Source organism: Molossus molossus, unplaced genomic scaffold (assembly GCF_014108415.1).
Source record: "Molossus molossus isolate mMolMol1 unplaced genomic scaffold, mMolMol1.p scaffold_m16_p_1, whole genome shotgun sequence".
Lineage (NCBI taxonomy): Eukaryota > Metazoa > Chordata > Mammalia > Chiroptera > Molossidae > Molossus > Molossus molossus.
Genome location: NW_023425344.1, coordinates 210,443,652 through 210,575,536, shown reverse-complemented (window position 1 = coordinate 210,575,536; position 131,885 = coordinate 210,443,652). Strand labels below are relative to the sequence as shown.

General features: G+C 43.2%; 2 protein-coding genes, 1 long non-coding RNA gene, 1 other non-coding gene and 4 pseudogenes across 4 annotated transcripts; 6 read left to right on the top strand and 2 right to left on the bottom strand.

Moving 5' to 3' along the window:
* Nucleotides 1–10,591: 10,591 nt before the first annotated feature.
* Nucleotides 10,592–11,840, top strand: LOC118623405 (annotated as a pseudogene).
* A 6,392-nt stretch (nucleotides 11,841–18,232) lies between these two features.
* On the top strand, nucleotides 18,233–19,615 carry LOC118623401 (annotated as a pseudogene).
* Nucleotides 19,616–27,915: 8,300 nt separating this feature from the next.
* On the top strand, nucleotides 27,916–28,101 carry LOC118638714 (small EDRK-rich factor 1-like). The gene has a single exon (XM_036274845.1). It carries the CDS (start codon nucleotides 27,916–27,918, stop codon nucleotides 28,099–28,101), a length of 186 nt encoding a protein of 61 aa, XP_036130738.1.
* A 2,534-nt stretch (nucleotides 28,102–30,635) lies between these two features.
* Nucleotides 30,636–32,579, bottom strand: LOC118623393 (annotated as a pseudogene).
* Nucleotides 32,580–36,574: 3,995 nt separating this feature from the next.
* GCH1 (GTP cyclohydrolase 1) lies at nucleotides 36,575–85,758 on the top strand. Its single transcript, XM_036261322.1, has 6 exons — nucleotides 36,575–37,052; nucleotides 63,580–63,689; nucleotides 70,409–70,464; nucleotides 81,716–81,747; nucleotides 82,794–82,878; nucleotides 83,677–85,758. Exons 1-6 carry the CDS (start codon nucleotides 36,713–36,715, stop codon nucleotides 83,801–83,803), a joined length of 750 nt encoding a protein of 249 aa, XP_036117215.1. The 5' UTR covers nucleotides 36,575–36,712; the 3' UTR covers nucleotides 83,804–85,758.
* On the bottom strand, nucleotides 39,746–39,849 carry LOC118621257. Its single transcript, XR_004957660.1, has one exon. It is a non-coding gene; the product is annotated as a U6 spliceosomal RNA (small nuclear RNA).
* Nucleotides 40,330–45,354, top strand: LOC118629734. The gene is made up of 3 exons (XR_004959501.1): nucleotides 40,330–40,357; nucleotides 43,936–44,108; nucleotides 45,048–45,354. It is a non-coding gene; the product is annotated as an uncharacterized LOC118629734 (long non-coding RNA).
* A 1,887-nt stretch (nucleotides 85,759–87,645) lies between the features above and the next one.
* On the top strand, nucleotides 87,646–87,788 carry LOC118622743 (annotated as a pseudogene).
* The last annotated feature ends 44,097 nt before the right edge of the window (nucleotides 87,789–131,885 follow it).

Here is a 131,885-nt window from a genome sequence, read left to right as displayed (position 1 = left end):
AATAGCCAAAACAATCTTGAAAAAGCACATGATGGAGGATTTACACTTCCCAATTACAAAGCTTACTATGAAATTACAATTAGACAAAGGTACTGGCATGAGAATAGACCTATAGATTGATGGAATGGAATTGAGAGTCCAGGAATAAACTCTGACATTTATAGTCAACTGATTTTTGACAAAGTGGCCAGGATATTTCAATGGAGAAAGGATGGTCTTTTTCATAAATGGTGCTGGGACAGCTGGATACATGCAAAAGAATGAAGTTGGAACCCCATCACACCATATTAATAAACTAATCCCAATGGATCAAGACCTAAATATAAGAGCTAGAACTATAAAAGTCTTAGAAGAAAACATAGGCATAAATCTTTGACCTTAGATTAAGCAATGGTTTCTTAGACATAACACTAAAAGCACAGGCAAAAAAAAAAAACTTGAAGCTAACATCAAAATTTTTTAAATTTGTGCTTCAGAGAAGAACAAAGAAAAAAGACAAGCCACAGAATGGGAAAAAATGTTTGCAATCATATCTGATAAAGGACTTGAATCTAGAATATATAAATAACTCTTACAACTCAAGAGTAAAAGGACAAATAACCCAATGTAAACATGGGCGAAGGGTTTGAATAGGCATTTCTCCAAAGAGGATATACAAAAGGCCAAAACTCACATAAAAAGATGCTTAATATCTCTAGCCATCGAGAAAATGCAAATCAAAACCACAAAGAGGTAATCACTTTGCACCCACTAGGATGGCTATAATGAAAAAATAATGGACAGTAACAAGTGTTGACAAGGATGTTATGTAGAAACTAGAACCCTCAGACATTGCTGGTAAGTTGGTGGTTTGCAGTTCCTTAAAATGTTAAAACAGTCATCATATGACCCAACATTTCCGCAATTAGGTGTAAACCCAAGAGTAATGAAAACAGGTCCACACAAAAACCTGTACATGACTATTTAGAGCACCATTATTTATAATAGTCAAAAAATAAAAACCCAAATGTCCAAGTGATGAATAGATAAATAAAAGGTAATGTATCGCCCTGGCTGGTTTGGCTCAGCGGTTAGAGCGTTGGCCTGCGGTCCCGAGAGACCCGGGTTCGGTTCCCGCTAAGGGCGCGTGCCTCGGTTGCAGTTTGTCCCCGGCCCTGGTCGGTCGTGCGGGTGGCAGCCACTCGATGTGTTCCTTTCACGTCGATGTTTCTCTCTCTCTGTTCCTCTCTCTCCCTCCCACTCTACCTGAACAAAAAAATGGGAAGATGTCCTCGGGTGAGGATAAAATAAAATAAAATAAAATAAAAGGTAATGTATCCATACAACGGCAATAGAAAGAAATGAAGTACTGATACATGTTACAACATGAATAAACCATGAAAACATGCTAATTGAAAGAAACCAATCATAAAAGTTATATATTATATGATCCCATCTATATGAACTGTCCAGAATAGGCAAATCTGTAGACAAAGTAGGTTGGTGTTTGCCTAGGGCTATGGGTTATGAGGAAAAGGTGAATGACACAGACAGGTACAGGGTTTCTTTTTGGAGTAATACAATGTTCTGGAATTAAATGATGGTGATCGTGCAACTCTGAAATTACTAAAAACCACTGAATTGTACACTTCAAGTGGGTGAATGTATGGCATGTGAATTATGTCTCTATAAAGTCGTCCCAACTCAAAGAAATAGAAAATCTAATTGAAAAATTAGTCTATATTTAAAATTCTCATAAAGAAAACACCACTCTAGATGAATTTGGAGTCGAGTAAAAGTCCCAATTGTATATACATTATTGAGGACAGCAGCTGTCATAATCTTGATATCAAAACCTGATAGGGTTGGTTCAGGAAGAAAACAAACTAGTCTCACTCATGAACATAGATGAAAACTAAGTAAAAATTTTAGTAGGCCAGATCCAAATTTGTATAAAAAAAAAGATACTATTTAGTTACTCCATTGACTCAATCCAAAGAATACAATGTTTTAACATTAGGAAGTCTGTTAATGCTGATGGAAGGACAAAATTAGAGAGGTCTTGCATAAAAGCTGGTATCTTGTTCAAAGGGATTTGTGCCATTCTGTTTTTTTCTGTTGCTATGGAATTAACTTTGTATGTCAAGTGAACCATGTCACCCAATGGCTTATAAACCCACTAAGGTATTTTTTTTTTTTTACAGTAAAGTTTTTATTTTTTTCCTGTATTGATTTTAGAGAGAGAGAGAAAATGAGAGGGAGAGAGAGTTAGAAACATTGAAGAGAGAGAACATCAATTGGCCGCCTCCTGCATGCTCCCTATTGGGGATTTGGCCCACGTCCTGGGCATGTGTCCTGACCGGGAATCAAACTGGCGGCATGGGTCGACGCTCAACCACTGAGCCACACCGGTGGGACTTCAGTAAAGTATTTTTATTAGGAGGATAATATAAGCTTAGATTCAAACTACTGCAAAACTTGTTGAAAGCGAGTAACACTATTGTTCTTTTCATTGTAAATTGTATTTCAGCAGATTTTTCTTCTGTTTTCTCCTGGTGTGGTTCTCTGTTGGAATTTACATGTCTGTACTGTAATCGTGGATACTTGATTTCCCACCACTTTTCGGGGTCCAAGCTTTCTCCCAGAAAATTGGAATTGGACAATAGAGCAGAATCAGTGGATGTGAGGCACCGAGCTGCGTAGGCCTGTGGAGGGGGTGCCGGCCAGGCCATCGCCGGGAAGCTCAGGCTGTGGGGAAGCAGAGAGATGACCGAGCAAGTGAAAGTGGGGAAAGTTCAAAACAGAAAAACTGTCACGTCAACATCAGCTGCTTTCATGGCTCTGATAACAAAACTCTTCTCGAAGGACGAAGAGCAGGCCCTCTAATTCTGGAGCAGATTAACGCAGAGAAAATGTTTTGCCCATGGTTGGAACTGGCCCCCACAGCATTCCTCTTCCGAGACAGCTGGATTGGAGTTGATACAGATGGTTTTGCGAAAGAGGGAGGAGTATCAATGTGGTTCAGTGAGATAGAGACTTTTCATGATATCATTTGACCCTCAAATTAAATGTTATAGCAGCTGATTAAAGATATCTGGAGGTGTCAACCCTAATTTTTAAAACATAGCTGGGTATATTTAGAATATATAAAGAACTCTTAAACTCAGCATTAAAAAAATACGTATAATTTAATTAGAAAATGAGCAAAAATCAGACATTTTACTAAGGATGTACAGATGACAAATTAACACATGAAAAGAGGTTCAGTATTTTTTTTTTTTTTTTTTTGCCGTTAAAGAAATAAAACTTAAACTGCAATGAGACAACACTATACACCTATCATAACAGCTAAAATGAAAAATGGTTATAACACCAAATGCAAGTGTGGATGCAGAAAACCCAGATCTCTCTTATTGCTGGGAACATAAAATGGTACGGTCACTCTAGAAAATAGTTTGGTAGCTTTTTTTCAAAGCTAAAATGGACTTGCAATGTGATCAGCAGTTGCCCTCTTAGGCACTTATCCCAGATAAATGGAACCTTATTTTCACACAGGAACTTGCACATGACTTTTCATGGCAGCCTTATTCTTTTTTTTTTTTTTTTTATCCTCACCGGAGGACATTTTTCCATTCTTTGTTCAGATAGAGTGGGAGGGAGAGAGAGGAAGAGAGAGAGAGAAACATCGACGTGAAAGGGACACATCGAGTGGCTGCCACCCGCACGACCCAACCAGGGCCGGGGACAAACTGCAGCCGAGGTACATGCCCTTAGTGGGAACTGAACCCGGGTCCCTTCGGACCACAGGCCGATGCTCTAACCGCTGAGCCAAACCGGCCAGGGCGGTAGCCTTATTCTTAATAGCTCCAAACTGGAAACTACCCAAAGGTCCCTCAATAGCTAAATAGTTAAACACACTGTGGCACATTTGCATCATGGTGTATTCCTTAGCAAAAAAAGGAATAAACTTGATATATGCAACAATTGGGATTAACCTCAAGGAAATTATCCTGAGTGAAAAAAGCCAATCTCAAAGGATGTTTTGATTCCATTCCACTGTGTTATTCCATTTATATAACATTCATAAAATAATATAGAGATGGAGAACAGATTCATGGTTACCAGAGTTAAAGATGGGGAGGGGACCAATATGACTATAAAGGTGAGAAGAACGGGTCTTATGATGGTACAGTTGAGTATCTTGATTATGGTGGTGGTTTCATAAGGCTTTGCAAGTGATAACATTGTATAGAGCTACACATACACACACACACACACAATTTGGTCTGTACTGGTAAAATCTGAATAAGTTGTATAGATTGTTCCAATGTCTATTTGTTGGTTTTGATATTCTAATAGGGTTGTGTAAGATGTTCACTCTAGGGAAAGCTAGGGGGTAAAGAGGGTAGCCCACAACTGGCCATGAAAAACTCTAATGTGGCATTTGTAGCTAATGGGAGAGAAGTTATATTCCTGACTCCCAACTGGGTTATAAGCTACTCAGAGCAGATAGTTTTTTGTTTGTTTGTTTGCTTGTTTTTTTTTTTTTTTGTATCTTTAGAGCATGGCACAGTTCCTCTCCTAGATGGATAAGCAATGTTTCTCTTGTTGACACTGATAAAGGATTCTGAGCCCACAACTGGGTAATCTGAGTGAGCTTTGCTAATATAACAAGGAAAATACTCATCACCATTTTGAAGTAATTTTATGATGAATTTCCAAAAGAATAGAAGGATAGTAAGAAAAAATGTATTAGTAGTGCTAACAAGAATTTAAACATAGTAAACCCTCAAATAAATATTGGTGCACAAACAATAAAAAAGATTAAAGAATATCATCATACATCCTTTTAGCAAAACAAGATGGTCTGGTTTCTTGTCATGACCTGGCCAGTTTGGTTCAGCGGTAGAGCATTGGCTCGAAGATCAAAGAGTTACGGGTTCAATTCTGGTCAAAGGCACGTACCTTGGTTGCGGTTTGGTCCCTGGCCCTGGTCAGGGTTGTGTGGGAGTGTGTGTATATATATATATATATATACATACATATATAATACATATATAATACATATATATATATATATTAATATTGGGCCCTGGCCAGTGTGGCTCAGCATTTAGAGCATCAGCCCACAGATCGAAGGTCTCAGGTTCCATTCCTCGTTAAGGGTACGTACCTGGGTTTCAGGTTCGACCCCCGGCCCTAGTTGGGGTCATGCGAGAGGCAACCACTTGATGTGTCTCTCTCACATCAATGTTTCTCTCTCTTCCTCCTTTTCTCCCTCCCTTCCATTCTATCTAAAATATATATGTGTGATAGATAGATATATATATCTTATTAAAAAATATGGGATGATGATGTGCTTCCTGTTGAATGACTAACAGGATAAAAAATACCACATTCGCTTTTTGTCCTTAGAAGTACATAAACCATTTACTGATTCTTGAGTTTGAGAAAATTCATCTACAATATCATCTGAAAACTCATAATCAGGTTTCATTTATGTGAGTAATTCCACTATCATTTAATTAGAGTCTAGAGTGTTGGTATCTGTCTCTGCATTTATCTTATGATTCATCTAATAATTTTGAAACATCATCCTGACAATTCCCTTTCCTTTGCCACTATAGATGGAAAATGAAAAATTCTGAATTCCTAACTTGCTTTATGAAACCTTAAAACAAACTATAAAAATAGTTCCTCAAGTCTTTTATTCCTTCTTGAAAAATGATGCCATACTTTTTATCAGTGCAGGCAGAACACTGAAGGATAACACATTTTATTGTTTTTACCATTGCACCATCCTTTTAGGGGATTCCATTCGTTTCTAAACTTTCTCATTATTTAATTATTTCTTTAAAAAATATAGCTGGGGAAAATGGAAGAATATGATCAATTCTTTCAATGATGAAATGGCAAAGCATGAAGTAGGTAAAATAAGATCAATAAGCTCCCATAATGTATCTTAGATTTATAAAAATCTCAAAGGACCCATATATTAATCACCAAGACAGGATGAATTTTATCCTATTTTTAAATTAAATTTTCTCTTTGTTCTTTGGAACATCTCTAAGAAAAAAAACTAAAGTCACAAAGTCATACTCTTTACAAATAGTTAGAACTGCTTCAAAAAGAAAATAAACTAGCCCTGGCCAGTTTTGCTCAGTGGTTAGAGCATCAGCTGGCAGACCAATGAGTCCCGGGTTCGATTCTGGCCAAGGGCATGTACCTAGGTTGCGGTTTGTCCTGAGCCCTAGTGTGGGAGGCAACCAGTCAATGTGTCTCTCTCACGTCGATGTTTCTCTCTCTCTCCCTTCCTCTCCCTTCCACTCTGTCTGAAGATAAACAGAAAAATATCTTTGGGCAAGGATTAAAGAAAGAAAGAAAATAAACTAATATCGGAGTCCAGTGGAGCCTGATGTTATCCCACAAGTTAATGATGAGTTTCTTGCTGATTTGTTTTGGATAACAGGGTCACAGGGACAGGTGCTGTTGGTTTCCCACCTAACAGCCATTCCCCCTTTTTATTTAGTTTAATGGAACCGTCATTTTGTTTTGTAACAGCAACGTGGGAATTGATATAAGCCATTCTTTTTTTCCAGCAGCTGTTCTATGGGTAGCTGTGTTCTAGCCAGTGAAATAAAGGAGACATTTCCCGGGTGGGGTGGGGGCAGGGGTTCCTAGAAAGTTTTTCTCACTGACAGAGAGGTGAGAGGAGGAGGTGGTGTTGACCTCCTGTTCCCTGCTGTGTTGAACACTGTGTGCCTGGAGCTACAGCTGCTCGGTGTCTGAGTGGAGACTGACACGTGCTAAGAATGACTAAGGAGAAAGTTGCAGAGCCTGAGTCCTTGCTGGCATTCCTGAGTCCCGAACCATCCCTACGCTACCACCAGACTTCCGGCTACATGCAACAGTTCATCTGCGCTGTGGCAGCCAGTGGTCCTCGGCCTTGGCTGCTCCTGAGTGAGAATCACTCTCAATGCCTAGGCCACACCCAGACCGATGGAATCAGATCGCACCAGGTGGAAGCCCAGTTTCCCAAGCGATTCCAGTGTGTAGGAAATGTTGAGAACCACCGGTTCAAGCCACTTTAAATGAGCGGAAAAAAAAAATTTTTTTTTCTGTGTAGTAGCTTCTGATTGAAAATACTTATTTTCAGCCAGATTAGACTCATCTCCAAAATGGTGAAAAGATCAGAACCAGTTTGTTTTCCCATCAGCTTTGATTCATCCATCTGTGAAACATTCATAACATTGCAGTTAATTTCCACAAATACTTGGATAACTGGCTGGGACAAATGTACAGTAGTAGTTGTGATGCTAAAAATAAAAATACACCCAGAATGACAAAGACTTGTGGTTTTGTGCGGCTCTGCTAAACTGTTCCATTCCCTTTGTCTTTGTTGTGCAGGGGGGTTCAGGAAGAGCCAGCCCAAGATGTACCTCAATGACATGCAGATTATTTTGAGCTACAGGCAGCTGAGACCCTGTGGGCTCAAGAAGAACTTATCGAGAGGAATGTGAATCAGAGGCCTTGCTCAAAGTAGTATATTAACAGATTATCTACCTATATGGCAGGGCAAACTAGTAATTACTGACCATGTAATCTGCAATGACCTTCTGAAGACTTAAGGCACCTGACCTCATCCCTAGCTCAGAAGGTCGTATCTACCTCATTTCCCCTTTCTGTCTCTGAACCCCTCGTGCATGTGGGTCTCTGGCTCTCTCAGGTATACAGGGTTCCCATACATATGTATGTATTAAATTTGGTTATTTTTCTCTTGCTAATCTGTTTCATGTTTATTTGATTATTAGACCAGCCCAAAGAACCTTTAGGGTAGAGGAAACTTTCTTCCTTCCCCACAATTGTAATTTCCAATTTGATTTTTAATGCTATTGTTTCTGGCAGAATGGTGACTGCCAATCTTACAGGCAGCAGCGTCTCTGAGTTTTCCAGGTGTAAAGTAATCAACCCAAGGGCATCAGGAGTCTCCTACATGAAGAATCGTCCCATCAAGATCACAAACATCTGTTACATCCTCTACATCTGTGCTCTTACTGAGAGGATCGCTGTAGCACACACACTAACAAGACAAACCCCGGGCATGGCAGGGGGTGTATTGCTCTAGTGTTCTAAGGCTTGTGTGTGAAACCCATCCAATTGCTTGCTGAATTACTGACCACACAAACATTTTTTTCTTTGCCTCTAGAGATCCTATTAAACAATAGGAAAAGATATGAAAATAAAAAGTAAATAAATTTAAAAAATTGATAATGAAGTGAAAGGGATGAGGGACATCCAGGTATGAGAGAATTTAATAAATTTAGGGGAAATAAAAAGATACCCAATGAAGCAAGGCAGGGAGACTGGAGTCGAGACCAGTCCTTTTCTTAATTGGCCTACGAATCACGAAGAAACCTCATTAAACTGCAGAATATGAATCAGTAGGTTCAGGGTAGGCACGGGGTTCATCTCTCTAACAAGCTCCCAGGTGAGACCACTGAGGCTGTTCTGGTCTGGACCACGCATTGAGTAAGTGGCAAAGGAGAGTACACGGTATGTGTGGTGTGTGCGTGTGTGTGTGTGTGGTGTGCGTGTGTGTGTGTGTGTGTGTGTGTGTGTGTGGCTACGGCCCAGAGGAGGCACAGTCTGCCCTGTGGACCCTGACAGAGGCTTCAGGGCTGGAGCCAAAGAGCTGAAGTACAAGTCCATTGTCCATTTCAAGTGTTGACAACTCATTACTACAGAGTCCAGACAGGTCAAAGGAAGAGCTAGGACTGTTGCACCACTGGAATTCACTGGTGCAGAATTCCAGTCCAGAGTCTCCCAATCTTGTCATTTTTTCAGTAGAAGACAGACATCTAGAATGTATGTGAAATTTCCTGAATTTGTTTTATTCTTGGCAACTAAGTAAAATGGAAGGCTTCTCTACAAAAAGTGAGCACAGCCCAGCCGTTGTTGCTCAGTGGTTGAGCACTGATCCATGCACCAAGAGGTCGCCGGTTTGATTCCTGGTCAGGACACATGCCAGGTTGTGGGCCTGATCCCCAGTGGGGGCCATGCAGTTCTTTCTCATGGATGTTTCTGTCTCTCCCTCTCCCTCTAAAATCAATAAAAGGAAAAAATAATTAAGAAAAAACAGGAAGTGAGCACATTTCCTAGGGAGAACCCGAGCAGCACATCCAGGCGCTCGGGGCTGCCTACGTGCTCTGAGCCCAGCAGGAAGAAGGCCAGAGACGGAGCCTGGGGCCAGCACGTGGCCGATCACGCAGTGGCGCGGAGTGGGGACAACGGCCAGATTTCTTGAGGGATGTGGTGGAGACAAGGTGGAATCCCCATTTCTGTTTGACATGGGACGCCTTCCAAGTGACCGGCAGTCATGATCCTGGCTCTGAAGACTTCTAGCACCTGCTTGCTCTGCTGCGACCCTCGGCCACATCGTCACGGAGATTCCGATCTTATTCGATTTCCATCTTGTCGGGTGAACTCACAGACAAATTGTGGACATTAGAATGGTGGTTATAAAACAGAATGAAAATGTTACAAATAGATAATGTGTAAGTAAAGGAGCAGGAAGGGGAAGAAGGGAAGGAATTAGAGTGCTAATATCCTCTGCTTACAAAGTGGGAGACACTTCCTGTGGTGGCTGGGACAACAGCTGAGACGTAAGCATGGTAATTGAAGAGACAGAAGGGACCAGTGGAAGAACTGATAGTGATGTCACTATGGCAGAGGGGGAGTAAATGGGCTAAATTCTTGTATTCACACTATAAAGTAAAAACCAAATGTCCAAAGTTGATTAGTAAGAAGCAGATTATTTAGAGATGTGTAGGTTTCAGAAGAACCCAAAGCAAAAAAGATTGTTTAAAAGACGTTGTCTCGCCCTCGCCGGTTTGGCTCAGCAGTTAGAGCGTCAGCCTGCGGGTCCAGAGAGACCCGGGTTCAGTTCCTGCTAAGGGCATGTACCTCGGTTGCAGTTTGTCCCCGGCCCTGGTTGGGTCGTGTGGGTAGCAGCCACTTGATGTGTCTCTTTCACGTCGATGTTTCTCTCTCTCTCTCCCCCTCCCACTCTTTCTGAACAAGATATTGAAGAATGTCCTCAGGTGAGGATTAAAAATAATAATAATAAAAACAAATAAATAAAAGACCTTGTCTCTGAGGAGCAGAGCTGAGGGCGGAACTGTACTTTCCATTGAAAGATCATCTTTTCTATTTGATTTTTTGGCCATTTGTGTGCATCACTTTGATTCATTATAAATGTGTATGCGTGTGTATGTTTAAAGCACATGCTGAACTGTAAATTATAGGAAATAAGTACCGTGGAGGACATCCAGGTTCACAAGAAGGAAATGTTGTAACATGTTAAATTTATATACAATACTGAGTGACTTAAAATAGTGAGAGACAGAACAAAGCAAGCATGGGGAAAATGTCAACATGTACAGGATCTCATAGAAGGGTATATGGGAATTCTCTGTGCTATTTTTGCAAATTTTCTTTAAACCTAAAATTATTTCAAAATGAAAAAAATAAACCACTAAAAAATCTAGTACTTTTTTTTTTACACTGCATCTTGAACCTGAGTCTTAGCCTCTCGCCTTCCTCCCTGAACAACATGAGCTTCAGCACCAGTCCTGGGTTCTGTGCAGTCACTCAGACACCAGACCCACTGGACGGCAGCCAGGCCAGCGTCTATGCAGGCACTCGGCTCTCCAGCACCCAGATTTCCACGTCCTCCTACACCAGCGTGCAGGGCTGCTGGGGTCCTCGGGCTTGGCTTCAGGGATGGCGAGGGGTCTGGTGGGCACAGCGGTATCCAGAGTGAGGAGGAGACAATGCAATGCCTGAATGACAGCCTGGCCTCCCGCATGGAGAGGGTGAGGAGCCTGGAGGCTGATAATCAGAGACTGGAGAGCAATATCTAGGAACACCTGGAGAAGGGACCCCAGGTCACAGACTGGGAGCATTATTTCAAGATCATTGAGGACTTGAGGGCTCAGATCTTTGCAAGTTCTGTGGACAATGGCCACATCGTTCTGCATATTGACAATGCCCATCTTCCTGCTGATGACTTCTGAGTCAAGTATGAGACGGAGCTGGCCATGTGTCAGTCTGTGGAGAGTGACATCAGTGGGCTCTGAAAGGTCACTGATAACACCAATATCGCTCGGTTGAAGCTAGTAAGAGGGATCAAAGCTCTCAAGGAGGAGCTGCTCTCCGTGAAGACCATGAGGAGGAAGGAAATGGTCTACAAAACCAGATTGCCAATTCTGGGTTGACTGTGGAGTAGAATGCCCCCAAATCTCAGGACCTCAGTAAGATCATGGTAACATCCAGGCCCAGTATGATGAGATGGCTCAGAAGAACTGAGAGGAGCTAGACAAGTACTGGTCCCAGCAGACCGAGGAGAGCACCACAGTGGTCACCTCGCAGACCGCCGAGATGGGAGCTGCTGAGATGACACGGAGCTGAGACCTCCAGTCCAGTCCTTGGAGGTCGACATGGACTTGATGAGAAATCTGAAGGCCAGCTTGGAGAACAGCCGGGGGGAGGTGGAGAGTGCTGTGACATGCAGATGGCACAGCGCTACGGGACCCTGCTGCACCTAGAGTCAAGCTGGCCCAGACCTGGGCAGAGGGGCAGGGCCAGGCCAAAGAGCAGGAGGCCCTGCTGAACATCAAGGTCAAGCTGGAGGCTGAGAACACCACCAACCTCCACCTGCTGGAAGAAAGGAAAGACTTCCATTTTGATGATGCCTGGACAATAGCAACTCCATGCAGTCCATCCAAAAGACCACCACCCACAGGATTGTGGACGACAAAGTTGTGTCTGAGGTCAACACCACCGAAATTCTGAGGTGTTAAGGCAGCAGAGGTGGGCCACCCCTTGGAGGCAGGAGGCCAATAAAAAGTTCAGGGATCATTACCCTGGCTGGTCTTGCTCAGTGGTTAGAGCATCAGCCTGCGGACCAAAAGTCACAGGTTTGATTCCGGTCAGGGGCATGTACCTCAGTTGTGGTTCAGTCCCTGGCCCTGGTCGGGATCATGTGGGAGGCAACCAATCAATGTGTCTCTTTCACGTGGATGTTCCTCTCTCTCTCCCTCCCACTCTATCTGAAGATAAATGGAAAAATATCCTTGAGTAAGGATTAAAAAAAAAAAAAAGTTCAGAGATCATGGAACATAAAAAAAAATAAAAAGAAAGTCTAGTAGCTTTTCTTCCTTTTCCCCATATAACGCATTTCATAATCTTTGAAAAATAGCTTACAGTTGTTAAACAACATTTAATGTAGTAAATTTAAAGATTTAATTGGCTTTAGTTTAAGCAATTCACAAATCGGGCAGCATCCCATCTAGCATCTAGAAGGGGGCTCTGATGAACTGTACAACATTGAAGATTTTTACAGGCAGGAAGAGGGTGGGTCTAAGAAATTAAAACAGTGGATTGTTTCTGGCAAGGACACCTTCCAGTAGAGGAAGGGAGGGGTCTCATCAAGCAGAATACCTCACTAGTGTTGATCAGAAAATTCCAGGCTGATTGATTACATTTCTGGGAGAGGTTGAACTGCAATTAGATTAGGTATTTAGGTTCGGTATCATGGGCTTTCAGCAGAGTGACACCATTTTGGGTTTTCTGTTTAATAAGTAAATTCTGAGGATGAGCCCTGGCTGGTTTGGCTCAGCAGTTAGAGTGTCAGCCTGCGGTCCAGAGAGACCCAGGTTTGGTTCCCACTAAGAGCATGTACCTCGGTTGCAGTTTGTCCCCGGCCCTGGTTGGTCGTGCGGGTGGCAGCCAGTCGATATGTCCCTTTCACATGAATGTTTCTCTCTCTCTCTTCCTCTCTCTCCCTCCCACTCTGTCTGAACAAAAAATGGAAAAAATGTCCTCGGGTGAAGATAAAAATAAAAAAAAGTAAATTCTGAGGATGAAAAAGGGGTGCTGTAATAAATCATAAATTCTTAACTGGGAAGGTCATGGTGGGTAGTCATGCCCTGAGCCTATAATTTCTTTCATAAAAGATTTTTAAGCCAGATCTGTCCATCGTTCTTGTACATCTAGGTGAATACACCTTTGAAAGCCCAGAAGTAATCCTCTTTTCCGGACCTATCAAGGGAGTACTTAATCTTAACAACCCTATACCTTACTTTCTTCCACCTTCATGGAATCCTCCTTACTTTCCCTCCTTAACTCTAAATGTAAAAAAGAAACTGCAAAAAAAGAACAACAGCAACAACAAAAACAAAACAAGCAAACAAAACCACAAAACTGCAAAACTCTCGCTCTGGAGTATTTGAGATCTTGTTTCCCAGCAACTGTCATCAGTTTGGCTCAGATAAACTCTTTACAAAAATTCTCTACGGGTTTGGATGTTTCTCACATCAACAGTACGTAGAAAAGACAGCAAATTGATAACATGGTGGCGAGATGATGGGAGATCTTAATCCTATCAAAATTGTAATTTTTCAAATAAAAAACTATATTATTATTAAAATATATACATTTGCTTAGTAATCACAAAAACCTATGGAATAAACATTAAAGTAAATGTCTTGCCTGCAGGGATTCAAATAAAATTTTTTTAAAAACTCAGACTTTGAAGAATAAAGGGAATTTAAAGTGAAAAATATTTGCCCTTAAAACATGGAAAATTCATATACTATTTGCTAAATGGTTTTGCAATAACCCTGACTGTTGATTTGCCTTAAAGGTACTTGCCGGCCTACTCCCAGTGGACAGAAAAGAAAATGTCAGGGTCGACCCTGTGCAGGAGAAACCAGGTTTTTCCTGGATTTCTCCTGATCATCAACAATAGTTGTTGAGGATTTGCTGAGGGGTCACTGTTTTCCTTCGGGTTAGAAAACCCTGGGAATGAAGGTTTTCTGCTCTGTTTGTGTAGCACCAAGACACCCACTCACTGCTCTTTGCTCTTTGCTCAGCAGTTAAAATCCCAAGAGAAAAACAGTGTATCAACATAACATTTGGTCATTTCCCTTAAGCAAGCATAATTCTAATATTTATGGGAGGTAGCAAGGAGCCACTTGATCCAGGAGCCAAGTGACCATAAATGACAGAGGAAATTCACCTGAATTGGTTCAAGATGTGTGTTGCCAGGAAACTATGTCCAGGGGCAAATAATCATATTGATTCCTGGGAAATGGTGACACTAAGTGAATGGACAGGTGCAGCCACACAAACACCACTTAGGCCTCTCCCCACCCCCACCACCAGGAAGATGAAAGTTTGCTTGTATTTTAGAAAGATTTTCAGGAAAAGGAAGAATAGGAATGATTATTTTCTTTAATCATCATAATATTTATTATGGTACATTTACAAGGTCCTTTGCATACATTATTATTATTATTTTTTAATCCTCACCCGAGGATATTTTTCTATTTATCTTCAGATAGAGTGAGAGGGAGGGAGGAAGGGAGAGAGAGAGAGAAACATCAACTGGTTGCCTTCCACACGACCCTGACCAGGGCCAGGGATGAACCAAAACCAAGGTACATGCCCTTGACGGAATCAAACCCGCAACTCTTTGGTCCGTGGGCCGGTGCTCTAACCACTGATCAGGGCGCATACATTATTCTTAATTCTCAGAACAATTTTTCCACCCTGGCTGGTTTGTCTCAGTGGTTGGAGCATCGGCCTGCGGACCAGAGAGACCTGGGTTTGGTTCCCGCTAGGGGCACGTACCAAAAAAACCCAAAAAACAAAAACCAATTTTTCCCTTTTTGCAAGTGAGAAAATCACAGCCCAGGGAGGTTAAGTATTTCCTCAAGGTCACACCATAAAGGGTAGAGTTCGGATTTGGAACCCAGATCGGTCAGAATTCAGCCTGGACTCTCTTTACCATAGCTGCCAAATGATCATTTCCTTGTGGTCAGAGGAAAACATTCAAATACAATAAACAACAAAAAGAAACTTCTTTATGGGTGGGCCCCGAGGGATGTCGGACATGCCCGTACCTTCTGTCTGTGGTCATAGAACTGGAGGTACGTTTGCCAGTGTAAAAAACTTTCTGACGTTTTCCTGATACGTTCAAAGGGAAAACATTTTGGGTCTCGATTAGTCTTAAGCGTGTAGAGGGCACCACCACATCTCCGCTGTGTCGGTGGTGCCTCTCACAAAGTGGGAGCCAATGGGGACAATTAGGGTTCCAGGCTTGGAGCCAGCCAGGTGTCACTTGCTAGCTGTACGACCTTGTGGGGAGTCCCTTAGTCTGTCTGAGCTTCATCTATAGATGGGGGTCACCCTACCCATGTTGCAGAGGTGTTAAACAGCCCTGAATGTTATTCCACTGTCCTGGAGGCAAGAGTCACATTATTTTTATTAATCAAATGTAACCTGACTTCAACCCCAATTTGTCAAAGTGGGGACCTCTCTCCTTGGAGGACTACACCAGAATGGAGAGTTGAGGGGCTGCTTGGGAGGGTATGGAAAACAAAGGTTCATTATTCAGTCCATCTGATTGCCACTGAGATGCTCATTGTCCGAGAAGGTGGAGTCTCCCTAAGCAGCCATCCCTCCTCCAAAGCTCAGATCCCACCTGCCTCGCCGCTGCTCGAACCATAGCTCAGGGCGCCAGCCTCTGGGCGGCGGGAACGCGGGGCACAAGTCTTCATGTAGTCGGGAACAGCACTGCTCAGGAATGGGCCAAGCGCTTCTACCACCCAGGAAAATCCCTCCAAACTCCTCTTCCTCAGTCCGGGACAGGGCTTCCCAATGCACGGGGATCTGTTACTCCTGCAGCTACCCATGGTTTCAGAGGCACCCTGAGAGACACGCACCTTTTATTTTAGGAGTTATATATTTCCTTAATGTGTGCTGACAATGTGAGCTACTCTATTAAGCCCATGTTCTATAGCGTCCTTAAAAAATAACTTTACGTAAAAATGTGAGTCAATATTAAGTGAATAATAATACCACCGGTAATAGCAGATGCTGCAAAATTCTTGAAAGGCTCGGGGGTTGCCTGGTTTGGGGAACATTCTTCCAGGCACAGAGCTGTCCGACAGAAATATCACGCAGGCCACAAATGCAAGCCACCTATTTAATTTAAAAAATGTCTAGTAGTCACATAAAAAAGAAATAGGTGATGGAGGGAAGGTGCTCGCCTGTCAGTGTAGCCTGGGGAACCATGGATTGGCTAGGGGGCGGACCCTATCAGAAGCATGCAAACTATTGGAAAATTAAAACCCCAGAAAAAGAAGTCCCTCCTTTCTTGTTCTCTTGCTCTGCTCTCTCTCTCTCGCTCCATGACCTGCACCTGCCCGTGGGCTCGCCTGTTTTCCTCCACAGCCATCTGACCTCAAACAGCGGCATGACCCACGGCTGTGCGAACCCCTCATGCAGGATGCTGGACTGGATTGGACTTTATTTATTTATTTATTTATATTTTTTTATTTTATCCTCACCCGAGGACATTTTTCCATTTTTTGTTCAGGTAGAGTGGGAGGGAGAGAGAGAGAGAGAGAGAGAAACATCGACGTGAAAGGGACACATCGAGTGGCTGCCACCCACACAACCAACCAGGGCTGGGGACACACTGCAACCAAGGTACGTGTCCTTAGCGGGAACCGAACCCGGGTCTCTCTAGACCGCAGGCCGACGCTCCAACCGCTGAGCCAAACCAGCCAGGGCTGGATTGGACTTTAATATGAAACAGAAATTCTAGGCAGTGGCCTTAATTCTAGCCCTGCCGAGGACAAGATTGGACCTCTTCCATGGCAGGACGGGCGGAGATGGGACCTTGGAAGGGAGCCCCCTTAATTTTGCATCATCAATAAAGCTTTCCATGAAACCCCATCCTTCCTTGGGGACTCAGGAACTTCTTTTCCTTGCAGCACCCCAAGGACTCCGCTTCCACCGATAATAATTCCATTTACAGGCACCAAATTGTGTATCGGTTAGGAATTGTGTTTGGCTGCTAATCACAGGGACTCAAACATTAGTGGCTCAATTAGTTGCATTTTTCTCAAGTAATGGGAATCCTAGCAGGTGGTCCACGGATGTAATGGAGGCTTTGCTGTGTCACCAGGGATTCAGGATCTTCCTGTCTCTCTGTTCATTCATCCTGAGCAGATGTTTGTGGTATCCTGGGCACAAGATGGCTAAGCCACGTCCAGCATGGCCTCCCACTCCTGGCACCTGTACGCTGAGCACCTATCTGCACCCTTTGAAAGTCTTTCCCGGAAGTGCCACCCGGCAACTGATAGCTCCTTGGACAGAACGCTGTCACATGACCATTGTAGCTGCAGAGAGCTCGGAAAATGTGTTTTTGGCCAAGTCCTGGCACACTGCCTCTGAAGTAAGTTGGAGATCTTTCAGTAAAAGCAAGAAAGGGAGAAAGAATACTGGGTAGGCATCCAGCAGTGACTGCCAGAAACACACGGTCCATCAGCACAGGGGTTCATCTTGCTAGGCGGCACCTCTCTGACGAGAGGTCGTGGCTGGCCTCTAGGAGGTGATCCTGCAAAGGACCAACCATGATCTTGAAACATGAGATCACTATAGATTCACATGTATCTTTTCAAGATATCTTTTCTGGAATAAAGATACTTTCCATTTATATAGGATTCTTTCTCTGGTTATGTAACAAGTTGGTGGAATTTTAAAATGTATTAAAATTGTTTCAGATCCGTCACTGTCATGAATGATGTTAGGAAATATTTGCCAGAAGCCAAACATTTGAACAGCTTTAACGGTGGCATCAGAAAAACTACAATTACATTCAGGAAAGAAATGCTTGACATGCGACATTAAAATGCAGTTCCCCAGGCAACTGAGAGGGAGATACATTCGATAACAACAGAGCTTCCGTGAATCGCTAAGATCTTACAGAATTTGCAACACCTTTTATTTATTTCTCATTGACAGTTAAATTATCACTTGAAAGCCTCTGCTGACTAGAAAACAAATCCTCCACAGTACTCTGGATAAACTAGGCTTCCTCCAGAAATAGCGACTAAATGGTGGAGGAGCTCAGGGCGCAGGCAGGAGCCGTAGGATGTGCGGATGGGATGCAGCTTTGTCAACAGACGTGGCTGTGTTGGAGATGACGCTCTTTGCGGATACCTGTTGCTCAGTGTCCATTGAGAGTGCTGCCCCAGTGTTCTCATCATACGTGATGAGAACATCATAATTGCTGTATGAGTTTGACAATGTTTCTTGAATTGGGCCATTTCACAATGCCTGGTTGAGAACTCAAAGAGCTAGCATTTAGGGTCTCGGCAGAGGTCACTACCATAGCCGCATGGAGGCCACAGAGGAAGCGAGGCTGGTAGGGGTCTGTGAAAGATTTCCTGCAGGCCTGGCACGTGTGGTTCTTCAGTGCCATTCTTCGCTGGAGACCAGCAGGATGACAATTGCTTTTTTTTTTGCACTCTCCTGGCTAGGTATGTTGGATTCCTTAGATGGGTTGAACAAAGATGACATAATACAGTGGATTTACACACTGCAGGTCCTTCCCACAGAAAAGAGAGAAAATCTAAATCGTTGTGGTTTCCAAGGCTCTTTATACCTGGGTTTTCCATTCAATCCACTAAAGAATCTTGGAACAGCTCATCCTTATGACAGTAGCCACATAGCAATGAACTACATTGCATTTCATGCTTAGTTGTTCTTGAAGATGACCTAAGCCAAGTAAATAAAGAAGCTTGCTTATCAGGCTTGAGAGCCCTTCAGTTGGAAGATGGGAGTTTTTTTTTTTATCCTCACCCGAGGACATTTTTCCATTTTTTGTTCAGATAGAGTGGGAGGGAGGGAGAGGAAGAGAGAGAGAGAGAGAGAAACATCGACGTGAAAGGGACACATTGAGAGGCTGCCTCTTGCACGACCAACTAGGGCCGGGACAAACTGCAACCAAGGTACGTGCCCTTAGCGGGAACCGAACCCAGGTCTCTCTGGACCACAGGCCGATGCTCAGCGCTGAGCAAAACCGCCAGGGTGTGACATGAAATTTGTATACTGTGCTTCCTTTAATTGCTGTATGCTCAACAGCTGGTCTGGCACGAATATGAAAAAAGCCATCAACTATCTTAGGAGAAGTATGTCTTTGACCATGGGTTGGCATAGGCACAGGGAGCTGAACTTGAATCTAATGGAGAATCACCTTTTTGTAACATTGCATCGCTGTGTCTCATGGGTAAACTAGCAGAAGGTTTTTGTTTCTTTCAGAAAAGGAATTGACCAGGATAAAGAGGTGGTGTATAATGAGGCAACAAAATGTTTATCATGAAAGACCAAGTAAGCCTGTAGATACCTGTTGTTCTAGTGTGGGAACAACTCCAAAGCTTCTGAAAATTTTCCAATACACCAACTTTGAGAAAAATAGAAATTACATCTTATCAACTCAAGATTGGTCTGTGGAGGGATTTGCCAAGTGGCCAGTCATCCAGATGCTTTGCATGCCTACTTCAGGATTTGTGGCCTGTCACTAATGGAGGAAAGTGGAATTTGTCAAGTTCTTCCTGCCCTGAATTTAAGTACATGAACTTCTGAACACCTTCGGGATCTCCATCTGACCTGGAAAACCAAGGACTCGAAACAATGCTCAGAGAATGTACAGATCTCCACACAACTGACTTTAGATTGGGACGGTGGGGGGATTTGTAGCATAACTGTAGCTCAAGGTTAAAAGCCATGTATAACCAAGTGTGTGCTCTTTTTTAAGAGGTAGTCTTACAATCAAATCTTGTGCTGGTTGTTATTTACAATAGCTAAGATCTGGAAACAGTTCAAGTGCCCATCAGTAATGAGTGGATAAAAATGCTGTGGTAGCCCTGGCCGGTTTGGCTCAGCGGTTAGAGCGTCGGCCTGCGGTACAGAGAGACCCGGGTTCGGTTCCCGCTAAGGGCACGTACCTCGGTTGCAGTTTGTCCCCGGCCCTGGTTGGTCGTGCGGGTGGCAGCCACTCGATGTGTCCCTTTCACATCGATGTTTCTCTCTCTCTCTCTTCCTCTCTCTCCCTCCCGCTCTGTCTGAACAAAAAAAAAAAAAAAATGCTGTGGTACATATACACAATGGAATACTATGCAGCTGTAAGAAAGAAGGAGATGGTACCCTTTGTGACAGCATGGATGGACCTGGAGATTATTATGCTAAGTGAAATAAGCCAGTTAGAGAAAGATAAATATTACATGATCTCACTCATATGTGGACTCTAAAGAACAAAATAAACTGGACGAACAAAATGGGTCCAGAGGCAGGGATACATGGAACAGAATGACCGATCTCAGTGGGAAGGGGTATGAGGGGACGGGAAAAGACTAGCCAAAGAACATATATGCATATATGCATAACCCATGGACACAGACAATAGTGTGGGGAAGGCCTGAGGTGACGCAGGGGCTGGGTGGAGGGGGGCAAAGGTTGGGGGGAAGTGGGCAACATCTGTAATACTGCCAACAACAATAAAATCTTATGCTGGTGTCACTTTGGGATATGGTCTTGATGCAGTATTTGTAGTGGATTTCAAGACAATCTTTTTTTTTTTTCAATCGTCACCTGTGGACATTTTTCCATTTATCTTCAGATAGAGTGGGAGGGAGGGAGAGAGAAAAACATCAATGCAAGAGGGACACATCGACCGGTTGCTTTCTGCACAACCCCAACTGGGGCCGGGATGAACTGCAACAGAGGTATGTGCCCTTGACTGGGATTGAACCCGGGACTCTTTGGGCCGATGCACTAACCTTGAGCCAAACCTGCCAGGGCTCAAGAAAATCTTTGAAGTTGGAATCACCGTGGACTCTGTTGTGGTTCTTAAAAGTTTATACTGTATTTCTAAGAAGTTCTTTGGGGAAAGTTAACAGTATGTATGTATGTAGGTTTTCTTTTTTGAAAACTCTTTAGTACAAATTGTATCATATTATAAAATGGACACAAATCTTCAAAATAAGTTTACAGTTCATATAGCATTGATAATCTTTGGGTGAACACTTATTGATCATTTAAAAAACTTGACAGCTGATGGTAGAAAACTGCTTTAATGAATTAAGTATCTGAGATTATTGTTTGAAAACAAATGATCCCATGATTTTTAAAAAGAAAAAAAAAGTGTGGGCATTTAATAGGAAATGTTCTTCAGAAAAACACATCATCTGAGGTATAATTCTGTACTTCCACAATCAGGGGTTGCGCAAAACACATTAAAGAAATACCAAAACCCACAGTATTTACAATGTGGTTTTACCTCACTTAGCACAATTGATTACAGATGCCTCTCCACTTAGGATGGGGTTATGTCTCAGAGAGCCACCGTGAGTTGAAAATATTGTAGGTTAAAAATGCATTTGATGGCCCTAGTCGGTTTGGCTCAGCGGTTAGAGTGTCGGTCCGTGGAGAGTCTCTGGTTCGGTTTCTGCTAAGGGCACGTACCTTGGTTGCAGTTTGTCCCTGGCCCTGGGTAAGGTCGTGTGGGTGGCAGCCACTCGATGTTTCTCTCTCTCTCTCTTCCTCCCTCTCTCCTTCCCACTCTATCTGAAGATAAGTGCAAAAATGTCCTCGGGTGAGGATACAAAATAAAATTTTAAAAAATGCATTTGATGGGGACTTGACTTGGGGTGGCAAACACACAATACAGTGTACAGATGATGTATTAAAGAATTGTGCACCTGAAACCTGTATAATTTTGTTAACCAGTGTCACCCCAATCAATTCAATAGAAAGGAAAAAAAATTGCATTTAATACACCTAACTTACCAAACATTATTGCTTAGCCTAGCCTACTTTAAATGTGCTCAATATCCAAGTGTTGCTTGGAGCACAGCGGAGCACTGGTTGTTTACCCTTGTGGTCATGTGACAGTCTGGGAGCCGTGGCTTTTGCTGCTGCTGCCCAGCATCGCCAGGGAGTATCGGACCACAGATCCCTACATCAAAACCCAGAACCTGTACACTTTCTGCGGAACATGTATCACTTTTGCACCATCATTAAGTTAAAAATTGTAAGTCAAACCGTCATAAGTCGGGATTGTTTGTACTGAAACACTTGAAACAAATCATATCATTATTGACTTTCATTATAACTTCAGAAATATTTTATTTCAACTTCAGATTCATTTTCAGTTAATGATAAGAAATAACAGCTTAAGTTTCTCTGGTATGTTTAAGGCCCCTGAAGTAAATCAGTGCTTAAATGCTAATTTTCCCAAGGGATCTTTCTATAATTAAAATAAATTTTTTTGTATTATAAACACTTTTGCTATTATTATTTTATTTTTTATTTTATTTTTTATCCTCACCCGAGGACAGTTTCCCATTTTTTTTTTTTTTTTGTTCAGGTAGAGTGGGAGGGAGAGAGAGGAACAGAGAGAGAGAAACATCGATGTGAAAGGGACACATCGAGTGGCTGCCACCCCCATGACCAACCAGGGCTGGGGACAAACTGCAACCGAGGTACGTGCCCTTAGCGGGAGCCGAACCCGGGTCTCTCAGGACCACAGGTCGATGCTCTAACCGCTGAGCCAAACCGGCCAGGGCCACTTTTGCTATTATTAACAGTTAACATTTATTGCTCAATTTGTATGTGTCTAGTTGTGAAACTCTCTACATAGATGATCTCCAGCCCTCAGTACAAGCTTAGGAGGAAGATCCTATTATTATAACGCTCATTTTACAGGTGAGGAAACAGCGTAAAGAAGTTAGGACACTTGCTCAGGGTCACCAAGCTGATGATGGAGCAGAACCTGTACCCGAGTGTGACACCACAGGTTGTTTCTAAACCACCACATGGCATGTCCCTTATTTTGTTCTAATTTGTAAACTTACATAGTTTTGCTTTTTCAGAGGCAATGAAGTCTCTAAGATTTTTTCAAAATCAATGGGGGAAAAAGAAAAGCACACACACCTTACAGGTAGCAACATCAGAGAACTTGTCGAATGAAAGAAAGTAAGCTCTTTGAGGGCAGGGAGCTTTTGTTCCCTCCGATCACTGTTGCATTCCCTGTGCCTGGCATGGAGCCTGCCTCGAGGCAGGTTTCACTAAATATGTGTTGAGTGAATGAAGAAATGACATCTGCTTTTGATGTCATTGTCATGCAGGAGGATGAAGCCCATCCTCCTGCATGACAATGGAACCCCTCTCTGAAGTTTGTTAACTCTGTCACAGCAGGTTATACACTTAATTTTTGTTAGTCTCTAAAACCCAAAATATTTTGCACACTGTGGGTTATGGACTGAAAGGGTCCCCTAAACACACAGCTGACTCAGGACTTGACTGAAATCCTTGAGAGAATCAGCTCAAAACGAAAGCATTTGAACAATTGCGTGAAGCTAAAGTCCTCCTCCTTGGCTTGGATTCTCAACCTCCAGGTTCACATCTGATTTATTTTATTTTATTTTTTAACAGTGCAGATTTCCTTTATTTGAAAGAATTTGCACTGATAATGCAAATCATTTCATTTGATTCTCACATCAATCACACGAAGTAGACACAATTATGGTCCTCATTTTACAGCAAAAAATGAATGTGAAAGTTCAGTGATAGGCCCCAAATCACAGACTTTGTATCAGATGGAACCAGGTTTGAACCAAGATAGTAGGTCTGCAGAGTCCATGTGTTAACCCACAAAGCTCTGCTGACCCTTGCCAGGCACTGTGCCCTCCATCCCATAATGGCAGGCCCATTACGCAATGCACTTGCAGGTTACAGGTTCACATCTGATTTTAGATTCAGTATCGAAAAGGGGAAATTGTCTCCAGGAGGTCTTTCATCTGTGCCCACTGACAGGGACAAGGTTAGCTGAAACATGGCTGGCAGAGGCTTGCCGCTCTCTCTCTCTCTCTCTCTCTCTATATATATATATATAATTTATTTATTTTTTATTAATTAATTTATTTTTGTTACAGATGTTTCTCCACCCCCCCTCCCCGATTCCCCCCTCTTCCTCCCTCCTCGCCCTGTTCCCAGCTTTGTTGTCCAAGTCCATTGTTTATGCACACATGCATATAAGTTCTGTGGTTTATCTTTCCCCCACCACCCCCTCCTCTGGGGATTGTCAGTCCCCCACTTCCACATCTTTGGAACTACCTTATCCCTCAGACTGTTATGTTCATTATATTCCACAAATAAGTGAGATCATATGATACCTGTCTTTCTCTGTTTGGCTTTTTTGCTTAGGATAATACTTTCCAGGTCTGTTCATGTCATCTCAAAAGATAAGAGATCTTTCTTTCTTACAGCTGCATAGTACTCCATTGTGTATATGTACCACAGCTTTTTTATCCATTTGTCTACTGATGGACATTTGGGCTGTTTCCAGATCTTAGCTATTGTAAATAGTGCTGCTACAAAGATGGGGGTACATATATTCTTTCTGATTGGTGTTTCAGGCTTCTTAGGGTATATTCCTAGAAGTGGAATCACTGGGTCAAATGAAAGTTTAATTTTTAATTTTTTGAGGTAACACCATAGTGTTTTCCATAGTGGCTGCACCAGTCTGCATTCCCACCAGCAGTGTACTAGAGTCTCCTTTTCTCCACACCCTCGCCAACACTTGTTTGATGATTTGTTGATGGCGGCCATTCCGACAGGTGTGAGGTGTTACCTCATTGTTGTTTTAGAGGCTTGCTGCTCTTTACAGTGGGTGTTCGGGTGGCCCTGAGCCAGGGCAGCAATGGAAGGAAGGGATCCCTGGACCACAGCCCCACTTCCAAACCCCATCACCTTAGGGGGGGTGATAGCATTTTCTGCCTGACTTTTAAAAAATATTTTATATCTAACCTGGAAACAGGAACCTGGATTTTGCCCTCTGTAATCATATTTCCTGTGCTATTATTAACATGTAGCACATCCAGAGAACAAACATGGCTAACACAGCCTTCCCAATGTGGCATGTACCTGACGGTAGACTCTGGCCACCAGCGTTCAATCTTCAGCTGGGGTTCCATGAGGCTTATTCTGCACTGGGAGCTTTAATGGGATTTATAACTGAGCCAACCTTGTAGACTGAGAACCATGTACAGTTTATTGGACTGGTAACTATGAATACTATGCAGTGGCTTTCTATATGAAATTCCTTTTCTTCACTAAAGGTCGGTTGAAATTCTTTGCCAAATGGCATCATAACCAGAATGCTATGTTTTTTTAACTTCACCCAAGGACTTTTCTTTTTGCATTTATCTTGAGAAAGAGTGGGAGGGAGAGAGGGAGGAAAAGAGAGAGCGAGAAACATCAATGTGAGAGAGACACATCGAGTGGCTGCCACCCACATGACCCCAACCGGGGCTGGGGACAAACTGCAACTGAGGTACGTGCCCTTAGTGAGAACCGAACCCGGGCCTCTCTGGTCTGCGGGCTGACGTTCTAACCACTGAGCCAAACTGGCCAGGGGCAGAAATGCTGTTGTTGTTATTATTATTATTATTATTATTATTTTCCTACAAATAAGATTTATTCAAGGGTCTTAGAGTTTGCAAACTGAAATACAACTAGGCTAAAACCTAAAAGTGTTCCAAAGAAGAAAGAAACGTTAGAAGTTCTTACTGCAAAATGCATATTTTTAGAATCATATCAGTCCTACATTCTTAGCCCTGGGGTTGGTCCAGGATGCGACCAATCAGATGTCAGGCAGTCAGGCTGATGGATGCCAGGTGCTCTGGAAGATGAGCACCAGGAGGTCTTGTCATGCCCTGTGGTCTGGATAATGGATGTCAGGTGGATGAAAATGTGAGTCCTTCAGGAAGTAATCAGGTGTCCTGCACACCGAGTCCTTCAGGGGATAATTGGAGGGTTATCTGGAGGTCCAGATGCATATCCAGGCATTGACGCAGGACAGGAAAGTTCAAAGAGGTTTATGTCTCCAGGCAAGTTTCAGCAAGAAAGGAGTCTTTCCTCGTGCCTCAACTTTCATGGTGTTAATAATTTTGGTAGCTTGGTTAAAGCGACTCCATTGGATATATTCTCTATGTTCACCTTTCCTCAAGACTGTCTGATGCCTTTCGGTCACTCTGTCGGCACCGGTGGTGGCACCGGTGGTGGCCGTTGGGAATTCGACTGTGGGTTCTTTTCTTGTGCATGCATTCGGGCTGTGCCTTTTCTGTGCGTTCTTCTGTAGAGGACAGTCCGCCTCATCTGCCAAGGGTTGATCTTGGAAAGGAATGCCTGCTTGCACTTTGCATTAAGAAACTGGGAAACCTTTTGGTCCATCCTGGTGTAGGGCCTCCCTGGTTCAGGGTAGATCTTGTCAATCTAAGAAGCCGTATTGGATAAATTCCATACTCTCACTGAGCCTCGAGAACTCCAATCTGGTTGTTACGAGGATGAGATACAAGCTGCCTAGTTTCCAATCCTGGCTCCACCACTTGCTGGTTATGAGATCTTACGTGAGTTACTTCACCTCTTTACACTCCAGTTTCTTCATCTGGGTTGCAGGTTCGATACCCAGCAGGTTCCATCCTCAGAAATGCTATTTTTAATAGAAACACATTCATTTTATTTAAATTTAATAGAATTAAAAAAAAGATCTGAAGCAAATCTAAAGGATCAATTTGGAAAAATCTGTATTAGTCAGGGTTCCCCAGAGAAACAGAACCAATAGATATACAGTTGTCCCTCGGTGTACTCAGGTGACAGGTTCCAGGATGCTCAAGTCCCCTGTATAAAAGGGCACAGTATTTGCATGTAACTTACACACATCCTCTTATATCATTTAAATCACCTCTAGATTACTTATAACACCTAAAATAATGTAAATGCTATATAATTAGTTGTTATACCGTATTGCTTAGGGAATAACGAATGACAAGATAAGAAGGTCAGTACATGTTCAGTACAGATGCAACCATGTTGGCCTAACTACACTGGGCACTTCGGCAACATGATCTTCTTTGTTTCTGAGTATTTTCAATCTGCAGTTGGTTGAGTCCTCAGATAAGGAACCTGTGGACACAGAGGGCTGACTTTATATCGATATATAAGGGGAGATTTATTATAGAAATCAGCTCACATGGTTATAGAGGCTGAGGAGTCCCACCATCTGGTACCTGCAAACTGGAGGACCGGAAAAGAAATGGTGTAGTTCACTCTGAGTCCAAAGGCCTGAGAAGGGAGTGGGGAGTGGGGTGGGGTTGAGGGTGTAAGTCCTGATTTGAGTCAGAAAGCCTGAGAATCAGGAGTTGGATAACCAACGTCAGAGGGCAGGAGAAGGTGGATGAACAGAAAGGGAAAGTGTCTTTCCTCCACCTCTTTGTTCTATTCAGGCCCTCAGTGGCTTGGATGATGCCCACCTACATGGGGGAGGGCAATGATCTTTACTCAGTTCACCAATTCAAATGCCAATCTCTTCCAGAAACATTTTCAGAGACACACCCCAAAATCATGTTTTACCAGCCATCTGGGCATTCCTCTGCCCAGTCAAGTTGACACATAAAATTAAGCATCACAATAAGAATTTGCATTTTTCACCCTGGCCAGTTTGGCTCAGAGGTTAGAGCGTCGGCCTGAAGGCCAAAGGGTCATGGGTTCCATTCCCAGTCAAGGACACATACCTGGGTTGCAGGCCAATCCTCAGCCCCTGTCAAGGTCGTGTGGGAGGCAACCAGTCGATGTGTCTCTCTCATATGGATGTTTCTCCTCCCTCCCCCACTCTATCTAAAAATCAATGGAAAAATATCCTCGAGTGAAGATTAAGAACAACAAGAAAGAATTTGCTTTTTTCCACCACCAGTAACACACACACACACACACACACACACACACACACAACAATCCCTCTAAAGTTAACAAAAAAGCAGCCCTGGCCGGCGGTTAGGTCAGTTGGTTAGAGCATCACCCTGATACACCAAAGTTGTGGGTTTGACCCCTGGTCAGGGCACATACAAGGAGCAACCAATGAGTGCATCAGTAAGAGAAACAACAAATCAACATCTGCTGAGCATTCAAGGAAGCCTTTGTTTTTCCGAGTCACTCTCTTCCAGGCTCAGTCTGGTAGTCGGCATGGCCTATGGAAATCAACCAGAACTTGCCGGCCCTAGAAACATGAAGAAATTCCAGGAAATTAGCAAGGGAAAAAGAAAAGAGGATAGCTTGACTGCCTCTCAGAGAAAACAGAGGGACTCTGAGATCATGCAACAAACACAGAAAGCAGCTAGTGAGAAGTCTATGCAGGCAAGAGAAAAATGACGACTGACAACTGGGAAAACCTGGGTGCTACTGCTGACTAGGTGTCTGTCATAAACTCTGTGATCAAGATTCTGTAGAGGGAACAGTCATTACATATGTTACAACAAATCCTTATAAAAGCTATTTTAAATGTTACCTTTAAAAAATAATTGACCTCTCTCTCTCTCTAAAAGTAATAAAATAAATAAAGTTTAAAAAGCAATTACAAAAACCATGAAAAGGTTTGAGTTGTTTGATTTTTTTACTACTATGTTTCAGTTTAAATATTATTGACGCCTTTTTAGGAAAGATAAAGACTATACCCATCTCCCTCTCCCCAGTTCTTTGTTTCACTTAATTGTATTATTATTCTTTTTTAAATTTATTTTTATTGTTGAAGGTATTACAGATATCCTACATAATTATATTATTATTCTTATATTGTCCAGGTTAATAATGTTCATGATCTGCTCTGTGACAATAATTCTGAAAGTTATTTAGTATTGGCTTTGTACTTAGTATTTTTATATTTAAATATTTGAAATTAGTTTTATATTTAAGTATTTACCATAACTTCTTCATTCTTAAATCTCTATTTTTATTATCTCTTAATTAGCAGGCTTTCATGTCAAGTGGTTTTTTCAATAAGGACTTATAGGAATTGGGTTTTCTAAGTTTATTCATGTTTGAGATGGTGTGTCCTTATACTTGAAAGCTTTCTTTAGTGGGTATTACTTAGTTTCCTTAAAGCAATAATGTTGTCCACCGCGCCCCGCCCCACTCCCTTTTGGCAATAGATGTTGCTGTGGAAAAACTGGAGGCTATGCCCTCACTGCCACCCCTTTAGGCAATTTGTTGCTTGCGTGCTTGCAAAACTATCCTTGAAGCCGCCTTTATCCTTGGAGTTCATCCAGCTTGGTGTTATGCATTCTGTCTCAAATTTTTCTACAACATATGGTTCTAGAAAATTATATATATATTTTGCAAACTGTATTTTTACTTTTTAAGATATTCGTTTTTATTAAGATATAATTCATATACCACAAAATTCATTCCTTTAAAGTATGCAGTTTAGTGGTTGATATGTTTTTTAATGACATTTATTGGGGTGGCATTGGTTAAAGTGGCTTTTAGTATACCCACAAAGTTGTTCAAGCATCACCACTAACTAATTCCAGACATTTTAATCACCCCAAAAAGAAACCCATTCCTGTTAGTGGTCACTCCATATTCCCCATTCTCCCCAGGCCCTGGCAACCACAAATCTACTTTCTGTCTCTATGCATTTGCTTCTTCTGGCATTTCATAGATAGAATCACGCAATACACACACGCGCATGCACGCACACTTTTGCATTTGACCTTTTTCACTTAGTATGATGTTTTCAAGGTTCATCCATGTTATAGGATATATTAGTGCTTCATTTTTATAGCTGAATAATATCCCAGTATATGTATGTATCACACCTTGTTTATCCACACATCAGTTTTTGGACATTTGGGTTGTTTCCACTTTTTGGTTATTATAAATAATGGAGCTATGAACATTCATGTACAAGTTTTTGGGTGGACATAAGGTTTCATTACTCTTGGGTGTATACCTGCTTTGGAGTTGCTGGGTCATATGGGAACTCTATAGATACCCTTTTAAGGAACTGCCAGACTGTTTCTAAAGCAGCTGTATCATTTTATACTCCTGCCAGTGTGTTAGTGTTCTGATTTCTTCACATTTTCAGAAACACTTATCATCTATCTTTTTAAATATAGCCATCCTAGTGCATATAAGGTAGCATTCACTCACACCCTGATTTACATTTCCCTGATGGCTAATGATGTTGAGCATCTTTGCATGTGATTATTGGCCATGTGTATATTTCCTTTTTTTTTTTTTTTTTTTATCTTCACCCAAGGACATTTTTGCATTCATCTTCAGATAGAGTGAGAGGGAGAGAGGAAGAGAGAGAGAAAAACATCAATGTGAGAGAGACACATTGACTGGCTGCCACCCACATGACCCCCAACAGGGCCTGGGGACAAACTGCAACCCAGGTATGTGCCCTTGGGAACCGAACCCGGGTCTCTCTGGACCGCGGGCTGATGCCCTAACCGCTGAGCCAAACCGGCCAGGGCTAGCTAACTATTTATTTATTTATTTATTTATTTATTTATTTATTTATTTTTATCCTCACCCAAGGACATTTTTCCATTTTTTGTTCAGATAGTGTGGGAGGGAGGGAGAAAAGGAGAGAGGGAGAGAGAGAGAGCGAGAAAGAGAGAAACATGGACATATCGAGTGCCTATCACCCACACAACCCAACCAGGGCCGGGGACACAAACTGCAACCAAGGTACATGGCCTTAGCGGGAACCAAACCCGGGTCTCTCTGGACCGCAGGCCAACACTCTAACCGCTGAGCCAAACCGGCCAGGGCTGGCCAAAGCTATTTAGAGAAATGTCTATTCAAATCCTTTGTCCATTTTATAATTAGATTATTAGTCAATTTCTTATTTATTTATTTTATATATTTCTCTATTTAAAGTAATAAACTGATGTGCTTTAAAAAAAAAACACAGCACTCATAGAATAATGAATGCTTGGTTGATTTAATGACAATGTCTTTATATATGAAATTAAACTGGTCTCTGAAAAAATCCTCTGAGAGTCAGTATATCCTCTGCAAGTAGCTAAATTCATTTTCAGATCAGGACTTTTCAATGCTTCAGTTTCATCCCATATTGCAACTTCAATTTTTCAAATATCATATTCCCTCATCGCATCAAACTCATGGCTGACTCCACTTCTGAGCTTCTTTCATTTGTTCTTCAGTTAAATAAAGATCAAATCTGATTCCTTTAATATTAAACTTCGGATGCTCCCAGTGTTTGGACCAGGGCTTAGGCTTCATTTTGACTTTAGGCTGATTAACAGAACTTCTTGGCTAGATTCTTGTACTATCGGCTTCATATTAATGTAAAAAATTCTGTATTCAGGAAGAGCATCTCATAAGAATAGCAAGCTGTCATCCAGTCATTTCTTTAATTTGACCATCTGGATCTCCTGGATTCTAGAATTATAACGTTCTAAGCAAATCTCAGCACTCTGTCCTTCAATAGTATTCCCAAGGATAAAAGTAGCTCCCAGTCCTGCTTCTGATCTCTGGATGCAAATCCCCAGGAACTGGCGGTTTTTCCCCATTGGCACCTGGGTCAGCCGTAGTAACGTGAAGAATACTTCCAACATAAACTCTAGAATGTGGAGTACTTTTCTTACTTCTTAACATTTCTTCCTATTTGAAATTTCAGAGGATTTGTTCTTCCTCCTGGAGGAATGAATTTAGGACTCAGGAATCTGGTTTCCGGGCATGGGGTGGGGGTCGCTTGTCCGCGATGACTGGTTGCGGAGGCGGCTGGAATGCGCAGGGCTGGGAAGGTCCAGTGCTCTGCTGCTGGCCTTGTCCGCGTGGGGCCGCCTGGCCCTGAGGCCCCTGTGTGCCCCCGCTCCCAAGCCTTGCTCCACTTACTGTCAGTCTATTTATTATTTAGATGTAAGGGTTCTTTTTATATTCTAGATACTAATCCATATCAGATACAGGATTTGCAAATATTTTCTCCCATTCTGTGGGTTGTCTTTTCTCTTTTTTTGATAGCATCCTTTGAAGCATAAAAGTTTTTAATTTTGGTGAAGTCTAATTTCTCTTTTTCTTTTTTTTTTTAATTATTTTTTTCACATCTCAATATTATTGATGAAATGCCTTTTTTTTTTATCCTTACCCGAGGACATTTTTTTCATTTTTTGTTTGGACAGAGCAGGAGGGAGAGAGAAGAAGAGAGAGAAACATCAAGTGAAAGGGACACATCGAGTGGCTGCCACCCACACAACCCAAGCAGGGCCGAGGACAAACTGCAACCGAGGTACGTGCCCTTAGCGGGAACCGAACCCGGGTCTCTCTGGACCGCAGGCCGACGCGCTAACTGCTGAGCCAAACTGGTCAGGGCTCTTTTTTTCTTTTGTTGCTTCCATTTTTGGTGTTATTCTAAGAAATCTATTTGCCTAATCCAAAGTCATGAAGACTTATGCCTATGTTTTCTTCTGAAGCTTTTAATTTTTGCTCTTACATTTAGGTCTTGGATCTATTTGAGTTCATTTTTGTATGTGGTGTGAGATAGAGATCCAGCTTCTTTCTTTTGCATGTAGGGATCCAGTCCTAGTCCCATTTGTTGAAAAGAGTTTTCTTTATCCCATTGAATTGTCTTGGCACCTTGTTGTAAAGCAATTGAACATAAATATAGAGGCTCATTTCTGGTAGAGAAATATGCTTACATTTTATCTTGAATACATCCTCTCACTTGTTGAGTTCTCTGCCTCAGGAACCCTAATTATTCTTATGCTAGATCATCTTCCTCTTCTCTAACAGCTCTCACCTTCCTTTTATTGTACATTCATTCTTGTGCTTTACTTCATGTCCGTAATTGGATTTTCAACAGTGTCTATTTTATACATGGTTCTAATTAATTTGATACTAATAAGGACCCTCAATTTATTTCCTTAGATCGCCAACTCCTCTTGAAGTTCTATTATTTTAGTATCTTGCTTTTTGCCTTATTGAATTCATGTTTTTATTAAGTTGCTCTGTAGCAGAAAGCATTTGTGAGGAATTTTCTTTGGTTCCATGAACTCTGGTTTCTTCTCAGTTGCATTCTTTGTCTTTACATTTTCTACATGATGTATTATTTCCCCCTTAGTTTAGCTTAGTTTGGACGTTGTATGTTTGCACAGTTGCTAGATTGTTTCTCTGCCTTCTGTCCACGCCTGATATTACTGAGGGTGACTTCTTTGTGTTTCCCATTGTAGCGGACACCCGTTTGTTTTCCTGACTCTGCTACAGTTTGCGGCTTGAGGAGTTTCTATTGCTTTTTCTGTGAGAAATTGTGATGGCTGGGATAGCATTCAGCTGTGGAAAAGTATACTCTCCATTAGCACCTGTCAGCATCCTCTCATTCTTCTGAGGTAATACATGACATCCTCCACCAGTGATGTGTGACTGTTTGGGGCACATCTATTCTTCCCTTGTGTCTTTGGGTAGTTTTCTCAACTCAGCATGGAGCCCTTGAGCCTTCCCTTCCATCTCCGAGAGTCAGCTCAGTGTTCACATTCTCTCATCTTCTCTCTAAAAATTCTTCCATTTCTCCTCAGCCAGAAGAGAAGAAAGTTAAGGGCCTTCATTCAGTTTGCTACATTTGGGGGACTTAGTAAGACATCCAAGGATTCTATAGACTCCACAGTCCTGCTTCTGGAAGTTAGGAGTGGGATAAGAATACTTTTCTTGTGTGTCTTTGCAGCTTGGTCCAGAATCTCCTCCGAAGTTTGAATTTCAAATATAGAACCTCCATCAAGTGCACTTAAAGAAATTTACCTTTTTTCCAATTACCATTGCAAATGCCTAATGTTAGTTTACCTGTTACCCTTGACAAGTGACTCCATATCTCTGTAGCCCTGCAGTGTTCAATCTTTGTGCTGTGTATTTCACTCACCTGTTTCTGTGTTCTGTTACTACCCTAGAAATGGAAGAATTTTTAAAAATTCTTGACTTTTTGGTAGAAAGCAACTCTCAGGTTGGGTCAAAGGTGAAAACAGGCCACACACTGTTAGAAACATAGATGCTGTCACAATTCTTGGCAGTGAATGCTCACAGCTTTAGTGTTGAACCATTTTATGCTAATAAAGTCTGTGGAACACATACCTTTTATTTTAGTGTATTCCTCTTTTTTCTCTTATTTCTACTCATAGCCACCAACTCCCTACATTTCACTGCCAAACTGTTTATTAATGTTGGCAATTTTAAAGCTTCCTTGTACTACCTTTGGGCATTTAGCTAGAAGGCATTGCCTCCATTTAGAAGTAAATGTCCTAGAACAAATCCAGAGACTTCATATAGATAATTGGCAACAAATGTGCTGATTCCTCAGTGGAAGTGTTTGTAAGAAATGTTAATTTTTAGGGCAAATTCCATTAGAAGTCATTTTTTGGAAATATGATATTAGCTAATGTTTACAAATGTTTTTAAAAGAAGGCAAAAGACACACACACCCACACCCACACACACCCCAACCCTTAACCTGTTAACCGAGCGGGACGTATAAATACGTCAAACGTTGCATACAGTGAAAAGGGAATTCCCCAGTTAACAGGTTAATGAAAGTGCCTCCATCAAATCCCTCCATTTTTATTTTTATTTTTATTTTTTTTAATCCTCACCCGAGGATATTTTTTCCATTTTTTTGTACAGATAGAGTGGGAGGGAGGGAGAGGAAGGGAGAGAGAGAGAGAAACATCGACGTGAAGGGACACATAGAGTGGCTGCCACCCGCACGACCAACCAAGGCCGGGGACAAACTGCAACCAAAGTACGTGCCCTTAGCGGGAACCGAACCCGGGTCTCTCCGGACCGCAGGCTGACGCTCTAACCGCTGAGCCAAACTGGCCAGGGCAAATCCCTCCATTTTTAAAGTACCTCACTTGGTATCTTTGTTTTCATTTGTTAAATATAAGGCCATCCTTTAATGTTGTCTCTAACTAAGCTTGAAACAGTGGACCGTGGGCAGTACAGTTAAAGGAAAAATATGTTCTAAGACCTTGTCAATGGGGGAAAAAACTTACAATAAATATTAGGGGAGGGCCCAACCTGTGTGGCTCAGCATTGACCCATGCACCAAGAGGTCGCCAATTTGATTCTTGGTCAGGGCACATGCTCAGGTTGTGGGCCAAATCACCAGTGGGGGGCATGCAGGAGATGGCCAATCAATGTTCTCTCTCATCGATGTTTCAATTTCTCACTCCCTCTCCCTTCCTCTCTCTCTAAAATCAATTAAAAATATATATATATATATATGTTAGGGGAGTGACGAAGAGACTCCATCTATGTAATTTGGTATTTAATGTATATAGAAATTCAATAGCTATCTTTAAAAAGCCCACTCACATGAATATTTTTTCTATTTTAGATTAAAGATGCCTAGGGGGCCAATTTTCTATTTCTTTTCTAAATGTTTAGAACAGAGCTATGCCTGGAACAGACATTCAATAAATACTAATTATAATGACTGAGCAACTTTATTAGTATAGAATAATTCCAGGGACTTCCCTCCTGGTTTGTCTGATTTTTTTTTTCAGGGCTTATTTTATTTATTGTTTAAAGTCTTACAGATGTCTCCCCCTTTTCCCCCATTCACTCCCTCCTCCCCCTTCCACCCCCTCCTGCTTTCCCCAAACTAATGTCTGTGTCCATTGGTTGTGCATATATGCAGATAAGTTCTTTGGTTTATCTCTCCGCCCCCATCCCTCTGAGGTTTGTCAGTCTGTTTCCTACTTTCATGTGATCCTAAGCCTTTTTTTTTTTTCCCTAACATGTTTTTATTGATTAAAAAAAAAAAAATCCTCACCTGAGGGTATTTTCCTATTTATCTCCAGATAGAGTGGGAGGGAGAGAGAAGGAGAGAAAGGGAGAGAGAAACATGGATGTGAGAGGGTCACATTCACTGGCTGCCTCCGTACGACCCTGACCAGGGCCAGGGACAACTGCAACTGAGGTACCTGCCCTTGACTGGAATCGAAACCGCGACTCATTGGTCCACGGGCTGAGCCAAACCGGTCAGGGAGATAATTTGATACGTATTTTAAACTCACCTTTGGCATCATGAAATAATCCCTCCAGTGAGGAAAAAAGTCACTGTTAAAAATCTTAAAACAGTCAAAGCAGATGTCACTGGTTAAGAGTCCAGTTGACCAATAATAACGTTTCACAATTTGTATCAGCATCAGGGGAAAGGAGCTTGGCTTCACCTGCCAGCAAATCAATTTCTCCAGGGTCAAAGATCTCCAGGGTCAAAGCCCATCTTCCTAGATACAGACTCACGTAAGGGCCACTTGGTGTAACACTCCCTCTGAAATTGGGCAGCGGGTGCGCTGCACATATTTTTAACTACCGAACGCAAGAGTTTCAAGTCATACTATTCTCTTGCCGTAAAAGCATTCGAGGTGATTTCCTTATCCACAGGTTAACCAAGTCTCTTCCCCCCAGGCCACCTGTTTGCTCATCTTTCACAGGGCGAGGGGACTGGAGCACTTCTGATGCAGCATCTTCCTTACCCTAAAAAGAGAGGGTTGACGGGGCCTTTAGAGCGTGCCTCCCCCGCCGAGCTTCCAGCTCCAGACACCTGTCTCCTTTCAGATTCCGTTCGTCCCGCAGCAACTCGCGCAGACCCAGCCCAACCCGCGCGGGCGCCGCAGGAGCTCGGGCCGGGTGCGCAGCGCGCAGACCCGCGGCCTCCCGCTGCCCCCCTCGGAGCCCTCCGCGCGCGGCTCTCACCGCCGCGACCCCTCCCGGGCGGCGGGCCGGGGGCGGGGCGAAGCTGTGACGCGACGTGGCACCCACCAATGGGAACGCCCCGGGGTGCCGGCCGAGCCGCTGGCCCATAAAAATGAGCCCGGGGCTGACTCTGTCACATTGCCACCGGCCGGTCGCCTACCCTCCTCCTCTTTCTCTGGCCACAGCCCGTTGCCCGCGGCCTCGGGCGAAGTTTAGTTGCAGCCCCGGAAGCGTCCCCAAGTCCCTCCCGAGCGGCAGCGGCGGGACCATGGAGAAGGGCCCGGTGCGAGCGCCGGCGAAGCCGCGGGACCCCAGGTGCAGCAACGGGTGCCTGGAGGGGGAGCCGCCGCGGCCCGGGCCGAGCCGGCCCGCCGAGAAGTCGCCGCGGCTGGAGACCAGGAGAGCCCAGCGGGGGGACGGCTGGAAGGTCGACGGGCCCCGCAGCGAGGAGGACAACGAGCTGAACCTCCCCGACCTGGCAGCCGCCTACTCGTCCATCCTGCGCTCGCTGGGTGAAGACCCCCAGCGGCAGGGGCTGCTCAAGACGCCCTGGAGGGCGGCCACGGCCATGCAGTTCTTCACCAAGGGCTACCAGGAGACCATCACAGGTCAGTGCGCCCTCCGGGCGCGTGGGCGCGTGGGCGCGGGCGCTCGGACCTGCGGGTGCCGGCGAGGAGGTTGTGGGAAGCGCGCGCGGGCCCGGGGAAGTCTCGAGTTGCCTCACTCTTGGCAGAGGGGAGCCCAGTGCTGTCATCTTCCGAACCCCGCCCACGGCCCTGGCCGGGCTCCCGCCAAGGCGAGGGCCCTGCGTAGGACACCTTTCGGGAGCTCTGGGGGGCAGCGGCCTCTCCACCTGCGGACCCGCTGGACCGCCCTCAAGGGGTCCCCTGCTCCCAGGACACAGCCCTCAGGTTGGCGAGACCGCGGTCATTGAGTTACTCAGGGCGGGATGCTTGAGGCACGTGCTGGATCCCCGATAAGGATCACCTGGGCGATGGTGACAGTGATGGTTTCCTAGGTCGGCCCTGCTCCTGAGGTCTCATTTTTGGTAGGTCTGGGGTGAAGCCTGCCTTCGTTTGCTTGGAGTGCCAGGGGTGATCATCCTTCACCGCAAACTCGGAGGACCTGCGCTCTCCCGGATTTGCCAGGCACCCGAGTCTTTGGAAAGTTGTAATTCTCTTTGGTCCACATCAAATTCATTCTAGCTCAGGACTCTTGCAGAATTTGGTACAGTTCTGGGCACAGACTTCCTGGAGTTTGAGATGTGAGGTTTCTGAAGCTAGTTTGCTGCTTAAAACCTTCTCCCTCTATTCTCCCCCAAAGCAATAAACTGATGGGATGTCCGCTGAACTCTGGGACATGGAGTTGAGTCCCTCTATCACCTGCCCCCCCCCCTTCCCCTCATACACTCCAAATAAGGCAGGTTGACCCCTGGGCTATCACTCAGGGCGGGCTTTCACCCAGGACAAGGGAAAGCAGGGTCGGGGTGGAGAGGGAATGGTAAATGACTGCGGACTTTGCTGCTTATTAGCTGGGTGAGTGGTGTTGGTCTTCGAGAGAGAGAGAGAGAGAGAGAGAGAGAGAGAGAGAGAGAACGAGAACATAAAAAGCTTCTAACTTATACAGCTGGGACCAAAGGATATTCTGTAGTTCACATCTTTGGTGCTTCATGGTGACATTTATTTCTTTGGCCTAAGAAGCCTTCTGCCTTAACAGTTGCTCAAAGAATAACAGTGCTCCTTTGCAAGGTAACCTCCCTGCCACTGTTATTTCCCTGATGGAGTATAGGGCAACTCCCTGAATAGATCCTGGGAAGAACAAAGTTATTTTTGCCTAGTGTTCCACACCCCAAAGGAAGGGTGGCAAGTCAGGGTGTGAGAGGGGTGGGGCCCAAAAAGGAAATGATACTACATCCTAAAGCCAAGAAATGTGTCCAAGTTCACTTTTTCACCCCTTGAAGGTAAAAGTTTAGAGCTTCAAAAGCAGAATTTCAAAATACAAAGACTGAAGAATAAACATTCTTTATTTGATGAATATGCTATCATTTGGTGAAATTTCACAACATAATGAAGAGCCGACTTCATAGAAGAGGCTGGCTCATTCTGCCTCTTGTGGACACTAAAAGCCATATCCTCACTGCACTGGTCAGGCTTTGGGACTCTTGGCCCTAACAGAATTCACAGGAGAGAAGGATTTCTGACCCCAAGACAGGTTACAGAATTTGCCTAAAGAGGCTTATAAGGTTCTCCTAAGAAATGGTTAGCAAAAGTTTGTCTCATGAGCCATGAGACTAATGACTCCAAAGAACACTTCATTCTACCTTAGAAAACTGCTCTAGTCAAGTGTTACTTTATTATTTAAAACATCTGTGGACCCAGAGACAGAAGCAGATTAGGGATTGCCAGGGCCTGGGGAGGAGGGTGGAACGGGTATGACTTTTCGTTTGGGGTGTTACATGTTCTGGGATTAGACAGTGATGATGGTTCACAACATACAGAGGTGGTGATGGGTGCAATACCGCTGATCTGTACCTTTAAATGGTTAAAATGAGTTGTTTTATTTATAGTCTACCATAATAAAAAAGTCCACGGACCATTTAAGAATTATTAATGGCCATTAACTGAATATTTTTTATGCTCTAAGTGCTTTATAATGGGTAGTCTTGGTTAATCCTCAATTTTGAGGTAACACTGTTCTTTTATACCCATGACAGGGAAACTGAGGCAGAGAGGTTGACAGCTTCATGATAACGCTGGTGATTGAATCCAGGCAGCCTAAAGGCAGAACTCTTAGCCACTTTTTTATGTTGCTACTTAGAGAGATGTATCAGTGTATTTTATCTACCAAGTATTTCAAACTGTGAGTTGTGACCTAATAGCTGAGTCACCAGCATTAAAAAAAGGGGTGGATTAAAATGGAGAAGATTAGTCCATCACATGCAGTAAGGATAGATGTTTTGAGGAACTTCTGTGTGGGTTTTATAGGTATGACTTTTCTGCTGAGTACTGGCCCCAAATGTAAAATGTATTTCTTACTGTGGGTTGTGATTAAAAGATTGAAAGCCTCTACCTACAGGATCACACTTGAGGATTTAAAAAAAAAAATTTTATTTATTTATTTTTTAAATTATTTGTTTATTTATTTATTTATTTATTTATTTATTTATTTATTTTTGTTACAGATGTTTCTCATTTTTCCCCCATTGACACCCTTCTCCCCTTCCCTGTACCCTACCCCCAGATTTGTTGTCTATGTTCATTGGTCATGCATACATACATGTAAATTCTGTGGTTTATCTCTTAAAAATATGGAACGCTTCACGAATTTGCATGTCATCCTTGCGCAGGGGCCATGCTAATCTCTGTATTGTTCCAATTTTAGTATATGTGCTGCCAAAGTGAGCACCACACTTGAGGATTTAATATAGATTTCTTAGAGGTATGTGGTTAAAGAGAAGACAGAGGAAAGGATGCTGAGGATGATGCTGAACTTCAAGAAATAAAGCTGAAATGGTGGAGTTTGAGGCCTCGCACCAACCTGGGTGGGAGAGAGAAGGAAGGATACCTTAAATCTGTAGAAAATATAGCAGAGCATAATGGAGAAAACAATCCTGCACAATCCTAATTTTTATTTCTTTAGAGGAGAGCATATACCAATGACTACATAGATTGTTTTGGATAGAAACTAACTTCTTTGAAACTATCCTTTTTCTATGATTGCAAACAAGATACTTTATATCTTTGTATATTAATTCTTGATTAATAGTGTTGACTTCAGTGTCGTAAAATATAAAATAAGTTGGTACTTCACATTTACCAGATTATTACTATTTTTTTCAGTTCCTACTGAGTGGATTAATACTAAGTTCCGGGGAATTTGTTGGTTCTCCCTGCGCTGCAGCTCTTCTTCCAAGGTGCCTGGTACACCTTTCCCTTACTTCCCATTGTGCACTTTATCATGGGTGTATTCAACTCTCTTGGTTACTGTTCACCACAGGGCTGTAGGCTGTAGGCTGGGGGGGAGGGGGGCTGGAAGAGACACAGTCAACTCTCCTAGAAACTGGCTATCCTTTGAATCTAGCACCACAGGGTGACCTTGGACCAGCTCAACTTTTTTTTTTTTTTTTTTTTTTTTTTTTTTTGAGACTTTATGAGTTTATTTGAGCCAAATTGATGACAGTTGCTGGGAAGCAAAATTTCACCGAACAGAAAATGCTCCAAAGAATGGCAGTTCTGCAGCTTATATTATACATTAGAACCAAAGGACGAGACCTAAAGAGGGTTACAGGACACCCATTGGTGGTAGATTAAGGGGGAAGGAAAAGCAAAGTGGGGAAATCTCTGCAACTGAACTAAAATTAAAATGGAGACATATACTTCTTTTACATTGGTGAGTACAGGACAGTAAATAACTAACATTTACAGCACATAGAGATGGTATTCTGGGAACAAGGTGCCAGTGAGGGGTTCTGTGGTCTTGTGCTCTGGTGCAGTGGGTCTGGAAGATTACTCTGATATTTCAAAGATGTGTTATCATAGATGCTAAAGGACAATAGACATGCTAGCTTTAGGTAAAGATTGACCTTTGTGCCCTGGACAGTTTTGCTCAACGGTTAGAGCATCAGCCCATGGACCAGAGAGTCCCGGGTTCAGTTCCACTAAGGGACGTACCTTGGTTGCAGTTTGTTCCTGGACCCAGCTGGGATGGTGTGGGTGGCAACCACTCGATGTGTCTCTCTCACATCGATGTTTCTCTCTCTCTCTTCTTCCCTCTCTCTCTCCTGCTCTATCTAAAGATAAATGCAATAATGTCCTCGGATGAGGACAAACAAACAAACAAAAAAAGATTGAACTTTGGCCCTGGCCAGTTTGGCTCAGCGGTTAGAGCGTTGGCCTGCGGTCCGCAGAGACCCGGGTTCGGTTCCCGCTAAGGGCACGTACTTCGGTTGCAGTTTGTCCCCGGCCCTGGTTGGTCGTGCGGGTGGCAGCCACTCGATGTGTCCCTTCACATCGATGTTTCTCTCTCTCTCTCTCCCTTCCTCTCTCTCCCTCCCACTCTACAAAAAATGGAAAAATGTCCTCGGGTGAGGATAAAAAAAAAAAAAAAAAAAAAAAGATTGAACTTTGTCAAGGAAGCTACAGGCCTAGGATGTGGTTACCCACTTTGACCCACTTTTAGTTAGCAATATTTATGTTCAGACCATCTTATGTGGTTGCTTTCCGTTTCTGAGTTTGTTTTGTTTTTGTTTTTATCCTCATCCAAGGATATTTTTGCATTTATCTTCAGATAGACTGGGAGGGAAAGAGGGAAGAAGAGAGAGAAACATCGACTAGCTGCCACCCACACGACCCCAACCAGGGCCGAAGACAAACTGCAACCGAGGTATGAGGTACATGCCCTTAGTGGGAACCAAACCCAGGTCTCTCTGGTCCATGGGCCGACGCTCTAACCACTGAGCCAAACCAGCCAGCACTTAGTTTCTGAGTTTGTAAGGCCCACCAAACAGGCCTCCTTTGAGCTTGTCAGGTTTAGTATGTGGCCCCCTTTTCATCCATATTTTCACCTTTTGGTCACAAATCAGTCTGAAGGATGCATTCATGACTAACCTCTTGGTTGGATAATGTCCTAAGGTGCTAGGAAGGCTCATTCTTAGGAAGTCTTACTATTGTCATTTGTCTTGCTGGAATGGTGGACCTTTGGGGATGGGGCAAGACTGTAACCTTGGATGAAAGTTAAGGCTAAATTTTTCTCAAAAGGAAAAGGCAGGTAAATGGGAGGTAGTCACGAGCCAGCTCATCTTACTCTATTGCTGTTCCATTTCAGTTTAACCAGCCTTTCACCTGCTGGTTTTAGTAGCCATTGGTGATTGCCTAGATTCAGTACTTATTAGAAGTTGTAAAATAATGACTTTTGGCTCTTTAATTCTTTCTGACTTTATTAACTGGAGTTCTATAAAAACAGGTATACAGGAACTCTTTAGGCTTTTTTTTTTTTTTTTTTGTAACTATTTGATAAGTTTAAAAGTATTTAAAATAAAGCTTAAACTATACAAGGTTTTTAATTTCCTTAATACTAACTCTGCAGTGAAGATCTACCTAATTTAGACTCAATCTAGAAGCCATAAAAGAACACGATTGTAACTTTTTCTCTATAAAAACTAAGAATTTTCACATGTCAAATAGCAACACAAATGCAGTCAAATGGCAAACTGGGAAGAAGTAGTTCCACTCATCATAGATAACAGGATGATAAAAAGAGATGCTAGAAATTAGTGTAAGAGAAAGGCCCGAAACACCATTGAAAAATTGGCAAGCCAGGTAAACAGACAGACAGATCATGGGAAGTAAGTATGAACCACTCTGAGACACATGGAAAGATGCTTGACCTCACCCTCAATAAGAAATGCACACAGACCCACCCAAGCTTCATGCTTTTCCTCTTATAGACTGGCAAAAGTCAATAAATTTGGTATTGCATCAAGTTATTGGAGTTATAGGGAAACAAATATTTCTGTTGAGTGTAGCTATCTTTATAGACGATAATTTGGCAACATCTATCCAATACCGATGTGTATTTCCTACTTGAAAATCCTGCGTATGGGAATTTATCTTATATGTATACTTGCATACATGAAATGATGTGTGCTCAAGGTTAGTTACTGCAGCCTTGAATGGAAGCAACCTGAATGTCTAGTCCCTTGGAATGACTAAGTGATGTAGAGGAGTTATACATATTTTGTAGGAAAAAGGTGAGGTGGGGGGACAAAAATATTTACGTTGACCTTAAGAACTGTTACATATTACTAGGAATGTGAACTGAGCAGATGGCAGACAAAAGTAGAAGCAAGTATTTTCAATTTTTGAAGTATGTGCATGTATTTTCAAATAGATAAATTAAAAGTATGGTGACAAAATTGTTTCAAATCCAGGAGTGAAAGAAATACAACTCTTCCTAATGATGAGCTGGCAAGAAAAATTTGGCTACTGAAAACCTTTACCCTGAAATTAGAGAAAAAGAGTTATATGTGTATATATGTTTGCAAGGTTCATCTTCATTGTAATACTTTTTAAAAATATGTTTTGATTGATCTTTTTAGAGAGAGAGGAATGGAGAGAGAGATGGGAACATCAATGTGAGAAACATCAATCGGCTGCCTCCTGCACACCCCCTACTGGGGACTGAGCCTGCAACCGGTGTATGTGCCCTGACCAGGAATCAAACTGGGACCTCTCAGTCCTTGGGGCGATGCTCAATCCGCTGAGCCACACAGGTTAGGTTTCATTGTAATCTTTATTGCATATAGAAGGAGCCTGAATTTGAATGTGACCTTGTCACTTAACTATCTGTATAATTACTGACATGTCTCTAAACTTGTCATCATTCCCTTTTTGTAAAGGGTGGTAATACCTGCTTTGCCTGGGCTCTTCTCTTAAAAGGAATAAAAAAGTATGCAAAAAGCACCTAATGCTTCATATATTCCTTCCTTTATAGTGAGGAAGAACTGTGTGATTGGATTAATTGCAAAGTGTTTTAAGAATGTGAGACACTTTGGAGCCCTGAGCCATGTAAAAAGTCCAATTGCTGTGGGGATGCCACATGTGGGTATTCTGGCTGATTGCTGTAGCTGAGGTTCCAACCAACAGCTAGAATCAAGCACTAGACATGTGAGTAAAAAGACTCCTCCAGGTGATTCCAGCCTGCAGCTGACTAGTCATCCCCACTGAGGCCCCAGATGTGGGGTAGAAGCCAGGCATATCCTCTGTGTCCTGTCTGAGTTTCTGACCCGCAGAATCCACGGACATAATAAAAAAGTTGTACAGCACTAAATGCTGGGGTGTTTTGTTATGCACTAAATGCAACTAGACAGATTTTGAAATAAAGGTGGTTGGAACTGGCATGTGTGAAGAGGAAAAGGGAGTGATTTAAAAAGACCAAGAGATGGCATGATGGTTTAAGGATAGAGATCCACACTTGTGAACTATGAGTGTAAAGCTGACAGTGACGGTAGGAGAGTGCCCGAGCTCCCCAGCCGCATCAGAGGAGGACACAGGTGGCCTCGACGTTAGGAGATGTCTGCATTCAGAAGTAAGAGTGAGAGAGGCAGCGAAGACAGCCCTACGGGGAGGCATTAGACGCACGAGATCCAACAGTGTAAGTGTTGGCAAAAATGGTTTTAAAAGGAACAAGGAGCAAGGAACAAAAGGAAGAGGTCTTGAGACATAGTAAACTTGAGCCAGAATGCCTGGCTTCAGATCCTGTTTCTTACCAACTGTGCCTCAATGGCCTCATCTGCAAAATGGGGCCATTAATAGTACTCATCCATTCTATAGGGTTATTGTGAGAATGAAATGAGTTCATACACATGAAATGCTAAGAGAAATGCCCAACATATGCGAAGTGCTATAGACATCTATGTGTGTTAGCAGTGAGTACTGAGATCCGATTTGAAGGTGATGTTTGTGGTTTCAATAGCTTAATGTGGTCACAAGTCAGATTGTAGGCCCCTAGGGAGTAATATGACAAATTATAAGAAACAAAAATAATTTTGAGGTATTTTTTCCTGACTGTCAGTATCAAGCGAGTTTCCCTTTGGTGTGTATTAGGGTGGCAACATGCTGGGCGCTGCTGAATGAAAGCCTTAGGTGTTGAAGAGAAGGACGTGGGAACCAAGCCTCTGGGAAGCTGGCCAGGTTGTGTACGTGTGACCTCATGTGGTCCTCCTGTCAACGTATTTTTAAGAGGTGGAAACTGAGGAGGCTCAGGTTAAGCCACTTGCCAGAGGTCACAGCTTGGGACTTGGGTGTGTGTGACTACAGCATTCATGTTCTAACTGACATCATGCCACCTAAGGTTTTAAGTGCCTGTGTTAGAATTTCATAGGAAGAACCTCTCTCTCAAAAAAACAAACAAACAAACAAACAAACAAAACCCAAAATCAATAAACATATCCTCAGGTGAGAAATTTTAAAAAATTAGCTCAGTTATATTCAACTGTAAGGTGGATTAATAACTAACAAAACTTTTTCACATTTACTCTTTGAGGGAGATGTTTGAAAACCAAAATTATATATATAATATATATTGTCTAAGCATATTTAGTTATGTTGTGGTCATTTATACTTTATAAAGACTAGTCTGTTTTAATGTTTGGAAACTTTTCAGTTCTATTTTAAATATGTGTTTTTAGGGCTTCTACTTTTTAAAAATTGCAGTTATAAATTCTTAATATTTTCTTTCATTTAAAGTAATTTTATCTATAACTACAGTGGTATATAAGTTTCAGAGATACACATTTATTTTAACTTCTTTTTTCGCAATTAGGCACATATAGTACAACATAATTATGTTCCATCTGTGCTAACATCTGAATTATGTTCCCCACTATACATTTGCAACTACGTTGAAATGCATATACTTGAATGTTGTACATTCTTTTTTTGTTTGCTTTTTATTGTGGTAAAATGCATAAAACAGAAAATTTACCATTTTTAAGTGTATGGTTTATTGGCATTAAATTCATTCACATTGTTGTGCAACCCACCCTATCCATCTCTAGCACGGTTCATCATCCCAAACCGAAACTCATCAACCAATTACTCCCTATTCCCTTTTCCTCCCAGCTCTTGGTAACCACTATTCTACTTTCTGTGTTCATTTGACTATTCTAGGTACCGCATGTGAGTGGAAACATACCACTTTGTCCATTATGCCTGGTTTATGTCACTTAGCATAATGTCTTCAAAGCTTATCATGAACATCCTTTTTGAAGTTAGAAGAGATTTGATTGGTCCTTGTTGAGTAACTCATTTTCTAGAATGTTGTATATTCTTACATTTACATCTCTTGTATTTTTAGTTCTTTATTTTAAGAAATTCTTAGAATTGAAGATGTACTGTGTGTGTATTGGTCAAACAACAGCTCTATGAATGACCCTGTGGGTCGGTGCTAGCAGGGACCAGAAGTCTCTGGCGGAGAGACTTGAAACCACAGTTAACTGTGGAGAAGGTAGTTTTTGAATGAATACAGAAAGAAAAAAATTTTTTCAAACAGAAATAGTCCATGTTGGTATAGAGAAGATGAAGGTCTAAGTGTTCTGGAATGAAAAGAACAAACTAATATTCATAATTTTATGTACCATAAAGTTAAAATTAAATGGAGCTTGCCCTGGCCTGTGTGGCTCAGTTGGTTGAGGGGAGTCCCATGCACCGAAAGGTCATCAGTTCCATTCCTGGTCAGGGGTGCATTCGGGGGGCAGCCAATCCATGTTTTGTTTTTGTTTTTTCTTCCTCTCCCCCTCGCCCCCTTTCTCTCTAGAGTCAATAAAAAACATGTTTTAAAAAATAAATGGAGCTTTCAGAGCAGTTAGGTTTATTTTAAACTTTTAAAATCAGCATGGATGGCGTTAGGGCTGGCTCCTCTGATGTTTTAAAGCGGATCCTGGCCATGTAGCCTTTCTGATGGCTTTACTTGAACACACATTGCTGGTTAGTCTAGCCTTTATAATCTGCTGATTGGTTTTATCTGTGGATCTTTTTTCTTATTAATCCCCTTGGTTATTCTTGCTCTAAGTCCTAACTCTTGTACTTCCCTAGGATCTTTAGACTGTCTTATCTTCTCTTGTTCTGACTTAATAATCTCTCACCTGAAGTACAGTAACTTCACAACTGGCTGCCTTGCCTGCTAGCATATCCTGCTCCAATCCTTACTGTCTATGGGATTTCCCCCCCTCATCTGAGGACATTTTTGCATTTATCTTCAGATAGAGTGGGAGAGAAAGTGGGGGGAAGAGAGAGAGAAACATCGAGGTGAGAGAGACACATCGACTAGTTGCCACCGCATGATCCCAACCAGGGCTGGGGACAAACTACAACCGAGGTATGTGCCCTTAGCGGGACCTGAACCCAGGACTCTCTGGTCCGCAGGCTGACACTCTAACTGCTGAGCCAAACTGGCCAGGGCTGTCAATGTGATTTTGCTAAAATAAAACAGGTCCTTCTGAAAACACTTGACTGATTCTCCCATCTTTCCTCGCCGTGGCTGTGAGGCTTTATTATGTCCCAGCCTCCTGCTTGCATTTGTTCCCTGATTTCCCATCACCACCTCCTCGCCGGGGCAGTTTAGGATTGTAGTTGAGGTGCATAGTGTGTCTTGGAAAACCGCTCTGTCTCATTTCCACGCTGGAGCTGGAGACTGAAGCAGGAGTCCTGCACGAGGCTTGTCCCTTCTGCAATATTTGGCCTTTGTTATTTGCTCTCTTCCTCTAATCTTTCTTTACTATCTTTTTGGGTTTGGGTTGCTAACCTAGAGGGACGCCCCCACCTTCCCTCGATTTATTGATAGCTATTGCCTATCTGGAATTTTGGGAATAAGCAACCAGGTTTAGGTGAGGAAATTGGCTCTTGCTGAGTTCTGGGTTGAATTTTTTTGAGGTCTGGTTGGTCCAAATGCTATTTCAGTGAAGTACTTTGCCAAGAACACATGGCTCTTACTTACTGTGAGGCATGATGCGTTTTATGTACATGTGTTAGTTCTTATTTGTTCTAAGTGGGAATCAGTGCCCAGTTCAACAGAGGACATTGTCAAACATCCCAAACAAGGCATTCCTTCCTAAAATAGCTTGAAATACAATGATACCTATTGTATAGTTTATGCAGTTGTATTAGATGTTCATGAGCAATGATGAAGGCACTGAGTGCTGGAGTTCAGCCGAGAGGCTGTACACTCAGTGAGGACCTAGCCAAACTCCAGATTACTTTAAGGTAGAGCTGCTACAGATCATACCTTTCTAACCGACCACCCCTTCAAAATATGAGTGCTTCTGCTAATGCACAGGTAACCATGGAGGTTTGCCACTCTGAATGCCCATCAGAAACAATTTGCCTTTCAGCCATAAGGAGTAGTTAGCTGACAGCCTCCAGCTGTTAGTACCTTCAGGCTTTGCCTCAGTGGAAGCCACGCTTATCTCTGCTGTTTTTGCTTTCATTTTAATATCCATCTCTTTCTTTCTATTCCTCCTTCATCACAATACATGGAGCTTTTTGTGGGTGGGGCCCAAAGGTTCATCCTGGTGTAATGGGAAGAACAGCTAGTGTGCAGTAGTCACAGGATCCCCACAAACTAGTTTATGCCTAGTTTATAACTGGTTTATGACAAGTCACTTCAAGACTCCTATGGATCCAGCCCACAGGGGGAGGGGTTGGACCAGGAGTGAGTTGTCTGCCGAGGTCTCTGTCGTGTGGGCACGCTGGTCAGTTCGTCTCACTGCCACACTGTAGACTCTCAGCAGCTCACAGGTGAGGTCCCCGCAAGGGACTCAGACTTTTTTCCTTGACAGAAGGGCTGTTTTCCTTTGAAACACTCAAGCCACTCAAATAGTTTCTATGGTAACATGTCTTTTGTTTCTCCTGTGTTACAGATTTTTGAAAATGTTCTTCATTTGTATGCCCTTTAGGGTCTGTGGTCTTCTCCGATTTGATTCCCCCTCAGGAATGCTGTGGACCCATCTGCTAGAAGAATAAGGAGTTGCTAGACCTACTAGCAAGTGAGGTGTCAGTGTATTAACAAGGCCTCACATCCATTAGAAGAGGAATTGTTGGATTAGTTGGTAGAACAGTAACACCAAGAAAATAATATTCTTCCTTTGGATCATGATATTTTATTTCACTTTTTTTATTATGTAAAAATTTCAAACAAAAAAATAGACAAAATCATATAATGGACAGCTATATACTTACTACATAGGTAGAAAACTAACATTTTGCCATTTTATTCCTTTACTGAGAGAGAACAAATCAGAAACACGTAGTTAGAGGTGAAAATTTTTTTTTTCTCTTAACCACCTACACTATGCTTAGTAAAATTAACTATTAATTCCTTCAATTCATTTACTACCTAATCTATAGTCAAACTTCTCCAGTTGTCCCATATGTCTTCTACTCGTGATTTGTTCAAACCAGGACCCACTCAGACCCATTTATTTGCACTTGATAGTTAGGTTTTAATCTAGAAGAGTTCCTGTGACCTTCCCCTCCTACCCTACACGACACTGATTACCAGCGATGGTCCGTTGTCCTTTAAAATGATCCATTTTTGGGATTTGTCTGATTGTTTTCTTCTTGTTACCATTTAACTTGTTTTTCATGTTCCTGGAAATTGGAAATTAGGTCTAAAGACTTAATTAAATTCAGGGGAAACGTTTTTAGTAGGAATGATGTTTTCTTCAAGCAGCATCACAACCAGGAGACACAGAATGTCTAGATATTGAAGATTGAAAGACTCGAGTCGCTTTGGGAAGTGATTCTTGACTGGTTTCCTAGGATAAATTTCTAGAGAGAAGTTCCTTTAAAAAAAAATTACTTTGAAGGTTTGTTTTTCCCTTGAAACTGTTTATTTTTTCCCTCGAAACTGTTCCAGTTTGTTTTCAAAAGGTAAAGGTCAAAGTAGCATTACATTACTGAAGTGCTCCTCCTACAACCCGATTCATAGTTGATAAAACAGTATTTCGCAACTGGTGTGCAGACAGTCTGGGCTCTAGCAGCCTCCGGGTACCAGGCTGCTCCTGGACCCTCTCCTCTCTTAACCCCCAAGATGTTAACTAATTTTACTTTGTTTTAACAAATCAGATTTCCTCTCTTCATTTCCTTTGCTGTCATTGACTTTAGGACTTGTCACCTCATGGCCATGGTGACCTGCAGTAACTCCAGGTTTCCTCACTCTGGACTCTCCCCTGCAGTCCATTCTTCTGGTAGGTCAGGTTCAGGCTTCTGGCCGCTGGCATGATTGGGACACAATTCAGCTCTTGTACGAACTAGTTGGCTGTTCCTCAGCAGAACTTAATGTTTCCAAATAGAACATCAGTTTCCTCATCTGTAAAATGGGAATGATAGCTGTTTTGATTAATGCAGAGTGTGGCTGGGCTTGAAAGAAGTCATGAACTGAAGGTAATATTTAATTTGGAAAATGCTCTAAAATAGAAGGGAATCTGGTTTCTACCTGATATTGTTTCCCACTTCTGTATTGTATCTCATATGGTACCTCTTTTCCTTACCTCCTTTAGAAAACTCTCTCTTCCTCTCCTATTATTCCGTAAGCCTGGGTCAAATCCTTACCTTCAATATAGCCACATCGTTTCTTTCAACCCATAATTTTTCCTTTATATAAACTGCTTTTGTAGTTTAGGATCTAGTCATTCTCCAAATATTTTTACACATAAGCCTCTTATTTTCTAAGATCTTAAGTTTCTTAGGTCACAGTTTGATATATTTGTGTCCAACTCAGAAACTAATACAGGATCTCCTATGAAAACTTGATTATGTCACCCTTGCAACTGATTTCTAGGGAGTTGGCTGTAGGACCAATTGGTTTCTTTTTATTTTTTTTTATTTTGGTACATGCCCCTAGAGGGAACCGAACCCAGGACTCTCTGGTCTGCAGGCCGATGCTCCAACCGCTGAGCCAAACCAGCCAGGGCTCAACTGGTTTCTTAAATGGCTTTTTTAGGATATGGGTACAACTTTTTTTAAAAAACTTAAACTTAATGTATTTTCTTACAAGAGGAGCACTTTAAACAAATTTCTCAGGTGTCAATCAACTCTTGTTCAGAGTGGGCACATATCAAATCTAGCATTTTGCTAGTTTTATTTGGAAGTAAACTTTTAACTATCAATGCAGATTTCAAGATACTATACAAAACATCCACATGAACTTTTTTCATCTTGCTTTTGAATTGTTCACAAACATTTCTACAGAATCCAACACACAACAAAGAAATGGTACATCTTTTTGTTTCAATTTGCATGCAGTGGAAAAACAAGAATATATATGTGTACACACACACACTTTTTGTTTGTTTGTTTGTTTGTTTTTTACAAACTTTACCTAATAGACACTAGGCAGACTGACAAGTTTAAGTCTACAGGTGAGAAATTATCTAATAAAAATAATCAGAATGTGTTCAGCCTCAATCACTTCCATAACCAAGTATTATTCTGGTTAATAAAACTTGCTGCTGACCTTGCCTGGGCCCGTTGGGAGCCAGGGGTTTTCCATGCAGCCAGCATTCAGGGAGACGTGCCACAAACCCACAGAATGGACTTGGGCAGAGCTAGATGGTCAAGCTTGGCCTGGGACTGAAATTTCTGGCTCTGCTACCCACGCAGACTTATTCAAATCAAACAGCTGCTGTAATGCCTTCAAGTAACCCCTCCCTGCAATACCTCAGCCACTCCAAGTCCAGTGACCACCACCACCGGGGCTAGTGGCGGTGCTCTGCAGTCAACGGCCAGTCTCTTCGTGATCTCATCCTCTTTTCTGCATCTCTACTGTGAAGAGATCCGGGCCAGGAAATGTCTGCACTTCTCCGTCTTCTAAACCCAATCCAAATGGCCTCTAGACATCCAAGGTAACCAGAAAAAAACAGGTCTTCGTTGAATCTGCTAATTCCACACCTAATTTTATTGACACAGAAAATGTTGAGGCTCGAGGATCCCAAATTTTATTGGTTTGAAGAACATGTGCAGGGTTTGACTAGATGATGAATGCCAATATCAAACCTGCTGGAGTTTCGTGTCCAAGATGAAGAGAGACACATCCAAAGCTAGTTCAGAGATGGTTTTCTTTCTTTTTTTTTAATCCTCACTGGAGGACATTTTTCCATTTTTGTTCAGATAGAGTGGGAGGGAGAGAGAGAGAGATAGAAACATCGACATGAAAGGGACACATCCAGTGGCTGCCTCCCGCATGACCCCAACCAGGCCAAGGACGAATTGCAACAAAGGTACGTGCCCCTGACCGGAACCGAACCTGAGACTCACTGGTCGGCGGGCTGATGCACTAAACACTGAACCGAACCGGCCAGGCTAGAGATGGTTTTCTTAAATGTGGCTTAAGAAGTAAGGGCACATAAAGCTCTACCTCGAAAATCGAGACATTTTACCTTATCTAGAGATAACGGACGGGGTTTGGAACAGAGTCAGGAAAGTTATCAGGCCATAAAACAGGCAGTACAGAAAGCTTCCATGGTTCTATTTCCATGTACATTCCCAATTGTTCCTGTAATTCTCAATGTATGGTTTCACAGTGCTGACTTAATGCCTGTGGAACTACATAAAGTTTTACATTGTGAAGCTATCACTATTTTCTTGGAAACTGAACTCTTTCCTCTGAGGCTCTGGATTTGACATTGAGTTTGACTTTTTATGTAGTAATTGATATGTGCCAGGGCAATGAGGTTTTGGAGTGTACCCCAAATCCAAGCCTAATGAGTAAATTTTCCTTATATACTTATCACCTATTCCTATTAACAAAAGCACCAGATCCATTGAACTAAACTAATTCCAAATAGTAGAAGTACACTGACCTCAACTAATTTAAAAATGCTTTTTATTTCTGCCTATGTTAAATATTTTTTACAATTTAAAAAGTGATCTGGTTTGAAGGTAAAATTTAGGAATCTTAAAATTGAAAAGGCAAATATGTGAAGGAGCCAAAATTGTAAAGCAGGTATTTGGGAAGAGAAGACTGGAAGCTTACTTATATTAAAGTCAGAAAAACTTTTATATTCTTTCTGTACATACTTTATTAGTTTAAAATTTTTTTATTGATTTTAGAGAGAGAAGAAGGGAGAGGGAGAGAGAGAAACATTGATGTGAGAGAGAAACATCGATCAGCTGCCTCCTGCACATCCCCCACCCCAGCCATGTGCCCTGACCCAGAATTGACCCAGTGACCTCTTGGCGCATAGGGTGGTGCTCACACCGGCCAGGGCTTTTCTATACATACTTAAAATAACAAACAAACAAACAGCTGTGAATCAAGGGAAATAAAAGAAAAAAAAAAACAAATGGGACTACAACAAACCAAAAACCTTTTGCACAGCAAAGAAAACCAACAAAATGAAAAGACAACCTACTGAATGGGAGAACATATTCACCAATGATACATTTGATAAGAGGTTAATATCCAAAATTTATAAAGAATTTATAAAACTCAACACCAAAAAACCCCAAGCAATCCAATTAATAAATGGGCAAAAGACCTGAACAGACATTTCTCTAAAGAGAACATACAGATAGATGGCCAACAGACATATGAAAAGATGCTCAATGTCACTACTTATCAGAGAAACTAAAATTAAAACCATAATGCGATGACACCTCACACCTGTCAGAATGGCTATCATCAATAAATCAACAAACAACAAGTGCTGACAAGAATGTGGAGAAAAGGGAACCCCTGTGCATTGCTAGTAGGAATGCAGACTGGTGCAGCCACTACGGATAACAGTATGGAGTTTCCTTAAAAAAATTAAAAATGAAACTGTCTTCTGACCCAGTGATTCCACTTCTGGGAATATATCTGAAAAAACCTGAAACACTGATTTAAAGAATGTATGCACCCCTATGTTCATTGCAACATTATTTACAATAGCCAAGATTTGGAAGTGGCCCAAGTGCCCATCAGTAGATGAATGGATAAAAATGCTGTGGTACATTTACACAATGAAATACTACTCAGCCATATAAAAGAAGGAAATCTACCTTTTGAGACAGGATGGATACACCTGGAGAGTATTATGGTAAGTGAAATAAGTCAGTCAGACAAATACAAAAACTATATGATTTCATTTATTTGTGGAATCTAATGAACAAAATAAACTAACAAAATAGAAAAAGACTCATATACAGAGAACAGACTGACAGCTGTGGGGTTAAGGGGATGGGTGGAAAAGGTGAAGGGATTAAGCAAAGAAACAACAACAACAAAATCTCATAGACACAGACAATAGTATGGTGATTATAAGAGGGAAAGATGGGGTAGGGAGAGGTAGGAGAGGGTAAAGAGGAATAAGTGGTGATAGAGACTTGACTTGGGGTGGTGGACACACAATACAGTATACAGATGCTGCATTATAGATTTAGACACCTGAAGCCTATATAATTTTATTAACCAATGTTGCCCCAATAAATTAAATAAGAATTTTTAAAAAGTCAGAGAGAGGGCCCTGGCCAGTGTTGTTCAGTGGTTAGAGTGTCGGCCCTTGGACCAAAGGGGCGCAGGTTTGATTCCCAGTCAAGAACATGTAGCTGGGTTGCAGGTTCAATCCCTGGCTCTGGTCAGGGCATGCGCAGGAGGCAAACAATTGATGTGTCTCTCTCACATCGATGTTTCTCTCTCCCTCTGTCTTTCTCTCATACAGAGGCAGCCCATCGATGATTGATGTTTTTCTCTCACATTGATGTTCCCTCTCTTTCTCTGCTTCTCTCTCTCTCCCCCCTTCATCCCTCTCCCTTTCTCTCTCTCAAATCAATAAACAGATCCTTGAATGAGGATTAAAACAAAACGATGACAACAAAAAACACCTGTGAATCAAAATAGCCACATTTGGACCAATTTCTGTTATTGGTCAATATTTTTAGATAGTTAGAACCTGATCCTAAGCCTAATGTGGGCTTGATTCTGGAAAGTAAATATTTTCACAACTGCCTTGATGCATAGAAACCTTTTTAAAAATAGACACTCCCTAAAGTCTTTTGTTCGCATGGCACACACTGATGCTTAGATGTCCCTGTATCTGATATAGTCACACTAGTCTTGATAACCAAAGTCATTTTTTTCCTTTTTAGAAACCTACCCAGGCACATGATACTCAGCAGATCTCAAACTACCGTGTGTGTGAATGAACATTCTCTCTGTTTCATACCTGAATGTTGTATATCTATTTCAGATTTTATATTGTGTTTGTGTATTTATGCTTTGATTCATAGTAACTGCTCATATTATGGAATTGGTTTGCATTGAACACAAACTAATTAAAAAAAATGGCTGAAAAATAAAAATTGAAAAAAAACAAAAGCACTTGCTGCCACCAGGCTTCTGGTGTTCACGTCTCCCATTGCTCAGTGTGCAGTGCTGCTCCCCACCATGACTGTTCACAATTACTAACACAGAAACTGTTGCAAAGTAGGGGCTACAACTTTCTTATGCGAGGCCCCCCTTTACTTATCACTGGTTCATTTTTGCTGCCTGCCCTGGTAAAGTTGGCTCCAGCTTCTCCCTCTTGTCACCCCTTCCCCCCAACCCCAGTCTCTGTTCTAAGCCTTCTTTTTTCAGTTGGTGTGCAGACCTCACAGTGGTCTGCAGGAGTTGTCACCCTCTGACTTGGTAACTGTAGTGACGGTTTACGGTGAGGAATTATATTGTCCACTGTTTGGCCTTGTTAAACAGCCACATCGATGTGAGAGAGACACCTTGAATGGTTGCCTTCCACATGACCCTGACCAGGGCCAGGGACGGAACCACAGCCCAAGTATGTGCCCTTGACTGGAACTGAACCTGAGACTCATTGGTCCACAGGCCAATGCGCTAACTGCTGAGCAAACTGGCCAGGGCAGTATACATCTTTAAAAAAAAAATGATTCCTTGAATAAACACTTTGTTTCCTTCCTTTAGATAGTCTTCTAAGGCTCTGATTCTGGTCTCCACAAATGTTCAGAGTAGTAAACTAAGACCAGAATGAGAGTTCTTTGGCTTGGATAAGTTTGAGTTAATAATGTGTATGATTGTCAGCCTTCAGTTTTACCAATGAATAAATCTGAATAGTTTAAAACAGGTGTTTTTCCCTACCTCAGTATGGCCTCACATCTCAAAGGCTGACTGGTGGGGGTGGGGGTGGGGTAACTGTTGACATTTGATATCGATTTTCAATACCTCAAGTTGTGCAAGCCAGGAACCAAGAGTTCTGTTAAACTTCTTTCCAAAACCATCCAATTACCCTGAGACCCCTCTAGCCCAGGTTACAGTCTGCACAAAGCTCGAATGAGAACTCAGTCTCTGACTCTCTTAACTTATTCCTTACACTTTAGCATTCTCCTTCTTGTACCATTGTATGTGGTCACCCAAGAGCCAGTTAAGTAACGGTCTGGGAAGAGAGATTATATGTGCTTTCGTTTTTTCATTTCAGCATTTCATTACCTTATAAGTAAACTACAATGAACATTAATGCTATAACCAGGAAAACAGTGTTATTTAATACGTATAACTTCATACGCAAAAACTTGTCCCTCACCAGTAGATGTCATGTTGATGACAAGGCCAACTGAGAGGATGGGAGTCGCTCACCAGTACTGTATTTGCTGAATGACACATGCACATCACTGCTATTCTGAGGACAGCTGGTACCTTTATTTTAATAGTCTGAGCTACATATTTTTTCCAGCTTTATTGAGATATAATTGACATGCAGCATTGTTTAAGTTTAAGGTGTATGATGCCTTGATTTGATACACTTACATGTTGCAAAATAATACCACCACAGCGTTAGCTAACACCTCCATCACTTTACATAATTACCCTTTCTTTTTTGTGGTTAGAACATTTAAGATCTACTCTCAGCAACTTTTAAGTATATAATACAGTATTGCTAACTATAATAAAAAAGCTGTGCGTTAAATCCCCAGAATTGATTCCTCTCACTGGAAGTTTGTATTCTTTGACCAACATCTCCTCATCTCCCCCCACTCTCCCAGCCCCTTGTAACCACCACTCTACTCTGTTTCTATGAGTTTGGCTTTTTATTATTTATTTATTTTTATTTATTGATTTTAGAGAGAGAGAGGAAGGGAGAGAAACAGAAACATCAATAAGCCAGAATATTGATTGGCTGCCTCCTGCATGCCCCACACTGGGGATCGGGCTCACAACCTGGGAATGTGCTTTGACCGGGAATCAAACTAGTGAACTCTTGGTGCATGGGTCGATGCTCAACCACTGAACCACACTGGCAGGGCATGAGTTTGACTTTTTTAGATTCTACATGTAAGTGAGATCATACAGTCAGTCTTTGTCTGGCTTATTTCATTTAGCATCATACCCTCAGGGTTCATCAATGTTATCTTATCTACATTTTTTTTTTTTTATTATTCTCACCCGAGGACATTTTTCATTTTTGGTTCAGGTAGAGTTGGGGGGGGGGGGAGAGAGAGAGAGAGAGAGGGAGAGAGAGAAAAACATCGACGTGAAAGGGACACATCGAGTGGCTGCCACCCACACGGCCAACCAAGGCCGGGGACAAACTGCAACCGAGGTACGTGCCCTTAGAGGGAACCGAACCCGGGTCTCTCTGGACTGCAGGCCGACGCTGTAACCGCTGAGCCAAACCGGCCAGGGCTCTTACCTACATTTTAATTATTTAAAAGCAACATGGGAATTTATCTGCCAAGGATAACAGGAATGAAAGTTTCCAAAGTAATCAAACTTTTACCTTTTTGCAATGCCTTGGATCTTTCTTGCTGACAGACTTGCAGTTTATGAAGTAAGTTCATGGAGCTCACCAAAGCTGGGCTGCAGCTCTGCTTACTCTAGCAGATGGTGGGAATGGCTATCTGAACTCGTCGTAGCTTCTGCCATTATGTTAGTCTGTGGAATGTTTGACATAGTGGTTTTCTTTCCTCTTTTAATTTGTTTTAACATTGCTGTTACTCTTAAGACAAAGTTTACCAATCAGGAGGTAGAAAGCAAAAAGTTTTAAGACCACCCTCAGGGCAGAAGCTTTTGTGTTTGCTGACTGCGGTTTAGGGGGATTTCTGAAGGAGTTTGCAGCACAGCACGGCAGGAAGCACTGTCTTTGCTATGACATTCCTCCTCCAGCCCCGGTCCCTCTGTGCAAAGGTCACCTTAGTTTCTTGCTTTTTTATTTTCCAGAGAAAAACACCAGCATGTGTATGAACACCTCAGTTAAAACTTTTTTATTAATTAAATGTTTCAAATATGCAAAAAAGTATAAAGAACTAGTTTAATCAACATTCATCTAGTTTTAACAAATCTTAATATTTTGCTATAATTGCGTTTATTTTTTATTTTTAAAATATTTTTTCTTTATTGATTTTATTTCTTTATTGAGAGAGGAAGGAAGAGGGAGAGAGAGATAGAAACATCAAGAGAGAACATTGATCGGCTGCCTCCTGCGTGCCCCCCACTGGGGATCAGGCCCACAACCTGGGCATGTGCCCTGACCAGGAATCGACCCAGCGACCTCTTGGTGCATGGGTCGACGCTCAACCACTGAGCCACACCAGCCGGGCTGCTATAATTGCTTTTAAAAAATACAGATCCTGTTACCCTCCATCTGCAGGGTTAACCACTATCCTGAATATGATCTCTAGCTCTCATGCTTATTTTAATATTTTTATTTTATGTGTATATCCACAAACATCATGTAGTATTGTTTCTACTTCGCTTACATGGATCATAATGTATATATCTGGTACTGCTCCTGATACTTGCTCTGTTCACTGGACATTATTTCAGGAAATTATAAATGCAACTCAGATTCATTCACTTTCACTGCTGGTTCATATTTTATTGTATTACCCAAATACTTATTTTATTAGAGTATCCAAACTGTAATTATTTTTCTGATGTACATTTAAAGTATTAGTATTTGTTTTTATCAATAATGCTGCAATAAGAATTCTCAGATTCCCTTGGCCACACAAGTTTATTTGGAGTCTCTTCTTTAAATCTATTTTAAGGAAGTAATCACAGGGTAAAGACTGACATATTAATTGGATAAAACAAAAGATCTGTGTTTAACTCTGGCTCTGTGCTGCATGGTATACAGAAAACTGTGTGGAAACTCCAAAGCCTTAAGCTACACCATTTACTTCCAAGGTTGGGAGAAATTAGCACATATAACAGTGGTACCAGAAAGTGGAATGAAATGAGTTCTGCATGCTGGTAGGTGTAGCTCTAGTTTGGGGAGCGTTTGGGCCAGGGATTCAGACCTTTCTCCAATAAGCAGGGTGGGCTTATCTTTTTTAGCAGCTTGAGTTGATTTAATTCCACCCAAGAGCAAAGAGGCTTGATGCCTTTTTTAGGTCTTGCTTTCTATGTCTTGTTCTCTTAATTCTAAAATCAGTAGGCATACTCTATTCTCTTTCCTATGCCTTAGGATGGATGCCCATTCAACGTTCCAAGTCTTCTTCCATTGTCTTAACACTGTCCTCCTAGGAGGAAGCATCAGGTGTGCAATTCTGGCTCCCTTGGAACTCTCTCATTTTTGGTGCTGATCACCAAACACCCTAGATAGTGCTAATTCCTATTACCACTCATTCAAAAGAAACTCCATTAGATACAATTTTCCTTTTGTGGGGACTGTCCCAGGAGTGTCCTTTTACCTGCATCCCCCCAGCAGAAACCTGTTTCCTTATATTGTGTTTGGTAGGAGCATCTTGAAGGTGTGAAGATTCTGTGTAGCAGCACAAACCATGAATTATGTCAAAACAGGGTCTCTCAAAGCATAGTTCCTGGACCAGGACCATCTTCTAACAAAGAGAACTTGTTAGAAATTCTCAGGCCCACCCAGACCTACTACATCAGATGCTCTGTGAGTAGGGTCCAGTGATTTGTGTTTTAACAAGTCCACTGGGGGAGTCTGAGAACCCGTGTTTCAAAGGGTGCTTAAATAGGGACCGGGGTCATACTGTGGGCCTGCCTTACTGTACTTTCAGGAAGGGGCTAAATACTTGAGAGATGGCTGCCCAGCTGGGTTATTTGTTGTCATTAATGACACGAGAAATGTATACATACTTCTATGCTGTGTGTGTGTGGCATTGTTATAGACAAACCTTTAACTCTTGGAGGATACTTGGGTTTCCTTTATTGGTTATAACCTACAGTAGGAAATAGAATGCCATAAATCTTTGTTTCCAGGGTTACCTTCTTGTTGCTGATAACAGGCAGGAAATTAAAACAATCTGTGATAGTGTTTTGTTCTTATTAGTCACAGATGGTAGCTTTCAGATATGTTGAAGCAAAACATAAATATAGCAGAGGAACTTTATTATTGTTGAAGAAGAATGCTTTGGCTAAGTCAAGTTTATAGTCGGGGTTCATTTCAATGAAATGGGATGTAAGCAACCTTAGTGTTCCATTACCACACAAAGCAGTAGGACATATGAGGGTCACTAGTTTTGTTCTTTTTTATTTAATTTTGAGTATATAAAACATTTACATGATTTCAAAGTCAAAACTATAACAAATTATAGTCAAAGGTGTCTCACTTCCATCCATATTTCTTCTCTCCTGGTCTGTTAGTCCTTTATGGGTAATCATTTTTATTCACTTCTTGATTTATTCTTTTAGTGTTTATTTTTTGAGACAACAATATGTGTGTATATGTTCGTATCTTCCCTGCTTTTCACTTTCTTTCTGCAAAAGCTTGCATATTGTACTACAGTTTTTAAATTTTTATTTTTAAAAGTTAGTTTTATTAAGATATAACATGAATCCAATAAAATTCACCAACTTTATGTGTGCAATTTAAGCTTTGACAAATACATACACTTGTATAGCCACCTGTGCGGTGAAGGTATAGATTGTTTCCATCACCCCCAAAACGTTTCTTCGTATTCTTTTGTAGCCACTCCTCAGTCCCACCTTTCTGGTCCCTGGTAAACCGTCTGTCTGCTTGCCACTGCATCTGCCTTTCTCAGAATCTCATACACAGTTTTTGTGTCTATGTATGTGGCTTCTTTCACTTGGTCGGAGATTCAACCGTGTTAGTACATGTATTGGTAGTTATTCTGAGTAGTGCTCTATTGTTTATATATTTCTAATTGATAAATATTGCCTATTGTTGTTTTTTCAGTTTTTATTTTGAAATGATTTTAGACTTAGAAAACAATTACAAAGATAGCACAGAAAGTTCCTATATGCCCTTTCCCAGCGTCCTCTAATGTCATGAACACGTAAGAAATGAATACTGGTACAAATATTATTGCCTAAACTACAGTGTTTATTAGGATATTAGATTTTTCATTGCATTTGATCTCCTCTAATCTGTGACAGCTTGTCAGTCTTCTCATGTCCTCTTTAAAAAGTACTTATTTAGGTATTTTGTAGACTGTCCCTCCATCTGTCTGGTGATTGGACTGCAGTGACAGATTTTTGGGAAGAATACCACAGAGGTGATGTGCCCTTCTCATAGTATATCATGAGCTACATAGTATCAAATGTGTCTTATTACTGTGAAGTTAGCCTTGATCACTTGGTTAAATTATGGTCTGTCAGGTTTCTCCATTGTAAAGTTACTATTTTTCCTTTTCTGTACTTTTTTTTTACTTTATTTTTATCCTCACCCGAGGATTTTTTTTTTTTGCATTTATCTTCAGATGGATCGAGAGAGAGAGAAACATCGAAGTGAGAGAGACACATCGAGTGGTTGCCACCTGCACAACCCCAGTCGGGGCCAGGGGTGAACTGCAACCGAGGCACGTGCCCTTAGCGGGAATTGTACCCAGGACTCCCTGGTCCATGGGCCAAGGCTCTAACCACTGGGCCAAACTGGCCAGGGCTGTACTGTTTTTTAGAATCAAATTATTGCTTTTTAAATTCTGATGTACATCACTGTGCATGGGACACATAGTTTAGCAACACCCGTAATCTTAATTGAACTTGTAATAATAACAACTACGACTTACTCACTGCAGAATTGTAAACACATGTGGATTATCTCATTTAATCCTTAGGATACCACTGTGCAGTAGCACTTTTTTAATGCCCATTTTACAGCTGAGAAGACTGAGATGCCTTGCCCAAGGTCTTCGAGCTAGTTAGTGATGGGACTGGATGCTCACTTAGCCTAACTCGAGGGTTAGCTTTTCACATGGGCCATATGGTTGTTGTCAGAGCTTAGAATGGGGATGCTCTCATTCTTTGCCAGAGAAAACAAATGAGTATGGCCTACGTTTGACAGTTCTCTTTTGTTCTTTCTTTAAGAAATATTTTTGTTTGTTTTTATTTTCAGGAAGATTCCTTGTGTGACTAAGATTTTAGTAAGCTATGTATGGCAATTATAATAAAATCCTGGAGAAATCTGGAATACTCTGGGGAACACTAAGGATCTATTTTCAGACTTCTTTCAGAAATATGACTGAAGGGTAGGGCAGAGTATTCAGAATAAAAAACTGCTTTTGGAGGAGTGTTTTCCCTAAAGAAAGGCACTGAACCTTCTCCTCGATGGATTTATCAGCCTCTCCTAACAGGGTGTCGTGTTTGTGTGTGTCCAAACTCAACATGTTCACTTTCATTAACCACACTAATGACTTTTCTACTACACAGTCAAATGTGTCTCTGAATAGCCTGACTCCCGGGATGCTAACTGTGGTTAAATGATGACTCAATATCTGTGCACCTCTATTCTAGTAGCAGTGGAACCGAAGGCTAGGCTGTGTGGGTGGACGTTTGCACATCTTCCCTGTGACTCACTCCGCAGCCTGCCTTTCCAAGGGGAAGCAGCTGGAGGTGGCTGCAAAGCTGGGCTCAGCTCCTCTCTTCTCTGACTCATTGTACTATATAGACTGGGTATCCCCAAGTCCTTGAAGTCACAGATAGGTGTCTTGAATGTGTTCAGTCTGCCAAGCTATCCAGATATCAGTGCAATTTTTAAAAATAAAGATTGTTTTTGTTTCTAAATGTTTGTTGTATGTCTGGCCATCTGTGCCAGAGTCCACAGGTTAAACAAAACACCGCTCATCACCCAGAGCCTGCCTGGGCAGGCAAGCACATAAAAACCGTAGCATTTATTCCCCGAGGAAGGAAGGCAGGCAATTACTTAGAATAAGCTTGATGCTTGCGTACGTAACTACAAATTGTATGACTAGAACATTATTTGAGGGATTAATAAGAGAGGTGAAGTTTATAGGGGTCTGGATCTGGCCTCAGAAGTCAGAAGGCTAAGGATTATTTTTCCTCCAAAATATGGTTTTCTGAACACCTATTATAGAGAAAGTGTTAGATACAAGAAAATGTAAGGAAGAAAATGAATGCATCCTATTTTTATCACCAGAAATAGCCACTCTTTTGTTTTGTACAACCCCCCCATTCAGGCTGCAAATGTATTTGCAATCCTGCATTTTTTAATGTAATACTATAGCATATAGATTTTCCCCATCATTTAAAGAAAAAGACTGCTAGTTTGATGGGAGAAAAATAACTAGTCTTTATTAGCATTCCCTTAATATTTTAGTTAGGATTAATATAATCGTCAGTTTATTTACCCATAGAGATTGTTAGTTTTTTTACTCTGTATCTTTTTATAAATTTGGAAATGTTACTAAAGCAAACCTCTGATTTCAGATGTCCTGAACGATGCTATATTTGATGAAGATCACGATGAAATGGTGATTGTGAAGGACATAGATATGTTTTCCATGTGTGAACATCATCTAGTTCCATTTATTGGAAAGGTAAGATTTTCTCTGTTGTTTTCTCACAATTTAAAAAAGCACAATGAGAGTTTTAAAATTAGGATAATTATATTTAAAATTATCACCTAATCCCAAATAGTCCAGATATTTAGAGTTATATATAAACCTTTACTCTTCACCAACCTGCCTAATGTAATAGTTTGAAATTAAAAATAAAAGCAAAGTAGCCCTGGCCGGTTTGGCTCAGTGGTTGGAGCGTCGGTCTGTGGTCCAGAGAGACCTGGGTTCGATTCCCACTGGGGGCATGTACCTCGGTTGCGGTTTGTCCCTGGCCCTGGTTGGGTTGGGCGGGTGGCAGCCACTCGATGTGTCCCTTTCATATCGATGTTTCTCTCTCTCTTCCTCTCTCTCCTTCTCCACTCTCTATCTGAACAAAAAATGGAAAAATGTACTCGGGTAAGGATAAAAAAATAATAATAATAAAAAAATAAAAGCAAAGTAGCAGATGACCCTCAGGGAAAGGATTTTATTGCAAATGCCATGTTAATAAGGTTACAGTAACGAGATTAAAGTCTCTTTTTTTTCTAGGTAGCTGCTGCAGGCTCTGAAAACCTTTGTCCTTTATTTAGACTAAATAATGTTTGATCCAAAATATACTTTTATTTTATTTTTTAAAAAGTTTTTTTTTTTTTCCTTTATTGATTTCAGAGAGAGAGGAAGTGAGCAGGAGAGAGAGAAACATTGATGAGAGAGAACACTGATTGGCTACCTTCTGCATGCCCCCCACTGGGGATTGGACCCACAACCTGGGCATGTGCCTTGACCAGGAATCGAACCAGCGACCCCTTTGTGTATGGTTTGATGCTCAACCACTAAACCACACTGGCCAGACTATTTTATTTTTAAAATTAATTTATTATTATTATTTTAAATCCTCACTAGAGGATATTTTTCCATTTATCTTCAGATAGAGAAGGAAGGAGGGAAGGAGGAAGGGAGGGAAGGAGGGAGGCAGAGAGAGAGAGAGAGAGAGAGAGAAAGAGAGAGAAAGAGAGAGAAAGAGAGAAAGAAATTGATTGGTTGCCTCCCACATGACCCAACCAGGGCCAGGGTTGAACCACAATGAACCACAATCTACGTTCGTGCCTGTGTCCTTGACCAGAATCGAACCCGCAACTCTGGTCCCAGGGCTGACACTCTAACCGCTGAGCCAAGTCAGCCAGGGCCAAGATAGACTTTTATTTTTTTGTGTGTGGTATGTGCCCCTAGCAGAAACTGAACCCGGGACTCTCTGGTCCGCAGGCCGATGCTCAACTGCTGATACTGGCCAGGGCCAAGATAGACTTTAAAAAAAATAATTTTACTTACTGATTTTTAGAGAGAGAGAGAGAGAGAGAGAGAGAGAGAGAGAGAGAGAGAACACACATTGATTTGTTTTTCTACTTATTTATGCACTAATTGGTTGATTCTTGTATATGCCCTGACTTGAGTTCGAACATGAAACCGTGGTATATCTGGATGGTGCTCTAACCAACTAAACTATCCTGCCAGGGCCAAAACAGACTTTTGTATAATATGACATGAACTGTTATGATTGCAGAATTTCTCGTAGCAGAGGTTACAGTATGAGTGGATTTAATTTGTTTCCAACCCATTTTATGTTAGGAAAAATGTGTCTAATGCAAACTAGATAATGTTATCTAGCTGGTAGTTCAACATACCTTTGAGAACACATGTGTTTAGGACCTAGAGTTGTCCATTCTCTTTTCCTCCCCTATATCATTTGATTTTATTTTGACTTTTTATTAATTTCAAAGAGAAGATTTATAGGAAATAGCACTGTGAATACCCATCACCTAAATGTAATATTTTTGTTAAATATTTTATATTTTTATTTCTTATACAAGTAAAACATAGAAAAATGCACAGAACATATTGGTATTCTGTACTACCCCACAAGTCAAGAACTAGAATGTTATTAGTATCCTAGAAATTTACCTTGTGGCCCTTTCTAATCTGTAATCCATCCCTTGTCCACACATGTAGGTTAGTTTTGCTTGTTTTCCAACTACAGTCACATGCTTCATAAGGATTTTTTGGTTAATTAAGGATCCCATAAAATTATAGTGGACCTGAAAAATTCTTATAGCTTAGTGATACCTTATCTCTAGAAACTCTTATCAATGCAGAAGACAAGGACGTAAATCTGCTTAACAGCCTTATCCTTGTTACTGTGCTTTTCCTAGTAACCTCCCATAAGGGACTCTCCTCTGAACATCTTCTTTGTCTTCAGCTGAAGATAGTGTTTAAGGTGGTGGCTCTGGCCATTTTGCTGAGTTACTCAGTTTTCCTGGGTGTCTCTCATGTATACAGGAGGTATATATGTTATTAAACTTTATTTTTCTCCTGTTAATCTGTCTTTGATTACAGGGATGTCTCAGCCAAGAACCCAGAAAGATAGAGGGGAACTAGTTTCCTCCCCCACTAGAGAAATAGGCGGTCTAGCACATAGCCTAGGTGTATAGTAGGATATACCGTCTAGGTTTCTGTACGTGCACTGGGACATTCACAACAACGCTGCCTAAGGACACGTCTCAGAACTTATCTCTGTTACGGGGCACATGACTAGACATATAAACGGAAAGAATTTATAGCATGCGCTTTTTGTGTCTCGCTGCTTTTGCTCCACATTGTAAGAATCACTGATGTTATTGCCTATTGTAGTTTGTTTAGTTTCGTTGTTATATATTATTCCATTATTCATACATACCAACTACACTTTATTTATTCTCTTCTTGGTGGATTTTTGTGTTGTTGTTTTTTCCCTCTGGGTTTTATTTGTTCGTTTGTTTGGTTAGAAATAAATGATAAAGATTTATTCAAGGGTTTTAAGTTTGAAAACTTGGAACACAGCTAGGCAAAAACCAAGAGGTGTTCCAAAGAAGAAAAAAGTTCAGAGTTCTTACAGTAAAAAGTCATATCCCTGAGAATAATCAGTCCTGCCTTCTTGGCCTCCAGATAGGTCCAGGATGGTGATCAGTTACATGTCAGGCAGTCTGTATGATGAACCAGGTGGTCTGGAGGATGGGTGCCAGGGGAACTCACGTCCTGAGTTCCGTAGTGGGTGGTGAGAAGGTTATTTGTGGGTTTGATGTATGTCTGGCATTGATGCACAATAAACTGGTGTATACCTAGGCATTGATGCAGGACTGGAAATGTTACTGGTGGAAGTGGGGAGGGGGTCCTCGTTCCCACCTGTTGCTCGTAGGAGTAGAATTCTTGCAATATCCTGAGAAAAAGAATTTTTTGGGACTTGCACGGGAGGAGGAGATATAGAAAGCTTTATTTCTTTCCTTTTTTTAAAATCCTCACCCGAGGATATTTTTCTATTTATCTTCAGACAGAGTGGGAGGGAGAAGGAGGGAGAGAAAGGGAAAGAGAAACATCGATGTGAAAGGGACACATCTACCTGTTGACACATCTACCCTGACCAGGGCCAGGGACGAACCGCAACCAAGGTACATGTCCTTGGCCAGAATCAAACCCAAGACTCCTTGGTCCACGGACCAATACTCTACCACTGAGCCAAACTGGCCAGGGAAGAAAGCTTTATTTCTATAGAATTACATCCCTGAGTTTCCAAGTTCCCATTTGCCTCAGTCCACCCAAGCAGAAGTCCCATTTTACTTTTAGGAGGGCTAAAATCAGAGCCAGTGTCCTGAGTGTCTATTCCATATTGGAGCAGTGTCCAATCCAGCATCAGGCTAACTTAGCTTGTGTTCCCCCCTGCAGTCCATCAGTCCATTGCATGTGGGCTCTGCAGGGCCACGTGGCTATGGAGGAAACACAGGTGAATGCAAGAAGGCAGGAATGAGAGAGCCAAGAGCAGCAAGAGCCAAGGCAGAGTGAACTCCTTTTTGGGGGGATTATGTATTCCCCAGTTTGTATGGGCTTGCAGTGGCCCCACTCATTCTGGCCACTCCATGGTTCCCCAGGCCAGATTGACAGGCAAGTACTTTCTCTATATCACCAGAGCTTTACTGTGCATGTGCCTATCTCCCTTTTGTGGGGAATGGGCCAGTGGTTCCCTGGGGAGTACAAAGTTGCAGCTTCCTGGTGAAGCTGTCCAAACGACATAAATAAAATTAACAGTTAGTCTAAATAGCATCTAATAACTAACCCATATTTACATTTTCCTAGTTGTGTCAACTGTCTTACTATTGGTTTGTTTAAACCAGAATCCAAATGAGGGTTATGAATTTACATCGCATTTGGTTACACTTCTTAACTCTCGTATTCTGAAATAGGGCCCTGCTCCCAATACCCCTGTTCCCACTGACATTCTCTTATTTAAGAGTGGGCCAGTTGTCCTGTAGAGTATCTCCCCTTCTGCGTTTGTTCCATTCAACCTCTGGATTTCCTATAAACTAGATTATATTTAACACTTAAGATTAAAGCTAAACATTTTTGACAAAAGTAGTTCATAGTGGGGCTGAGGACTCCTTATTTCATCACATCATGAGGCGTGCACTGTCTGGCAATCCCACAGTTAATGATGCTGAGTTTGTGACTGTAGGGCTCAGGATTTTTAAGAATGAGAAGACCTTTGAGTTCATCACTACCTTTTATTGTAAGTGAGAAAATTAGGCCCAGAAAGAAAGCCTATGACTTGTCCAAGAGGACATAGGGAGTTAATGACTTGGCTGAGGCCAGACCCAGGAGCTTGGGTCAGCCTCTGACCACTTCTGTAGGGGTCTCAGACCTAATTCCAACCTGGTTGGGTTGGGAGTCCCACACCTACAAACAATTCTGGGCAGCTAGCAGGGTCTCCAAGAATTCAACTCAGTTCTCACACTGTTTACCTGGTGGTAGACAGCATCAAATACCACTGCCCCTCCCTCACCCCGGCCTCTGGCCCCACCCTGCCAACACACACACTTCAGAAAGCCCAGATCAGGTCTATGCTTCTGACCACTGGCTGCAGATTAGAGGTTCTAGCACCCCCCTCCTTGGGTTTGATTCATTTGCTAGAATGGCTCACAGTGCTCAAAGGAACATGATACTTACTAGGTCACTGGCTTATGGTGACCAGATATATCTCAGGAACAGCCAGATGTACGAGATGCATAGGAAGTGGTATGTAGGAAAGGGCAGAGGAATTGTGCCCTCTGAAGGCATGCTGCCCTCCCGAACGCCCACGTGTCCAGCAACCGGGAAGCTACCTGAACTCCATCCTCTTGGGTTTTTATGAAGGCTTCATTGTATAGTTATTATTGATTAAATCATTGGCCATCGTCAATAAATCCAACCTCCAGCCTCTCTCCCCTCTCAGGTGGTGTGTGTGGAGGTGGAGTGGGACTGAAAGTTCCAACCCTTCAATCATGTGGTAGGCTCCATTGGCAACCACCTCCCCATTCTTAGGTGCTGTGCAAGCCATCTCGTTAACATAACAAAAGACCCCTCACCCAGGTCCTTGGGAAATTCCAAGGAGTTTGGGACCTGTGAGTCAGGAATTGTGGATGAAGACTAAATATATATATTTTACAAATCACAGTATCTCACCACTATATCCTATTACCTTCTACCATGAGCATCCCTGTTTGTGTTTTTGGTAACTCTGTTTTAAATATATTAGTCAGTGGTGATTTTCTAAAATGGACATTTAAAGAACTTAGGATCTTTAGGAAGACCAAAAATAGTACAAACAACACACAAATTATATCTCTGCATGTAAGTATAAACATTTCAAGTGGTACAGAGGCCTTGGTTCTGTGGGAAAGTTTTGACTGTAATTTTTCTTTGAAATACCTAATGTTCAGGTGCTACTTGACTTTCTCCTTCTGCTGACCAGGAAGGTGATGTGCTGGTATTCTCAAATTCCCAGAGCATAGTGCTAGTAGATGAAAATTCATAATTACTAGTAGATCAATTATTCACGTGTATGGTAGTTAGCTGAACAAAGGCAACAAATGCTGGCTCACCATGATGCAAATAAATCTATAATTTCCTATTAGGTTAATTGATTGCCTACAAGTGACCATTTACTTGTAGCCTTTTGGAGAACTAATTTTTTTTTATTCTTGATACATGACTCAAAGAGAAGTAACATTTATATATTAGACATTATAGAAATGGCTTTGCCTTGAAGTAAGTTCTATAAGAACATAGGTGTTAGGATCCTGTTCTTGCAGAGTCACTGTATACCTGTGTTCTTCTCCTGTTGGGAAGATGGTACTCTCCAGCAGTTTAGAAATGAGGCCACCAGGCATGACAGAGCGCGTGGAACCCCTCTTTCCAAACAACAGGGTGGGATTTTTAAGGCTACAGTGACGTGTGGAATGGCAATCTTTATAGTTACCGCTTTGACCATTTAAAGGATGCTTTCATGGCTACATTTGAATGTTGCTGCAGGATAATTTGTACTTTCTTGATATATTGCCCTTCCACTGAGGAAACACTTTAAGAATTGTAGCGAGAGTATAACGTCATCAGGAAATACCATGACCGCACTTCAAATGTGTTGTTTTATTAACAGAGTCATTCTTACGTGTTTTCTTTTTACTGCATTTATGTAATTTTAAATGCTATGTAAGTGCTTCATTTTTTAAGTATTAAGTCTTCTAGATGTCTTAAAGATATATTTTTATTGTGCTGAATTACACAAAAGTGTTCTGTGTTATGTTTCCTTACTTCCTTGTTTTGTCATAAGGAAGCACTGTATTTTCACTGAGCTCATGATTTCTGTCTCTTCTCTGAAGGTCCATATCGGTTACCTTCCTAACAAGCAAGTCCTTGGCCTCAGCAAACTTGCGAGGTAAGTATGACTGTGCAGTGATTAGGAAAACAGATTCATAGGACCTGGCCCTACATAGTGAGAACCTCATCAGGCTTGCTTTCTTGACCAGTATGGATCTAACATGGAAGTCACATTGCAACTTAAAACGTATTGCCCCAGAGAAAGACTTAGAGGACTTAGAGAGGACCTGAAACACAAATGTCCTTTTCCCCACTCTCCCATTGCCTCTGCCCCTGTCCCCTGGCCTTTCATCCAGTGGCACATCCTTGATGTCCTAGCTCACACCTTTCTCTGTAGAGCCTTTCCTGACTGGACAGGACCCGAGCCTCTGTCCTCTGAGGGCGGTTTAGTTAACACTGAGGGGTGGGAGAGGAAACCTGGGCAGGGGTCTAACTGCACTTCATTGTTTTCAGACTTTTAATCACCACTGTTTGGGGTCTCAAGCTTGCCTTCCACTGTACCTGGGCACCTTGAGACCTCCCGCTGGGGTCTTACGGGGCCAGTGAGCTCACTTCTGGTTCCGTGGCCTCTGCAGACACAGGCCAGTGCCCTCCTTGTAGCTTTCTCAGCTCTGTTCCAAGATGGTGCCTACTCTCCGGCCTCCCATGTCTCTCCTTTCTGCCAGTCTTCTTCTCTATTCTTACCCTGTGTTCATCCCTTTTTAAAAATTCCTGTGCTATTATTTATATTGGGGTCTTAGGAAGGAGAGTATGGTAATCTCTATTTAACTGACAATCAACTTGCGGGTCAGTGTTCATAGATCTCTGATAGGCCCAGCCACCAATATTTTAATGCCCTTTTTGGTAATTTTTCTCTGTAGAATTAATGAGTCCTGGGGAAATCCTGAGGTAGGGGTGTGTGTGTGTGTGTGTGTGTGTGTGTGTGTGTGTGTGTTGAGAGAGAGTTAAGAATAAAATGAAGACATAGGTAATGGCTCTGGCCGGTGTGGCTCAGTTGGTTGAGTGTTATCCCAGGGACCAAGAGGTCACTGATTTGATTCCCAGTACGGGGCATGCAGGAGGCAGCTGATTGATGTTTCTCTCTCTCTCTAAAACATCAATACAAATATATTTTTTTAAAAAAGAAAAAGAAATAGGTAATGTCAAGTGCCCCCCCCATCCACTTTTTACAGTAAACCAAGCTAAGTTTTAATAATGTGATTGAGGTTATAGTGGCCATATCAAAATTGGAGTAAATGAATCTTTGTGATCAAGTGACTATTCTGTGGCTCTGATGTTTTCCTTTGTTGTTGTTATTGTTAATCTTCACCCCAGGATATTTTTCCATTGATTTTTAGAGAGAGTGGAAGGGAGGGAGGGAGAGAAAGAGAGAGAGAAACATCGATGTGAGAGAAACACATTGATTGGATACCTTCCACATGACCTCCATCAGAGCTGGAGATCAAACCTGCAACCCAGGTACCTGTCCTTGACCAGGAATGGAACCTGAGAACCTGAGGTCTGCAGGCTGAAGTTCAACTGCTGAGCCAAACTGGCCAGGGCTCTGATGTGTTTCTGCTTCTTCTCCACCTAGACTCTGAGATTTGCCACAGTCTTGAAATGGTTCAGATCGTTTTCAGTTTCATGCGGAATCTGTAAAAACCACCCAGCAGTATGACAGCTGCTCTTCACAGCTGTTCTTTCTACTTTCTTCTTACTCATTTCCTCTAGGGATTAAAGAGAAAGTAAGTAGAAGAGAAAAATTAGACTTCCCTAGCATCTGACTTTATTCTTGGTCAGCAATCTTGCCAGCAGACAGATTTCCATGGCACCGTAAAAGGATATGATTAGCCCTGGCCGGTTTGGCTCAGCAGTTGGAGGATCGGCCTGCGGTCCAGAGAGACCCAGGTTCGGTTCCTGCTAAGGGCATGTACCTCGGTTGCAGTTTGTCCCCGGCCCTGGTTGGTCATGCGGGAGGCAGCCACTCGATGTGTCCCCTTCACATGGATGTTTCTCTCTCTCTCTCTCTCTTCCTCTATCTCCCTCTCACTCTATCTGAACAAAAAATGGAAAAATGACCTCGGGTGAGGATACAAAAAAAAAAGGACGTGATTCTATCAGCTGTAATTGCTTCACTGCAATAAGGTTCTTAACACAAGTCCAGAAACACCTTGCCACTTTTCAGGGCTCTGTACCCAGTGGCAGTGGCTGAAAGAGGGGTTGGTAGTGTTGGCGTAGTTAACCCTACTATAATTTCTATTGCCAACCCTACATCTTCTCCGTGTAGGTATTCTGGCATTGCTGACGCCAGTCACAGACTGTCCACACGTGAAAGGGGTGTAGTGGGTAGTTTCCATGTTATAAAACAGCTTGGCAGACTGCGGAGGCCTTGGTTTAGGCCAGCACTTCTCTAGAAGACCACACTGTGTAGACCATGTAACACTTTATGGAAATGGATTCTGGAGTGAGCCAGTGAGATCTTGGAATAAATGGTAACTTGAGGGTAGAAGGAATAACCTTTGGTTATTTCCTTTCCTAGTGAAAGGAAAAGATCTCAAATAATTAAGCTTTTATGAAATAATACAAAGTAGTTGATTATTAGCCTGGAGATTTGTCCTTAAATTAATAGGATTAAAACTTAAGAAAGGAAAAAAAAGGAACACTAAACCAAAGATCCGAGTGTATGTTACTTTTAGAAATGCTGTAAAAATTTTGAAAATGGGGTCTATTGAATGGAAAAGAAGGCTGAGATTTTATCCAACTGTTTATTCCTTGTAAGAAGTAGGAATATTTAGGGAATGAAAAGGAATAAAGCAAGATGAAGGTGTTTGAGAAACTTCGCTGTTCATTTTAATCTTGTATGTGAAGTTTGTTATCAAAATGAATGACCTTTCAGTGCCACAGGAGTCAAATATCAAACAGTAAAGCCTTAAGTAACAAGAAAATGCCAGAAGGGAATTGGCCTGGTTTAACTCCAGTAGAATTGTAGAGTAAACTTACTGTGAATAGAAATTCCTTTTGTTGCTGAAAAACCAACTGAACATATGTTGGTTTTCTTGCCTTAGAACAACTAAGTGAACATAACTAAATCTTAAATTTCGAACTGCAGTGCCTCCTGGAGCCATGGTTAGTCTATTTATTGAGCATCTACTGTGAAAGGACACTGCGCCAGACAGAAGTAGCCTCTGCCTGCACGGAGGGTGAGAGTGTGAGGCAGCAGTTGCCACGGAAATGCCTGGTTTGGAGCTCCCAGTTCAAAGGTGCCAAGGTGGCTGTGGCCTGGCAGGGTTGAAGAGACCCAGAAGTGGGGGGGCTGAGCAGAACTGTAGCTGGAAGAGAAGTTCCTCTAGGTATAGTTAATGCATAAGCAAAGGCAAATAAGAGGGTAGGAGCAAGGCATATTTCAGTGGATAGGGAGCCGATCTGATTGACAGAAATGAGATTTGGCCCGGCTGGTGTGGCTCAGAGGGGTTGAGCATCATCCCATGGACTGAGAGGTTCTGGTTTAATTCCTGGTCAGGGCGCACGCCCGAGTTGCAGGCTAGATCTCCAGTAGGGGGCGCGCAGGAAGCAGCTGATCAATGTTTCTCACATCAAGGTTTCTATCACTCTCTCCCTCTCCCTTCCTCTCTCTCAAAAATCAATAAAGAAAAAAATAAAAATAATTTTTAATGTATATTTTTCTTTATTGGTTTTAGAGAGAGAGGGAGAGAGAGATAGAAACATCGATGAGAGAGAACATCAATTGGCTGCCTCCTGAATGCCCCCACTGGGGATCGGCCTGCAACCTGGGCATGTGCCCTGACTGGGAATCAAACTAGTGAGCTCTTGGTGCATGGGTCGACGCTCAAACACTGAGTCACATTGGCCGGGCCCTTGTAAATCTTTTAGTCCAAAAAATCCAAGTTTCTTTTAATGGTTACATAATATTTCTTTGACTGATTAATATAATGCACTTAACCAGTCTTTGATATAGACAAGTATAGTTTACAGTTTGAAGATACTGTCAAAAAAGAAAGAAAAATGCTGTGGTGAACATATTTTTATATATTTGCGTACTTTGAGTTTATCTGTAAGATATATTAGAAGTAAAATTTGCTGGATTACAGGGAGCTGAAGTTTTTACATTATTAAATTGCTCTCCAAAAAAAGATTATATTAATTGATACTCTAATAACAAAGAATGTGTCTTTCTCCACACTTTTGCCAACACTGGGTTTCATCACACTTTTCAATCTTTGCCAGGCTTGTAAGTGACAAAATGGTACCTATTGTTTTAATTTGCATTTCTTTAATAAAGTGAGGCTGAATCTTTTCAGAAACTTTATACACTTAGCCTTTGCAAATTTTTTCATTGGGTTGCTTGCCTTTTTATTACTGATTTGTATGAGCTCTCTGAATGTTGAAGCAGTTAGGTCAGGTGCTGCAAGTAATTTTTCCAGGTTTATCATTTGTCTTTTGCTTTTGTTTCACAGTATTATTTTTCCATAAAGAAGTTGAAACCTTTTATGTAGTCATAAACTCACGTTTCCTGGATTACTTTTATATTTAAATCTTTGCTCCATCTGGAATGCATTTTGGGGCAAGAAGTGAGGGGACTCTACCCATTCCTGCTGCAACTCCTTGACCTCCTGCCACACCCCTGCTTCCCTCCCATTACCATGCTGCCTTCTTGCTCTCTTTGCTGCCACTCTCTGTTGTTTTTTTAATCCTCACCTGAGGACATTTTTTTCCATTTTTTGTTCAGATAGAATGGGAGGAAGAGAGAGGAATAGAGAGAGAGAGAGAGAGAGAGAGAGAGAGAGAGAGAGAAACATTGATGCAAAAGGGACACATTGAGTGGCTGCCACCTGCATGACCAGCCAGGGCCGAGGACAAACTGCAACCAAGGTACGTGCCCTTAGCGGGAACCAAACCCGGGACCACAGGCCAATGCTCCAACCACTGAGCCAAACCGGTTGGGTTTTTTAATGTTCCTCCTGAATTATATGGTACCCCTAACTCCCCTTTGCCTCTAATCTCTTCAGGTCCTTAAATTTGCTCTTGTCTGCTGCTAGGATGTTCTTTCTAAAGTGTGGGTTTGATGCTGCTGCTTGTTCATAGCCCCCATAGCTTTACAGTTCAAGTTCAAACTCCTCACTTAGCTGACAAGCCCAGCTGTGATCCAGCTCTCTCTCTTGCTGCATAGTTGCTCTTTGCTGTAGCCGCACCTGAGAATTTGCAGCCTGGTGTCAAGTCATGTTAGATGAAGGCATCAAAAATACTCTTAAGATTTTCAAGGGTGAAGTTATACCATCCATGGGTTCTTGCTATAAAAGTGTCACCAGATTACTTGCCCAATAGCCAGAGGAGGAGAAGGAAGAGAGAAAGCACAATGCAAAAGGGAAAACAAAGGACCTAGCACAGAGGTTCTAAGACCAGTAAGTGGACTATTTAAATACGATGTCCATTGGGTTAAATTCTGTACCCAGTTGTGTATATCTCTTTATTTAAAAAAAATCATAAATGTTCAAAATAAAAATGAAGGCAAAATATATCAAAGGGGACAAAGCAGGTTTTCTTATTTTGGTAAAATTTGCATAATAAAAGTGGTCATGAATCTTTATATGTCAAATAGGTTCAAAACAGAAAACAGGAACTGGCTGAAATGAATAGAGCATCTGTCATACCTGAAAGAAGTGAGTGAGAACTAATTACCTCTCAGACTTTGATTGAAATGGACAAAAAGCATATACAAAGAAGAGTAATAGAATTTTGGCCAAAAGGCAAGCTTAAACTAAAAAAAAAAAAAAAAAAAATTGCAGAGGTGATTGTATAACAAGAAAAATAGAAATTAATAAAGAATTATTTTTTAAAACTAGCTATTTAGAAGCTAAAGTTCTTTTAAATTTCTTTAACATGATGGAAAAACCATAGTTATGCAAACACTGTAGATCAATGTATGCAATCCAAAGTACAAAGCATATTGGAATTAATACCAATACTTCTCAAACTCTGTCAAAAAAATAGAAAAGGAGAGAGAGAACATTTCCATACTCACTTTTCGAGACCAGACTTACCGTGACATCAAATCAGACAAGGACCCTACAAGAAAAGAAAATTAAAGGCAAGTATCCCTGATGAACATAGATGCAAAAATCCTCAACAAAATATTAACAAACCAAATTCAACAATACATTAAAAGAATCATATACTATTTCACTTGTATTCATATACAAGTGAGATTTATTCCAGAGATGCAAGGATGGTTCAGCATTGGCAAATCAACCAATGTGTTACACTACATTAACAAAATGAAGGGTGAAAATCATACGATCACCTCAGTAGATGTAGAAAAGCGTTTGACAAAATTTAACATCCATTCATGATTAAAAAAAAAAAATTTACTCAAAATGGATTGAAGACTTTAACATTAAAACCTAAAACCATAAAACTTCTAGAAGAAAACATAGGAGTAAACCCCTGCTGTCAGTCTTGGTGATATAGATATATATATTTTTGAATTTGACAACAAAAGCAAAAGCAACAAAAGAAAAAAATAAGTTGGACTACATCAGTAAAAACTTGTGCACAGCAAAGTTTTATATCTGATAAGGATTAATTCCAAAATATATAAAGAACTCATACAACTCAAGAGCAAAGAAACAAACAATTAAATTAAAATTATGGGCAGAGGAACTGAATAGACATTTCTTCAAAGAAGATAGACAAGTAGCCAACACATACACAAAAAGGTACTCAATGTTACCAATCATCAGGGAAATAAAAATCAAAACCACAATGGGATGTCACCTCATACCTGTTAGAATGGTCATTCATCAAAAAGACAGAAAGATGCCCTGGCCGGTTTGGCTCAGTGGTTAGAACGTCGGCCTGCGGTCCAGAGAGACCTGGGTTTGGTTCCCGCTAAGGGCATGAACCTTGGTTGCAGTTTGTCCTCGGCCCTGGATGGGTCGTGCGGGTGGCAACCACTCGATGTGTCCCTTTCATGTTGATGTTTCTCTCTCTCTCTCTCCCCCTCCCACTCTATCTGAACAAAAATTAGAAAAATGTCCTTGGGTGAGGATTAAAAAAAAAAAAGACAGAAAGATAAGTGTTAATAAGGCTGTGGAGGAAAGGGAACCCCTGTGTACTGTTTGTGGAAAGATAAATTGGTACAGCCACTATGGAAAACTATGGAAGTTTTTAAAAAAATTAAAAATAGAACTTCCATATGATCCAGCAATCCCACATCTGGGTGTATATCGTAAGGAAATAAAGACAAGATATTGAAGAGATATGTTATTCATTTTTCTCACCAAAACAAACAACCAAACAAATAATTGATGGATGTAGGTGGGGGAATCCTTTAACAATGTATATGTGTATGAAATCACCATGATGTACACGTTAAATATTGTACAATTTTTATGTCGATCATACCTCACAGATGACTTTTTAAAAAAGCTGTCTTTGGAGGTAAATTTATAGCCACAAGTGCTTTCATTATTAAATAAGAAACACCGACAACAAATAAAGTAAGCATTTAATATATATTTTAAAGAAAACAACAAATGAGGAAAAGATGAGACAAAATAAAAATTATTAACAGAAAACTGAAAGAATAGGAAGCATAAACCTAAATGTTGAAAACTTTGCGTGGTAGATTGCTTGGAAGTCTGACTGAGAGGGTAAATGCCTATATCTTGGAATGAGAGGCTATGTAACTAAAAACGTGCTTTAAAAACTTTAAATCTTTCACCCAGCCAGTGTGGCTCAGTGGTTGAGCGTCGACCCATGCACCAAGAGGTCGCCGGTTTGATTCCCAGTCAGGGCACATGCCCAGGTTTGGGCCCAATCCCCAGTGGGGGGCATACAGAAGGCAGCCAGTTGATACTCTCTCTTCGATGTTTCTCTCTCTGTCTCTCCCTCTCCCTTCTCTCTCTAAAATCAATCAATCAATAAAAACTTTAAATCCTTCAGAATAAGTTTTAAAAAAAGATGGAAAGAGAAGGGAATGAATCGAGAGTTAGAAAACCTGGATAAACTAGTAAGCATTAGAAAAAGTCAAATTAATGTCAGGAGTGGGGTGGAATGGGAAGGGGCTGGACCCAGTCAATTTAATAGGCATTCTTTTCAACTTCCAAGTAACCACTAATTCCCATGTTGTATAAATAATTTAAGAGCATTGAAAAACCTGAAAAGCTCTACAAACAATTTGATGAAGTTGCCTATCCCTGATAAAACTCGCATTTAAAAAATTATAGACTAATCTCACTTATGAATGTAGTTTTAAAAATCCCCAAAAAAGTTTTTTAAATCCTATTTTAACCGGCTACAAGAATTGTTTTCATCGTGACCCAAAATGGTTTATTCCAAGATTACAAAAATGGTTTAGACTAAAATTGAGAACTACTGATTTGGGCAGTATGGTAAACTAGATTGCAATAATATCCCTCTTGGTATAGCAAACTATGATATAATGTGTGTGAACATTTCACACACTGGGCAAAATATAAGGCGATTCCAATGAGAATCCACAGGAATTAGCCAGAAGTGGAGCCAAAGTCAGGGTTCTGTCTTTATTCACTCGAATTGGATGAATACTTACTTGTTAGCCTTATTCTGGGGAGAGCTTGAGAAAGAGTCCATAGACATCTATTCATAGGAGTCTGGCGTCAGAATTCACACGACCTGTGTGGTGCTCAAAACACACACACAAAAAACCCCAAGCCAATAATTTAATTTAAAATGTCACCAAGGAGGTAGCCTTCCAATGCCTAGCAGAAACCAGTGCATATTCTCTGATGCACTTTTTCCAGCCTTCACAGAATTCCCAGAAATGGTGTTTCAAGGAGCATGAATGAGTTCACCAAAAGTAAAAGGGAAACAAGCCGCTATGGGTCAGAGTCAGGCGAAGGAAGTGGTTGAAGAGGGCAGATTCTGGAGTGAACAGCTTGGGAAGATTCAAGTATGTTAGAAAGTAAGAGTACTGAAAGCGTGACGAAGGATTAATTAGCCAGGCCCAAAAGACCAAATAAAACTTCTTCAAAGAAAGGGATAATTGAATCCAAAGCCCAATACACTCACATTAAATAGCATTTTAGCCACAGCCCAAACTCATCAGTGAACTGGAAGAAAATTCTGAAGAAATCACACAGAGTGCAACACAGAGAGACAGATGGAAGCATGTTAATGAGAATGTAAGAGATGTGGAAGACTGAGAAGGTCCAATATGCCCTTAATTAAAATTCCAGGAGGAGACAGGCAGTGGGCAGGTGCAATGTTAGAGAAGGTAACAGCTGGAAATGTTTCCAAGCACGTGTAAAATATCAGCCGTCAGCTTCAGGAAGCATAATATATCCCAATCGGGACAAATGAAATTAAATCTCCACCTAGATACAATATGGAAACCTGCAGAGTACACATACTCAAATATCATAAAAGCAGCCACAGAGAAAAACATTACCTACACGGTAACGGCACTTAGACTGACCATTGGTTTGCCAATGGCAGTATTGAAAGGCAGATAAATATCAGTGTCAAACTAGAATTCTCTTCCTAACAAATACCTCCCAACAAATTACCTTCAAGAATGAGGGTGCAAAATGTACATATCTTTTCATTCATGGAAGCTATACAATTTTTCTTAATGCTGAGAAGACAGAAATTCAACACCTACTTTATACTTGAAAAGAAAATGAATAAACTGAGAATAAGAAATAATAAACTCTCTGAGCATGGGGATCCCGTTCACCACATGCTCATAATCATAGTAGGTGCCCAATGATATCTATGAAAGACCCTCCTTTGGGGTCTCTCTCTCAGAAACAGGCAACACGGGGGACAGCAAAATGTTGAAGGCTTTTCTACTAAAGCATGGAGCAAACGACGGATAACTAATATCAACACTGTTATCTAATGTTGTACCTGAAATTTTACTTGAGAAAAAGAAATGATAACTATGAGAAGGAAGACATTACTAAATTTCAAATCGACGGCATCTCTTATATAACAGAAATTAATCACCTGGAAAATGATCAGAAGAAATATACATAAAACTTGACCCAGTAAGAGTAAGACATATTTTCTATCTAGGAGTTGAGCTATTCTTTCTCAGGTTTTTGTTCAAAATAAAAATATATATATTGGAATTCCTTCAGTGTTGTTGACCTGCTAGGAACACAGAAGAATCAGAGTGGCTCGTGCCTTCAGGTTGAGTGGTGAATAGGGCAGTTGACCATTTATTGACTTTATTGGCTGTAACAGGTATAAGGGAGCAAGTTGTCAGTTACACCTGAAGGTCACATTGGTGGGAAGAGCTTTAAAATGCTTCACAGCGAGGTGATCCTTGAGTCCAAATTCATGACTAAAAGGTCAAATTTTAAAGAAAAGGTCCTAGGAGGGTATGTAGGGGGAGAAAGGAGAAACATTTGTAACAAAAATAAATTAATAAAAATTGCAAAAATAAAGAGAGAGAAAGAAAGAAAAGGTCCTTAATGTAAATTATTCTAAAATTGGTGATTCACAGCTCTGGCCAGATAGCTTAGTTGGGTAGAGCATCATCCTGTATATCAAGGTTTTGGGTTTGATCTGGGGCCAGGGCACACACAAGGAACGACCAATGAATGCATAAATAAGCGGAGCAACAAATCGATTTTCTCTCTCTCTCTCTAAACAAAAAATCAATTTTGTTTCTCTCTCTCTAAAAATCAATAATAAAAAAGAAAATGGGTGATTCACATGACCATCTTTACATTTGTTGAAAGGAGAAAAATCATCACTTGACAGATTGTGTTATAAGCTCGGTAAGCTTTCATTTTGGGAGGGGGTTAATCAAATTGATTGCTGATTTGGACCTATTATGTAAAGAGATATCTGAAGAAATCTGTTCAGTTCTAATCTGATTATTCTCATAGGTTTAGTTGGTACGGTACCTGACAGTGGTCTGGCTATTAATTAACAAACAGTCTTTTTATTTTTAACTTGAACTTTAAGCTCTGATTAACAATATGATTAATTAGAACACTTGAGACTTGGCTTAGATTTGATGACTTGGGAGCTTTAAGATTACTCATCTCTATTTGTGTTTTCTGTAAGTGAACTACACACTCTTAATTCTCTCTTCCTTTGGGGGCGTAGGGAAGCACTGCTCTGTGACAGCTGGCCTCATTTAGACCTTCCCTCTTCCCGTTTTTCTGTAGTTTTTATACCTTTCTGTCCTGTAAACACTAATCTCCTGCCCACACCCTACAATGGCTTCAATAAAGTCCTTTTAGTCTTATGAGGAAGCCTTAGTAATTTCACTTTAAAACATTTATGATGAACTAAAACAAACCTTTCTTTTTTAGGATTGTAGAAATCTATAGCAGAAGATTACAAGGTAAATTTTAAAACTCTCTTTTTGCAGAAAAATTTTTCTTAAGGAAAAAGCATTTTTGTTGTTGTTCTTATTATATGTATAATACATATGACAGAAAATTAAAACCTCATAGGAATATAAAACAGAAAATGTCTTCTGTACACATTTGTTCACATTTTTATGCATATATGAATATGTTAAAATCAATTTATTTTTATTACATTTCACAACGGGCTCTTATTATACATAATGGGCTTCACTTATCTTCCCCCCTATTATTTTCCCCCTTACATGTTAGACATATGCCCCCCACAGACTGTAAGGATCTCATTGGTTTTGCCTGCCATTCAGCATTCCGGCTGTGCTGCTGCTTGACTGAATCAATCCCTGCTCTGATAGACATGTGGGAATGTTGCAAGCTTTCAGATGGATGTAATGCTGCAGCGAATGTATATGTATTAAAAGATTACTTGTGTATTCAGCACAGGAACTGCATTATTGAGGTGAAATCACTGGTGTTCAACATCGCCCTAAGTACAATGCAATAATCAGGCGGTAACCCCTTTGTTAATCCTGTTGACGAGCTGTTTTCTTCTGCTCCGCTCTGCCTCTGTGGAGGTGGTGTGATCAACATTCTGCTGGTCTCACTGCACACCTGAGAGACAGCTGCTGCTCTAATCCATTCCCTCCAGGGGTGCTGGAGGCCCAGGGCTTCGGAGCTCTGTCAGCACCTGTACTGCAGGCCGGAGGGCGGAGCAGGCGCATCCTGTGGCCCAGCCAGCAGGCAAAGCCAGCTGGTAGAAGCTGGTGTATCTTGGCTTTGAAATCTCACAGAAGTCTGCCTTTCAAGATTTTTGACTTATTTTATTTTTTATTAATTAATTTTTGTTACAGAGTTTCTCCCCCCCCACTGATTCCCCCCTCCCCCTCCCTCCCTGCCCTGTCCCCAGCTTTGTTGTCCATGTCCATTGTTCATGCATATAAGATTTTTGTATATTTGAGAGACAGCAAAACCTTTCAGCAGTTTGTGTCAGGTACTCAAACCGAGCTCCCTGTCACATCCACAGTTCAAGAGCGCCTGACGAAACAAATTGCCGTAGCAATCACGGAAGCCTTGCGACCTGCTGGAGTCGGGGTGGTGGTTGAAGCAACGTAAGTCTGCATTTGCCTTTAAGAATGTTGCAGTGGTGCCTGAAAATGATATTCATTTCGTTGACTGTGTTGCATGTGGGAACCAGGGCATGGGAGACTATTTTGGTGGGGGTGGGGGTTGGGGGGTTTGTGGAAGAGTAGGGAGTTGTAAGCTTAGGGGTATGATTCCCACAAGCAACAGTGTTGTATGTATTGATTTCTTCTTTAGCTTTTTGTTGCTCCAGGCAGAGTTTTTCTAATATTTTGACACATATCTGAAAAATAGAACTAAGAATGGGTACAAAGGCCACCAGAAGACACTTCTTTAAGTTAGAACTCACTATGAGAATTGCACACGGCTTGTGGGCAAAGTTCTCGTCCGTTCTCCGGTGTGGCGTGGACTCTGTACTGTGTCCAGCTCCACCCGGCCGCTGAGACTCACTGTGGTGTCGTCCTGGACTCCGGGGTGAGTCCAGCCTACTTCACTGTTTCTCTGAATACCTCTGACACCTGAACATGGAGCAAGTGAGAACTCTGGATTTCTCTCCGTGTCGAAGTTGTATCTCCGTAGACCACTTGTATTATTTTCACCCAGGAATATTCCATTTCCCCTCTCCTGTTGGATGCCTTACGGACTCGACCACTGAGAAGAACAAAAGCTATAAAACTAAAAATAATTTTTTTTAGATGAAATTTGTCTAAGTGACAAACTTGGTCCTTGTGAACTCAGTTTAATCAGATTTAATTTTTTTGGCCTGTTTTTTATTTTAAAAATCAAACCAGTAACCGCCTGTTCACCCCGTGTTGGCTTGTTTGTAGGCACATGTGTATGGTCATGCGAGGGGTACAGAAAATGAACAGCAAGACGGTGACCAGCACGATGTTGGGTGTGTTCCGGGAAGATCCAAAGACTCGGGAAGAGTTTCTCACTCTTATTAGGAGCTGAACTTTCCGTGTGTGCCCCGTGCTCTGCAGATCACGCCTCTAGCAGCGTTGGTTGTCTGGTCTCTGGTCTTCATCGTCCGTACAATTCCGTTCTCAATCGTCAACAGACGTGAAACTTACTCCTTGTCATTAATTGTGTTTAATAATTATTTATTGCAAGTCAAATAAAAATAATTTTAATAAAGGGGCAAGCCCTCTACTTTCTTCTCGCCACCGTATGGTGGTAACATGTAAGCACACTGCCAATAGCGTGAAGTTATATGCACACGACCACTGCCGTTCAGACTCCCGGGGATGCTGGCAGAGAGAAGAACTCGTGTGTTTTGTTCAGATAGTCTGATTATTTGGTTCACAAGTGTAGGAGTGTTGGGAATGGGAGAAAACTATGGCCAATATACTGCTTTTTCACTCCCCAAACAAAAATGGTATAGTGCTCACAATATGTTATCACACGGTGTGCAGCACAGCTCTGCAAATCCCGTCCACCAGGCTCCACTTTACCCACTAGTGACACTTTACTTTTTATATATTTATTTTTTAATTGTCTAGTTGTAGTGTTAGTTACCAAGGCAAGGTGGTGCAATATGTGTTGTTGTTGTTGTTGTTGTTGTTTTTACTGTGAGTTGAAAAGGCACATTTCTACCTTCTATTCTTTTTAAAATTCATATGTAGGGAATCAGTTCCTGGAGCTGTTTACGAGTGTATTCTCACGTCAACATGCAGGGATTGAGACATTTAACTCTCTGTGCCTTGATGAGAATATCACACCATTTGGAGTGTAGATACCTTTGCCTTTATTTAAAAGCCATTATTTTATAAGACTTAGTAGTGACACTGCAAATAACTAGTCCTTGAAGTTCTACCTTTTGAAGTTTTTTGGGAGCTTCCTTTGTGTGTTTCTTGCAGATGCCTCAAAACTTTTTTTTTTTTTTAAATCTTCTCAATAGTTCTTCTAAATATTCCAGAAACTTTTGAGTGGTCATCACGTTCAGGTCCACAGAACCATAGCTTCCGTGAACATGAGAGAATGCAGAATGAACGAACTGTGGACTGCATTCTAGCCGTACCTAGTGTCTAAGGACAACTACAGTGTTGGTGTCTGTGAAAATGCACCATCATCTTCTGGAATCACTGGGAAATACCGGAAACCCCCATCGCAGTTTCCCTCGAGGCCCGTGAGGGTCTTGTCTTTAGCATAACTGCTCAAGAGGTCCACGTGATTTTGTCTAGGAAGCTGTTGCCTTATTAATTATTATCTTAAAGTTTCCTCTACTGGGGCAGTGTGGGCCAAATGGAAACAAACAAAATAACTCCCCAGCAAAAACACAAACACAATTAATTATTCCACGGAGAAGCCTCTTATTGGGCTAATCTAATGCTCCTCAAATGTATTCCATTACCTTAAGAATTAACTACAGTGCTTGCTTTAACTTCGCTGGTCCTATCTCTGCAACTATGATTCACTTTGTTTGGCTTATGATGAGACAAAATGGCAGAAATTAAAAAAAAATGCCAAACTTCTGTTTCCTCTATTTTTCTATGTTTGAAGTTTCTTAAGTACAGTGGTGGTTGATTTTGAGTTTTATTTTTAAATCAAAACTAATATAAACATTATTCTGCTTAATATTTAGACCTTTAGAAGTAGAATTAAGCACTCAACTCATGTTTGGTATTTTAAAGTAAAAACAGGTGTGACTTGGAGGACCAAAGAAATTGTTAGCTATACGTCTATCTTTCTGAGATCAGTTGTATTCCTTTTCTAATGACTCTTTGCTCTACCATTCCCTAGAAGTGTTATCACAAAGGTCTAATGTATCCACAGGCTGTTGTCTTATTGGTAAATGCAAAGTAATTACCTTGTTTGTTTTACTCTGGTCTATAGTACTTTAAAATGACCTTTTCCTGTCCATGACTTTGAGTCCATTTTGGGGACTTTTAACACTGTTAATTACATTGTTTATGTATGTGTGTGTATGTTCCTGACATTAATTCTATTTAAATTATTAAAGTGTTACAACTTTCTTCTTGTGAAAGTAGTTTCTTTTTTAACCACCAGTATAGATAATAGCAATTACTTCGATTGTTGTCATTACATTCTGTTTCAGCAAACGTACCTTCCATAAGGGCCTCTTGCAGCCATGAAACTATGAGAATATAAATCCCAGTGGCAGTACAAGTTAGCCCGGGGCTCTGTTTCCCTCGGGTATTTGGTGTGGGTGTTACTGTCCTCACCCTACTGCAATAACAGGAAGGGGAGATCTGGGGTGAGAGTGAGGAGCTGAGCGGCCTCCATGTCCCCGCTGTTTTAAGCTTCAGGCTGAGTAACTGCAGCCTCCTGACTAGCACTGCTCTCTGTGCGGAGTAGCCGGGGAAGGGAGCGCTGGGCCACCGAGCCAGGCAGTGCGGGGAGCGGAACAAAGTTTTCCTCCTTCTTCTAGAGAACAACTTAACAAGTAGGTGCAAAGAATTTGCTGCCTCTTTTCTGTCTGTGCCTGGTGACCATCAGACCTTCTTTCCTGGTGGTGTCCTCCCTTCCCTGTCCCCTGCTCCACCTGGGCAGAGGCCCTGCCCTCACTGGCTGTCAGCGTGTCGGGCGCTGGTGCACGGGAGTGGCCTGCTGTCCTTTGCAGGACACCATAGAATGTTGGGTAGAAAATCTCCTTACCCAAACTAGGCATGCTTACTGAAATAAAACAGTCCTAAAACCACAACTCACAGATGTCAGTAAAACAATGAGCTTCTCAACGAAGCCCAAGTTGCTGCTCCTGAGTTTTTTGTTTTGTTTTTTTATTTTTATCCTCACCCGAGGACACTTTTACATTTATCTTCAGATAGAGTGAGAGGGGGAGAGGGAGGAAGAGAGAGAGAGAAACATCGATGTGAGAGACACATCAAGTGCCTGCCACCCACATGACCCCAACTGGGGCCGGGGACAAACTGTAACCGAGGTACGTGCCCTTAGAGGGAACCGAACCTGGGACTCTGGTCTGCAGGCCGACGCACTAACCGCTGAGCCAAACCAGCCAGGACTGCTCCTGAGTTTTTTTCACTAAAGATTGACGGGCTGAGTTCCTTGTTTTGTCACTTGGTGGAAGAGCGGTTGCAGACCCCAGAGGTTTCAGAGAAGGCTGACTATCCACAGAACAGCCGGATCCATGATGGGCCCGGGCCCCCCGCTGAAGGTGAGGAGCAGAGTCTTACAACATGAGTTCAAGGCGAAGTGTTCGTTCCCTGAAGCCTCCCAGAGGCACTTGCTTTATGTTTATCTTAGTCTTTGTTATGGAAAAATAAAACATACCACGGTAGACCAAACATGAATACATGAACCTCCATGTACCTATTGCCCAACTTCAATAAGTCTCAACTCCTGGCCATCTTGATTCCGTCATACCTCTCATTCCCACTGGATTATTTCAAAGCAAATCTCAGACATCATTTAAAACATTTTTTTATTTTTTTAATTTAAATTTATTTATCATATACAACCGACATAAAATATATTGTTTTCAGGTGTACAACATAGTGATTATGTAGATATTTGTATTCCTTATGGAGTGATCACTCCAATAAGACAGACCTCATTTCATCCATAAATATTTTAGATTATCTAAATGAAGAGAAATCAAGTAAAAAAAAAATATCATTCATTATATACACACACAAAATCAATGTTTCTACATTAAACATCCAGTCAACATTCAATTATTCCCTATAGTCTCATACATTCTATTTTTTATAGTTTCTTTGAATCAAGGTACAAATGAGTTCCATATACTGCAATTGGTTAGCTTGTTTTTACTTTTAATTATGGTAAAAAGCACATAACATAAAAGTTACTATCTTATACTTACCTGGCAGGGGAGATACCATGATCACGAAGGTTTCCCCAGGGCGAGGCTTATCCATTGCACTTCGGATGTGCTGACCCCTGCGATTTCCCCAAATGTGGGAAACTCGACTGCATAATTTGTGGTAAAATAATTTTAAAAAAAAAGTAAAAAAAAAAAGTTACTATCTTAACCATTTTTAAGTGTACAGTAGAGTGGTACCTATATGCACATTGTTATGCAACAGATTTCTAAAACTTACAAAACTGAAGCCCTACAACTCCCCTTTGTCCCTTTCTCCCAGCCCCTGGTAACCAGTACTCCACTTTGTTTCTGAGTTTGACTACTTTAGATACCTCATATATGTAGAATAATACAGTATTTGTCCTTTTGTAACTGGCTCTTTTCACTTAGCTTAATGTCCTGAAGATTCATCCATGCTGTAACCATATAACAGGGTTTCCTTCTTTTTGAATGCTGAATAATATTTTAGGGTTTGTATAGCCTACATTTTCTTCATCCATTCATCTGCTGATGGATGTTTAGATTGCTCCCACATCTTGGCTATTGTGAATAATAATGTAATGAACATGGTTGTGAAAATTATCAAGACCCTATTATCAATTCTTTTGGATATATATGCAAAAGTGAAATGACTGGACTTCCGGTCAAGATGGCGGCGTAGGTAAACGCGGTATCGCGTCCTCCCACAACCACATCAAAGTTACAACTAAACTACAGAACAACCATCATTCAAAACCGCCTGAAATCAAGCTGAATGGAAGTCGTACAACTACGGAACTAAGAAAAAAAAAAAGCAGCTACATCCAGACTGGTAGGACAGGCGGCGGCGTGAGGGGGGGCGGTGGCAGCGGTGGCGCGACGGGCTGGTCCCACACCCAAGCGTGGTGGATAAAAATCAGGAGGCTCCCGCGGCTGGGAAGGTCCTCCCTGAGGACTGAGGGGTCCCCGTCCCACACCAGGTGCCCCGTTCAGGGTTCCAGTGCCAGGAAGAGAATCCCCATAACTTCTGGCTGGAAAAACCAGCGGAAACTGAGGCTCAGGGAAGCTGAGGCAGCTGGAGCCCCAGGCAGCTCCCTAAAGGGCCGGCGCACGGACTTATCGGACTCTCTCCCTCTAAGCTCGGAGGGGAGGCAGCTCGAGGGGCGCCAGAGACATACAGGGAAGAACTGAGCTGTTTGGCACTGGAGCGAGGGCTGGAGAGGGGGCTTCCTCGGGGACAAACGTGCTATCAGAGGCCTTTGTTCCTTTGGTGAGCCCTTCCCTGGGGCGGCAGACAGCCACCATATCTGGGACTCCAGCAACCTGGCTCACACTGGTAGCGCCGCCCAGGTGACTCCCTGAGGCCCCGCCCCGCCCCACCCAACTTTCAGGCCCACCCAAACTGTTGCCACTTGCTTAACCATAGGATTGGCCGGTCTTGGATCCTGCTTCAGGTTTTTCCTAAATTCTTTCAAACGAGCAGCACCGGGTCTCAGCGAGCCCCATACCTCTCATTAAGTAATACACAGAAACAAACACAGGGAGGCAGCCAAAATGAGGAAACAAAGAAACAGGTCCCAAATGAAAGAACAGAACAAAACCCCAATAAAAGAACTAAGCGAAAGGGAGATAAGCAACCTAACAGATACTGAGTTCAAAATACTGCTTATAAGGATGCTCAATGAACTTAGTGAGAACCTCAGTGAACTTAGGGAGGGCCTCAAGAGCATAAAAAAGGACCAGTTAGAAATCATGGATACACAGAATTAAAGTAGGCATTAACTGAAATAAAGAATAATTTACACAGCTTCAATAATAGAGTATGTAAATCCAAGGAGCAAACCATCGATTTGGAATATAAGGAAGCAAAAAATCCCCAATCAGAACAGCAAAAAGAAAAAAGAATCCAAAAAAATGAGGATAGTGTAGGGAGCCTCTGGGACAACTTCAAGCGTGCCAACATTCGCATCTTGGGGGTGCCCGAAGGAGAAGAGAGAGAACAAGAAATCGAAAACCTGTTTGAAACAATAATGGCAGAAAACTTTCCTAACTTGGTGAAGGAAACAGACATACCTGTACAAGTCCAGGAAGCACAGAGAGTCCCAAACAAGATGAACCCCAAGAGGCCCACACCAAGACACATCATCATCAAAATGCAAAAGGTTCAAGACAAAGAGAGAATCTTAAAAGCAGTAAGAGAAAGGCAGCTATTTACCTACAAGGGAGTTCCCATTAGGCTGTCAGCTGATTTCTCAAAAGAAACTTTGCAGGCGAGAAGGGAATGGCAAGAAATATTCAGAGTGATGAAAACCAAGAACCTACAACCAAAATTACTCTATCCTGCAAAGCTGTCATTTAGAATCGATGGACATATAAAAACTTTCCCAGACAAGAAAAAGTTAAAGGAGTTCATCACTACCAAACCGTTATTATATGAAATGATGAAGGGTCTTTTTGAAGAAAAAGATAAAATGTATGAACAAACAAAATGGCAATGAATACATATCTATCAACAATGGAATCTACAAACAAAATGAACAGGAAGAACAGAAACATTCTCATAGATACAGAGAACATTTTGTTGGTTGCCAGTTGGGAAGGGGTTTGGAGGAATGGGTGAAAAAGGTGAAGGGATTAAGAAGCACAAATTCATTGCTAGACTGACAAAGCCAGCTGGGGGTGGGACGAAATAAACCAAAGAACTTATATGCATAACCAATGGACACAGACAATAGTGTGGGAAAAGGTGGGAGGGGGGCGGGAGTGGGGAGGAGGGGGTCAATGGGGGAAAAATGTGGAACATCTGTAATACATTTTACATCCAACAATAAAGATTTTGGGGGGAAAAAAAGTGAAATGACTGAATTGTATGGTAATTCTTTAAAAAAATTTTTTTGGGAACCTCTGTACTGATTTCCATTGCTGCTGTACCATTTTACATGGCTACCAACAGTGTACAAGGATTCCAATTTCCCTGTAGTTTTGCCTAATTTATTTTCCATTTCTTTTGTTTGTTTGTTTTTTATCCTCACCTGAGGACATTTTTCCATTTTTTATTCAGATAGAGCAGGAAGGAAAGAGAGAGGAAGAGAGAGAAACATCGATGTGAAAGGGACACATAGAGTCGCCACCACCCACACGACCCAACCAGGGCTGGGGACAAACTGCAGCCAAGGTACATGCCCTTAGCGGGAACCAAACCTGGGTCTCTGTGGACCGCAGGCTGACGCTCTAAACGCTGAGCCAAACTGGCCAGGGCTATTTTCTATTTCTTTTCTTCTTTTTTTTTTTTTTATCCTCACCCGAGGACATTTTTCCATTTTTTGTTCAGGTAGAGTGGGAGGGGGAGAGAGGAACAGAAAGAGCGAGAGAAACATCGATGCAAAAGGAACACATCGAGTGGCTGCCACCCACACAACCGACCAGGGCCGGGGACAAACTGCAACCGAGGTACGCGCCCTTAGTGGGAACCGAACCCGGGTCTCTCAGGACCGCAGGCCGACGCTCTAACCGCTGAGCCAAACCGGCCAGGGCTATTTTCTATTTCTTTATAGTGGCCATTCCAATAGGTATGAAGTAGTATCTCATAGTTTTGATTTGTATTTCCTTGATTAGTGACGTTGAGCATTTTTTCATATGAATGTTGAACATTTATATATTTTCTTTGGAGAAATGTTTATTGAAGTCCTTTGCTTTATTTATTTGTTTGTTTGTTTATTTATTTATTTATTTTTTTTATCCTCACCCGAGGACATTTTTCCATTTTTTGTACAGATAGAGTGGGAGGGAGAGAGAGGAAGAGAGAGAGAGAGAAACATCGACGTGAAAGGGACACATCGAGTGGCTGCCACCCGCACGACCAACCAGGGCCGGGACAAACTGCAACCGAAGTACGTGCCCTTAGCGGAAATCCGAACCCGGGTCTCTCCGGACCGCAGGCCGATGCTCTAACCGCTGAGCAAAACCGGCCAGGGCTATTTATTTTTAATCCTCACCTGAGGATATAATTTTTTTCTTTTTATCTTCAGATAGAGTACGAGGGAGGGGGAGAGAGACAGAGAGAAACATCAATGTGAGAGAGACACATCGACTGGTTTCCTCCCGCAGGACCCCAACCAGGGGGACGAACTGCAACCGAGGTACGTGCCCTTGACCGGAATCGAACCTGCGACTCATTGGTCCACAGGCTGATGCTCTAACCACTGAGAAAAACCAGCCAGGGCTCCTTTTCTCATTTTTAAATCAGGTTATTTTTTATTATTATTATTTTTTTTATGGTTGTTGTTGTTGAGTTGTAGAAGTTCTTTATATATACTTCTCTAAAAATAGTCTATTTTTGCCCTGGCTGGTTTGACTCAGCAGTAAAATTAGTGGAAGTTACAAATTTCCCATATACCTCCTTTTCCCACTCAAGTGTTGCCTCCCTTGTTATCAGCATCTCTAACCAGGGTGCAACATTTGTTACAATTTATTAAGTTTCATTAACACATCATTATCACCCAAAGTTCATAGTTTATATTAAGGTTCACTCTTGGTGCTGCACATTCAATGGGTTTGGACAAATGTATGATGACATGTATCCACCATTGTAGTGTCATTTCGAGTAGTTTCCTTGCCCTAAGGGTCCTCTGTGCTCCACCAACTCATCACCCGTTTTATTCTTTTTGACACTATTGCAAATGGAATTGTTTTCTTAATTTCTTCTTTGAATTGCTCATTGGTTGATAGGTTTTTAAAGTCCTTTTAAAGCTATGAAGTCACCTCTCCTTCTCTCTTCCCCGCCTTTCCCTTACAATTATTTGGTCATTTGTGTTTGGAGAAGCCCTATGTTTACCCTAAGAAATGTCAACTGCCTGAATGTCCGTGGCTGTCTGAATGAAGTGGAACTTCAGCTCGCAGAGGAAAAAATACTTCTCTGTTGCGACACTTCTCCATGTCCTTAAACTCCTACTCCTGAGGCAGCCCAGGGTGCCTGGCACTGGCTGGCCTTCAGCTGGGACACGGCTCCTTTGTTCTGTGACTCAGAGGCTGGCTCACCCTCCCGGTAGGGAGCAGGTCACCCCCGCCCTTTTCCTTTGCGATGGGTGGAGGGCTGTGAGGGTTCTGTCCTTTCCGGACAACCTTCGGTTTTAAAACATCTGCCACGTGACTCCCTTGGCTTCAGGGTGGTGGGTTCCTTGACTGCCAAGGTTTTAGTTAAGTTCGAAGAGCTATTATAGACTGGAAAGAGTGAATCACACGAGACATGGCAGCACCGTGGGGCCTGTCCCTGGGGAATTCCAAGGCCTGGGTTGAATGGTAGGAGGGCCTGGGTGTCTGACTCTTCAGTTCCATTTCCTTCGCCCTCTGAGCAAGAATGCCAGGCTCTGGCTGACCGGGGAGGGGAGGGCAGGGACACACCACGCACTGCATTGAAGCTGCTGCTTTTATCCTCTCCCTAACGGTGATTATGACTTGCTTCCAAGTCCTGTTGGGAGAACTCCTAACATGTGCGTTGCACAGCCCTAGGACGTCCGTCCACGTTTCCTGTTATTTCTACATTCTCCTGTTTGGTTTGAGCAATGTGTCCACACCGCTGACCTTTTGAGAAATCCACAGAACTGACTGTGCTGCCCAGAGAGACGTGGTTTGACGCTGGTCAGCACTGAGGAGGCGGAGGAGCCCAGGGCTGAGATGCCCGGCCGTGTGCGAAGCATCCTCTGAGGCTGTCGCACTTACGCCTTGTTGATTCTCTCCCCACTTCAGGATGAGTTTCTTCTCCTCCCTCCTTTTTTGGGATCGTTTTGGGTTTGAAAATGTGCTGAGCAAGTAGACAAATCAGATATTTTTCTTTCTAATTTGTCTTTTTGTGGGCTTTCCCATTATATGTGTGATGATACTGATTTTTACAGTCATCTTCTATCTTGACTGGTAAATTTCTTTATGGAGATTTTTCTCTTTGCAGAGCCATTTCATGTCTAAAACCGAGGGAATAGGAAGCAGAAAAGCCAGTAAATAAAAATCAGTTTAAATTGACTAGCAGGGACCACAGAGTTATTTCTATTGGTCATTTAGAAAGTACCTTTAACCAAGGAAAACTAAGCCCAGAACAAAATTTCTTACTCCTCATTTCTGGGTATTTCTGAAAGGTAGCTAGCTTACCTGTGAGCAAGGAGCATATGAACTTGACGTCTCTATCAAATCTTGTCAGACCTTCTTTTGCTCAGCAGTTGTCGAAACCACCCCATAATGAAGGGGTTGCAGGAGGGTGGCCTTTTATGTCAATGCTTGAATGTTTTGTTAACATAATTTTCATATAAATTTAATATTTAAAAATAATTATAAAATAAAAAGTGTCATGTGCACTCAAAGTATAGATAGGTCAACATTGAGTTCTCATGGCCTTTTAAAACTAGAATACTGTAAAATATAAAGTATTTCGAGTTTTGAAAATTGATCATTTATGTTTTCTGCATTTTAGTGTTTTGGGGGATGGAAGAGAAATCTAGATTTAATGGTGTATGTGTGCTTGTGGGTATGTGTGTTTGCATTCAAAGTTAAATCTGGGAAACTTGTTATAAGGTACTCCTTTTTTATAGGTTATATTAAACTTTTTTAAAAAAATATTTTTCCTTTATTGATTTTTAGATAGAGAGGAAGGGAGAGGGAGACAGAGATAGAAACATCGATGAGAGAGAACATTGATTGGCCGCCTCCTCCATGTCCCGCACTGGGGATTTCGCCCACAACCTGGGCATGTGCCCTGATCAGGAATCAAACTGGCAACCTCTTGGTGCATGGGTTGATGCTCAACTACTGAGCCACACCAGCCGGGCTATATTAAACTTTTAATAGTCTTTACACAAGTATTATTTTCTCAACGGCTCTCTTAAGTAAAGAACATTTCCCTTTAATCAGTGAGCACGATGGGGCTCGGAGAATTAAATGACTTGCATCATTGCCACTGGGTTCAAGAGCTGAGATTCTTGCCTCTCCATCTGTTGGTCTTTCTGTTAACCAATGGGCACAGGCCATTAAATCACCGCTAGCTCACCAATGTAGCTGGTTAATCTTTTCCAGTTGACCTCTGTAACCCCAGTCCCTCTCCCCAGCCCCCCTTTGGAATTGGACTCAGATTTTTGAAGATGCATGCAGTCTGCTTCGCCCTTTGAACTCCAAAGTGCTGCTGGGAGTAACTTTAAGACAGGAGTGTGAATTGGCCACCTGTAGTTCCATCTGGTAAAAATATGAAAGACTCACTTTTAAAAAAAATAATTTTTTAAATGGGTAGTACAAAATTAAAACAGCAACAGCTCCAAAGGATATGAAGGCAAAGCTTACCTTCACCTCTGCCCTTGCGTGAGCCAGGCAGCTGCTACATCAGGGATATTTGACCGTAATTGCAATGCGACAACCCTTCTGTCCCCCATCCTGGCTGACTGGATGTTCTTCTTAATGGTAAGATGTGCGGCTCTAAAGTTGTGAGGGTTTCTGTAACTATCTAGACGTAAGGTCCATTATCATTATTATGTCCAGTGTTCTTTTTAAGTCAATGTTAGATACTTTCTTGGAAAATTTTTTAGCAAAATTTCTACCAAAAAATGTGTCCGCCTTGGAAAAGAAAAGTGCTCTGGCCAGCTCAGCATCTAATGCAGAGGCTCGCCCTGGCCAGTTTGACTCAACAGTTAGAGTGTCGGCCCGGGGACCAGAGAGCCCTGGGTTCGGTTCCCGCTAAGGGCACGTACCTTGGTTGCAGTTCGTCCTCGGCCCCAGTTGGCAGCCAGTGGATGTGTCTCTCTCACATCGATGTTTCTCTCTCTCTCTTCCTCCCTCTCTCCCTCCTGCTCTGTCTGAAGGTAAATGCAAAAATGTCCTCGGGTGAGGATAAAAAAATAAATAAATAAAGCAGAGGTTCTTCTCAAATTTGGTTTTATTTCACTTTCACCTTTTTTGCACATAAAATGTAAAAAGCATGAAAGGATTTATAGTGAAAAGTTTCTCTCTCCCCAGCCACACAGTCCCCTTCCACAAAGTCACTGTTGTTACCACCTTCTTATATATACTTCCCAAAATACTTGATATATACAAGAAAATTCATATCCACACAAAATTATTTATATAATATACGTAACTATATCTGTTTGCTTATTTAAATCAGGGATTCTTGACTGGGTATGCCCATCAGAATCACCTGGGAAATTTTTAGACAATGAATGTGCCTACATCCGATGGAGACCTATTCAGTATTTGTAATCGCCCTTGGCTATTCTGGTGGGGTCCCCTAGCTGAGAACCTCTAGCCTGAGATACAACCATTTAGACCCATGAAAGCGATCAGGAAGCCACCAGCCCAAGCCCAGGTGGTCGGGGCAGGAGAGCAGCTGCATGAATCATCTGGGAGCAATTGGTTCCACTTCCACTGTCTGCAACCACTCAGCTGATAAGTCTAAAGGTAAATTGCCTCTTATAAGGGACTGTCTCCAGATTAATATAATCAGTGTTGCAATTACCTGTGTATAAATAACTTAGCTCTTCTGGTCTGATTTTTCTAAACATATCCTATTCCTCTTCCCCCTGATTTTTGCAGTTGTTCTTTATAGAAAACAGAGAATACAGTGAGCTGTAAAGAAACAGACTAGGTACCCAGAATTACATAGCCCATAGATAACTACTATTAACTTTTGCTTTATTTTACTTTTTAAATTGTGCATATGTTATTTGCACAATTTAAAAAGTAAGATATCCCAAGGTTGTGGGTTTGATCCCTAGTCAGGGCACATACAAGAATCAACCAATGAATGCATAAATAAGTGGAACAACAAATCGATGTTTCTGTCTCTCTCTCTTTCTCTCTTTCTCCCTCCCTCCCTCACACTCTGTCTGATGATAAATAGAAAAGTGTCCTCGGGTGAGGAATAAAAAAAAAAAATCTACAATGATTACTTATTATCATACCCATTCTCACTGACCTCTTCTCAGATTGTCTCAAATTTCTTTTTTTTTCCAGAAGATGGTCCCATAAGATTATAATGGAGCTAAAAAGTTTCTATTGCCTTGTGATGCTGGTGTGAACAAACCTATTGTGCTGCCTTTGTATAAAAGTACAACCATACAATTATATACAGAGCATAATGTTTGATAGTAATAATAAACAATAAGTTACTGCTCAATGTATTTACTATACTAAACCTTTTATCATTATTTTATTTTTTAAATGTATTTTATTTTATTTTTGTTACAAATGTTTCTTCTTTTTCCCCCATTGACACCCTCCTCCCAATCCTGCCCCTCCCCTAGCATTGTTGTCTATGTCCATGGTTATGCATACAAGCATATAAGTTCTGTGGTTTATCTCCCCCCCCCCACCCCCGTCCTCCTCTTCTGAGGTTTGTCAGTCTGTACCCTACTTCTATGTCTCTGGGTCTATTTTGTTTATCAGCTTGTTTTTGTTTATTATAGTCCGTAAATAAATGAGATCATGAGATATTTGTCTTTCTATGATTGGCTTGTTTTGCTTAGGATAATACTTTCTAGTTCCCTCCATGTTGTCTCAGAGGATAAGAGATCTTTCTTTCTTACAGCTGCATAGTACTCCATTGTGTATATGTACCACAGCTTTTTTATCCATTCATCTATTGATGGACACTTAGTGATTGTAAACAGTGCTGCTATGAACACAGGGGCACATATATTCTTTCTGATTGGTGTTTCAGGCTTCTTAGGGTATATTTCTAGAAGTGGGTCACTGGATCAAATAGCAGTTCAATTTTTAATTTTTTGATGTAACACCATATTGTTTTCCACAGTGGCTGCACCAGTCTGCATTCCCACCAGCGGTGTACTAGAGTCCCCTTTTCTCCACACCCTCACCAGCACTTGTTTGATAATTTGTTGATGGTGGCCATTCTGACAGGTGTGAGGTGATACCTCAAAGTTGTTTTAATTTGCATCTCTCTGATGATTAGTGATGTTGAGCATTTTTTCACATGTCTCTTGGCCATTTGTATGTCCCGTTTGGAGAGGTGTCTAGGTCCACTGTCTTTTTTTTTTAATCCTCACCCGAGGACATTTTTTTGTTTTTTGTTCGGATAGAGTGGGGGGGAAGAGAGAGGAAGAGAGAGAGAGAGAAACATTGATGTGAAAGGGACACATCGAGTGGTTGCCACCTGCATGACCCACCCAGGGCTGGGGACAAACTGCAACCGAGGCACATGCCCTTAGCGGGAACCGAATCCCGGTCTCTCTGGACCGCAGGCCGACGCTCTAACAGCTGAGCCAAACCGGCCAGGGCCCACTGTCTATTTTTTAATTGAGTTTTTTGTCTTTCTTTTGTTGAGTTGTACGAGTACTCTATATATTTTGGAAATTAACCCCTTATCTGACATATCATTGGCAATTATGCTCTCCCATACAGTGGGTTCCTTTTCCATTTTGATGGTTGTTTCTTTTGCTGTGCAGAAGCTTTTTAATTTGATGTAGTCCCATGTGTTCATTTTTTCCTTTGTTTCTCTTGCCTTAAGAATTGTATTAGTGAAAATTCTGCTGCGTGTGATGTCTGAAATTTTGTTGCCTATAGTTTCTGCTAGGATATTTATGGATTCATGAGTCACATTTAAGTCTTTTATCTATTTTGAGTTTATTCTTGTGTATGGTGTAAGTTGATGGTCTAGTTTCATTTTTTTGCATGTAGCTGTCCAATTTTCCCAACACCATTTATTGAAGAGGCTGTCTTGACTCCACTGTATGCTCTTGCCACCTTTGTCAAATATTAATTAAGCATATTGTCTTGGGTCAATTTCTGGGTTCTCTGTTCTATTCCATTGATCTATCTGCCTGTTCTTGTGCCAGTACCAGGCAGTTTTGATTACAGTGGCTTTGTAGTATAACCTGATATCCAGTATTGTGATCCCTCCTACTTTGTTCTTCTTTTTTAAGATTGCTGTGCTATTCAAAGTCTTTTTTGGTTCCATATAAACTTTTGAAGTTTTTGTTCTAGTTCTGTGAAATATGTCATTGATATTTTGATGGGAACTGCACTGAATCTATAGATTGCTTTGGGTAGTATGGACATTTTAATGATGTTAATTCTTCCAATCCATGATCATGGTATATGCTTCCACTTTTTTTGTATCTTCCTCTATTTTTTTTTTTTTTTTCCAATGACCTGTAGTCTTCTGCAAAGAGGGCCTTTACTCCTTTGGTTAAGTTTATTCCTACGTATCTTAATTTTTTTTGCCACAATGGTAAATGGGATTGTTTTTTTTTTTTTAGTTTCTCTTTCTGTGAATTCATTGTTGGTGTATAAGAATGTCATTGATTTCTTGATGTTAATTTTGTATCCTGCTATTTTGCCAAATTCATTTATTAAATCTAGTAGATTTTTGATGGAGTCTTTAGGGTTTTCTATGTACAATATTATATCATCTGCAAATACTGACAGTTTCATGTCCTCCTTTCCAATTTGGATGCTTTTTATTCTTTCTTCATGTCTAAATGCTGTGGCTAAGACTTCCAGTACTATTTTAAATAAGAGTGACAAAAGTGGGCATCCCTGTCTTGTTCTTGTTCTTAAGGGAAATGCTTTTAGTACTTGCCCATTGAGTATGATGTTGGCTGTAGGTTTTTCATATATGGACTTTATTATGTCAAGATATGATTCCTCTATTTCCACATTGCTGAGCATTTTTATCAGAAATGGGTGCTGGATTTTTGTCGAATGCTTTTTCAGCATCTATTTTATGATCATATGGTTTTTATCTTTCATTTTGTTTTGTGGTGTATTATATTTATTGATTTGAGAATATTATACCAGCCTTGCATCCCTGGGATGAATCCCACTAGGTCATGATGAATAATTTTTTGATGTATTGCTGGATCTGATTTGCTAATATTTTGTTAAGCATTTTGGCATCTATGTTCATCATGATATTGGCCTGTAGTTTTCTTTCTTTGTAGTGTCTTTGTCCAGTTTTAGAATTAGGATTATGCTGGCCTCATAGAATGAGTTTGGAAGTCTTCCATCTTCTTGGATTTTTTTGAAAAGTTTGAGGAGAATGGGTGTTAGATCTTCTTTGAATGTTTGGTAAGACTCTCCCATGAAGCCGTCCGGGCCCGGGCTTTGGTTTGCTGGGAGTTTCTTGATTACATCTTCAATTACCTTAGTTGTTATTGGTTTGTTCAAGTTTTCTATCTCTTCCTGGTTCAGTTTTGGGAGACTGTGTGCTTATAGAAATTTATCCATTTTGCTTAGATTGTCCAATTTGTTGGCATATAATTGGTCATAGTATGTTTTAATGATCCTTTGCATTTCTGTGGTGTCAATTGTTACTTCTCCTCTTTCGTTTCTGATTTTGTGTATTTGGGTTCTCTCTCTTTGTTTCTTGGTGAGTCTAGCTAAGGGTCCATCAATCTTGTTTATCTTTTCAACAAACTAGTTTTCGTTTCATTGATCTTTTGAATTGTTTTTTTAGTTTCTATGTCATTTATTTCTGCTTTGACCTTTACTATTTCTTTCCTTCTACTTGCTCTTGGTTTTTCTTATTGCTTACTTTCTAGTTCTTTACATTGTAGGGTTAGAAATTCAATTAGGAATTTTTCTTGTTTTTTGAGGTAGGCCTGTAGTGCTATGAACTTCCCTCTCAGAACTACTTTCACCGTGTCCCATAGATTAGGTGTCGTTGTATGTTCATTTTCATTGGTTTCTAGGAAGTTGTTAATTTCTTCCTTGATCTCCTTAGTAACCCATTTGTTTAATAATATGCTATTTAGCCTCCATGTATTTGAATGTTTTTGCCGTAACTGATTTCTAGTTTCATGCCATTGTGATCTGAGAAGATGCTTGATATGATTTCAATCTTCTTGAATTTGTAGAGACTTACTTTGTATCTTAACATGTGGTCTACCTTTGAGAATGTCCCGTGTGCACTTGAGAAGAATGTATATTCTGCAGTTTTGGGATGAAATGTTCTGTAAATATCAATAAAGTCCAACTGACCTAGTTCGCCATTTAAGGACTCTGTGTCCTTGTTAATTTTTTGTCTAGAAGATCTATCCAGCGGTGTCAGTGGGGTGTTAAAGTCACCCACTATGATTGTATTGCTATTGATCTCTTCCTTAAAGTCCTCTAGAAGTTTTCAAATATATTTTGGTGCTCCTGTATTTGGTGCATATATGTTTACCAGGGTTATATCCTCTTGTTAGATTGATCTCTTTATATTATGTAGTGACTTTTTTTGTCTTTTATTATGACCCTCATTTTTAAGTTTATCTTACTAGATATGAGTATTGCTACACCAGCTTTTTTAAAATTTCCATTTGCCTGAAAATTTTTTTTTCATCCCTTCACTTTTATCCTGTGTGAGTCTTTTGTTGTGAGGTGGGTCTCTTGTAGACAGTATATATATATGTTTTTTTTGTTTTGTTTTGTTTTGTTTTGTTTTGTTTTTTATCCAATCAGCTACCCTATGTCTTTTGATTGGAGCATTTAAGCCATTTGCATTTAAGGTTATTACTGATAAATATTTATTAGTTGCCATTTTTATTTTATGCCTGTGTTCCTCTCTCTCTTTCTATTTCTTCTTCTTCTTACAGCAGTCCCTTTAGTATTTCTTACAGTGCTGGTTTGGTGGTGGTAAATACCTTTAGCTTTTTTGGTCTGTGAAACTCTTTAGTCCACCTTCAATTTTGAATGATAGCCTTGCTGGATAGAGTAGTATTGGATTCAGACCCTCGCCTTTCAGTACTTTGTATACTTCATGCCAGTCCTTTCTGGTTTGTAGTGTTTCTGTTGAGAAATCAGCTGACAGTCTAATGAGAGCTCCCTTGTAGGCAACTTTCTGTCTCTCTCTTGCTTCCTTTAAGAATCTTTCTTTGTCTTTATTTATTTTTTTTATCCTCACCCGAGGACATTTTTCCATTTTTTGTACAGATAGAGTGGGAGGGAGAGAGAGGAAGAGAGAGAGGGGGAAACATCGATGTGAAAGGGACACATCGAGTGGCTGCCACCCACATGACCAACCAGGGCCGGGGACAAATTGCAACCGAGGTACGCGCCCTTAGCGGGAACCGAACCCGGGTCTCTCCTGACCGCAGGTGGACACTCTAACCGCTGAGCCAAACTGTGTTTCCTGGACTTGTGTGATTTTTTCCTTCATGAAATTAGGGAAGTCTTCTGTTATTATTTCTTCAAACAGATTCTCTATTCCTTTCTCTGATTCTTCTCCTTCTGGTACTGCTATGATGCAAATGTTGTTATCTTGGTATCTTAGGCTGATAGATCTTGTAGCTTTGTTGAAATGGTTACATGACATTTCATAGTAGAAACGTCATACTGTATTGATCATTTTCATAATGATGGACTTTTTGGTTGATTACAGATTTTTATTATTGTAAATAATGCTATAGTAAACATCTCTGTTTCCCAAGGACAGGGTTCTAGATATGGGTTTACTGGAACAAAAAAGCCACCCCCTCTTTCTTTCTTCCCCTTCCCTAAGGAACAAAAATGGATGGTCTCAGATGAGCTTGTCACCTCTCCTCAACCCCTGCAATGCATAGATATCCTCTTAGATGTAACTGTCTTATAGCTAAAAATTATATACCACACACATTAATTTCTTCTTTAATTAGGAGTATCTTTGCACCTCATTTATCTTGGCATGTCTGCATTTAAAAAAAAAAACAAATTTTATTGAGACAATTGTAGGTTTACATTCAGTTGTAAGAAACACTACACAGAGATTCCTTGTGTACTTTGCTGGGTTTCCGCCAATGCTAAATTCAGCAAAACTTTCATATGATATCACAACCAGGATATTGACATCGATACAATTCACTAATTTTACTCAGATGTCCCCAGTTTTACTTGTACTTGTGTGTTGTGTGTGTGTATTGCTTTATACAATTTTATTACCTGTGTGGGTTAGTGTATCTACCACCACAGTCAAAATATTGAAGTTTCAACACCACAAGGATCTATTGTATTGCCTTATTATAATCACACACCCCACTCTTCACATTTTAAAAAGTCTCCTGATATTTTAATTCATTTCCTGGCAAGGTATTACCAGAATTGAATATCATCCTAAAATGTAATGTGTTACTAGGTGGACAATATTTTCACTGTCCTATCCCTATGTGAAAGTAGTTTAATACATTTATTATCAAATTTGGTCTAAAACAGTATTGAAAATACTCTCCTAGAAACTGTGGGGTAGATGTTTCTTTCATTTCTCTGATTGTCCAATACTTCAAAGCATTATTTTCAGCAAAAATCAAATCACCGAAGCTACCAAATGCAGTAAGCACACAGACTTCTGTCTTTAAAAGGCTGGTACTAACTTTATAGAAACATTACTCACGAAATAGAGGCAATAGCATTTTGCCTCATGGGGGTTTCTGGCTAAGGGTAGACTGGGAGACTTGCTAAAATTATTTCTAAAAGGAATTTTATCTAAATGAAAGGATACTTACTCTTTATAAGCCCCGTTTCATGAAAAATTTTCTTCACTGGAGATAATCACTAGGAGGAGGGACCCTCTCAGTCTCTATGAAAAATGAGCATATTCTTTCTGCTTGTTACAAGTTAGGGTCCTCCAAGTCACTGTGGCATGCTGGCTCCTTTTGTGGAGGTTGGAATTCTTACTGGTCTCCCGTGAATCAGTGGGGATCTACCTTTCCTTATAAGCTATCATTTTGCTAAAGGCAGAGCATTGCTGACCTTGGAATTGAGATTATAAACAACAACAAAGGGATGAACTTGGAATAGAGGGGATGTAAACAAGTGTGAGGAATAGAGTGATAGATGACAGGTAGAGTTAGAAGGGATTGTCCTCAGATAAGTTTAGTATGGGGAGGGAGGCTATTGAGTCAGAAATGCAATTTATGATAAATCATTCCCCAGTTAGCCTTGGAAAAATTTATTCATGTGATGTATAGTACATGAAATTTAATTTAGCTATGTAGTCATGCACATTTAAATATAAATGTCATTTGTGGAGTATAAGCAAAGAAGATCAGATTCTGAAAGACCCTATATGTGTCTGCCATTTAAAACAATGACAAACGCGCCCTGGCTGGTGTAGCTCAGTTGGTTGAGTGTCATCCCATGCACCAAAAGGTCGCTGGTTTGATTCCTGGTCAGGGCACATATCCAGGTTGCAGATTCAATCACATGAGGGAGGGAGGCGTGGGGGAGATCTGGGGGAGGCAGCTAATAAATGTTTCTCTCTGTCTCTCCCTCTCTCTCTAAAATCAATAAAAACATGGTGTTTTTTTTTTGTTTAAAGATGAACATATGTCTCCTTTGCCCAACAATTCTACTTTTGGGTTTATCCTCTATATATGTGTGAAAATGACATCTGCATCCAGGTTATTCATTGCAGCATTGTCTATAATAAGAAAGCTCTTGTCTATAAGTCAGCTCTAAACCCAAAGTATGTGCATTGACCATATGTGATTTGGGTTGTGATTTTCTGAGCTCTTCCACCCAGAAGTATCAGATTCTGATCCACAGTTCACATTTATCTCTTGGTCTCACATGGAACAAAGTTCTGAGTTTGGCAGGACGCTTTGTTGATTCTTATTGGGAACCCTTCAAGGGCTCAGCTAGCATCTCATTCTAAGAGGAGCATGTGGACTGGGGGGCATGGAATTCTTCATTTTCTTAAATGTTAAAGGTCGGATTAGGGAGGTTTGGGGGAACTTGTTATTTAATAGAGTCTAAAGCAGATGAAGTGAGGGATGCAGAACTGTCGTCCTTATCCCTTTTCCCTTAGAATTTAAAACCAGAGGCCCAAACTCTTCCTTGTGTAAAAGCCACATGAGATATTATGACTGGGAAGGGAGGTTCAGACCTCAGTTCCTGTAATTCTGAACAGACTGTTTATTTTTAAAGCAACATCTGTGTTTCATAATTTGTTTTATAGATGTGTAATTGCTCTGACCCCTTGCAGTGTACTGAGTTTGGGGAAGATCATTATTGAAGACCTAGAACTTTTGATAGTATTGGAACACACAGTTCCCCTTCTTAGCTTTTAAGTACATGGAACAAAACAAAATGAAGTATAAGTTTGACATAGAACCATGGAACACTATTTGTCTCTGTTTGACAAATATTTACATAGTCATGTCAGCACTGGTTACTGAGGTAACTAAAAGTTGTGAGATAACCTCTGTTTTGGGAGGCAGGGGCATGAGTTAAATTCTCATCTGTCATGACACAGCTTGGATAACAGCTAAGTTGATTGGTCAAGAAAGAGCAGTTAAGCCAGTTTTTAGTTAATTAACTACGAGGAGAAATAGCTAAATGACTTTTAAGGAGTTGTATCCTTAAGTGGGGAGGTGGAGGACTCTCTTGCTTAAATTAAAAGCTTTCTGTCGCTGTTTGATAAAAATATGTCTATATTTTTATCTACATATATGGGGCCAGGAAAATAAGGGTAAGCATAGTGTCTGTAATGATTATTTGAAATATCCTTGAATATTACAACTAAAGTAATGTTTGGAAGAAATGAAAGGATAAAAGTAAAGTATGTGAATTCTTGAATGAAATAAAACAATCATTGTTCTCACTTAACCTTATTTGGCTTGAATTTTGCATTTAATTTCTCTAATTCATAGGCCTTCTAGACTTCTAGATCATGGGCTGCCAAACTTTTCCTGATGGTAAATATTTTAGGCTTGGCTGGTCACACAGTTGTTATTGCAATTATAGTTGACCCTTGAACAACCCAGGGGTTGGGGTGCCAATCACGAGAAATAAAAAGTTTGTATGTAACTTTTGACTCCTGCAAACCTTAACTAGAGTTGTCCCCCTGTATCTACGGGGGATTGGTTCTAGGAACCCCTTGGATACCAAAATCCAAAGATACTCAAGTTCCTTATGTAAACTGGCCTAGAACCATGCACGCAGGCAGCCTCTGCATTTGTGGACTCCCAATCACAGAGTGAAAATACTGGTTTTCAATCCATAGTTGGTTAAATTCATGAATGAGATGTAAAGGGCCACCTGTATATTTATTTATTTTTTAAAATATTTTTTACTGATTTTAGAGAGAGAAGAAGGGAGAGGGATAAAGAGAAACATCGATGAGAGAGAAACATTGATCCGCTGCCTCCTGTATATCCCCTACTGGGGATTAAGCCTGAAACCTGGGCATGTGCCCTGACTGGGAATCAAACCAGCAACCACTCGGTGCATGGAATGATGCTCAACCAACTGAGCCACACTGGCCAAGGCTGTATATTTGTTTTTAAAAAATCCACATATGAATGGACCCACACAGTCCAAACTCATGTGTTCAAGGGTCAACTGTACTCAATTCTGCCATTATATGTGAATGTCACCATAGACAATAGGTAAATGAATGAGTGGGTGTGATCCAATGCAGTAACTATTTATGGACATTGAAGTTTGAATCTCATATAATTTTTATGTGTCATAAAATATTTATTTTGTTTTATTTTTTATTATTTTAATTATTTTTTTATCCTCACCCGAGGACATTTTTCCATTTTTTGTTCAGATAGAGTGGGAGGGAGAGAGAGGCAGAGAGAAAGAGAGAGAAACATCGACGTGAAGGGACACATCGAGTGGCTGCCACCCGCACGACCAACCAGGGCCGGGGACAAACTGCAACCGAGGTACGTGCCCTTAGCAGAAATCAAACCTGGGTCTCTCAGGACTGCAGGCCGACGCTCTAACTGCTGAGCCAAACTGTTCAGGGCTATTTTATTTTTTTAAGTCATTAAAAAATGTGAAAAACATTCTTAGCTTGTGAGCCTTACAAAAGCAGTGGGTGGGAAGGATTTGGTCAGTAAGTCATAATCCGTGGACCCGTGCTCTAGATCTCATACATTTGTGGGGTTCTGTGCCCTGCATAGTGAAAGATGTGGCCACGGGGGCTGCCAAGAGGAGTGTACACGGAGTGGGTACGCGCCAGCTACCCAGGCTTCACAGCCACGGCCACGATCTCAGAGAGGGCTTTAAAGTCATCGTGGGCTCTAAAGAGTTCAACTGTAGAAACTCCCATCATCCTCATTTATTTTTACTGTCTAATTATAGAAACATCACTATGAAGGAAGCTCTATTTCAGCGAGTTGGACATTTCATTACTAGAGATAGAAATAATGAGGTCTTAGCTGTAGAGACTTGGGTTCTCTTTGTTCCAGGAGAGCTGGATTGGGACATCTTGGCTCCAGCAGCTTCTGAGGAGCTGGCACAAGATCACTGAAGCCCCACCCTCTGCCCTGCCCCGAGCTGATCCCGAAGCGTGGGGAGCTGGTCGAGGGTCTGAGGCAGGAAAGTGTGGGTCGGGGTCAGAGTTGGAGGAGGGGACAGCATAGGGGCTGTTGCATCGATTCTGGGAGGATGTGCGGCCTGAACTAGATGAGTGGCAGAGGGGGCTGAGGAGAGGGCACAGCAGAGGGCCTGAGGAGGTAGACCCCGACGAGGCTGTCTATGAATGGCTGAAGACCTTGGGCATCTGGGCATCACAGCAGTGCTGATCACTGAGTTCATGATAATAAGAGAAATGGGCACTTGGGGGTTCTTAGGGGGGAAAGGTGGGCAGTGGAACCTCCAGCTAGACATGTTCACTGAGGGTCCCTGTGGGACCCCCAAGTACAGATGTTTAGTAATTAAAGCTTAGGAGTGAGGCCTGGGCTGGAGGCAGAGATGTGGAAGTGAAGGTGCTTGGAGCGGAGGTCAGCCGGAGAGAGGGTACGGGGTGAGGAGGCTGGAGAAGTGGGAGCTCCCCAAAGACTGTCTGCAATAAGGACTCAGAGAACTATGAAGGGTGGGTGTGCCCAATGTCAAGGATGGAGTTTCCAGAAAGAGAGAATGCGAGAAAATCAGTGTGGATTTGTATACAAATATGTATCCATGGGGACTTTTATTCTGGAGTTGTCCATGATATTAAAAAGTTAAAATAACTTAAATATCCAATGACAGGGACTAAATCACAGAGTGACCATATGCTAGAACACCATGCAGCTGTTAAAATATGAAAAATTTAGATATATAAAAAATTGATGGCGAATGTATAAAAATATTTGAGTAATAGAAAATATTATTTTAGTGTTCATCAATTATTTGTTCAGCATTTACATTTTTTTACTTGTCTTTTCCCCCCAAATTCTATGCAATGCGTATGTATTACACTGGTAAGCAAACTCATCTGAGAAGCAGGACAGTACTGGAGAAGTGCCCATTGGATTTGGTAACGCCATTAACCTGGTGAAGCAAAGATGCTTGAGATGGGAACGGGGAGGAGGCAGTAGGAACGGCAAGTCTAGAGTCCTCTGGAAGGGGGGGATCACGGGAAAGAGACAAAGGAGACCATATCTACAGTGGCTGAGGAGCTGAGGGACTTCCTTTCTCAGATGGGAGAGCCTTAACCAAGTTCATATATTTAAAAAAAACCCTCTGATTCTAGGGAGAGGGTATTATTGACAAGGCATGGGCTCAAAGAGAAGGAAGAGGGTCTAGCGCTCATTTTAAGGATGGCTTGTGGGCCGGATTTGGGAAAGAGGATGGGCAGGATGAGGAGAAGTTCAATGTAGGTGTGGGGAACGGGCCGAGGATGGAGCGTTTGTAGGTGAGATAACTTCCTGTCTGAGATTTGCTTTCAAATTCTCTGTTGGGACGGGTTGGGGGCAGGGGTAGGAGTAGGAGGAAAGGGTTGTGTGAGAAGAAAAAGATCAGTGAATTGTTGATTTTTTTGAAGCTGGGTAATGGAGGCTCACTGTATGAGTCTGGATACTTCTGTGAACTTTCAAAAAGTACCAAGGTTAAAGAAGCCTATTCTTACTTGAGAATACCACCTGAGTATGGTCTGCACCCTCTTACCTGCAACTGTGAACCCAACTGCATCGATTTGCCTACCCCTCATCCCAAGCAGTGCACTGGCTTCCCAGCCGCCTCATTCTTGTCCCAGCCCCTCTGGGGAAGGGCTCAGGGCAAGTCCCTGCTGCAAACGGATGGCTGTTTCTGCAGCAAGGGGTCAGACTAGTCACCCTGGAAAAAGAACAGAATTTTGAGTACAGAACCCCCAAATAATCCTGGACCAACAGCATCAAACCTTATAATAAACAGTTAGTGGGCTACGACTCTTCCCTCTCCTCCCCCGGGGAGTGTCGCCCAGAGGTTGTGTGGGCTGGGGGCCTCAGGGCTTGAACTCACAGTGGAACAATAATTTGGGAACCAATAATCAAGCGTGTGTTTTGCTCAGGCGTCTGAGACCCAGCCCCAGGAGCTGGGCATCACTCTTAGAGATTTCCACTTTCCCATGGGATTCTGGTACCCAGAATAAAAACTTTAGGCCTTTTTTCTTGAGTTGGTGCTTTTAAAGATTTTGCACATGATGAATGTTCAGCAAGTGCTAGAGTATCACCCTTATCCCTGGACTGCCTAGAATAGAACTTTCAAACATCATGAAGTTTTAGGGCTTTGTTCCCTCTAAGTCACTCGTTTTGTAGATGAAGGAACTGGGGGAGCTTGAATGACTTGTCCCAGGTCACAGAGCTGTTACTGGCAGGTTCGATGACAACCCTTTCTCTTTGAACACTCCAGGGTGAGGATCTAAATCTGCTTGTAACTCTTTCAAAGCCTGGCCCAAGTGGAGGGTGATATGTCAAAAGAAACATTGTCCAGGATCCAAAGGCAGCTTAAAAGCAGCTCTGGCCCATTGCTTAACCTTCTTTAACACTGTCACAAGGATGCCTATTCCATAAATCACAGACAATGGTAAAACCTCTCACCCATTCCTCCAGGAGAAAGGATCCTCCCTCTTTGGGAGGAAGAGGCTCCAGGAAGTCACCCGGCAACTGCAGGCTTGGTTTGGGCAGCCTGGCACAAGAGGCCAGGCTGTGGACACTCCCATGATAATGTCCTGTCACATCCGCAGAAAGGTAGCTGGGGATGAGAGGGTAGTGATGATGGGCGAGACATATGCCTAAAGTGGGAACTTTGCAACAGTGGAGGAGAGCACTGACTGGAGAGTCTGGGAAGTGCGGAAAGGATGTTGAGAGAGTGGGCCTCTGGGACACAGAGAAGGGAATCAAATGGAGATGCCACATGCCGGGTTCCTCAGCAAATGACAAATGGTCTGTGCATCTCCCGCCCCTGACTCGGAACTGGGCTATAACTGCACGCGCTCCTAGCTCCTTTCCATCAGCTTCAGAGCTGCTAGACGGGGCTTTCCCCCTCCACACGGGTGTATTCTGGTTGGCTTCTTGGCTAGGCTACCTTTCTGAGTGAGCTTCAGCTTTGGGGAGGGTCATCCTGGCATCCTAGCTTACCTGCTTGTTGAGCTGGGGTGTTTAGTGGCCAACGAAGGACAAACATTCCGGACATCACCTGTGGCCAATCAGGGCCCTGCCCCAGAGGGAGGTGCAGCGGGGTCCGTGCAGGGCTGGCTCACCAGGGGCTGGGTTCACGGAGGTCCATGGATGGGACTTGTGACAAATCACTGCAGCTCTGTCCAGACTTTCCAGAGGATCTGGGTGGAGTTGGAATCATTCAGCCTATATTTCTCTGATCCTTTCTAGGTGAAAGAACTATTAAGGATTAAATCATATCTACCTTCCTGGGATATAGGAGCTTTCAAATAAATACAGAAATAAAAATAAGGCCAACCATTCTGTAGCTAAATGAGTAGAGCGCTTTTATCCAGTCTTGTAATTAAGGATTAGGATGTTCTGCTCTCACACAAAACCTGCCATGTCTTACAAGACCAATTATAAAATTTGCCTCCATCACAGCTAAGCTGTTGCTCCTCCCACCCCAGACAGGACGCTCACAGACCACAAGTTCCCATGCCACACAGCAGGTGTAGTTCTCAGCAGGTAATCAGTCTGGCATCGTACTGAGTTTGTGGTGGGGGTGACACCAGCTAGTGGGGAGGCCTCCTGCCCCCCACGTGCACACAGAATGGAGACAAGGCCGAGGTCTGTACAGTGGTCTGAGAAGGGAGCTATCAGAAGGGCCCACTGTGTGAACCATTCATTTCTTCATTCATTCAACACACATTGAATGAACTTCTGCTATGTGCTAGGAATGGCCCTAGACACCCGGGATAGAGCCGAGGAGAAAACAAACTTCCTTCTTCTATGGCAGATGCATCTAGTGGGAAGAGCGAGAACACAAACACACGTGTGGCATGTTGGAGGGATACGTGATAAGGGCAAGGGGAGGGAGAGTGATGGGGAGACTGCTAAGTTTGCAAAGTGGTCCAGGAAGCTCTTTTTAACTAGGTGGCAATTGAACAGGGCAAAGAGAGGGGGGAGACTCCAAGGCAGCCTGAGTGCCAGGGCCTGAGGCGAGAGCCCGCTGGGTGTCTGAGCCACAGCAAGGACGCGGTGTGTCGGTGTGTCGGCAGTGCAGGGGCTGCGGGAGCGACAGGTGGGAGGTGGGGCCCTTTGGGGCCCGACTTTGAGTGAGGCAGGAGCCATTGGAGGGTGTTGAGCGTAAAAGTGGCAGGATCTGACTTCAGCCAGGCAGGTCTGGTTGCGAATGGAGTAAGGGAGAAGCTGGGCGCAGCAGGTGGCCCGTGATATTAAGGTAAGAAGTGATGGGGGTGGACCACATGGTCACGGTGGGGGTGTGAGAAGTGGAGGGATTATGGGTCCATTTTCAGTGGAGCCATCAGGATCTGTTCCCAGATGGCATGTGAGGTGTGAGAGAAGGGAAGGGGCCCAGGGTGGCCCGAGGCTGTCAGCCTGAGCCCCTGGAGGAAAGGAGCTACCAGGGAGGCTCTGGGAAGGAAACAGCAGGGGGCGGCCACAGGGCTGGGGCACCAGTGGCTCCAGGGAGCAGAGATAAAACCTGGAGTGATTTCTGGTGAATATGCCTACTTGTTGGTGGCCCTGAACCTGGCCCCTTCTCTCTGTTGTCTTAAGGCTGCTGCTCCCCTCCCCCCTCCGGCTCCCCATTTGAAAATAGGGGTAACAGTAACGCCTCCCTCCTGGGGTTGTTAGGAAAAATAATGGACATAACTCTTGTAAAGCAACTAGACTAGAGTGAAAACGTTTGCTATTATTGCTGTTGTTATCACCCTCTGTCCATCTGGTCTGGCAGGGCTCTGAGTCTGCAGTCCGAAATGTGGATTTCAGAAAGTTGGAAAATGATTCTAACAAGGGTGGAGAGGTGAGTGAAACTTCCCTTAATAAATGATGGCACCACACCAGACAGAGCGCACGGAGGCCCCGCAGCCCCCACACACCTAGAAAATTGCATCCGCCTGGGCGGTATCAGCGCCACAGATCAGGGTCCGGCTCTCTTCTTCCGCAGGGCTCGGCACAGTGGCCTGGATCACCCAGTGACTCATCTAATAGCCCTGCGTGTTTGCCCAGCTTGCGGCACCACAAATTACATTTGCAGCCTCCTTATCAGGCAAGCGAGGAAATTAAACCTAAAATGGCTGTGGTGTTGCTAAGTAATATGGCTGTGTACACAGACACCCGAGGCTGAGACCATCACGGCCCCATTAAAGCATCATTTCACTGTGGCTAATAAGGTTTGAAACCTTCAAAGGAAACCCACTGTTCTTTTTTAAGGTCAGAAAATGGGGTAACTTGGTTATAACAAGAGATAGAATTCCCCTTCCCAGATACTAGGGGTGTGTGTGTGTGTGCATGTGCATATGCCTGTGTTTGTATACGGGTCTATGTGTGTGTGTGTGTGCATATGCCTGTGTTTGTATACAGGTCTGTGTGTGTGTGTGTGTGTGTGTGTGTGTGTGCGCATATGCCTGTGTTTGTATACAGGTCTCTGTGTGTGTGTGTGTGTGTGTGTGCGCGCGTGCATATGTCTGTGTTTGTATACAGGTCTGTGTGTGTGTGTGTGTGTGTGTGTGTGTGCATATGCCTGTGTTTGTATACAGGTCTATGTTGGAAATCTAGTCTCCTGGCCGACAGAAGCAGCGGGGAGGGGAGACCTTGCCCTCCTGGAACCCTCTGCCCCAGGCCTGGTCAGACGCACCTCTGTGTCCGGTCCTGGCCCCCAGGCGGAGCATTGCAGGACTGTTGGCTTCACTCTGCCTGGGGATCTTCTTCGGGGGATGTAGCAGGAAACGGGTGCATTTCCAGTGATGTCTCCCACAGAAAAGTATCTTTTCCGGGGGCTTTTTCTTATTGTATAACAGGGCCCTAGAGCCACAAGTGGGGCTCCTGGCCATGGGATGCTTGTGTAGCTGAGTTGGACGAGGCAGTGGACTTCCCGTTCCTGTTTCTCTCCCGTCAGACCCTCTGTGTCCATTCCAGGGTTTGGCTCCTTGTGGACCCACAAGTTTGGAGCCGGAGGCACAGCTCCAGAGAGGGAGGCCACAGTTTATGCAGGTAGGGACTTAGCACGTGTCGTCACCCAGGTAGCTCTTCTGCAGCCCCACGCTGGGTGGTGGGGCGTGGTCACTGTGTTGGGCTCCTGCAGTTTGGCACATGGGGCACCTGAGGCCCACGCGGGCTCCTTAGCTCCCTTCTCTGAAAGGACTCCCCCATCTTTTCTGACCTCGGCTCCTGGGAAGGTCTGTGTGTGGGGGCAGGGGGAGGGAAATCCTCATCTTTAGTTGGTATCTTTAATCACATCTTTTCCACAGTGCTGAGGATTATTTTCCACATCACTTCACTTGGTGAGAAAAGTGTGGGCCGAAGGCCACCTGGAGGGAGGCGCAGCCGCGCGGTGGGCGTGGGTCCTGCCCAGGCCTGCGGTCGGGCTGAGCTCCGGTCTCTGTAGCTCCGGCTAATCCGGCCTGTCTGGTCCTGCTCTTCACTAAGCAAAAGAATATGGACGAGAATTCCTGCCGTCATTCATTGTGTGGTGTGAGACGTGGCTGTGCCTAGAGGAAACAGAGGCTTTCAGCTTGGGGGTGTCCCCAGCACCCTCCCTTCTGTTGGCCCGTGGAAGGCTCGGGCCCACCGCCTGGGGAAGAGCTGTGGCCGCTGGACTGCACTGTGGGGCCTGCTGGGCTGGCACTGGGCTGCCTGCGTTTCTGACATCCCCATAGGCCACCCTCACATACGGCACCAGCAACACTGGACGAAGCAGGGGTCAGGCGTTAGTGGTCTTTTGTTTTAACAGAGAGTTGAGTTTGGCTATTGACATTTGGTTGTTAACCAGCGACACATCCCATTTTGTAGTGCTTTGCAAACTTTGTGTAGTTGTGAGTTGGGCTTTATTTCTTGTAAGCGTGACATGTTTCTTGGGTCTTCTTGGTTCGTTTTCATATAACTAGTTTCGCCACGTGTTTTCACTATTAACTGGCGGCTTACTAAGTTAAATCGAGAGCTGCATGCTTTCTGTCCCCTCTCCCACTACTTTCGGTGAAGGAAATGCTGGCAATATCTAAACAGCGCCCGTTTCATTTCTCTGAAGGGCAATCGCTTGCTTGGTTGATTATGTGCATTTTCTTGGTTGCTTCCTTTATGATCCTGTTGGTTCTGCTGCTGGAAAGACTTCCCAGGTTTGAGTTGGCTGCAAGCTGAGTGTCTCTGTGCTGACCTTCTTCTGGATGACTGGTGAGTTGCTAAGCACATATATTTGCATGTCTAGATACTTACCCATTTCCAAGACCACCAAGTCCAGCTGAATTTCCTGGGCTGGTGTAGAGACAGGGGTGGGGGGAGCAGAAGGCACCCCTCCCGCTATAGGATTGAGTCATGTTAGTGGAGCAGCCTCGTGTTCTTGGGACAGTCCTGCTACATCCAGAATCGTTTCCATCTCTACCTCTGCCAGATGTCCTGGCTGAGTCTAGGGGACCCACTCTTCCTTCCTTTCCTTCAGAGTGAAGACTGGTGAGACCCCTGGAGATGTGGGGGCACCTTGAACAGTGATAGCCTTGTACAAAATTCGGATCATAAACTATTGCAGATTCATGGTGGAAAATGCTAGAAGCAGAGCAGAACACTATAAAGATAATAGAAATCACCCATAACCCACTGTTAACCCATAGATAACCACTACTAACCTTTTGAACGGTTTATTTCAGGATTTATACACACATGTTTACATATGCATATATGTATAAATTTAAAAAATAAGATCATACTATTTTGTAAGTTGCTTTTCTCATTTTTCACATGGTCTTATAAACATGTTCCTGTATCGTTCAATTATTCACATCATCATTTGATTGCCCTTTCAGCTGTTTCCAATATTTTCATTTTGCCACTATAATCATTGCTGTAGTGAACATCCGGGGTTTCCCCTGTATGTCAAAGTTTAGCACATTTTTAAAAGACTTAGATTAACACCGTCAAATGATTCTCCTGAAAGTGTGTACATATTTCTGGTCAACTGTGTATGGATGCCTTTTTTAAAAACCCTCACCAGAGGATATTTTCCCACTGATTTTTAGATAGAGTGGGAGGGAAAAAGGGAGGAGAGAGAGAGTGATAGAGAGACATCGATGTGAGAGAATCACATCGATTGGTTGCCTTCTGCATGACCCTGACCGGGCCAAGGGTCGAACCTGAAATGAGGTACATGCCCTTGACTGGGAATCGAACCCGTGACTCTTCTGACTGCAGGCCGCCGCTCTCACCACTGAGCCAAACCGGCCAAGGCTGGATGCCTTTTATTGCGATTTAAAATATATCTGTCAATTTGATAGGCAAAAAATGAGCATCTCGTGTTAATTTGAATGTCGTGGATAACGGGAGGTTTTCCTGGTGGGTAATTGGCTGGCGGGGCCACCCTGTGCTCCCTGCTTCCCGGCGATGGAGCTGAAGGGTCATTCGTTATGACTTACGAAGATGAAGTTGGCGTGTGCTGCCAGGGAGCTGCGGGCAGTTAAAGTGGTTGCTATTAGCCTCAGAGCCTCAGGCCAATCTTCCTAAGTGTCTGTTTTCAGTCATCCCTGAGCTGAGGGCCTCGCTCCTCCAGGCCTCCTGCAGGGCAGACTGGGTGGAGCGTGACCTGGGACACAGAGGCTGGGTGGCTTCATGCAGACGGGCGCCTGGCTCACTAATGGACTGGTTTCCCACACCTCCAGCCTTTCCCTGCTCTCCCCTCGTTCGTGCAGACAACCACGTATCGAATATCTCACTGTTCAGTGGTGTCTGTTCCCTTGAATGATGGGCGAACTGGGATGTTTGATGCTAGTGGATACTGAGTCAGGTCGGTGGGTTAACTGCCAGGTAGGCAGTTCAGGACCAGCTGAGGCTGGTGCCAGCCTCCTGTTGTTTCCGGCCTACAGCTGAGGGCAGTGGGGAAGCTGGTCTGGGGTGGTCATGATGGGCAGAGATGGGCCCGAGACCAGATCTGTGTGCTCTGTCACACGCAGCACGCGGTGTGTGGGGAGAAGCAGCGGGCCGGGGGTGCTGTGGCTGGGCTCTGAGGAAAAGTCCATGATCGGTGCTCCTTTCGTGACACAAAGGTGACTCGTTGCAACTCATTCCTGTGAGAAGGGAGGGATCCGGAAGACAAAAGCATGGAGCGTTTTGCCAGTTTCAGTGACCGAGTTGATGAGGGGAAAGCAGTGGCCCCGAGGAAGGCAGGGGACGCTGGGTCCCTGCAGCCAGAGTCAGTCCTGCGGAGGCGGGGCAGGAATGGCCCCCAGCGTCCCCAGCTGGCCGGTGCTCCCGGAGGAGCTTCGAGGTGTGACAGAAATGGCATCGTTACCTGGAGTTGGGAAAGAGTGGAGAGGTGTTATGGACGCTCTCTTGTCCTCGGAATCCAACATGGTCATGAATAAGCCGAGAGAGACAACCAGCCGGAGAATTCAACATGAATGCTTGTCGTTTCTGAGGTGCTGGACACGGGGAGGGATTCAAGGTGCATGTTTCACTTTGCGTTTTGACTCGGAAGTAACTTGGCCAAAGCTAACTGTAGTCAGTTGACAGAAAAGGTCCTGCAAGGTGACCTTATGCCACAGGGATAAAGACTTTCACAATGGGAAAAGCAGGTCTGCATGGGTGAGCTCTGAACTCTTTTAAAAATTCTGTCCTGAGGATATGTAGATCTGATTATTGATTTGAGAGAGAGAGAGACATCAATGTGAGAGAGAAACATTGATTGGTTGCCTCCCATATTCACCCTGACTAGGGATGGAATCTGCAACCCGGGTTGTGGCCTGACCAGGAATCGAACCTGTGACCTTTTGGTGTATGGGATGACATTGTAACCACCTGACTAGCCAGGGCTCCATTCTCTTTTGAGGTGATAATCCTGGACACCTCACAGCTCTCTGGGAGTTTGAGGCTGGGAATATCAGAGCGTCGTGACAGGGACATACGCCAGTCCTCCTGGTGGCGAGGGACTTGGGGTCTTTCGGGGCTGGGTGCGGAGGTGAGGACTTGGGGGGCTCGGGGGCACACAGTGTTGGCTGCCACGGAGATTTTCCCCTTGGAAAATCTGGAGACACTGATTTCATTGAACCCAGCATTTCTTATTAATCACGGTGAACGGCTCTGTGTTTCTCACAGCGCTTTCTTGTAGATCTGATTTGATCTTTGATAACGAGAAATACTTTCCACAGGTTTTTTGAATTTCAATTTTTTAGTCAATATTTGAACAACTGCTGAGCCTCATGGAAGGGGCTGTTTTATAACAGGTGTGTGTTTTATAAGCCGTGGCGGCCCATGTTTGAGGACTTGGGCACGAGCCCCCATCTGGATGGGGCGCAGCGGGGCCTGGGTGGGCTGCAGACAGCAGAGTGGAGATCAGAGTCACACCACAGTCGCCCCGACGGGAGGCCCAGCTCCCACTCCCCTTGTTTCTGTCTCCGGATCTGTGTGTAATAGTAGCAGGCAGACAGGTGTAAGCAGAGCAGGAGCGAAGGGCCAGGTGCAGAGGGTCACCAGGGCCGAGAGCCCTGGGTGCCTAGCAAGGGGCAATACTCTAAGCCTTTGCATGACCACTCCCTTAAGCTTAACCCTGGAAGGTGACATCTAGGCTTCAGCTGTGTTTCAGCCTCAGCCCCAGAGAAGCGGCAAATCAGACGGAGTGACGGAGTGATGCTATCGCTGACCTCAGGACCAGCTGCACTGACTAATGAGCCCCAGCGCCAACCAATCAGGGGAGACCACAAGGGGCACACCTGGAAAGCCGATGACTATAAAAGCCCTCAGAGGGGGAGGACCCAGCACGGCTCTCTCTACAGAGCACACCTCTCCTTCCCCTCCTGCACCGAGCACGCCAGACCCCTCCTCTCTCTTCTCTGTCTCTCTCAAGCTCCAAGGGCCCTTCTTTTGCTGCAGCTTGTTTCCCGAGCCCGTTTTCTTCTACCTCTGTGACTTTCTAAATAGACTTTCCCGTATAGTCTGAATCCTGGCTCTGAATTCTTTCTTAGAACTCAAGAACTAAGGTTAACACCTGGTACCATTTTTCTACCACCAACTTAACTAGAGTGGGTGACTCTTACCTGAGAGCTGTCGTCTTTGCTGCATTATTTTTGGCAGGTTATTTAAGCTCTCCAGGCCTTAGTTCTTGTTTGTAAAATGAAATAATAAGGGTATATTAAAAGGTCTGAGCCGGTGGGAGATCACATCCACAACGCAAGGCCAATGTAGAGCAAAACCATTTTATTGCATGCGCCTGGGTACAGGTGTGCTGAGCAGAAAAGGGGTCAGCCTTGAATAACAGTTGGGGTGTAGGTTACATACTCTACTTCTAGCTTCCGGCAGTTCCTGCTGACGTCTGCCTGGCCCATTGTCCACTTTGCAGTTGGACTGGCCTGGTATCACATCCTGCGTCTGCTGGGTGATTCATTGTCTTGTGCATGGGCCCCCGTAGTCAACAGAAGGCTGAGCAAAGGTCATGCAAGCAAAGCATTTTTCACAGTTTCCGCCTTTTATAAGCTTTTACTTTACCCTTTAAAGCGTTACTAACCCTTTCATTCCCATCTTATAATGATGATAAAAAGGAAAAAGGGGCGAAGTTTCTTTGTCTACTTCATGCAGGTGTGGGGTCATCGTGGTCTCCTAAAAATAATTTGTTAGATAACTTCTCGGGAAATGGGGCGATAGGGTCCTTTTACCTGTGCTAGAACAAATTGTCTACTGTCCAGTTGACTAAAATTTGCACTTGATTTTGTACAAACCTAGTAATCAGGCGCAAGAGGCAGGGTTTAAAAAGCAATCATAAGAAGGCTAAGACTAGGGGCACTGTGAAGGGGAGTAGCCAGGTTAGGTTAGGCAAGGCTGCTTCTATACTTGTCCGGATAGACTGGGCTAGGTGATCCTGACTGAATTCCTTTAGCCACTGGGCATTATCTAGAATTCGTTGTGTCCTCTCCTCGACCTGGCCGGTCGAGGCAACATAGAAGCAACAAGATGTATTTGCTAGCATGCATACACATCCTTCTTTGGCTAGTAAATAGTGCAGTGCAATGATGTTATCTATTACCGTGCAGGCAAGAGAGTCGAGGGGTTTTGAAAGAAGTTTGAAATTTTCACCTGTATCTCTACCTTTATTTGTCATGGTGGCGGCTATGTTTTTTGCTCTTATGGCATTGTAAGTAATTCCTCCCAGGAGGCCCGCAGTGGTGATTGCAGCTATGACTCCTGCTATGAGGAGTCCGACTTCTCTTTTTACCCTATGATGGCTTCTGGGCTCAGGGCCTGGTGAGGTTGAATTAGGGATGAAGGAATGGAGTAAGGTATTGGCTGGGGTGACATATCCTACTGCCACCCTGTTCTGGGTTTAGGCGTTGAATAGGAATTCCTCTCCTGGGGGCAGAAATGTTAAGTGCACCTGAAAACATCATTCCCGCTGGTAAGCAGAGTAGTCCAATCACATTTGGGCCTAGGGAGGTGTTCCCACAGTAAGTCTTGAATGATTGAACCAGGATAGAGGGAGGAGAGGGCTCGTGCCACTAGCAGAACTGTGCCCTGGATAGTGACGAATTTCCCTGGTATGATTTTCTTGGTAATGCATCAGGTCCGTACCCCTCGTAAGGTTATAGTGAGAGAGATTATACGTGGTGCCTGCTCGGTATGTTTGGTTGAGTACAGCATGTCTAGGGTTGGAGGTGTTAAAGATTCTCATGCAGCCATTACATTGGAAGGGACCAAAAGGTGTTCGGGTGCTGCCCATCCCTAGTAAGTAAGGTGGGGTGCAAGAATGCCCGTCCCCTGGGTCGAGAGAAAGCCTTGTCAGCCAGATGGAAGCATGGAATGAGGGATATGGAAGGCGTATTTAGAGTCAGTGTAGGTGTTTGCCCCCTGGCCCTTTGCCAGGGTTAGAGCTCTGGTGAAGGTGATTAGTTCTGCATTTTGAGGGTTTGTACCTCGAGGGAGCAGCCTCAATGACCTCTTTAGGCTCCGGGGTTACAATTGCGTAACTGGCGTGGGAGGCACCTGCTTACCGTAGGCGCTGCCATCAATGACCCACGTGGGATCTGCCTTCGGAAGAGGGCTGTCCTTGATATGGGGAAAGGGAGATAAACTGGAGTCTAAAATTTCTAAACAGCGTGTCTCTTCCTTTTCTCCTTTAGATGGTAAAGGAATAAAGTTGCTGGATTAAGGGGAGAGTAGACGCTACTGAGACCTGAGGCGGTTGGAGGAAAAGGGTGTGTAGCTGCTGAATGCGAGAAGGTGACATTACATTTTGTAAATGTCGCTGAGACAGCAGATCCTTTAAATTATGAGAGGAATGGACAGTGACTGGGCTATGGCAGATCATCTTCAGGCTCTCTAGGGTGAGGACTGCCGCAGCTGCGAAAGCCCTAAGGCCCGGGGGCCACCCCAGACGGTGTTATCTAGCTGTTCGGGAAGGTGGGCTGTGGGCTGCAGACTGCAGGGTGGGCCCCTCCCACCACCCCTCCCACCACCCCTCCCACTGCCCTAGGAGTCCCCTGCCTCGCCTTGCCTTTCATCTGGGTATAAAATAAATGGCGTGGCCAAGTCTGGCGGAGTGAAGGCAGGAGCCTGGGTAAGGGCTCACTGTAATTTCTGAAAAGGAGCCTTAATGGGAGTCACAGGATTGAAAGGTTCAAAATGCCCTTTGGCAGCCTGAGAGGGAGGTTCAGCTAAAGGTGCGAAATTAGGACCCCAGAGCCTGAAGTAACCCGCTAAGCCTAGAAGTGAAAGGTCTTGCTCAGTCTCCAGGATTGGGGTTTCAGAGATGAGGGGGATTCGGCCTGCAGGGGTCCCGCTGGAATGGGGAGTAAGAGTGAGCCCTAAGTAGGTTACTCAAGGAGTTGTAAGTTGAGCTTTTTGGGGGAAAACCCGGTATCCTTTTTTCTGCAAGGAAATTCAATAAACAGGCGGGATGGTTTTTAGAATCCTCTCTGGTGGGACTGCAAAGGAGAAGGTCATCTACATGCTGAAGAAGAGTGGACACTTTGATGTCTAATTGCAGCAAGTCACTGGCTATGGTCTGCCCAAAGAGGTGAGGACTGTCCCGAAATCCTTGTGGGGGAACGGTCCAGGTTGGCTGTTGGGACTGCGCGAGGTCTGGGTCAGTCTAGGTGAAAGCATAAAGGTTTTGAGAATCTGGATGTAGCCTCGCCAGTGTGGCTCAGTGGATTGAGCATCATCCCATGAACTGAGAATCTGGATGGAAGAGAATAGTAAAAAAAAGACTTCTCTAAGGTCTAGGACTGTAAAGAACTGTGTGTTGCCGGGGTTTGGGAGAGAAGGGTATATGGGTTAGGAACAAATGGGTGTATCGGCTGTACGGCCTGATTTATGAGGCGGGGGTCCTGTACCCCACGGTAAGATCCATCGGGCTTGCGTACAGGCAGAATGGGAGTATTATAGAAAGAACTGGTAGGGTGGAGTAAATTTTTCTTTAGGAGTCAAGTTAAGACAGGTGTCAGTCCTTTTTGGGCTTCTGGGACAGGGTGTTGTTTCTGGGGCAGGAGAAATGAGGGATCTTTGAGAGAGATCTTGATTGGCGTGTGGTGCTTAGCTACAGAAGGGAGGGATGTGTCGCACACTGCGAGCTTCGGGAGGTATTGGTAGGGGGGTCATGTTAGGAGAGGAGGCCGATTCTTGGGGGAGGCAAAGTAAAGAATGCGAGGGGCTGGTGGGGAGGGTAGGAGTAAAGGCTACGTGGCACGGAGTTTAGATAGTGTCCCGCCCTAACAAGGGATGGGCAGGCTGGCCATGCAGGAGAAGAGTGGAGACAGACACAGGGGCCTGAAGAACCGGCGAGTGTCTGGGCTGCCCTGGGTTGCGATATTTGGCCATCAATTCTCACAACTGAAACCCCAGAGCATCAAAGAGGTCCCCTGAACTCGGGGAGGGCAGAGGAGGTTGCCTTGGCATCAATTAAAAATGAAATTGGCCTACCTGAGTTACCTAAGATCTGGAGTTTGAGATGACGGCCGGGGCGTCCGTTCCTGGGCACCTTCAGCCTGACCGCCAGCCCGAGGACGGAATGAGGACCGGCTCTGCGCAGTCTGTCCGCAGTCCGACTTCCAATGAAGCCCTCCACACTGAGGACGTGGCTTAGGCGGCGGTCGGGGATTAGGGCATTGTCTCACCCAGTGGCCAGTCTGATTGCATTTAAAGCAGGGACCCGGGGGTCCACTCTGCTGATTCTGGTGGGCGCCCTTCTTCTGTTTCCTGAAGGGGGTTTGCTGACCCCTTTGATTAGTGGGGCCTCTGATGGCACAGGCCAGCACTTGGAATTCTGCTATTCTTTGCCGTCTCGCCTCTTCATCATGATTGTTAAAAAACTTAAAGGCTAGCCCTGGCCGGTTTGGCTCAGCAGTTAGAGCATCGGCTCACAGACCAATGAGTCATGGGTTCGGTTCCAGCCAAGGGTACGTACCTCGGTTGCCATTTGTCCCGGCCCTGGTTGGGGTCGCACGGGAAGCAGCCACTGGACGTGTCCCTTTTACGTCGAGGTTTCTCTTTCGCGCTCGCTCTCCTTCCCACTCTATCTGAACAAAAAACAAACAAAAAAAATGTCCTTAGGGGAGAATAAAAACAAAAACAAACAAACAAAAAAACCTTAAAAGCTAGATTGAGAAGTTCCTGTTGAGGGGTTTGAGGGTCATCTTCCAGTTTTTATAACTTTCTCCTAATGTCTGGGGCCAACTGAGAGATAAATCTCAGGTTTAAAATGGCAGTCTCGCCCTGGCCAGTTTGGTTAAGCGGTTAGAGCGTTGGCCTGCGGTCCGGAGAGACCGGGGTTTGGTTCCCGCTAAGGGCATGTACTTCGGTTGCAGTTTGTCCCCGGCCCTGGTTGGTCGTGCGGGTGGCAGCCACTCGATGTGTCCCTTCACGTCGATGTTTCTCTCTCTCTCTCCCTTCCTCTCTCTCCCTCCCATTCTATCTGTACAAAAAAAAAAAAAAAAGAAAAAAAAAAAAATGGCAGTCTCACCCAGCCAGTGTGGCTCAGTGGTTGAGCGTCGACCCCTGCACCAAGTGGTCACCGGTTCGATTCCCGGTCAGGGCACATGCCCAGGTTGTGAGCCTGATCCCCAGTGGGGGGGCGTGCAGGAGGCGGCCAATCAGTGTTCTCTCTCATTAATGTTTCTATCTTTCTCTCCCTCTCCCTTCTTCTCTCTCAAATAAATAAAGAAAAATTATTAAATTTTAAAAAATTCATAAAATGGCAGTCTTTTCTGGGCTAGTAGGATCTAAGTTAGTCATAGCCTGTGTAAGGTGTTTTCATTCCTTTCCTGGGTTATTTCAGACAGTTTTTCATAGTTAACGGCCTTGTGTGAGGCTTTTTAAAGTCCCTCAATGAGACATATTATCATGTGGTCCCTGGCTTTCTTACCTGTCCCGTCGTCCTGATATAATTCCACCTGGGGTCCTGGCCAGGGTCCGCTGAGGCCCCTACTGGGTTAACGGGGGCCTGTCACCTCAGATTATCAGCATGGCCCTGGGCATTAACCCAGACTCGATTTTTATCTTCTGGATTAAGGGTGGAAGAGAGAATAACATGAATATCATCCCAAGTTAGATCACAGGACTGGGTAACATATTTGAATTCCTGAGTATAATTGGTGGGGTCCTCAGTAAAGGATTCCAATCTTTTATTTATTAGGGACAAATCAGAGAGAAGAGGACATGAACTCTGACAATCCCTTCAGCTCCTGTTCCTCTCTAGAGGACACTCTAAAACGGGGCCGGGGTGGGGGATGGATAGGGACCAAAGATGCTTCCCGGTCACGTGTGTGAGGGAGTCGTTGGCGGCAGTAGAAGAGTCGGAGCCGGAGTAGGAGGTTCAGGGTAGGGTGGGGGACCCGCAGAAGGGATTGGAGGAGGAGGCCCCGCCGGAGGGGCTGAGGGGGAGGTGGTGGAGCGAGATCAGCTGGGTCAAAGACGGAAACAGGAGAAGTTAGCGTGGGCCTTCAGAGGGAGGCTTGGGAGGGTTAAAGTGGGGTAGGAAGGTTTGGGAGGGGGAGCAAGAATCGTATAAAGAGGGGTGTGATGTGAGTGCAAAGGGGCCTGGATGTAAGGAACCTCAGACCATTTTCCTTGCCTTCCACAGAAATTGTCTAGGTTGGTGAGAATGTCAAAAGTGCCATTCTCAGGCTATTGTGACCCACTGTCTAATTGGTACTGAGGCCACGCAGTGTTGCAGTAAAAAAGGAGCCGCTTGGGACATAAGTCCTGAGCCCTAAGGTAGATTTTTTAGGAGACATCCCAGGGGTGTTGTCCCATGTTGCGGTATGAAATGTCTCGGCCTAGTGGTCTGATGGATACACTAGTGGAAGAAGAAGGTGTCCCCCTTTCTCCCCTAGAGTAGAGAGACATGCACCTCACTTATATCAGGCTTCCCTAGATGTATGGTGAGCCGAGGGAACCTGGTTCCCAAGGAGCGGGTCCCAACCAGCACTGGATTTCGGGAGGGACGATCACACAGATGTGACCAAGAGACCTGGCTCTTTTATGTCCCGGATGGGGGATAACAGGACAGCCCAGAGAATCAGACCGGTAGGCAAAAACATTCCCCAGCGAATTAGCGTCTGGTGTTGATGCTCAATTGGCAGGAAAGTTTGGAGGTCCGGTATCCGACTAAGGATGTGATCTATCCTGGTTCGAAAGGCGGCCCGGACGACTCTGGGGGCCCATGGTTGCCCCCTATGTGGGATCCTCACAGACCTCTCGGGTTTCAGTACCAAAGTAAAGGTCTGAGCCGGAGGGAGAGCACATCCACAAAGCAAGGCCAATGTAGAGCAAAACGATTTTATTGCATGCGCCTGGGTGCAGGTGGGCTGAGCCGAAAAGGGGTCAGCTTCAAATAACAGTTGGGGTGTAGGTTACATACTCTACTTCTAGCTTCCGGCAGTTCCTGCTGACGTAGTCTGCCTGGCCCACGGTCCACTTTGCAGTTGGACTGGCCTGGTATCACATCCTGCATCTACTGGGTGATTCATTGTCTTGCACATAGTCCCCCGTAGTCAACAGAAGGCTGAGCAAAGGTCATGCAAGTAATACATTTTTCTTTTTAAATCCTCACCTGAGGATAATTTTTCATTTATCTTCAGATAGAGTGGGAGGGAGAGAGAGAGAGAAACATGATGTGAGAGAGACACATTGACTGGCTGCCTCCTGCATAACCCAACCAGGGCCAGGGACAAACTGCAACCAAGGTGCATGCCCTTGACCGGAATCAAACCTGAGACTCTTTGGTCCAGGGGCTGACGCTCTAACTGCTGAGCCAAACCGGCCAGGGCAAGCAACACATCTTTTACAGTTTTTGCCTTTTGCAAACTTTTACCTTGACCCTTTAAAACATTACTAACCCTTTCATATATATCTCAAGGAACTGTGTGAATATTAACTGAGTTAATATCTTTTAAGAAGAGAGCACTCAGTGCATATCAACTAGTATGCTGGCAGCAGTAGTGAGGACAATGAATATTGGATAGCACAGGTGGGGGCAGCCTAGGATACTGTGACAGGGTCCCAGTCTCCCAACAAATCTCAGCTTGACATCTTCATGGCCTTGCTGGGAACAGGGTGAAGAGTATAAAGGGGAAGGGCTATTTTTCTATCTACTTCTAAAAGGAACTGATGAAAAATAACCTTTGAGTTTGAGATGAGAGGTCAAAGTGGGAAACTTGCCCTTGAGAAATGGATTAATCTCTTCAACTACATTGAAGAATCAACTCAATGGTTCTCACATGAGATCCCTGTGAATGGAAAGAGTGAATGCTGTCCTCTAACTCTTGGCTTTGCCACTTATCAGCTGTGTAACCTTGAGCTGGTTACTTAACCTCTCTGAGCTTCAGTTTCTTTATTTGTAAAATGTGTGGAGGAGGAACAAACTTTCCTCTACTCTCAAGGTTTTTTTTTGTTTTGTTTTGTTTTTTGTTTTTTTGGCTGGTCTAATAATCAAATAGACATGAGATAGATTAGCAAGAGAAAATAACCACGTTTATGGGAACCCTACATACATCAGAGAGTCAGAGTCCCCATAGGTGCAAAGATAGAAAAGAGGGATTGAGCTACATAAGACATTCTGAGCTAGGATGAGGCCATGGGGGGCTTCAAAGGGTCATCGTGTTGTCAGGGGAGACTGGCACCAGGTGTCAGACTGGTGGGGTCAGACGGGACCTTGGTTCAGCAACCTTGATACTTGAATTCTGGCTAAGAGAGAATTCAGAGCTAGAACTCAAACTATAACAGAAAGTTTATTTAGAGAGTCACAGAGGTGGAAGAAGTGAGCAGTAGAAGGAATGGGCTTAGGAAACAAGTTACAAAGGCAAAAGAAGGGCCCTTCGAGCTTAGGAGAGAGAGGGTACATGTCACCAGGCTGGGGGGAAGGAGGGGGAGGGAAAAGGCACAGGTGCGCTCCCTGTCTTCAGTTCTAAGGACCTTTAAGGGTAGGGATTCTAGGGCAGGTCCTAGGGGAGAATCTCAATAGAATATTCATCAGCTTTCCAGGTGTGTCCTTTCAGGGTCCTGGTCTCTACTGATTGGCCAGCTCTAGAGCTGGTCATCAGTCAGTGGCTGGTGGTGCTGCTTGTCTGGTTTTGCTGCTTTTCTGGAGCTGGAGCTGAAACACAGCTGAGGCCTCGATGTATTTGGCGTGAGTCAGACCCTCACAGTCCTGGGGGCTTGATGCTTAAAGGCTATTCTTTGGTCCTCTTGCTTGTTCCCCCTCTTAAGGAGTCTAACCCACATGGCTAGCAATATGCCAGGGGAGGAAAGGTCAGGGGAGGGTCCAGACTGAAGGACCAGCAATATGCTGGGGGAGGAAAGGTTACCCTGGGGGTGAGGTTCTTGTTTTCCCGGTTTTGCCTGTTGCTAGGCACTGGGTTTTCAGCTCAGGTGACCTTCTGTACCTGGCTGTCGTGCTTGCTCTGCTCATGTCTGACTACCACAACTGCAGGATGATCAGCAGAACAGAACTTTAGTGAGTAGAAAAAAAGTTATCTCTGGGCCCTGACCAGGTAGCTCAGTTGGTTAGAGCATCATCCCAATACACCAAGGTTGCAGGTTCGATCCCATCAGGGCACCTACGAGAAGCAACCAATGAATGCATAAATAAGTGGAACAACAAATTGATGTTCCTCTCTCTCTACCTTCCTCTCTCTATCTAAAATCAATAAATAAAAATGTTAAAAAGCTATCTCTGATCATCTGTTATTATGGGCAAGGCCCCTGATTCAAGTTCTTCTAGGCAGTTAGAGGGAGGGGCAGAAGTTTCTCTTGAGCTGTGGCTAAAGTCACCTTAAGCTCAAAGTAATCTGCGTACTATAGAGGCGTGTCTTGGAGTGGCTCTTTCTGAACCCCCAGAATGGGAATAATACTTTACAGGGTTGTTGGAGTTACTAAATCAGATGTTCTGCAGAGTTAAGTTCTTGGAACCTGGTGAGGGCTCATTAAAAGCCTATTACCATGCCATTGTTGTGTTTATTATTAAAGCTTATAATTACAAGTTACCTTACAGTTAATGATTTACAACTCAGGGAACAGATTACTGTCACAGCAGGGCTTGTCCTGGGATGGTCCTCTCCCTACCTCGGAGGTGGCTAACACTTCGAGGAGTCCCCCAACCTTGGGGTCCGCGCTTGATGGGTTGATGGGTGCACAGGGCTGGGCCGGCTCCTCCTGCCCCTGCATGAGCCTGCAGCCCCCGGACAGGGAGTGGCCGGGCTGCCCGGGGAGGCCCAGGGCAGGGCTTCTGAGGTGTCTGTACTCAGATGTTTCTCATCATTGGCTCCTTCCGCTGGACAAACCCCTAGGAAGAGAATGCCAGGATTCTATGTTTAATTTTAAAAAGAAACTACCAGTTGTTCTCCAGTGTGGTTGTACCAGTTTACATGGTAACCGAGCAAAGAGTTGGTCCACTGGGCACCACGGACACGGGGGTGCAGTGAAAGTGGGGTTATTACAAAATGGAGAACAGGCAGCTTGTGCTGGAAAAGCCCGGACTCCCCGTTGGTTTACCGACGAGAGGCTTTTCTAGAGCAAAGATCATGTCGTCACGAGTCAGGGGTGTGGGGTCGGGAGTGAAACTGATAGATCAAGAACGAGGTAAGGGCAAGAAATTGTCATTCAGGACTGAGGTCAGTCTGGTTTCATGGGACGGGACCAGGGGGTTGGTTGTTCCACTTTAGGGCCCGGGAGCTGAAACACACCACAGGGCCTGTGAGCACGGGTCAGGGCCTGGCTGCCTCTGGTGCTCCAGGGAGTACTAACAGGCCAGGGAAGGGGCACCGGACACACTGTGAGGAAACAGTGCTGGGCTGCATGTTCAATCAAACCTTAAATGGACCCTCGGTTTCCCCTTCTCACCAAATCCAATTGTACCATCTCCCAGACACCTTTTTAAAATTCATCCCCATATATCAAAGTCGGTATTTTTCAAACTTAAAAAAAATCTACAGTATGTTTAAAAATTTTTTTTTCTTTCTTGATTTTAGAGAGGAAGGGAGAGGGAGAGAGATAGAAACATTGATGAGAGAGAACATCGATTGGCCACCTCCTACATGCCCCCCACTGGGGATCAGGCCCACAACCTGGGCATGTGTCCTGACTGGGAATCGAACTGGTGACCTCTTGGTGCATGGGCTGAAGTTCAATCACTGAGCCACACCGGCCAGGCCTATGTTTTTTTTAAGAAGCAGAACCATAAGACACAAAAATGGTCATACTCAGACCCCCGATAAATGAAGCACGTAGGAAGATAGATGCTTTGGTTGAAGGGTTGGGGTGTGTGGAGCCCGGAGCCCGGAGGACTTCCTCCCGCTCCAGGGCCCAGGGAGCAGAATGAGTCCCCGCTCTGTCTAGGTTCCAGCATGGCTTAGACGCAGATTTAATTTTCAGTTGCGTTCTAGGCCTGCAGGTCGGCGTGATACTGCCCAGGCCTGGGCCGTCGCCTCTCTGCCAGCGAGCTGACCGCCCTCTGCAGGGCCGAGCGAGCTGGCAGTGGAGGGCGCGCCCCTCGGAGCCTGGCCACGGGAATGATGCTTCTGGCCGGATGGAAAAGGTCTTTCGGGACCTGGATGCTCCCTTTCCACCACCGTGGCCTGTCAGTCAAACCTACTCCCTCCAAGACAAACATCAGAAGCTGTGAGACTCCAGATACCAGGAACAAAGAAACAAATTGGGAACACTGGGCGTGAAAAAGATTTTAATAAAGATTGAACTGGCTCCGTGCGTAGATTCTGCCACTTTTCTTATTGTGATCGTGACAGTGATGCAGGTCGAGATGAGCAGGCCCAGCCGGAGGTGATTTGTCTTCCTGCACGGATGGCGACTCAGCCTAGATGGCAGACACGGGTCCTTCCGGGGGTGCCCCGGGGCCCCTCCCGCCCTCCTGGGCCTGCCGCCTGCCCCCAGGGCCCGAAGCTGAGGTTTCTGGGTGCGCCTGTGGGAGCTGACGGAAACCAATGCCTGGGCCTTCGCCTCGAGGAGCCTGGGAGGAGCTGTTCTCACCAGGCTCCGCACACACCCTCCTCCTCCTCCTTTCATCATGGGGAGTTGAAAACATATACCGAACTAGATGGAACAGTGTCGTGAACCTGTGTCCCCACAGCCCAGCCTCAACAGCTACCAACGGGGGCTCTGTTCCCCCCCCCCCCACTACACACATCCTGCATATTATTTTGAATCAAATCCCAGATGTGCTAGGATTTCATCCATAGACAAGTCAGTATGCATGGCTGAGATAAGGGCCTTTGTAATTTTAAAGACATAACCACACTGTCATAATCTCACCTAAAAAATTGAGCAAAGGCTCCTGGGGGTTCTTAGGCACAGTCAAGTGTGAGGTCACTTCCTGTGGCAGCAGAGCCGCATCGGTCGTGTTGGAGGAGGGTGCGCATTTAAAACATTTTTTTCGAATATAATGCACATCCAATATTTTGTATTAGGTTCAGGTGTACAGCACAGTGGTTAGACAAGCCTACACTTGACGAAGTGTTCCCCTGATAGTTCCAGGATGCACCTGGCCCCACACACAGTCACTCTAGTATTGCTGACGGTCCCCTCTGCTGTGCTGTGCATCCCTGGGACCATCTGCCCGTCCCGATCCCTGTACCTTTCCCACCCAGCCCACCCCACCCCCTCGGGCAACCATCAGTCTGCTCTCTATGAGTCTGCTTCTGTTTTGTTTGTTCGTTTATCTTGTTCTTTAGATTCCACATATAAGTGAAATCATATTTGTCTTTCTCCGACTGACTTCTCTCCCTCAGCAGGTGTGCGTTTGAAAAGGTAGCGGCAGCAGCTCTACTTCTGAAAATCCACACTCACGAGAGAAACCAGCGCCAAGTCGGCTGACGGTTCTGCTGCAAGGGGTCCCTGGATCTTAGGCCCAGGAATCTGGGCATCTTGTAGCAGAAGCCTTTTACTTATTTTTCAAATGAATTTTGTGCTTTCACCTGAAGGAAGCGCTGCTGAGCCCTAGAACAGCCCCTGGGGCTCCCCCGAGGCCGCCAGGAGAGTCCTGTTCATCTTCGCAGGAAGGAAGTGTGACGGGAATGCTGTGGGGTGAACCACAGGGAATCGCTTTGTTGTTCAGTTTTGCTCAGGCCACGTGTTCACGGCTCCCGACTCGCACCCCTGGGCCGGGCTGTCCCCATTCACCTGCCGTTCGCACGGCCTCGTTCCCTGCGGCCTGTCAGGTGCACAGCAACAGTTGGTATGTTTTCTGATATAGTTACTTGAGCTGTGATAATAAGGAATACTTGGTATTGGCTAATAAGTAGAGGCAGCATACTACTACTTCGTGACATAAAAAGTCTTATTTAGCCCTGGCCGGTTTGGCTCAGTGGTTAGAGCATTGGCCTGCGGTCCATAGAGACCCGGGTTCGGTTCCCGCTAAGGGCACGTACCTTGGTTGCAGTTTGTCCCCGGCCCTGGTTGGTCGTGCGGGTGGCAGCCACTCGATGTGTCCCTTTCACGTCGATGTTTCTCTCTCTCTCTCTTCCTCTCTCTCCCTCCCACTCTGTCTGAACAAAAAATTAAAAAATGTTCTCGGGTGAGGATTAAAAAAAAAGTCTTATTTAAACTGTTCAGGAGAACTCAGTGAGCCTCATAGGCTTGAAGAAACCGCGCCCCAGGTTTCCAATGTGCAGTCAGAACACCTGGGTTTGACTTGCGGCTGTGCCGTTTAGGTGCTGAGTAGTCCCCTTGTGAGCAGTGTAAAGACGACAGCCCACGCCCCAGTCAGCTCGTAGGGGTGTTTGCTTGAAAGGAGGACAGTAGGCGCTGTGCTTGGTACAGGGCTGGGCCTTCGAGGGTGTGGGGGTGCCGGTCCTGTGGTTTCCCCTGCCTGGCTGTGCTCACTGCCCACACCAGGAGTCATCTCCAGTCACTGGTCACGGCTTCTTCCAGGTGCTGAGCAGGGGCCCGCTGGGCTTCCCTGACACCCCAAGCCCCAAGGCTGCTGGGCAGTGCAGGCCCCGATGGGACTCTTGTCCCACTTGCCCCCTTCTGGAACCCTCCACAGGATGTGGCGGGGATCTCGCTGGCTGATGTCCTCTGTCCCTGGCTGTGGAGGTGCTATCGCCCACACAGCAGTCCCCTCAGAAGTGAAAGTGCTTGTGCCTTGACTCACCAGCTGTCCCGTGGTTCACTGGGGGACAGGGAGAGAGGAAGGGGGCTGCCTGGGAGGAGGCTGTATGAGAGGCAGCGAGACGCCAGGGTGTTCTCTTGCTGTTTGTCCTCAGAGGCGGATGCTGCTCAGGGACCAGCAAGAGGGGCTCCTCCGTGTAGCCCCAGGGCAGTGGGGCAGAGTCTCTTCCTCTCAGGAGAAGCCAGATTGTGTTCCTCTCTTAGGAGGGGCTGGTGGCTTTGAAGGCCTGGGGACAGAGGCCACTTCTCTACCTTCTTTTAGATGCCTAGGGAGGCCAAGAGTTTTCCCCAAGGGCCCAGTCTGTCCAGAAGCTGCTGCTTACTGGCTGGCTGGACACTCTACCCC

Excerpts from the sequence above, each read along its gene's own strand:
- LOC118638714 (XM_036274845.1), top strand. The coding sequence starts at position 27,916 with ATGGCCTATGGAAATCAACCAGAACTTGCCGGCCCTAGAAACATGAAG.
- GCH1 (XM_036261322.1), top strand. The coding sequence starts at position 36,713 with ATGGAGAAGGGCCCGGTGCGAGCGCCGGCGAAGCCGCGGGACCCCAGG. Across the intron at positions 37,053-63,579 it reads CTACCAGGAGACCATCACAG|ATGTCCTGAACGATGCTATA; the intron begins GTCAGTGCGCCC and ends CTCTGATTTCAG. Across the intron at positions 81,748-82,793 it reads CTATAGCAGAAGATTACAAG|TTCAAGAGCGCCTGACGAAA; the intron begins GTAAATTTTAAA and ends TCACATCCACAG.